Source organism: Centropristis striata, chromosome 15 (assembly GCF_030273125.1).
Source record: "Centropristis striata isolate RG_2023a ecotype Rhode Island chromosome 15, C.striata_1.0, whole genome shotgun sequence".
In the NCBI taxonomy this organism is placed as follows: Eukaryota; Metazoa; Chordata; class Actinopteri; order Perciformes; family Serranidae; genus Centropristis; species Centropristis striata.
Genome location: NC_081531.1, coordinates 11,958,955 through 12,102,827, shown reverse-complemented (window position 1 = coordinate 12,102,827; position 143,873 = coordinate 11,958,955). Strand labels below are relative to the sequence as shown.

The window sequence follows — 143,873 nt, the reverse complement described above, 5'->3', positions numbered from 1 at the left end:
TAGGGGGTTTTGTCTCTGGCATTTTGAGTCCAGTCGCTAAAGCTTTGTCAGCTAACTGTAGGCTAACTAGCTATCATGTTGGTGTGAAGGTGTAACCCCATTTAACACTTCTCGTCGACACCCTGTGTATGCAAATGTAGCCTTCATGTTTGGATGTAGCACATGACCGACAGTGCAGCCAGTGGGTTGCTCGCGTGCTGGTAACACCCAGCTTCACGCGATGAAAATAACGAGATTAATCGCAACCAAATTGACCTAATTAACAACAATGACAGTCTAAAAAAGGGAAATGTTTGAGCAAGGTGACACCACCACCGACACACCTGGAGGAGCTTCTTCAGCCCAGTCAGTCACCGTCACAGTGTTAACAGTATACAGCTGATGTTAAATCTTTAACGTGTTAGCTATTAGTAACCGAGAGTGTTTTCATACCTGCTGATATCTGCCGCTCGGTTCGGCCATTCCGGTTTCAACGGCTGGGGATCAACAACGGAGACAGGAACACGCCACCGAGACACCCAGAGAAAGCCGAATTATATAACAGTACAAACAGTAAACTCAATCCTCGCCACAATGAAAACCGATTTCTCCCTCGTCTGTTCAGTAGCTCACACAGCTGTCAAGGTGCAGTATTGGTTAGCAGAAAACACAACATTTCCGGTTGCAGTTTTTTAAAAATAAAATCCGGATTAAGAAGACAGTAAATATAACGAGTTATTTATAGTTACGTACCAAGAAGAATCTGTCCGTGTGTGTGTGTGTGTGTGTGTGTGTGTGTGTGCGTGTGTGTGTGTGTGTGTGTGCGTGTGTGTGTGTGTGTGTGTGTGTATATACATACATATATAAACATATATATACACATATATTGTACTCATTTCATAATTTTGACTTTTTATATCCCATTTTTTATATAATTTTATAATCTCATAAATTAATTCATTCAATATATCATCACTATATCATATTTTTTACTTTTAATCTCATGATACTAGGAATTAGATCTCAATTTTTTTTAACTTATATCCTAAATTGGATATTTCTGAATCTCATAATTTTGGTTTATTCCTTTATTTTATTTTATTTTTATATCTTAATTTTGATTTAGTACGACATATTTTATTGTCATCATTTTGACTTTTTAACTTTTAGTTTTGACTAAGTATTATATATATATATATATATATATATATATATATATATATATATATATACATCCGTTTACTACAAGAGAGTCTTTAAAAAGGCAATTATCCCAAAACATGTACTCAGTGGTCTGCATTAAGCTCAGGCTAAGAAGAAACAATTACAGAGACCTGAGCAGAAGCTGTCAGTAATAATGTGTTTATTCAGTAAACCTTTGTCATGAAAAACATCATATTTTTTCTTAAAAAGTGGCACTTCTGATGCTTTTATTTTGAAATAAAAACCCTGCATCTTTTATTATTCTTGCTGACTTGACGCAGGTCTACACTCGCCAGTCGATTGACGTCATAGGCCACAACAAACCCTCTACCGCCCCCAGTTGAAATAAAGTGAAACAACCATGAATGTTATTAATAAAATCTGTCTGAAAGAATCAGCTTGGTGAAATCATCCATCATCAGGCGGGGAGGAAGTAGGCTACTTAAATCTTTGCGATACCACAGTGAAGAAGCTTTAAGTTAAGCAGAGTTTTTAGAAAATGTACTTGGCATTAATACTGCATAATACTTCCTATTATAACTCTTAATATTTTTATTTATTTACATATTTCAGCATTATTATTTATTTCACTGTTGTTATTTATTGTAGTATAGACCCCACATGTCCCTAGATGTTTTTATTATCTTTTCTGCACCATAATCTCCTCCTTTAGCTGTTTTCTTTAATGTACTTTATTACCTGTGTCTTTTTATCTACTGCAGATTTTTTTTAACGTGTCTGATTTTTTAAAATGTATTATTTTACATTTTCAGCATTATTATTTATTTCACTGTTGTTATTCATTGTAGTATAGGGCCTATATATTTTTTTGTACACATTTCTGATTTCTGTTTTCCATACATTACTGTTATATATTGCATAATTAACATATTTTGCATACTTTATATTTTTATAATAATTTATCCATGCTGATATATATTTCTATTCAAAAATGAGATCAAAAAAGTATTTCTGATTCTGATTACTCTTATACTCTTTACACTTTCCCCTGGGGATCAAAAAAAGTCTTTTTGATATAATAATTATTTCTTTGTTAATTATACTTTGCATTATTCATTTGAATCTAGAAAGTAACTTGTGACTGAAGTTATAAATGGAGTAAAAAAAATGGGCCTATTCTATTTGCACCTCAAAATGGTAATAGAGAACATGTATTCATGCAAATCATGAACATTAGAAAATAGCACAGAATTTGTATTCTTTAAATATACAGTTTAACACGTTCTCTGAATAGGCATCATTGTGCAATGAAAACAAAAACAAATGGAATTGGGTCTTGTAAGGTTTTATTGTATCTTTATCTAAAATAAAAAGACAACACCTGTGACACTTTATATGCAAGCTCAGGTGTTGGAGAAGTTATATCACAGGTGGATTTCTATTCAAGTTACTGGTTAGGTGTCCGGTACTTAAGGAGCACAGGGTAAGTGGTGCCTATGTGCTTTTGGTTGTAGTGGTGGCAAACAATCTCCACGTCGTAGAAACTGAACTGGACTTTGACGCGCTCGTTGGGTGAGGTGAGGAAACAGAGAGTGTAGAGGGCAAATTCGAACTCTGGACTGACGCCGATGAAGATGCTGCCCTTGGGCTTTATACCGTCCTTCCAACTGAACTGTAGCGCCAGGATGTGTTTGTTCTCGTCAGGCTGCAGTGAGAGAGAGAGAGAGAGAGAAATGGCAGGTGATGAAAGAGAGAAGAAGAGGATGGTGAAGGGAAGGAGAAACATGTTGGATCGTTTGGAAACAGAAGCCCTGGGCCTGTTCTCATCAGTATGAGGAGAAGAGACAGGAAGAAAGATGTGAAACAGACTCGTGCTGTTTAAGGTGTCAGCTTCTTATTGTCAGGCTTAATAACAAGAAAGGAAATCTGCAAACCAGGATGAAGAGGAGGTGAGAATGAGACAGCAAACTCAGACATTTTAGACATCAACATGCTGTCAGTGTTTCACATGTTATACACTACCTCACATGTGGAAGCTTGAAAAAACTATTTAATATAGTGTTTTGCCGATAAGCCAGGATTATAATTATGACTCATTAAGCCAAAATCTTTCTGATGATAATTAATTCAATATATCATCACTATGTCATATTTTTTACTTTTAATGTCATGATTTTGAATTAGATCTCATATTTTTTACTTTTATCATAATTTGGATATTTCTGAATCTCATAATTTTGGTTTATTTCTTTATTTTTTTATTTATATCTTAATTTTGATTAAGTATGACACATTTTATTGTCATCATTTTTTCACTGGTAGTTTTGAGTTAGTAGTGCATTATATATAATATAATATAATGTATTATATCATATTATATTACATTAATATTATATTATATTATATTATATTATATTATATTATATTATATTATATTATATTATATTATATTATATTATATTATATTATATTATGGCAAGCCGTTCAGGATGTTATTGTATATATGGATTCAAAACCTGAGAATATATATATATATATATTGAAACCTGAGAATTCTTTTTTTCTGGTGATCATAATCACATCTAATAGTGTCCCTTGGGTGCAGTGTCCCAAATACTTGGCACTTGGAAACTTCACAGGGGAAAAATGCCAAAAAGAGTATGACAATGATGCACTTTTTTTTAATACAAGAGAGTCTTTAAAAAGGCAATTATCCCAAAACATGTACTCAGTGGTCTGCATTAAGCTCAGGCTAAGAAGAAACAATTACAGAGACCTGAGCAGAATCTGAGAGATTCAACTTTGTGTATTGGAGGAGACGATACCAGACAAATGAGAGATTTGTCTATTGTGATCCACACAATAACATCATACCTGGGGAGAGTTTGCATTGACGCTGTAGCCTTTGTAATCGATGTGGCCCAGCTTCTCTTGTAGGTAGAGCTGGATCCAGTTGTGAAAGCCGATGACAGTCCGCCCTCCTCTCGTCTCTCCAACAAACACATGTTCAAACCCAGAGGAGTCCGGCCTGGTGGGAGACACACACACACACACACACAAACACACACACACACACACACACACACAAGATGTCAAGATGAAGATGTACTACAGGCTTTCAATGCCATATTATCACAGTTTTTAATTTATTTATTTCATAATTTTGACTTTTTATATCATATTTTGGATTTATAATCTCATATATTAATACTCTTTATCTAAAAATATTGACTTAGTGAGTCAAATCTTTTTGACTGATGATCTAACTCATTAATTCTAACTCATTAGACTTAGACTGACCTATCGTCATTCTGTTAAACATACAGTCATGGAACAAATTATTAGACCACTCTTGTTTTCTCAAATTTTTTGTCCATTTTAATGCCTGGTACAACTAAAGGTACACTTGTTTGGACAAATGTTATGATAACAACAAAAATAGCTCATAAGAGTTTAACTTAAGAGCTGATATCTAGCCACTTTCCATGGTTTTCTTGATAATGATTTTGCTTATTATCAAGAAGAGCTATTTTTGTTGTTATCATTATATTTGTCCAAACAAATGTACCAGGTAGTTGTACCAGGCATTAAAATGAATTGAAGAAAACTATGGTCTAATATGCAAATTGAACAAACATTACTACTATATTACTGTCTCAATGTTCATACACAAAACTCAGTAGATTTAAAGGCAGATGGGACCATGTCAGTGTAAATTTAGCAGCTTTGTATCTATTAAAATGACTAAATTGTATAAGCTCATATGCCATGTGGACAAAATGTGTTCAGTAGCTGCTTCCCTCCTGAACCTGCTATTTCCAGTACTAGTTGTACTTGCTGACTGGATGTGCTACAAAGAGGCAGTTCTTCAGCGTAAGACAGTTACCATCAGAGTGCCAGATTCCCTGGCAAAGTTATATTTAGGTGCTGTGCCAGATTCCACCCACCTGCTGGAGCCTCTCCTCGCGTAGAGTTCAAACCAGATCCTGTACAGCTGCTCCTTGAATTTTGTCTCATCTTTAGGAGAGAGGTTCTTCTCTGCCAGGTATTTATGAGCTAGCTGCAAACAAATGAGAATCTACTTTAAAATGTTCTGTAGCGTCTTGGCTCAAGGGATCGCAATGTCACTCAGTCGGTCCAGCATTCTTTGTGCACAGACAATCAATTCTACTGGCTTCATGACCCCTGACTTTATCTAGTGCATGGGTGGGCAACCTGCGGCTCTGGAGCCTCATGTGGCTCTACAGGCCATTTCCAGTGGCTCCCTGTGGCTGTGACAACAAAATAATGCAAAATAAAACAGTTATTTCTTTACATTTTAATGTTCATTTATCATTGGTGTAGGCCCAAAACCATTTGTATTCTTCAGTTTTAAAAATGTGTCACTTATATGTGACATTAAAAAATGTTTTAACATTTTAGTCAACTAAAATGCTTACAAAAGTCTACGGCCCAATACCTTAAACTCTAAATATTGCCAGCTTTAAGACTAGTTTTGAGTTGCTGCATTCTGACAAAATCATATTAAGAAATGCTCATTATGACCTATTAATGATGCTGATATTATTATTATTATTATTATTATTATTATTATTATTATTATTATTATTATTATTATTATCATTATTATTATTATTATTATTATCATTATTAGGAGATTATTGTTCTACAACATAAAATAGTCAGTCAGTACCTCACTTGTGAAGTTTAAAGCTTTTGCATGTCTTTAAAAAAAGTTGGTTGCTAACAAGTGGCTAAATGCGTCTACAGAGGTTGCCAGCGATATTAACCAACATTGGCAATTTAATGGTGGTGATGTTGTAGTAATGCAACCTGGTGGAATGTAACTAAGTACATTCCTCAAGTACTTGAGTACAATACTGAGTTACTTGTACTTGACTTTAACTTTGACTTCCATTTTATACAACTTTATTCTTCTACTTCACCACATTTTACAGCCAAATTTTACTTTTTACTCCACTACATTTAGCCGACAGCTTTAGTTACTAATTCCTTTTCAGGTTGAAACATAAACAATATGAAAAAATTATACTGATTTGATTTTTCTTTATTTTTATTAAACCTCATAACAGTATATTAAGCAGTTAAAATGAGTCCTACCTTGAAAAAAATGAAAATGTGCTATAAATGCAACAATAAAATAATCCAAAATTTGGAATATGTAAAACAATCTAAGTGGGGCCATTCTGCATAACGAATACTTTTGCTTTTGATACTTTAAGTACATTTTGATGTTGATACTTTCGTACTTTTACAAAGGTTAAAGGTTAAATAAAATAAATAAATAAAAAATAAAAACGAGAGTTTTTAAAAAAAAAACAACCATAACTAACTGAAACTGTATTGTGTGGTTACAAAACTTACTAAAACTAACTAAAATTATAGTGAAAATGTGCTTCGTCTTCGTCTTTGTCAATTTTTTTCGTACAAAAGCCTTTTTGGTTCATATGAAATCTATTTCATCTATCTGGTTTTATGACTTAATAAACGTATTGGGGCTGAGATGGATAATAAAAGGAAATAAAGGCCACATTTATTGTGACTTATTTGGATCTGGCACCCATAAAACTAACTGAATTTGAAAACAAAAAAATCACAATGAAATTAAAACTAAAACTACAAAAAAATACCAAACTATTATAACCTTGTTTCACAGTGTGGTATTTTTACTTTTACTTAAGTAAGTGTAGTTTGTTTAAATCCAACATGAGTTTGTACTTATTCCATTAACACTTCAAAAACCATAAACATGGTGTTCACTTGTGAAGATTATCTTCGTAAACATATCATGGAAGTATCATATATCTTTCTTTGTCACAGAGTTTATTTTCTCCATAAATCCAAAATCTCAAGAAAAAATAACACTGGCTGTCTGTCAAGGGAACCCTGGTGATGCTAGCTTCTGTGCTGGCCTATATAATACCATTACAACAGTCCTGCAGCACATACCTGGTTGACATCAGGATATTAGTATTGTCACTAAGAGCATTTTTTCATTAGCATTTAGCTGTGTCTCATACAGAACAACCTCACCAGCAGCATGGCTGTAGACTTTTAGTATCAAAGTCATAATTTTATTATAATTGAATCATTATGACAGTCATCTTAATCATTATGTGAATATTTAAACAATTGTGCAACTCCTAATTAGTTCTCATTACAGCTGCAACCATGAGTTGACTAATTGATTAGTCAGTCGACGGGGAAATAATCCCCATTTTCATAATGGTTTCATTTTTTTAAATGCAAAATGGCAAAAGGAAAAGGATGTCCTCAGGTTCTCAAATATGGAGAAAATGGATGCACATTTTTCTCAATTTTCTGATTTAGACCAAATAGTAAATCGGTGAATCTAGAAAATAATATTCAGGTTAATAGATAATGAGTTACAGCCGTAGTTCTCATTTATTCTAGAGATAATCTCTCCTCTTGCAGTGCCTCATAAATTGAATGAATATTTGCTTAAATATACGCAGACCCTAGATGCATACATGAGTAAATAAATGTAGTTCTTAGCTGTATCCTGTGTTAACTGTATACATCTTTCCACAGAAATCAGCGAGTGCAAACATGACTCACCAGTGCAGGCAAAATTGAGAATATTTCCTACAACTTTGATGGGAAACAGGAGACGCAGCTTTAGCTTTTGTTTTTTTGTTCAAACAATATCTCATTGTACACAAAAAGAACCTAGAATGTGAACATTGTATAATCGTTTAATTGTGCAATAAAAGCTTGTGCATATAAAGAAAAAAAATCATTCTCACTGTATTGCACTTTCAAAATAAAAAAAGTAATACAAATTGTTATTGTTGGTAAGTCTCATTGTTTTAGTCAATGTATTTGTATCTTCCAAATATATTTTAATCAGATTTTTAAATAAGCTAAAATAAAAGTTTTGAATGCTTAAATATCATCTTTGCTGTTTTTTAATGTGCCCCTCTGATTAAACACTGGCCCCTCCCGGGCCCCCACAGTAAAAATTGGTCTAGATCTACCACTGGAGAGATTATTTCCAAGCATCCCAACGGGTACCTTCATAGTAGGAGTCTGAATGATGGAGTCCAGGAATTTGTGGTTCTCTGCCACCTCCTCGGGGGTTACGATTTCTGGCTCTCCGGTGTCACTCACGTAGTTATCCAACAGAGAGATAAAGGCTGTGAAAACAAACACAGGCTTCAGAAAGTGATTTTCTAGTCTGGGACATCTATCTACACTGCAAATTATTTTTTTTCTTACCAAGACAAAAACAACTTAGATTTAGAAGTGTTAGATAATGTATCTAGTTTTAAGAGTTGATTTCTTATTTGAAGTGTTCAACATGCTTAACAATCTTAATACAAGAAATCTACAAGAAATCTTGTCAAGTGAAATTATCTGTCCATGCAGCAAGATAATTTCCGTCAGACTTGCTGTTTTTATCTTGTTTTTAGACACCCCTTTTTTTGAAGTGTATAAAAGCAAGAAGCGTGTGTGTGTGTGTGTGTGTGTGTGTGTGTCTAGGGCATATCTCTCTGACCGTAAGATTTCGTATGTGGCTTGCGCATGGCACGAAGGTGTGCATCCTCGATTTTTGAATTCATTTTTCAAAACATCATCATTATTTACATAGGACGTGTTGCGGCATTGCACTGTTTCCGATCGGACGCCTTTTAGGGGAGCTCCGCCCCATTGTGTGATAGGCCTACACCTGGTCAGTAACACAATTCACTCTGGATTTCCACGCCTGACTCATCTCATCTGAAAGTCTATTTAGCCTACCTTTCGTTCGGAGTTTTAAAGTGTGCTACAAGGTTCGATTTTCCAATAATATTTGAAGTTTCCAGCGAATATCAATGTTCAATGTGTTTGTGCTGGATGGTGTGTGTACCTTATGAAAAGTACTATGTTGTAGTGTGGCATGTAATGTACGAATACATACTTCTTACGGGCACTGCACTAGTGGATATAGTGACAATTTGTTAATACATTTAGCATTAAAAATCACCAGCTCTAGTAACCAGGTGAGGGAAAGTTAACAGGTTGCTGGAGGCTATGAACAAACTAAGAACATGAATAGAAAGAAGGAAGAAACCTTCATTTTTTTCAATGGGACAGCTTCCTCAGAGTGAACTCTAAATACCAGCTGTTACATAACTCAACTCCCTATACAGCTCTGTGCGAGGACCACATGATGCACAACATAAATCTGTGAAAACATCCTGAGACGAGAATTGCCGGAAGGAAGCATGCATCAGCAGTTATGATGTGGAGGAAGATTTGAAGAAGCCAGTGGTTGTAGAGGCGCATCTTTCTGCACCCAGCGCACTGAACTCTGCATGTTCTGCGGTTATGCAACATGCCACTGTTCGTCATAAGGAGATTACGAGTAGATGAAGAAGCTTTACTCCGAAGGGAGGCGACGAGGAGGATAGTATCAAACTGGCAAACTGCGCAGTGGAATGTGTGAAGAGATCATGTCAATTCAAAGCTTTTCTGGCAGAGCAGTTGTGTAAGAAGGAGCCTCACCAATAGAAACTACTGAAAGATACTTTAAGGCATGAAGAAAGATTTACTTATGACACTCTGCTCTACAAAAGCCCTGAGAGGCAAGTGAAAAAAAAAATCTTGTGACCCATTTTCTCACTCTGATCTAAATTGTTGTCCTTCCTTCTTAATTTTTTGACGTTAAGAGGTGGGGGGAAAAGTTTTGCCAGGATTAAAATTTCCAAATGAAATTTTCATACGTTGGAAAAAAACATTTTGCCATGCTGTATTTTTAACCCTTTGTGGTACGCATTATGATACCAGTGTTTGTTTGTCTTAAATAAACGAAATAAATATAATTTGATATTTATATAATTTAATAATATATATAATAATTTAATTATATATATATATATATATATATATATATATATATATATATATATATATACACACATATATATAGTAGGCAACATTGTACCATAAAGGTTCATAATTGAAAGAGAGTTGTTTTTTCCCCTAATTTGAACATTATTTAATAAACAAGATACAAAACGTTTTAAATTTAAAACATAAAAGGACCGGTTAACCGGTTTCTTGTCTGAATGTTGCCTGTAGGCAACATTGTACCATTGAACCAACAACCCATTGAAAAGAATGTCTTGAACAATTTAAGTTCACAGTTGCATTTTAACAAGTTTCCATTATTTAATTAGAAAATATATTGCATGAAACTATCGATAATGAAGGTTTACTCACCTATTAGTAAGAATATATATTTTTCCAGATTGGAAAGGGCCAGGAAATTACATTTTGAGTGTTTTTTTTTTGTGGCACAAAAATGGCAAAGATGTTTCATTTGGAAAAGTCTGCAAAAAAGGGTTTCAATTTGGCCTTCTGAAGGTCATGTGACAAATTAAAGCATTGCTAGTGGTTCCCTGTACTCTTCCCTCTTTTGCATCACTCAAAAAGATACATTGTAGAAATTTGACAGGCCAAAAATGAGTATGTTGCCTGAGGGCAACACCGTTTTTAATCGTGAAACAGGTGGGAAAAACGTTTTGGCAGGTGATTTTAGAGCAGTTTTGTACACAACTTGCTAACATGCAATATACACTGTCACCCTTAATTTTGTTTTCAGACACAATCGTCAACACACAATTGTGGTTTCATTTTCATTGTGATATGCTTGGAAGAGATTGATTAATAAAGTTTTGAAAGATATATACACTTAATCTGTCAAGAATCACATTGTCACAAGCATTTCATGGAAAGAGGTAAAAAATATTTTATTCCAACTTTATGGACGACCGTGTATGTACCTTGTGCTTTGAGTGCATAGAGACATTAAAATCAAATCAAAATTACTTCATATTAAACTATCCTGGTTTATGAATACTTTTAGTCCTGTTTAGAAGATGTAAACTTCAGCCTCTTGTGGTCGAAATGAGTATTACAACAACAAACACTTTTAAAAAATAACTCTTTGTTTTAAACCACCTGCCATAACTTTTCCAACTGCTTTCCCGTAAAAAAAAAAAAGGAAAAACAACAAGTCATCCATATCATATGACCACATAGGTTCATTACCCTCTAATACAACCCACAATAGTGTTTCCTAAATTAGTGCACCTTCTGGTGGCAGGAGATCGACACGTCCTCACAGCTAAAAGTAACGGTCACCATTTTAAACCTGTGGTTAATGTGTGGAACAGTCGCAGGTTGGATAGGCTAAGGCACCAGAACTACTTGATTAAGTTTATGAAACAAAACTATATAGTTAGGTTTAAAATAGTCAGTTGTAAAATAACTTCCCCGGACGTGAGGCAGTTGTTAGTAACGTAGGTCAAACAAATAGGACTTTAACCGGCATTCATAACCAGTGTGAAGACAAACATTTAGGTCGGACTAACAAAATGGGTTGCCTGAATAGTTTTTTTCTCACTTACCTAAAAAAGTCTCCTTTTTGAAAATGTTCTCATCAACAAATGTAAACAGAGGATAACCTGCTCCATCATTGTCGTCGTTGAGCATACTGTCTCCAGCTTTGCCCTGCAGCACAGAGAGAACCATTCAAACTTTAAAACTGGACTCTGTTTTCCCATAACATATCAGATACTCTTCTTGCATGCTTCCATACATTTTGCCCTTCAGTCAGGGCTATCTTTTGCAAGATGGATGCTCTGCACCGGTGTGAAAGCAAACCACAAATGTATTAGTGATACAAAGGAGCTGCTACATCAAACAGAACCAAATATGCTATCACATCTAGTAAAAAAACATTTTCCTACAGTCCTCCATGGAAGCCCTGAAAGGCAGTTGATCAAAAGAAATTGTAACCTGTTTCCTCATTCTGAACTAATTTGTTTTCTCTCCCTAATTTGTTTTCTCTCCTCTCTCCGCACACAAAAAGGTTTTGCAGAATAATCCTCCTTTTAAAAAATCATCAGGGAAACAGATGGGGGGCTGTTATAGAAGCAGGTTAAAAAAAAAAGGATATGGCAGGTGATTTATTTTTCTTTTTTTCTTGTTGTGTTTGTTAAAATTAGTTTTAATCCCTTCATGGACTCTATATATAAGAAAAAATAATAATGTTTTAGTCTCACTTCAGCCTCTTGTGGCCAACATGAGTATTACAACAGAAATACTTTGAAAAAAGATCTTGACAAAAATAAAAAATAATTCACCTTCCAAAACTTGTTTCACAGATTATTATTATTATTATTATTATTATTATAAGGAACTTATGGAGTGCTTAAACCTTTTTTCACCTTTCACCTTGTCTCTCAGGGCTTCCACGATCTGTGTGTGTGTGTGTGTGTGTGTGTGTGTGTGTGTGTGTGTGTGTGTGTGTGTGTGTGGTGCACCTGCAGAGAGATCCTGTAGTCTTTTCCAGGTTTGAGTCTGTTGACGTCATTGTCCCACAGCTCCTGCACTATCGCAGAAAGCTCTCTGTCACTCTCTATCATGATGCGACCGCTCTGTTGTGTTCTTGGTCCCACAGTTGGTCTCACTATATGTCTCTAACAGGAGAGGAACAGTTAATAACGATTAGCATTAACAATGGTGGATAGTAAAAAAAAAAAAAAAAAATTTTTGAGGTGCCAGTACTTTATATTTGAGATGTTTCCTTCACTTTTTCAGGGGTAGATATTGCACGCTGCATTTTTTGTTGTTGTTTTAATTTACAACACTTCTGATGAGGAACTCATAACTTCATTTAGTTCACCTATACATCCATTCCTTATTAGGTCGAAGGAAGTTAGCCATTCATAGGAATGAATGAGGCCCCTCCTCCAACTCTTTGTCCAGCTCTTTTTATTCTTCCATGATTTTCATTCATCTTAAGGTGAGGGGTGAAGAGACCCCTTCAAAAATGGTGGCACCCCATTGCTCAAGTAAAGAAAAAGTACCTCAAAATCGTTCAGTACTTGAGTAAACACATTCAGTTATTTTTCACCACAATAAACATCCTTTTGAAATTAGTTTAGCACATGTTTATTCAATTGATAGGTAAAAGGCTTTCTAACAAGGCTGTAATTATAATTTATATTGGGGGAGACACATCCCCAACAATATACGATACTGCTGAAAAAGCCCCCCCACACCCTCAATATATTGATAAAAATATAATTTAAAAAATGGCAATGGTATGGTAAGAAAAAATGATATTATCAAATGTCATCTTAACAAATTTCCATGGTTATGACTTGTAGTTCTACTATGACAGATTATTGTCGTGTGTGGTTTGTCCAAGTGGTGTCGCCTTACCCCAGCAGAAGGCACAATCAATGTCAAACACTGCACTATAGACAACACTAGATACATTGATATGTAAATATAACATTTTAATAAATAAGCACAAAACTGTGACTTGAAATTATATCATCGATTCAGTTGTAGAAAAATAAAAGCTGCTGCTGGCAGACAGAGTTAACCCATCCGACTCAACACCGTGCATTCCACAAAAACATAACTGACAACTCTAGGATCTTCACCACCACCACCACCAACCCAGCCCCAGCCCGCATCCCATCAGCCACCACATCAAAGCTCCGCTGACCTTTTTCCTCTGAGTCTGCTTCTCTCTGCTTCAGCGAGGAGAAAACGTTGAGTGATTTGAGTGAGGTTCCTCAGTGTTGGTCAGGTGCTGCCCGCTGTGGTTTCCTGTGTTTGAGAGAGCAGGTGTCTTTATGGGCATAGCAACAGTTCAGTCAGTCAGTCAGTCAGTCAGTGTATGGAGAAAGACAGGCAGCTAGGGGCTGGAGGGAGGGGGGGGACAGAGGGCACGAGGCAGGGGATGGGACAGGACAGGAGAGAGGGGCCATTTTAAAAGGGTTATCCCCTGTCAGCAACTCTAGCCAAAGGGATTACACCATGTTGTCGTCTCTTTTCAATCTCAGGCTAAAACGTGGGCTCTTTGTTTCTTTAGTGTTTCATTGTTTCTCTCTCTGTCGCAGTATTACCTCTGGATTACAGGGTAAATGTGGGTCATGTTTCAGGTGACAAGGTGGCGTACAGGCTTACTTAAAGCACTAATAGGCACAAAATACTGATAATAATAATACTTGTTAATAACTCTCATTTTGAGATTCTAATCTCAATCTAAACTCTGGACACTCATCTATAAAGGGTAGTGAGCAGTGGTGGAAAAAACATTCAACTACCTTACTTAAGTAAAAGTACTACTACCACACTTTGAAATTAAAAGTAAAAGTCCTGCATTCAAAACTTACTTAAGTAAAAGTTAAAATGTATCAGCATCAAAATGTACTTAAAGTATCAAAAGTACTTGTTAAGCAGAATGGACTCACTCCGATTATTTTATATATTCTAAATATGCTATTAGATTATTTTTATTTGCATTTATGTAAGCAGCATTTTATTTTTGTAAAGGTAGGGCTCATTTTAACTACTTAATATACACTGTAAGACCGTAGTAGACACTTTCAATTACCGTAAATCAAAGAATAGCACAAAACTTTTACTTTTACTGTTATAAACTGTAGGAAACACACAGTTTTGCTGTAAAAATATAACATTTTCATGTAAAGTTAATGGAGAAATACCATGATGTCACAATGACACAATTACCCTAAAAATAACAGGAATGTTCAGTCTAAATTACAGTTTCTGCTGATATTTACATTTAAATTTACAGTAGAAAACCAACTCACTGTATATTTTACGGTGAAGTTCTGGCAACCAAAGCTGCCGGTATGTTACTGTAAATTAAACTGTTATGTGGTTTAATATATATTTTTTAATGTCTAATCACTTTAAATTGATCGTGTTTTTTATGTTCAATCTTGAGCTGAAAAGTAACTAAAGCTGTCGGCTGATTGCAGTGGAGTAAGAAGTACAATATTTTCCTCAAAATATAGTGAAGTAGAAGTATAAAGTTACAAATGAAATGGAAATACTCAAGTAAAGTGGTAGTAAGAGAGTGATCTGTATATGTGATTTTATGTATATGAATATTAGCAGACCTTGTGTCCTTTAGTGTACTCTTGGTGAAACAGCAATTTTCTAGTATTTTTATTTATTTATTGTAGTTTTCTCCTTTTTTCTCTTTTTCTTTAATCTGGTGGTTTTGTCATTATGTTAATTTGTTTGTTTGTGTGTGTGTGTGTGTGTGTGTGTGTGTGTGTGTGTGTTTGTGCCTTGACCTTGTGTAATAACTCAAAATAAAAAGTGTAGTGACATTTCTGAACAAAACCAAAGCTTTATTATTCCAGGGAAAAATTAAACAGCTTTTCTTTTTTTTTTTTTTACTAATGTTGTGCTGTAATCCATGACATGAAAGCTGCCTGTTGTCTATATACACTGTGTATATGTCGTCCTTTTTTAACAGCTGTTTTGTAATTTTTTTAACTGTTGTGACAACTGTTGCAAACTTTGTTTTATCGCAAGAGAAACAAAACGGAGTTGCACACTGTTTTGACTCCTCTCTTGTGGACTCTATTTGTATGTTGACTAGATTAATAAATGTGTTGTACTTCCCATGATGACTCAGTGATGATCTTTCACTGGTTTCTTTTTGACATGAAGCACAATGTAACTAATTTGATAGCTAGTCTATACTCTATGTGAATCCAGTTTCTTTGTTACTACCATTGGTTTAACATTTGTTTGTGAAATATTTATCCTTTTATGAATTGTAATTAGGGCCCGAGCAGGCAACGACCTGCGAGGTCCCTATTGTATTTCGAATGATTTTTTTTTCTTCTTCCCAAATGATCACATTTTTCCACTGTTTTTCACCTCTACATTTAGCTGACAGCTTGAATTACATTTCAGGTCAAGATTTAAAATGAAAACATGATACATTTAAAATGATTACCCATTTAATAAATTAAACCACTTAAAAGTTTATTAGGTAGTTAAAATGAGTGGAGTCATTTCACAGTGTGGTATTAGTACTTTTACTGAAGTAAAGGATCTGAATACTTCTTCCACCACTGTCATTTTTACTTCTTTACATTTTTAATTTTTTTTTTGTATTATTTTTATTTTTTCATTTTTTATTATTATTTGTGTTTATTTATTTATTATAATTTTTATTTTATAATTTTTTTATTTAATTAAATTTTTATTTTTTTTTTATTTTATTTTTTTTTTATTTTTTTTTTTCCGGCGCAATGCGCTTGCACGGCCCCTTTGCGCTTCTGCGCATGCGCGGGCCAAATACGCTTCTGCGCATGCGCGGCCAAAATATCCCGCGCATGCGCAGAAGCACAGAAAGGCCGCGCATGCGCAGAAGTGTATTTGGGCCGCGCATGCGCAGAAGCGTAGTTGGGTTGCGCATGCGCAGAAGCACAGTGGGCGGCGCATGCGCAGAAGCGCGGAAAGGCCGCGCATGCGCAGAAGCGAGGTTAGGCCACGCAGAAGCGCAAAGGGGCCGCGCATGCGCATTGCGCAGAAAAAAAAAAAAAAATTTATTAAATTTTGAAAAATAATAAAATAATAATAATAATAAAATAATAATAAATAAATACAAATAATAATAAAAAATGAAAAAATAAAAATAATAAAAATAAAAAAAATGTAAAGAAGTAAAAATGACAGTGGTGGAAGAAGTATTCAGATCCTTTACTTCAGTAAAAGTACTAATACCACACTGTGAAATGACTCCACTCATTTTAACTACCTAATAAACTTTTAAGTGGTTTAATTTATTAAATGGGTAATCATTTTAAATGTATCATGTTTTTCATTTTAAATCTTGACCTGAAATGTAATTCAAGCTGTCAGCTAAATGTAGAGGAGTAAAAAGTACAATATTTGCCTCAAAATGTAGTGGATTAGAAGTATAAAGTTACATAAAATGTACATAAAAGTACCTCAAAAATGTACTTTAAGTCCAGTACTTGAGTAAATGTACATAGTTACTTTCCACCATTGCTACCTGCCTCTTCTAACTTATACATATCAGTTAAGAGTCCTCCTTCAGACACTGTATGAGGATTAAAGGGATAGTTTGTGCATTATTATACAAAACTTGGTACAATTATTGTCAGTGCCCTCCTGAGGATAACCCTTTAAGGTTTTATTGATCTGCCCCTAGGTGGCACTGTGGTGGCAGTCTATTTTCAAATTTGGTACTGTGGCCACACTATAACACTTAAGGCAATGAAATTCATAGGGGTGGTATAGACTGGCCCCTGTAACGCACACACCCCGACGGCAGCATGCCCCGACACGCGTGTACTGCGAGGGCCCGTTCAGTACAGCTTGTTACAATATTTGGATTTGTTGTCCAATACTGGTTTCACAGTTTCACAACTGCTTTCAGTGAAAACCTCACAGGCCAATTGCTGACACCAGAGTGCATTCTTCAGTCTAAGATCCAGTGAATAATAGACACAATGTGAATTAGTAACATTTATTTTGAGGAACATTATGTCAAAAGCTGAGACATGAAGTGACAGTGGGTCTGCACTGAAGAGAAATCCTTGTGTGTGCCAAGACTGAACAAGAGATTGTCTTTTTTTAACCAGTCCAAACCAGCATCAATTCTTAAAGCGGTCTTCACTTCTGAAGCAAATCATATTTAATGGAGTTCAATTTTAAAAAAAACTGCCTCCATGAGATAGTCCCCTTTCAGATCATCAAATGCTAAAAAAAAACAAAAATAAATAATTATCCAAAATATTTTTCTATCTCAAGACATTATCAAGATTAAATGGCCTCTCTTTGACACTAAACTTTGGCAACATTACATTAACCATTGTACAAAGGAGGGTGTGAATATGTCTAGTTTAATATCATTCCAAGAGAGGATTTCATTCCTTACACCTCGATCCCCGAATGACTCAACTCACACCGTAATCACAATCCCAGTAACCCCATTAAAGGACCAGCGGTCATGAACATTTAATGCAGTGTCCTCCATTATTACATTCTGTTGGGGAAAATACACACGATTGAAATAATCATGAAAACATTTCCCACAATTAATTCCTCTTTTTAACCAACTAGAGAAAATAAATCATAACCTGACAAAATATTTTTATCTTAATTGTTAACATACAGAGTATACTCTGTACCCTGTCTGAGGGAGATATAAGGGATTTCCATTCTGGTACTCAACCAAAACAGCCTGAAGCTGAAACAAACAACATATGTAATTATGTCTGGGTGACGCATCTCCAGGTTTGCCGTCATCGCTTTAAACCCGTATCAAGGATGTGTGAAGGTCTTACTAAATCATGAAATTCACTTAATTATCCACCTTGAAGTTTTGTTTGAAGGTAGCTGTGTCATAGTTCTGACATGCAACAGAAAGCCAGACAGAGGCTATTTACTGGCTATAAGAAGCAAGATATGAACATGAATGGCAAATGCAGTACTTATTTTCTCTGTAACATCAGATTTATATGTAATTGGGAGCACCTTAAATTTACCAGTCAGAGATTCCAGTATCACCTGCTGAACTGTATAGGCCTCTGAGATGTCAAGACTCATGACAAAAACCAATTAGGGAGCAAGCGACAGAGAGAGAGAAAAGGGGGAAATTTATCCAATATTAACATTGGTCTTTTTTTTTGCAATAAAAGTACAGTCCTATGACATCGTCATATGTAAATGATTCACTATCACTTTACTTGCCACATTTTTGATGTTCATAGCCAAAATGTCCACAGCTGTTTCTCTCTCAATTTATCTCAGAGATGAAAACTAAAACTTTGTTTGCTCTTGCCATTCCTGAACAGACACTTTATATACATGGCATCGGTCACATACAATCCTGATTTCAAAAAAGTTGGGACACTGAAAAGCCTAAATTTAAAAAGAGAATAGAGTGGATACTCTACAAACACAAAAGTTCATCAGTATGAACATTAACCTCTTAAAACCCAGCTACCTTGGTAGGTTTAGGGATAAGGGAAGGGCTAAGATCGGGCACAAAAACTTTTGAGTCAAAGCTTATAACAGATCTTAAAGCCAAAATACATGTGAGTCTTATTTTGAAAGGTTACATCTTGTAGATTTGCTTGTTTGGCATGTCGCTAAAACACAACCTACACTTCATTAGTTAAACCCTAACCCCTACCCTTCCCCTCTAGCAGGCAGGTGGGTTTTAAGAGGTTAAATAAAAATTTGTATAAATGTTAATTTAAGACAACATCCCAACCTTTCTGGAACTGGGGTTCAGTTAATATGGAGAGTTTAAACCCAGACATTGAACGTTTTATACCCAAGAAGACCGATAACATTCAGAACATAAACAATGGTACCATGGTACATGGTTGTAGTGGCACGGTTGTGCTATTGCAGGCATAGTAAGTGTCACAGGTGAAGTGATGGTTATGTGAGATAAAGTGCATTCAAATGGAGCATACAGCGGTGAGGCACTGCACAGGTTTCAGTCCTCCTCCTCATCCTCGTCACTCCAGAAGGCCTCTTCATCGTCAAAAAGATCCACACCTTGGAACAGTCTGCATCAAAAAAATAAAAAAATAAAGTAAGTGTCAGTGACTACTTGGTTGGAGTGGTGAACAAAAAAACAAACAAGAAGAGAGAAACAGGATCACTGACTGGTTGTAGCAGGGTGACTGTGGGTTGTTAAAGTGACTGTACGGGTTGACTTTGCTGAGGTGTCCCAGGCACAGCCAACAGAAGTATTGTTTACACGAGGTACAGGTCATCTTATTACAGCCGTCCACTTTCTAGAGAGACACAGAGACAAGGCATTAGTGGGAGAGGACTCAACAAACATCCATTAATAATGGCAGCTGACTACACCTGTACCAAATAGATAGAAACTTAATTCATAAAGTTGAAATTCAAATTCATAAGTCAATATCTGAATACTGTGCAGCTTGTTCTTTGTTTTTCTGCATGACTATTCATTGTGTTTGAACCTGGTATTTTTGTACATTTGCAGATACAAATTATCTAAACTACACTAAATAATATTGTTAGTATTATACTATTTGTAGAATTTGTTTTAGATTTAAAACCAACAGTGAACACTGACTCAAAGCCTGTTCTAACAGTACTGTGACCAGCAGGGGGAGCCTAACCTGTATATTAGTTCCACAGCGTGGGCAGCATTTGCAGTTCTGATTGAGCCAGTCTCTGCTAAAGGACTCTTCCACTGCTTTCTGGATCATCCTCTTCCCAAAGCGTTGCTCCATGAACTTTTGTCCTGCAGGTGTGGCTGACAGGTACTCGTCTTTGAGGTTACGCAATTCATCTGTGGCACAAGACAGACAACAGGGACAGGAAGATAAAAAAGTCATTGACTGTTTTTCTTTTGAAAATGATCCTTTACCCATCCTTTTGGAGTACTTTACTATAAAGCCTTTATTATGCCCAATATACTTTATATAAAATATAACCAAACATCACAACTGTACAGTTCGTTTTAGTTAATGGAGTTAAAGTGTGATGTATTGTACCTTAACAAGCTTAGGAAGTGATATTTAGTCGTATTAAATGTTGCAAATAAGTACATTTATTATTTTTACCCTCACAAAGGTTATCTCAAAATTGTAAGTGTAGCTATCAGTAACCCTTTTCATAACACGTTTCCACAAAAGTGTCATAATGAGGTCTGCTGTCATTTCGTCATTCATTCGTCAGACATTCATTCTGACTCCGCAACGGCCTAATATTGGCGTCCATTCACAATAAGCTATGGCAGCGATGAGTTCATTCAAAACAATGATGGCAGAACAACTGCACGTCATGGTGTTTCTCACTGTAGAGATTCTACATACTCACGCAACATTGTTCTGTATTTTGCTTAATATGTTTTGATTACAGTCGGACCCAAGTGAGAGGCGTGTTGCTGTTGATACGGTCCACTTCCTTTCAACATTTCTAAGGTTTTCGTTGCACAAATAACATATGTGACATATTTTTGGTCTTGCCGGATTTGACGGTTCACATTGATCACGTCTCGAAAATGTGTTACTACCTCCCAAGGCGGTACAGAGCCGAGATCACTTGGTCCCCCCATGACACCTCTGGGACGTTCAGATTACAGGTGAAACTTAATTATCACAACTTGAAAGGGCAGTCTGAAAGGGGCTCGTGTAACTGTTTAGATGGCGGTTGAATGGACCAAAAAGACAAACTCACATTCGTGACTCACATGCGTCTCACATTCATATGGACATGTAGCAGAATTGTGCATTTTCCTTCATTAAAATAGAAACAAAATTAAGTCACACTTACATGACAACAATTATTTAGGGAAACTTGTTAGAAACAGATCCAGAACTTTTCCGGTGTTTGGCAGTATCTATATGTAATAAGCCAACCTGTTGCTATACAGCTTCATATGCAAGTATTATTAGCATATCTTGTGCATTACCTGCAGTAACTTTACAGTGGGAAAGACCATGATAGCCCAGCTTGCACAGTGTGCAAAAAGCATACTGGCAGGCCGAACAAATGCCCATGGTTGTGTCTGGCTCCACCATAACAGCAGTGCCGCAGGACTGGCGGGGACAGTAGACCACGTCAGCCATGAGGTCCAGGCTGGACTGGAGCAACAAACGGTCATAACGGGCAAACAGTTCCTCATCCACCAGCTGCTTCACCTGAGAGATGAAGACAAAAGGAGGGTAACAGTAATAAGTGATAACTTGGGAAAACTTAAAAAAGTCCAAAATGGAAATTTACCTCAAATCCTCCTCTAAAAAAAAATTGTAGTTGCATACAAACACAACAACTTTACTGCTCCATTACCTGCGATGGTGTAGCTACTGAGGTACATTTGGGCTCAGGGCAATTAAGGCACTGAACATTGCCATCCCGTATTTGGATCTGGAAGTATTCAGTCATGCAGGCCTTGCAGTAGACATGCTGGCATTCATTAAAGCAGAGGCAATTGGAGCCCAGCTTCTCCAAGAAGCAGATGCCACAGCCGAACACCTTGCTGTCAAACACCCTTTGGCGTTGCTCCTCATCAAAGTCCAGGAGCTGAGGTAGGAGGTCAGCGCGCGGGTCCAACAACAAAACGGCACGCAGGTCCAGTTCAGAAGATAATGGCATTGATTGTGGATCACATTTTTCCTTCTTAAACTCTGTTTTCTTCTCCTCAGCGTTTTCAGAATGACTCCCACATTGTGTCAGAGCTGAACAAAGTAATTTACAGTGTGCTTAGAGATACTTCAGAAAAAAAATAACATGAAATTCTCACAGAAGAAACATTCTCATCATGTGGTGATTCTACATAGCATGTACTGAGTGTTTTTGTTAAATGATAAATATTAGGCAATGTGAATAAATAATAATGCAGGTAGTGCACCCAGCTAATAGCAGAGGAGCATATCTGTACTTGTGCTCATTGTTTGTCTTTCGTCTTACCTCTACATAAACAGAAATGACAAAATAACGACACTAACACAACACATACTGTACCTGTGGCTGCTGGCTCAGTTTTCCTGCGCTCACCACCTGCCTTACTTCCTCCCCTGATGACTTCAAGAGGAGACTGCATGCTCAGAAAGTCCAGAGCCTCCTCTTTAAGGAACTGGATCCACGTAAAAAGAATAACACAGCCTTGGTTTTCTTCCCACAACTCATCCAGGCGTCTGCACAGAGAGCTCATCTGAGAAGATTAAATAGAAAAGGAGAAGGGACAGAGATTGAGAGTGATGAGTGGTCAGGAAACTTCCTCAGTTGACTCTCAATTTTAATACTTTACCAAACCTTAAAGACATGTGAGGGTCATCTTTTTATACCTGTACTCTGGTCATCCATTTAGAGCTGAGGGTAAAGACTGGTGAAGATGTTGATGGATAGTCTGCAGGAAGCTCAAAGTTGAGCACCAAAGGAGGTAAGAAGCAGACATTATATTCAGTATTCTTCTCTCCTGTAACACACAGAGGAGATTATGTTACATTCCTCAAGAGAGTAACTGTTTCTATAATAAGCACAGCAGAGGAGGGAATAACTTTATGAAAACCATGTATGTACCCAATACATCTAAGGCAATGTATGATAATCACAGACTGCATTTGACGTCAGACGAGTTGTGCTCAATTTGTGAACATTGCTCTTATTTCTTTACACAGCTCATCGACAGCAGTACCTTTGACAACAACTTTGAAATCAGGAGGGAGCTCCAGACAGAGTTGGATCTCTCCCCCCTTTGCCGACTCCGACTGGTGGAACTCCTCTTCATCGTAGATACTTGCTAAAGCAAGTAGCTCATCATCCTGGGCTTCCTTGTCCTCAGACATTTACATTCCTGCAATAAAAACAATGTGAGATTGATCTAATATTAAGAAAATCGATTTTTTTTTAAAAATAAACACAACAGGTGTACGTATTGAGGGCTTGGAAATTTAAATGAGATATACTGAACAAATTCTTACAATTACAACTTTATTTTATGAGTTATTGTGTAATTACTGGCAGGGAAAGTGAAAGTTTGGAACATGTGTTTCAGTGTGATCTTTTATCGCGTGATATGCAGAGTCAGCTACAGTCCAGGGAAATGGAACTGTCATCCTTGACAGTAAAGACAGTCAAGTCTGGTGTTTGTGTTGAAAACAGGAACCTAGACTTCATTGTCAATATTGTGTTGATGTTGGGTTAGGTTTTTATATCTTACTAAGGTAGTACTGTACTTACGAACTACTTACTAAGACTTAACCCAGTATGAACTATTGGTAGAATTAGTTACAACTTAGTAGTTTTTAAAACACTTAAAATCCCTTTTGTCTTTAGCAAGTTTCAGTGACTTCAATGTTAAGATAAGTTAATTTGAGATAGAACTGTTTTTCGATATACGTTTTATTGATATAGTTTTATTTTAGCCATATTTGATTTGGTTTTGGTTTTCCTCAATCTGAGGCATATTTTTGATGAATAAAACATGAAAATATGTTTGTTTCTACTTGTCTTGTTCTCAGTTTAAAAAAAATAAATGACTAAATGCTGATGTAACAACCAAACATCACACCGTCCAAGAGCTATAGTAGCTTTTATTACCAGCTACATTCAATACTATTACCTCGATTAGGTCAAAATCTTCAATCAATTGTGACCATGTTATGTGCACACACAGTTAATGCAACTTTGTTGCGACATGTCAGCAATAATTAACGAGCTAAAGTAACGTTAATGCTATACTTTGCCCCCAAACTTAGCACGCTAGCTAGCAATAGTAAACTTTATCCACATTGAACATGGTCGCCAATTAACGACAGTTAAACAACCACAAATAAGAACAGCGAGTGCTGTTGAAGACGGGGTGAAGTGACAAACTCCACGCTGGGACATAATTAAGACAGCGAACTAAGAAATGAACTTAGCCGACAGTGGAGGAAAGCATTCAAGCTAGCTAGCAGTGTTAGCTAATGTAACTATGGCTACAGTCTGAGCTGAGCCCTGCTGTTAAATTCATCTGTAGCAGCACTAAACCATGGAGACGCTTCTTTTATACACATGAGTATAATGTTCAAAGCTACAACAAGCTGTTGTATGTTCACAACACAGTAATAACGTTGGGAAATAACGTGTTTCTTCTTACCTTGTCCAAACAAACACTAGTGACTCCTGTCCACTGAGTGGTTCATGGCTGACAGGAGGCAGTGCTGACGCCACAGCGCCGCCTGCTCGGCTTTTAGTGTACTGCAGGTTCACTTCATTCCACCTGTCGCAAAAACGACATCATCTGTTCATGTTTAAAGGACTCATGTGCAAAAGGTCTTTTATCTGTGCGCATGGACGAAATGTTGATTTCAGAGGTGAGGGGGACACTAGTATCTTTACTTACTTACTTACTTACTTATCGCCTACTACCCCTTCTGGGGCTTAGGCCGCCAACAAGAGTTCTCCAAGCATCTCGGTCCTGGGCCAGCATCTCAAGCTGTCCCCAAGTGTAGCCCATTTTCTTGGCATCCGCCTCCCAGTCTCTGCGCCAGGTGTTTCGTGGTCGACCTCTGTTTCTTCTCCCTTGGGGATTCCACTTGAGGGACTGTCTTGTGGTGTTCGTGGCTGGCTTGCGGAGAGTATGGCCTATCCATCTCCAACGCCGTTGGAGGATCTCTTCGTCTGCTGGCTTTTGGTTGGTGCATTTCCACAGTTCTTTGTTGCTGATGGTGTTGGGCCAGTGGATCTGGAGGATTCGTCGCAGACAGGTATTGATGAATGATTGGATTTTGTTTGTAGTTTTGACTGTTGTCCTCCATGTCTCCACACTGTAGAGTAGGACTGACTTCACATTGCTGTCAAAGATCTTGATCTTTGTTGTGGTGGCCAGGTCTTTTGCGCTCCAGATGTTCTTTAGTTGGAGATATGCTACTCTGGCCTTGCCAATCCTGACTCTCACATCTATATCTGTGCCACCCTGCTTGTTGACAATGCTGCCAAGGTAGGTGAACTCCTCGACCTCCTCCAGAGCTTCACCTTCCAGCATGATGGGTGCAGTGCTGGCAGAGTTGACTCTCAGGACTTTGCTCTTCCCTCTGTGGATGTTAAGACCGAGGCGAGCAGAGTTGGCTGCGATGGTGCTGGTCTTTTCCTGCATCTGCTGCTGGGTGTGAGAGAGAAGAGCGAGGTCGTCCGCAAAGTCCAGGTCATCGGGCTGCGTCCACATTGTCCACTGAATGCCATTTTTCTTTTCTGCTATGGATTGCTTCATTACCCAATCCATCACCAGGAGGAACAAGAACGGTGATAGAAGGCATCCCTGCCTCACTCCTGTTTGTACGCAGAAAGCGTCAGTGGGTTGTTCCGCATGAATCACTCTGCAGGTCATTCCCTCATAGGTGTTTCTGATGATGTTGGTTAGTTTCTCTGGCACTCTGGCACTCTGGCACTGGAGTGCCAGAGAAACAAGTATCTTTAATAAAACTCAAACTCTTTCAGTTCACTGTGTTTTCTAGTAGTTCGTCTAGTTTTCTATTGTTACTTTTAAGTTTACTGTTCCCTCTTTTGGTTTGACCTTTTTTACCTCCATCTCCTTCTGCATCTCTACTATCCGTCACCTGACAAAAATATATTGATCCATGACATGAACAGTGTGACAATTTGCAGTGTAACAATCATCAATTTTGATGATACAGTTATAGAGGAAAAAACTTAGTTTCACAATTATCATGAGTATAGATGTATAAAATCACATTTGTAATCCAAGGTTTTATTGTATTAATCTTTCATTGTTTGTGTTTTGTTAAACAGTTTATTTTGGTTTTATCTGTTTATCTGCATAATTACTCAAATGTGAGGAAAACATTTTTTTTACCTCAGGTTATTCAATCAGCAAAGCACAAACAAAAGTGTGACTGTTAGACCAAAAGGCTTCTGAACAGTGACTTCATCCCCCACCCACCCAGTTCCTAGCCCCCAAAAAGGCTTACAAGGAAATCTCACAATGCACCAGGGTTTACCTTGTTGCATCTGCTGATGGGCTGTTTGGACCTCCTGGATATATTCGGCCATTAGCTGAGGGACTCTGGACAGTTCATTAATCAGGCTGCAAACTGGAGTTGGCTTAGCTGACCAATTTAATACTTAAATTATTTTTGTATTTTATTCATATAACAAAATAGATAGGTGCAATACCAACGCTTTCCTGGTAGTGTTATTAGGGCCCGAGCAGGCAACAACCTGCGAGGTCCCTATTGTATTTTGAATGATTTTTTTTTTCTTCTTCCCAAATGATCGCATTTTTCACTGAACACTTCTTCCACCACTTTTTTTTTTACTTCTTTACTTTACTTTTTTTACATTTATTTTTCTTTCTTTCTTTTATTTAATTTTTTTTTTTATTACATTGTTAATTTTTTTTAATTTAAATTTAAATGTAATTTTTTTTTATTATTTAAAAAAAAAATTTTCGCTTCTGCGCATGCGCGGTTTTTTCCGCTTCTGCGCATTCGCGTTTTTTCTCGCTTCTGCGCATTGTCCAGAATAGCCGCGCATGCGCAGAACCGCAAAAAGACGAATAAAAAGTACAATATATGTCTCAAAATGTAGTGGAGTAGAAGTATAAAGTTACATAAAATGTACATAAAAGTACCTCAAAATTGTACTTTAAGCCCAGTACTTGAGTAAATGTACATAGTTACTTTCCACCATTGCTACCTGCCTCTTCTAACTTATACATATCAGTTAAGAGTCCTCCTTCAGACACTGTATGAGGATTAAAGGGATAGTTTGTGCACTAGTATACAAAACTTGGTACAATTATTGTCAATGCCCTCCTGAGGATAACCCTTTAAGGTTTTATTGATCGGCCCCTAGGTGGCAGTCTAATTTCATATTTGGTACCGTGGCTACACTATAACACTTAAGGCAATGAAATTCATAGGGGTGGTATAGACTGGCCCCTGTAAGGCACACACCCCGACGGCAGCATGCCCCGACATGCGTGTACTGCGAGGGCCCGTTCAGTACTGCTTGTTTGTAAATTATAAATTATTTAAAATTTGTTAAATAAAGAAAATATTTATATTGGTTATAACAAATTATAACTGTGTGCACATAACATGGTCACAATTGATAAGATTTGGACCTAATCACTCTTTGAATAAAATAATATTTAATTAAGTAATCGATCAAGTAATCAATCACAGGATAGACTTGTGTAAATGCTGATTTTGTTAGTGTTTTAGCATTGAATGTAGCTGGTAATAAAAGCTATCAGCGAACTATAGCTCTTGGACGGTGTGATGTCTGGTTGTTACATCAGCATTTAGTAATTTCTTTTTTTCATTTGAGAAATTTGTGTTTTGTTTTTCACCCATTTTGCTACAGGAGCAGATCAGATACTAATTTGTTTATCAAATGTGTTTAATCTGTTGCAGATTTTCTTGATGAATTACTTGTGAAAATTGGCCATCACATTTCCACAGAAAAGTGGTATATGATATTTAAATAGCTTGTTTTGTTCATCCAAAATTCAATAAAGTTTATAAAAATAGAAGAAAATCAGCAGAAATTGGGACCAGTGGTCTTTTGGCCTATTTTTTGCTTGGAAAAACTATTTCAGCACAGTTTATTCATTAATAAAGCTATTTCCAAATAATTGTATGCCAAGTAACTGACTATTTTACTTATTGTTAAGCTTCATCACTGTCAAAACTGCAATGAATATCCTTTAGGTCAACTTTACCAACAGGGCTGGTGGGAGGACCTGACACACATAAAGTAGTATTTTATAGCTACCATACCTGTGCTTAACAGAACCTTTTGAAAGTCAGTTAACCAAACGTCCATTGGGGTCTACAGGCAGCTGTAGGACCAATAACGCCAATGAATGCCCATTCCTTGTCAATAACTTATCTCTCACATTGCAGGTATTTGTTTGTCAAGATTTATTTTTGTTTTTTTTGGTGATGTGGCAACAACAGCAGCACCCTGACGGAGATTTGTTGAACCAGCATTCACATCGTTATGTAGAAAAAAAAACAGTACAAGGCTACCAGAGAACAACCAACGGATCATTGCTTTTGAATGAGAAAAGCCAAACAATGAAATACTGCATGACAGTAACTTGTATCTAATTTCAACATATAGTACAAGTAAACGCAACAAAAACTCCTTTCTTCCTTTAAAACTAAATACATCATAATCCAGCAGTTACAATTATTTGTGGTGAAAAAAAATGCACTATTTGTCTTGTACAACTTGGAACAATCCATGTTCGTTTACATGTACCACTGTACCTATGCCGTAAAAGATATACCGCAATATTTTACATTTTCATGAGTCCTGTGTGTATTACTATTTTTTTTTTGCTTAGCCACTTTGCTTACAATTCTTTAATTCGGACATTCTTAGCTTAAATATGCTCAGGAGATGCTGCTGAACAAAACAATCTTTAACATAATGGCCATCAAAGCAACACGGAGAAAGCAGTTTCCACCCCACGCGCACAACTTCTATGTTGAAAAGTAGTCCAGTCAGTATTGATATTATGCAATATTTTTGTATTCATTAAAGAAAAGGAAAAATGACATGCCAAGGAGGCTGACTGATAAATAGCGTTGATCAGGGATGCTGCTGTCTGTGTCTTCTGTGTCACAAACAGATCTCAGAAGGACAGAATCAGGGGCAGGACAAACAGAAGTGAAACAGTCACAACAGTTAGTCAATGTCCATTTCAGGGGGCTTGTTCTCCGCTGTTCCCTGTTCCGTGCCTGTAGATGTGGTTTTGTCTGAGTTGCATGGTTGGCCGTTAGTTCCCTCCTGCCCGTTGACTGGCCCATTCTCTGTCTTCTCCTCCTTAGGAGGCTCCACCTTGGGCTTGGGTTTGGACAGTACCTGGTTGCAGGCTGTATACAGCTCCTGAACAGGGAAGAAGAAATCATTTGTTAGAGCAGTAGTTCTCAACCTTTTTGAGTCGCGACCCCCAATTTAATATGCATGTTGTCCGCGACCCCCGCTCACTGAACAGAATCTCACATGCACAGTTCAGATCACCCAAAAAAGAAACAAAATGACCAGAAAAAGACAGAAAATGACAAAAAAAGACAGAAAATGACTTAAAAAAAGACACAAAATGACCAAAAAGACACAAAATGACCAAAAGGACAAAAAATGACCAAAGAAAGAAACAAATTGACCAAAAAAAGACACAAAATGACCAAAAAAGACACAAAATTACCAAAAAAAAAAAGACATAAAATTACCAAAAAGACTAAAACACAATAACATTTTAACACAGTGGAGACAGAGCTGACTTCCAAAATGTTTTGGCGACCCCCAGAAATCATCTCGCGACCCCAATGGGAAGAATAGCTGTGTTAGAGGAGGGGTAAAAACTAAGTAATTAAGTGGGCATGCTCTGCTCATTTGAGTATTTATTAAGACTTTGCTCCGACTACAAAGCTGCAGGTGGCTGTAACCTGGGTCTCAACCACAGGTGTATCAGACATGTTTTTAACTTATATCTCATGCAAGATATAGTACCCTAGTCTTGGCCTGGATCTCTGTGACTTTGATCACTGGGTCCAGAGTGAGGTCCTGGTTATTCTGCTGGTTCATCTTCCCGTTCAGCCAGACCATGGCCTCCTTCACCTGCTTGTCCACCCGCATCACCTCCAGCTCATCCAGGTGATCGTACAGCTCATCCTGTCGGGAAGAACACGGATATATAATGACGTCTGTTCAATCAATAATCTAACATACGACCACATTAACTGTTAAAAATTCCATATGTTACCAAGAAAATCTAGTTTACCTTTGCCTTGTAAGATTCAATGACTTTCATGTACATCTGAATCTGTCTGCCGAGCTCCTCAAATGCTTTTGGTCGCTCCTCGGCTTCCATGTATCTCTCACAAATCGGCTGGCCCATTTTCTGCAGAAAGGAAAAACATCATGTATTGTCAGCTAGTCATCCAGCAAGTCAGAAACACAATAGACAAAAAGATTATTCGCCACTGAATGACAAAATAAACCAATTGCCTTCTGACAAATAGAAAGATTGTTGAGAATAAAAAAATCTCTTATTTCACCCCAAAAAACTTCCTAATTTACTTATAATTTTTAAATAATTGCCTTAAGCTTTGGTGCTACATGTATTACTGTCACCTGTACAGTGCCAAAACAGTATAATGAACCATCTAGTTAACATCTATGAGTTCATTTTTGAATGGGAAAATTACTATTTTACTTTGAAACATCAGTCCAGTTAGACTGGTTACCTTAAGCTCAGCCAGTTTGTCAATGTAAACTTGTTTCTGTTGGTCCTCTCCGTCTTCATACAGCCAGTTCTCTGTGTCCTCCAGTTTTAATGAGAATGTGTCGCGATCCTGCATGTTACACAAGAACTAAGATTAGATTCAAAATGTACAAACATCATTAATACATTAAATGCAGTATATCTGATTTTAAGTGTCTGTACACATGTGCTGTATTGCGTCAAATGTGTGATCTCTACTCACAGCTTCATTCACAAACTTCTCCAGGAGGCCGTGCAGTTTATCCCTCATGTCGTACACGTACTCCTCCACGTTGTTCTTTGCGTCATTCCTCTCCTTCTCCAGCTTATCCTGCATGATCATCTTACCCTGAAAGAGTCACAATAAAAAACGTTACTGATGAGTCAGCGGAAGTGCACACAAACAAACCGCTTGAGGACGGAGAGAATGGGCAGAAATATGAATTCTGTGATTGATGCTCATATCGGGAGAATCATATTTAGAGCCAGAATGTAACTTTATCAGATTTAACTCTAGATCATTCACTCCCTGAGATTACATGGCATGCCTTTAATAAAAAAAGAATTAAATCCTTGGTGAAATGTAACCATCATGTTGTGGTGTGAAGTGAGAAAGTTAAGAAGCACTATGGAATCTTAAAAAAACTTATAAACAGGGCTCGAGACTAACAGTGTACTGTTGTCCCAGGGATGATAGGAAAAAAATGTTTGGAATGAACATCGATCGTCTCTGCGACACCTTCAGGACTAAAGGGATTTCTCTATCAATGTTTGATTATTGCTTAGCAAAAAACAAACAGACTATAATGGAGCATGTCTCCTCATGCTGCTACTAGAGTTACTATCACTGGGAGGAGAGCTAGTAAGCTGTTGGCAGCTGGTGGGCAGCAGAGTCCTGGTTTCTGTTTGGCTAACGCAGCTAAACACACAGCAGAACTGAAGAGCTTCTGTTCAGAGGAAAATGATGCGTTAATCAAATTGCAGTCTTCTGTAACAGTTTTACAGAAAATACATGTACTGAAATACTTTGAATTTGGAAATTACAGATACTTTTCATCAGTCATTACACTTTACCAGATTAAAGTAACTAGATACATTTTTCCGCTGAGGTACAAGTGTTTTACATAAACTAAAAAGAAACAGCTGCCGACTCAGATCTAATCTTGATTATTTTAATATTAATCCTGTTAATTCTGTATCTTAAGGTGTGAATTTTTTTCTGTACAGCTATTAAAATAAATAAAATGTATTTTCAACATGTAATGGTATTCTTACTGCGTAACTAATAATTCCATTCACTTTAAGACAGTCAAAATTGTTTGGCGGGACGGTCGTGAAAAGTTTTTTTCGCAGTCTTGAACCCTGGGAAAAAGTAGTTTTAGAATATTATGTTGTCATATCATGTATCATCAATGTTATTATTTTATAAACATAAATTGTAAAGTGACCCACAGTTATTCCTATTTGTTTTCAATAACAAGCCAATAAAACCAGGACCAGTTAGTCTCGCTAGCACATGTGTTGGAGCAACACTGTGAGTGCATGCTAGACATTCCTGGTGATTTTTAGACCATTACCTCATTCTCCACAAACAGATTTAGTACGTCATTGGGCAGCTGCCAGTGCAAACTGTTCTCTATGGGCAGATCCACTGTCTTCGTTTTGACTTTGGGCTTCTTCGCCTGAGGGGGCTGGTCGTTCTTCTTCCCCGGCTTGCCGTCGTCTGTTGTCTGCAACAGGAGAGAAGGAATTCAATCAGTCAAGTCTGTGGAAATTAAACATTCAACTAACACAATATTTGTATGTCAATATTTAGCATGAGCTGTAGCCAACATGTGTGAATCCGAGGATGTTTGTAAGATTTCCCATCAATTTGCCCTTATTATTATGATCATATTATTAGTATTATTATTATATATTATATACTATATATATACACTGTACTATAATTATATACTGTCTCGTCACAATAACATTATTACCATCATATCATCAGTACAATTACCATCATCTTTCTATTGTTGTTTTTATTTTATTCTATTGTATTTTATTGTACTTAAATACCGGACAGCTGTGACAACCGAATTTCTCTTCGAGGATGAATAAAGTAATCGATCTATCGATCTAATCTGAATAAAATATGATGCATACTTACTATACTGTCACTGTCAAATTGATTTTATAATTAATTCAGTTCAGACCCCAAATCCCTGTTATTAGGGAGTTATCATTAAGGAATTATATTACATTTGTTTGTCTTAAAGTGGTAATGTAAGTGTGTAATTAAATAAAATACCCAAAGAGTTACCAAAGCCATAATAGAAGTCCTTCTATGATGTGTATGCGTGTGAAAATTCACAACATCCTTCACTGAAAATGCTAAACATCCAGTGAGAAACATGTTACAGGAACAGCTGCTATTCTTGTTGTGTGCACCTGGCTGTCATTCTTCATTTCAGGAAGCTCTTAATCAACTAAATCCTCCTGTGCAATCAGTGGTACCTAATCCACTTACAAAAGGCCCATCCTCCACCTCACTCACTCTCTCCCAACCACTGCAGCCAGTCCCAGCTGCATGGTTAATATCTGCCACCACTTTCTCTTGCCTTGTTTATCTCCAATTTGACTTACTTACAATTATTTTTGTTTGTTTGTTTGTTTGTTTGTTTGTTTGACTCCCATGTTTCCCCTTTCCCCAGTGTTGCGACAGTGCACTTAATGTAACGGGTACCTTAATGCAGGGCGATATGGCCGAAAATGCTGCCTTCAAATGGAACTCGTAAACACGACCCCATTTGAAGGCACCACAACAGTTTTCAAATCATATCACGATAGAATGTTTGATTTAAAAAATTGGTTTCAATTATTTAAACAAATTTGTTTATGTATGTGTAATGTATGTAGTGTTTCTGACGGAAGCAGGAGATTCACTGCCTTCCTTCTTTCCTTAATTCCTTCCATTAGCACTTATGTCCTTCTTAGTTTCCCTATTTCTATACTTTTTTTCCTCTCGTTTATTTGCTTCTTTCCTTCAAAACTTCCTAATAAAAAAATTAAAAAGAAATAAAGTAGTGAAATGGGAAACATGGAATCATAATGGTATATCATTAGAAAATATCCTTGAAATTAGGAAGGAAGGACAGAGGGTAATTGTGCCTTAAACTATATGGTATTGAACTTGTATTGACATGATAGTGATTGCCTTATCGCCCAGCACAAGGTTACCTCCATCTCTTCAGCCTCTGATTTCTTGTCTCCGTTGTCTCCAGTCTGTTGTTTCTGATCCTCCTGGTCCACCTGCATTTTGTTCTGACACACGGTAACACAAGCAAAGACACAGTACATTCATTATAGAGAAGATAACGTACAGCATTTTGCTGCTGGTTTGATCTGAACTCAGGGTTCAGGCAATCTCAAATAAATCTCTAAATAAAGGGGATTGAATCTCACACTGCCAACTACACACAAATTAAACACCCCTGATTCAGTCTCACTTATGATTTTTAAGCTTCTTGATTGTGTTTGTTGCATTTGTCTCCCCCTCTGGCAGTGAGAGCAATTACATAACCACTGACAACACTTGCTCCGTGTTTGTCCTTGCTGTTGATCCCTTCTCTGAGCATTTTTTTTTTTTTTATCTGAAGCTTTCACAACAGAAACTTTTGAGTTTTTTCTTTTAATTAACGTCATATCCAAGCTGCTGCCCTGTCTCTTCCCGATCATCTGATACATACAGATATTGAAATACCTCTAAGTATTTTTTTTTGTATTTCCCATTTTTGACTGTGTCAGCTTTGAGATTATTTTCAGCCTTTTGAAAGACTTTCACTCAGAGGAACACTAATGACGCACTAATGTAGGGAAAAAGGCCAAACAGTTGACTCTGGAGCACGAACGGTGACGAACGACCCAAAATAAAATGGCAAAAAAATTACAAAGGCGGCATTAGCGAGAGATAAATGCAACCCCTTGAAGCTGTGTTGAGCTTGTTAAGGCAAGACATACTAAATTCCACAGTGATGACATTACAGACTGTTAAAAAAATCAAGGTGTGGCCAGACTGATTGTGTGTACTGGATCTGTGAGTGTGTTTCTCTATGTCCTTCTCACACACACACATTCATTATTCTCTTACACCCAGTTCAAACACACAGAGTACACACCTCCTCCTCCTTCCCCGTCTGCTCTGTATCCATTGGCTCGTCCCCCTCAGCTGTTTTCAGAACCTCTATGAGCGAGGCACTCGATACACTGAACATGCCGTGAACATTGACCCGAACTTTCACTTTGACCTTTGCACACTCCCCAGAGGCCTGAGGAACCACATTTTGGATCAGGAACCGACCTGTAGGGTGGAGGAAAGAGAAAAAGGTTAGAATAGGAGAGAATATGTTTTTACATTGAAGAGGACTGTTGAGGAAGCTAAATTATAGGAAAGGACATTTCATATTTGCCGGAAATTAAACTATTTACCTGTAAAACGAACATGTTTTAGCAATAATTAGCATGACATCAAACATCATGTGACTACAGGCTGGATAGAGTTGGATAATTATTGAATACATGGTTAATGGTTGCCATCATTTGAACTGTAAAATAGTTGAAAATGTTTAAAACCAGGAGCTAACATGGAACTGGAGCAAACAGGTGAGCCAAAATAAATGATGTATAGGGTCAAAGGGGCAAAAAATTTCCTAAACACTCAAACACCACTTACTTCTTATGCAGATACACCTTTGGATATTGGCAATGCCGCTTTCTCTTTTTGCGAAAAAGTAGCCTAACTAAACTAGCATTATTTATTAACCCTTTCCTGATAAAATAGCAAGACATAGATAACATGGTTGGTACCAACGGTTGCCTTAGGTCATCTATTTGCGACGCCAGTATCTGGACTAGATTTAAAACTTGGTTTGCCTCGCTTCTTACCAGTGTTATGTTCAGCTTCGCCTGTCAAACAAAGCTTGCTCACTCTGAATCCTGGCTTTTCTTTATTGAGCCCCTGACTTTTGCTGAGGTATTCTGGCTGAGCTAGTCAGACTGCAGGTCGCTTTACTTGTTCACATCAGTGGCACATGGTGCTGTAACGGTGGGGTTGGGGTATAAAATTAGAAGTTGGAAAGTATTCAATGATAACAAGTTACAAGTAAGTGAACTGTTGTTCTTGAACCAATTTAAGGGTCAACCATATACAGTACATGTTCATTAGTTACCCCTGGGCCAGTGTCACCTGCACCCTTTGACACCAAAATGGCAGAGATGACTGGAAGCAAATGTCAAGGATCAAAAATGAACTACCTCTACTTATACCTGCAATTCAAGCTTAAATCCAAGTGTCCAAACTAAATATTATTAAACACAAAAAATTCCCAGAAACTATTTTTCAGTTATAACTACAGCATTTCCAAACTTGTCTTGTACACGTCTCTCTTAATACGGTCAATAATTGTGTTCCACTTAAGTTAAACTTGCAGTACCTATAGCGGTGTTAGGGTAGGGCAGCTCCTTGGGGTTGTTGTAGTAGCCTTCAAGGTTGAAGGGCTCTTTCCTGTAGAAGGTCAAAACTTTGGAGAACGGGGCTGCATGGTTCTTTGGGAACACCTCACAATCACTGGAAACACACAGCAGCAGGAGGTCAATAAGACAACAATAATAAGGACAAGGACATTTACAGAGCTGGATGATAGTCAGGATTTATAAATGATCTAATAACATTTGAATGCAACTGTCAGAGATTACAGATTATAGATGTGTGTGGCACACATGGACTTTGGGTGTGTGCAGGTGTGGCAAAAAAAACCTGCAGGTACAAGTCAATGTGTCTGAAAAGATGGGAAGTAGGCAGGTGTGGCCAAAACAAACATTTCTTTATTACAGGTTAAGGGAAGATTTTTAAAACTAAATTACTGAAGTCCTGATGGATTAAACCCCATAATATGGTAGGGTACATTGATATTCATATCAGCAACAAAATAGGGTATTAGCTGAACAGAAATGTGTAAAGTATGATATCCAGATAAAAGGTGTGATAAAGTTTTCTCCCAGTGAGATTCAAACATCAAGTAATGCTGGGCTTACACCAAAAGATTTACCCAGTCCCAACTATCGACTAAAAACTGAAAGGCTTTAGTAAATCTAGGAGTTTGCTCACTCCTGTCATCTTGATCGTTAAGTTTAAGGTAGTAATCTGCGCGGTTCCATATCAGTCTTTTCCAAGTCTCGGGCAGTAAAACCACTTCGACAGGAAAAAGTAACATCATAATAATGCTAGTAAGGTTAGTCCTAAATAAAAATATAGTGATGTCATATTTACAGCCACAAGCAGTATTTTTGGGGGCGCTGTTTCTTAGTAAAGAGAACAGTATTAAATGTATAAACAAATGTATACATAAATAAGTCATAAATAACCGATGATTAATGTATGATTAACTAAATGAAAGTTGATAGAGCTGATAAATATAACTATTCAATTAAACAAAATCTAATTAAATAGGACATAAATGTATATCTTGAATTTATTTCTAAAATGTCCTTTCCTTTATTCTTCTTTATATCTGTTTTTACTGTAAAATAGTTAACTTTTCATGTCACAAACAAATTTCACAAACCACTGCACACACTAGAGCAGCTGTAGCCAAAAGCTGCTTCTCTTCTGCTTCATGGTAGGAAAAAAATACTAAAAGATTCTAGTTGTAGTCTTGTAAATAGTGACCCTGCAAGATTCACAGTCTGTCTAAAATTGACACTTGTCTTTAGATGTGAGCAGGTGTGAGCCTAGAGTTTTCCGGGAGTCTTTTCCAAATCTTTTCAAAGTCGTCTGATGTATAGGTAGCATTAAACATTTGCTGGTGACACTTAAAAATGATCGTACCTCAATCCCTCCTCTGCGGCTGAATTCCACTTCAGAGAGATGGAATAGGGGACAACATCTGTAATGGAGAACTCTCTGACTTTGAAAGCTGGTGACAAGATAGCACACTGAGGAGAAAAATACAAAAACACAAGTTACCAAAAAAAAACCCAAACTTTTAAATTGTATTCTTTATTGTTTCTAGCAAATCTATAGTGTTTTCTCTATGTGATATACATTTAGATGACTTAAAATAAGAAATAAAAAACACAAATCCTGAATGAACACAAATAAGTTGCATCACTTAAACATGATGTGCATGTGTCATAGTGCTCCCACTCTGCTCTCAGAGCTGTCAGTGAGGGAGTTTGCTGTGTGAGTCACTAACAGGACCAAAGTGTTGGTCACGACAGGTGAGCTGTACCTGCAGAGCACAGCCTCTGGCCACGGCCTCGTCTGCGTTCAGCGTGGTGCTCAGCTCTTTGCCGAAGAATTTGCTGATGCGCTCTTTAATGGCGGGGATTCTGGAGGCGCCGCCCACGATCTCCACCGCGTAGATATCTTCCCTTTTCAGCTCTGGGTGACAAGAATCAGGAGAGAAGGAGGATACAAAACAGGCCTGTTGAAGCTTATAAAGTCACAGCTGCACTTTCATCACTCTAATCAAAAACAGCACACAGATATTAAGGGGAAGCCATGTGCGTTAGTATAAAAATAGCATCCAGGAGAGTTTGTTTTTTAAAGTGACATCTTTCTCAACACTTCACAGTACTACTCTGGTACATTTTTATTATCTATATGCCACCCTCACACACGGTCACTTAGAGACTGAGCCCCTCTGAGTGTCGGACTGTATGCACTTTTCTCATTCAAAACATGCACTAGAAAATGTATGTCAATGTATGGGGGGATATGGGAGGGTAGAGAGGGGGGCTGTCTGTGAATGTCTGTGAATAGCTGGACAAGTATGTTTTATTTTGTCTTGTATTATGTTAGAACTCTATTTGCCTTTATTTATTCATTTTTAATTTATAAGCACCAAGAGGACTTGTGCAATGACAATAAAGAATGATATTCTACTCTATGTGACTGCTATGCTATCTGAAAGAGCAAGAGGAGATAGAGAGGATGCAATGAATGATTAAAGGGAGGCATTGTCCGGAGGGAAGAACTATCTCACACTCTACGCGAGTGTGCACGTGCTGATGGGGAAAGTCCAGCCGCTAATAAAGTCAGATATACTCACTGGCTTGTTCCATGACGCTGCGCAGGGGACCCTCTACTTTGGCCAGCAGCCCCGCACACATCTCCTCAAACTGTCCTCTGGGGACACATGGTCACAGATTATTTATAGACCCACACACACAGTACCTCTAAAAGTCATTTCTAATAATAGCAATAAGATTTTTAATTTGTGGTAATCTTTAGCAGCCCTATTTAACATTCAGACACTGGTCCACAGACAAGAAAAATCAGAATAATGGTACGGCCTAACAGTATTAAAGGACCGCTGCAGCTCACCTGTTGAGCTTACTGGAGACATCGATGTCATTCATGAAGCACTCAATGTTGAGAGGCAGGTCGGAGGAGTTGGCACTCATTAGCTTCTTGAGCTTCTCGCACTCTTGGTGCAGTCGGACCAGGGCCCGGGGCTTGGTCTTGACATCCAGCTTGTACTTTTTCCCAAACTCCTCACAGAAATGGTTGACCAGGATGGCGTCAAAATCCTTTCCGCCGAGCTCAGAATCAAACGCTGTGGCCAGGATCTGAGGGTGGAGGAAGGTGAGAGGTCAATGTTTTTAAATTGTCACTGCATAGCTGTATGTTTAGGATGGATGCATGTTAGGATAACAAATGACAAAAGCAGAATAAACAACTTTCATGAGCTAAATTGCAAAGAGTAAAATCCTGACATTTTTAGGCATTTTCATTTGTAGGCTATTGAAACTTTTATTATCACATATAAATAAATAGAAGTATGAATGCATGTTTAGAGAATAAATGTATACCCCGGGGAATAAATGTTTATTTTACCAGCTGTTGATATTAACTTTGATTGTATGTTTTGATCATGATTATTTCATATAGTTTGTTTGGTGTGGGACTGAATTAACCACATTCTGCTGAAATAAATGTGTGAATTTAAGTGTTTCTATTAAATTCTTTTAAAACTACTTTCTGGTTTGGCGTACTTTGGTTTCAAGGCAGCTGACACATATGGCATTCATCATAAGCAATAACATGCGTGACATGTGGATTAAATGTTCTTTCTGCTGATTAAATCTATTCAAATTATTTTACATTTCAGCTTAATTATTACGCTAAACAAGTAATTTAAAAACTATTGCTAAGTAGCACTGCTTACCTCTGCCAACATGAGAAAAAGAAATTACCAACTTTTTGACAAAACTTGCAAAGAACATAGTGCTTTATCATCATAACCTGCCCTAAAAAACATTCCCCTGTGAGTATTGCTTTTCAGAATGGGCACAAATTATTCATTACTCACCTTGAGCTTTCCCTTGTTAAAGGCACAAACTGACACCTGGTAACCTGAGTGGCCCACGTCCACAAACACCACTATCCTGGGCTTCTCTTCTGGAGCTGGCAGGTCCTGCTTGTAGATACCATATGCCAGAGTCACTGCAACAAACAGAAAAAGTCTGGTGTTAGAACACTGAACTAGATCTGATGTACTGTTTATAGAACTACCAGGCTGCAAACATACCACTAAATGTAAGCTTAGTTTCATGCTTTTGCTTCACTGCTCATGGTGGGAAAGTTACAAACTATAACACAAAACTGAGTTTCTGCATGTTTATGAAAATATGTTGCAGCATTATTGTGGCACATTTACATAATATATAGAGTATACTGATTATTTCACTTCTTTGTCTCATTACATTGAATGTTATTGTGCAACAAACAACCACAATTATATTTTATGCGAGGATTCCACAGAAGGGTGACAGATTAAGCATTATGTTTAAAAACGTGTCACCTAGGTAGGTAGACTATAAAAGCTACATTTCAAGCAGTTTCGAGCACCTTTCAAACCTTGAAAAAAAAGGACCAGCAGGAACCCTGATAAATGTATAGCTATGGCATTTACTTTGCGATGATTTTAGCCACATACTTAGAAGTTGGCAACTCAATACTTTCTCATAGCTTTCTTTTATAGAGGCAAGAAGATAAAAACATTTCACACAAAACAGAATCTTCTGTGGATGTCATCTCACAGAACAATATTTTAATTGTCTGAAAGCCCAGTCACTGGTTAGAACGATTCAGATGCTACTTGTCAGGCATAAAGAACACTGTGTTTCCATGTACCTGCTGTGGTTTCATTCATTAGCCGTAGACAGTTGAGGCCGGCGATCTGAGCTGCATCCAAGACAGACCTTCTATCTGCGTCAGTGAAATAACTCGGGACCTGGGAGGACAAAAACAATGCAGATGAGTGATTTCACTGGAACCACTAATAATAAAACTGTGTCCAAGTGGTATCACTGTAAGGCAAAGATAAGACGTCAAGGATGTCAAAAAAGTTCAAAGCAAATCCTGTATTCCTTCTGTGTGAATGACTGATTGATAATGAATCGGCCGCATCACAAGATGTCTGGATAACGTTGCTGTGTTCGTTACTCCGAGTGCCAAAACAAAACATCTCCTTGTGGAAAAGGGCTAAATTTAGCTACTGGCCACAGTAATAATAACATGTTAGCCACCTCTAGGGCTGATGCAAACTGTAGATTTAGGACCAGGGAAAGTAACAGCCTTTCTGTGTGAGATCTGTAACATTACATAACAGACGCTGCTGGTGAATACATACACTGAGCACAGCAAGAAACACACACATCCCACTCTTCACCAACAAGGTGCAAGAGAGGAAATTAAGCTTTCAGACAAGACATCTGGTGAAGTGTTTTGAGCTCAAAATGTCACATGAACAGGTGGTAATACATTTATACACCTTGGAGAAAGCTTTCAGTGGGCATTTTATAGACCAAACTACTTGAAAATGCAAGAGGATGACACTCAAAATAGAAGGATTGTCGACGCAATGCACTACTCCACTTTAGTCCAGAGAATGCACAAAGTACAGACATCCCATTCAATCAAAGGCCCGTGGGTCACATCCTGCCCAGAAGCAAGCAAGCTTTTCCAGGACCCTACAACAGTCGTAAGTTGCATGTTTTAGATGAGTACTTACATGCTAAAAGGGGTAATTTCACTCAACCATACCAACAGCGATGGTATTACGCTAACAACCAAAAGTACAGTTCGCTAATCTCAATAATAAATTCAGTATTTTTTTAATTGAACATGACACATTATCTATAGTCATATTGCACGAGAAATACAGTAAGAATTTCAAGCATTTTCAAGCACTTTATCCAAAACCCAAGCACTTTTCAATGATGCAGTGATGCAGATAGTACCATGTCCTGTCTGAACAATTGGTTTACATTGCCGCCTAAAGAAAGCGGACAGTGCTACACGACGCTTTGGAGCCCCTTCGCCTCCTGTCTATGCCTGTCACGATAACACATTTTTAGGACGATATATTTTCCCAGAAACTATCACAATAAACAAAAGTATCGTTGAGTACATTCTCTTCCACAGCAATGAATTTTTAAATCTCAGGAATACTAAACATTGGAATAAAAATGTGGTAAATAAATATTAAGTCATCCTAGATAAATAAACTACAATCAAAACAAATAAAATAGACTGTCGGGCTCTGTAAACAGAAATTGTACTGAGATAAATATTATGTTATTATATATTATAAATAATATATAAACAGCTGTTTCGAAGATTTTTTGGGCAATTCCTACTGCCTGTCAAACATTTGCAGTATTATTAAAAAAGCACAAAATGTCAGTGTTATAATGCGTCCACTATAACAGTGGCATGGCTCCTTTAAGAAGTACAGTACAGTTAGCTCTGTAGCAGTACAGTATGTATGTGCTGCAGCAGCACTAAGCGACCTCCGTTTGTTTACAACAAGCACCGGACATTGTGCATAACAATTATCGACGCCACAAAAACTATCGTGTCCATTTTATATATCGAACGATAAGTCGATATCATAATTATCATGGCAGGCCTACTCCTGTCTGCATCTAACCATCCAATAGCTTCGTTTCACTACGGTTTGTGATTGTGCTTTTAAAATAAACATATTCCACATATTTGTCAGTTGTGCATAAGCAGAAAGCATTAAAGTGTTAAAATCTGGTCCGATTGAATTTGTAATTGAATAGCCCTGAAGAACTGTAAGTAAAGTGAGTCACATGTCTCTTTAAGTCTCTTCAGTTCAGTGCCACATCTTTAAATAATCTAGGTGCAGTCATCCAACAAGTAAATTAACACCTCCCAGGACATTTAAAGCCAATTAGACAAGACAGGTTGCCAAAAAAAAAAAACATCCAGTTGGACCTTGAGAAGCCTGATTTTCACAGGAAAACGGATGCACTCTTCTCTATCAGACACCCTGCTGAAGTGGTAAAACCATTGCAGAAATGCTTACCGAGATGACACAGTCTGCAACTGGTTTCTTCAGTGCACTTTCAGCAGTCTCCTTCAGTTTGGTCAGCAGCATGCCAGTGACCTGCTCGATGCTGAACACTCTCTCCTCCTCCATGTACATCACCTGCAGATGAGGAGAATTAGGAAGATGATATTATTATTGAGGTTGTAATAGCAGTAAATATTAAGGGAAACCCCCCATTTAAGTTTCACTGAAGACATTTTTACAGAAACTCATGAAAAAATACCCTACAAGATAATAAAAATATATGTGTATATAAGGTGTAAATATACAATCTGAAAGGGTTGCTAGAAAAAACAGGATGATAAAATCTTCTCTGATTTGTCATTTACTCTGAAGACTCATTAATTATCTCCACAGGGACACACAAAAAAACATGCTGTGCTGTTTGTTTGCAGTGTGTGGAGCCAGGCATTGTCACTTCTGTACTTTGCAAGACCTTTGGATATGCTTTAAATCTTACACCATCTATCTGATGGCATCAAACTTGAGTATTTATTTTATATATATATATCACATTCAGTTGATTGCCAGGTATAGAGACAGGAGTAGAACAGTACTTTCTTATCACAGAATGTTTTAAAAGACAAAATGCAAATAAAAAAGGGAAACCTGAGACGACTTTTTACAGGATAAAAACAATAAGAGGACAGAGCATTATGTGAAGCACTTTTTGGAGCAAAAAAGATAAGAAAAGCATACAGTATCGCTGATAAATAAGAGCACCCACTGGCTAAATGTGCTAACCTAAGCCTTACTTTGACATTTTGTTAGAAAATATTGCTTCTTTTCCTCCCACTACTTATGGTTACCAATGTAATATCTAATACAGCGGAGGCAGAGTGACAATCTAAATCTTACTTTTATACCGGTGGATCCAGAGGGCAACTGTGCCAGGTCATAGACCAAGTTAGAATTGGCTGACTGGACATAGGGGTCTGCAAATGCCCTGCCATGGAACTGCTTAAAGCCCTGCACCGTGTTCTGACAGTTGGTCACCACCTGGACATGATGAAGGATATTAAAGAGGAGACAATTTAATTGAATAAAGTTACAACTTTAAAAAATCTTGCATTAAATCACCTAAGGATGTTAACAGGGATGGTCTTACCTGGCTCTTTGCAGCTGCTCCTATAGATCGATTTCGTGGTCCAAATGATACAAATGACCTGGAAGACAAGCAACAACATACAGACTATTCATTCTAATGTCAACCTATTTGTAAATACACCCCAAAACAGAATAGTATACCTTCCCTGTTAAATTACTACATAGTTTAATGCCTGCACATACATGACATTTCAGCCCTCAACCCACATAAAACTGGACCATTTCCTATGTATGCAGTAGCAACACTATGACACAATTTTGTTATGAGTTTTCTGAAGATATTTGCATAAAATAGTAGTTAGTGTAAAAGGGAAATCTTCAGATAGATCACAACATTTTTTAATTCAGTTTTCTTTAAACCAGGATTGTGGCTGTATGTTGGCTTGTGACCACTCCATGCTGGTTTAAATCCACCTCTCATAGTTCACACAGTACTGTAAACAGTCTGAAGTGGTGTGGTCAGCCCACTTGTATCCATACCGATTGTGGTCTAAACATGCCTGTCATCGTCATCCCCATCAAACACAGATGTCAGAGCTATAGTCGCCATCAACACACAAGTGTAGTATGTGATGTCAAAGCAGGGTTAGCGCAGCATGTCTCAAAGGAAATAGGCTCAACAGGTGCTGGGCCACAAAATCGCAAGACCAGAGCAGTACGGTTTATGATGTGGTGTTTTTTCCCCCCACTCATGTGAAGTGATGTAAAGGGCAGTTATTATTATTTTTACTTCTTTTAGGGTAAAAAAAAGAAGCAATTTCCATCATTATTTGATTAGCAGACTATTGTTTTGACTTAACATTAAATCTCTTAAAAATTCTTAAACATCACTATGACAAAATACCTGTGGTCTAAATTGATGTTTTGAAATTGCATATATTATTTTACTAATAGCCAAAAGCATTCAAATACAATATCAAGAAATAGCAAGAATCAAGACACTTCACCATTTTAATTCTGTAATGATAAGTTTTTGAGCAATCTAATAAATCAACTAGTTTCTTCAGTAGTAACGTGTGTGTTGCAGGCTTGTCGGTTCATAGAGTCAAAGATAGAAATAAAAAAAAGCATAGTTTAAAAAAATGCTCCAATTAAGTTAATGTTTATTAATAGTGCCATATGATTTAAAATGCCTGTAATGGCCTGAATGTTGGTTTCAATTTAAAAATATTTTAGGTATCAAAGTCACTTAACATAGACCAAATGAAATATCCCAGTATGTTTTTTTTTTTTTTTTTCAGTATGTTTATGTTTTTTAAGATGCTGTCCACTGCATTCAGAGAGTGAGCAGGGATTGCTTCCACATGGCTCTTGTTCTCATTCCAGACCCATCACAAAGGGACACTTATGAACGCACCTTGGCGTCACCAGACCAGCTACCACAACAAAGAACAGACAAGCTCCAACTACAACACACACACACACACACACACACACACACACACACACACACACACACACACACACACACACACACAGGGTGTGACTTCATTTTCTGGTCCGAACGCCTCCACTAAATCTTGAAATCTATCTATATTTTGCAAATATGTGCAAACTGCTATTTAAATGTTCTGAATGGTAATATATATATGTACTAAAAATATATTTAATGTTTACTGAACACTCATTAAGATCACATTTCTTGAATTTAAAAAATGGCACAGCTAATGTTTTGTTACTTGTTGTGCAAAGTGGCTAAAATGATTCAAACTATTGTGTTTCCATATTTTCAAATATTCTTTCTCATACAGTTAAATTAATGTCTTTGGTAATACATCAGTTTAAAAATAGTACTGGGCAACAATAAATGTCACAATTTTTATTGTAAGACCTGGACGAAATTCATCTTAAAAACTTGCAACACAAAGAAATCAAATCAAATCAATCAAAACCCCAATATATCTAATGAGCTATTACTTTAAATCAAGGGAAAGTCACAGTCGGGGACATGGGATGTGTCATGAACATTAATGACACTTTGAAGTAACATTGATGCGCATGATACTTGTCATGTCATGTTTCTGACAGGCTTGTGTGACTCTTATGTAGACACCTTCAAAATAAAGTGTCACCATATCTTGCTTAGGTCACAAAGGCATGTTCAAAATATTAATTTATATCTCTTAAGTTACATAAATTACACACAGCGTTATCACTATGCCAATAGCCATCCTTTGTGACATCCTTTTTGAATGAAATGATCAATAAATGTCATATGTTACAGTTTTGGTTAAGTTTTTTGTCTTTCCTGCAAAACTTGGAAAATGAGTTAGGCGATCATTTTAACAGGGTGACGATATGGCGTCAGGCATGGATATAAAACACATTTCTATGGTGACAGGACCACAACCACTGAGGGAACAAAGTGTGCCATGTCAGCCGAATGAGCTGAAGATAAATTAAAACAAGCACCTAACGTAAGATGACAACTTTATTTTATAATGTATATTTTAAATGTATATAAACATCATATATATTAGGTCCAACTCTTTAAGGCACTTAAACTTGCTAGAATATTCCAACAAGCGGTTTGCTGCTGTCGTCATCGTTGAGAACGTAACGCAAGGCGCACAGTTTGCCTCACGGGGCACACCGGTTGGCCGGAGCTTTCGCCTTCGAGACATGGACTGTGATTAGAACGAGGGGGAGCACCGCCCGCCTGTGTTCCACCGGGCGAATGAAGCCCTGTTTCAAACTACACAGTAACGCTGATAACAACTGTGGGTTAAGCTAACAAGCTAGCTCGCTGGAGCCCCATGGTTGATGCCGGGATACAAAAACGGTGTACGTTTAGGATTGATTCTAGATGGTTCCACGTTACGTAGCTATCCACTAAAAAGTCCAACAAATAATAGCTCTATTTTGGGTACTTACGGTGTGCATCTGTCGCTGTACTCATTAGCGACTGTCTCGATCCCTCCGGCTCGGGCTACAGCTACATAGCAGCTTTGGAAGCCCAAGTCAAATCCCACCACTGACATCTTCAGCGATACGACTGTCTTCTAGCTATAACGCTATCTACAGTTCGACTCACAAAAATAAAACAGACGTACAGCTTTAAAAATGATGTAAAAGCCAAGAGAAGTAGTTGTATTGTACTGTGTTAACTATGGCTACTTATAGTCATAATCCACACCGCTGACTATTACCGGTGTCTGATCTGTGCTGGCAGGCTGCAGCAGCAAGGTGGTCTCACTGACTTCTCGCCGTCTCGCCGGGCGTCATCGCGAGATTTGCGTAGTTCTCGCTATCTCTGGACCTTTCCAGAAACAAGTGAATAGCTGGTCCCGAACACTCGAGGTTTACCGGGAAATATCCAGAAATTCCTGGCTTTCGGGGTTTAACGTTGACCCTGAATCAGATTGCATACCGAGAGCCACGAGTTATTGTTATGTCAGTGCCTGGGATTCAACTGTGTGTGTGAAAACCCAAAATAGATTGGGCTGCAGCAGTGTTGAAAGTATGAAGCCATATTGACCAGCCTACCACACAGGGTTTTTTTTTTTTTAAATGAGTGTATTTATTAGTTTTTGTTTGCAAATTACAGCAGATCAAACAGCAAGACATTCTTTTACATGGAACAGAGCAAACTTTTTCTCCCTACCAAATAAGTATAAGAAAAACATGTTGAAATTATAAACACAAGATAAAAATAAAGTAAAAATAGATACAAAAAAAATAATAATAAATGTTATCATATACAGATTTTTTTTTTTTACAGTTTTGTAATATTATCTTACCTACTACTTGAATGTTGTTGCTGTTGTTGTTGTTGTTGTTGTTGTTGCTGCTGCTGGTGCTATTATCCATAGCAGTTTATTTAAGTTTTTTTTTTTTTAAACAATCTACGCTACAAAGCACAAATTCTATCCGACTAAGACAAATGCTAAACAACAAAAATATATGATTAATTTTAAATGATTAATTAATTAATTAATTAATTAATCATATTACTGTTTTAAAGGGAGTTGGACCAGGAATACAACATTTAAGATTACCTCATTAAAACTTAGTGAAATTATGATAGTTTACATCACTGCAATCAGTAATCAACATGTAAAGGATATAGTACCACCTTTTAATGCCTTTTTAAAAAAAATAACAAAATAAGGTATAACTTGTTATGTTGATGGGATTAAAATACTGTTTACTAACCAATGAAATAGAAATAAAAGACAATACATGCAGCTCTGATAAAAAGTAAACATGGGTGGGTGTAATGACAGTTGAATGGTGGGAGGGAGTACTGCGTTGGTGACACAGATAAACAAATGCTCAACCTCAGCAACTGTTTGCACAGTATCTGAAGACATGGTAATAAAAACAAAAAGACAAGTGCAATGCGTATGGTCCTTGTAAATTTAATTATCTGAAAACAGCCTTACCCATTTTTCATATAAATCAATTCAAGCAAACATATAAAGGAGTTTACATCTGTTACATCTATGGGAATGTTATTATTGAAAACATTTTTTATTATTATTATTATGTAGCTTAATTTTATATTATTTGCATTGTAATGATGAATGACAATTCCATCTAACAGGGACAATAAAATGAAGTGTGCCTAATTGAAAATTAGATAGCTATACTGCATTGGGTTGTATTGTAAAAGTGTTTCTGTTCTTTTGATCCTTTAGTCAAGACTTAAGGATCAACTGTGTGTATGTCAGATCTTGTATTTGAAAATATGTTCAGTATTAATGCATTAATGCAGTGAAAGTATTGTCACCTGCAGATACAAAAAAACAAACCAAAAAACCCCAATAATAATTATTATAATCAACAAATAAAGATCGGACTCTATTACGAAGTGGGCAATTCTACACAATAAAAACTTTTACTTTTGGAACTTTAAAGTTTAAGTTTACTTTAATGCTAATACTTATACTTAAGTTCTTTCACTGGAATATCTGAGTACTTATTCGCTGCTATTATCAGTTACATAGATGCAGTAGACCAGGGGTCTCAGACTCACATTACCTGGGGCCACTGGAGGCAGTATCAAAATGTCCAAAAAAAGACACAAAATTACTAAAAAAAAAGACAAGAAATGACAGAAAAAACTAAATTACCTAAAAAAAAAGACACAAAATTACAAAAAAAAAAGACACAAAATAACAAAAAAGACACAAAATTACAAAAAGGACACAAAATTACAAAAAAAAAGACACAAAATTAAATTACATTTCCACTTCAGCTGCTGCCTTTCTTTTTGTTAATGTCGTCATAGAAACAAGTGAAACTAGGACTGCACGCAGTACTGAACGGGCCCTCGCAGTCCACGCGTGTCGGGGCATGCTGCCGTCCGGGTTTGTGCGTTACAGGGGCCAGCCTATACCACCCCTATGAATTTCATTGCCTTAAGTCTATGGTCTGAGCACATTGCCAAATATTAAATTAGACTGCCGCCAGAGCGCCACCTAGGGGCCGATCAATAAAACCTTCAAGGGTTATCCTCAGGAGGGTATTGACAATAAGTATACCAAGTTTGGTGTTAATCCGTCCAACCGATTTGGAGATATAAAATACTTCATTTTAAAGAGCGCCACCTAGTGGTCATCGCGCAAAATTTTGTGGAGATATGTGGAGTGGATGCGGAGATATGCAACACTTTGTGTTTTGTGTTTAAAATAGCGCCACCTGCAGGAAGTTGTTATTTAATAATTTGAGTATTCTTTGGGTTATCCAAATTGTTTTAATAACTTTTTTGTTATGAGGGTCCATAGATGCTGTGTGCAAAGTTTGGAGCAAAACGATGAAATTGCCTAGGAGGAGTTCAAAAAAGTATGTTATGGAAAAAAAACTCTATGCAAAAAAGGGTGTGTATATCACGAGATTCAGCACAACTCAGTGAACGCGTGAATATAAGGTTTTTGAATATGCGATAAAGTATGTGGGAGTTATTAGCCAAAACGCACTTTCCTTTATTATAGTGCCACCTAGTGGTGGAAATTCAGGATGACAATTGATTATAAAAATTTTCGCCAGGTGTGACTTATATTTAAACTTTCATGAGTTTTGGGGTATGTTCAGGCAGTGAAAAATGTGATCATTTGGGAAGAAGAAAAAAAAATCATTCGAAATACAATAGGGACCTTGCAGGTTGTTGCTTGCTCGGGCCCTAAAAAAATAATTCAAAATACAATAGGGACCTTGCAGGTTGTTGCTTGCTCGGGCCCTAAAAAAATAATTCAAAATACAATAGGGACCTTGCAGGTTGTTGCCTGCTCGGGCCCTAACAAAAAGAATAATCATTCGAAATACAATAGGGACCTCGCGGGTCGTTGCCTGCTCGGGCCCTAACAAAGCTCAAGCTTGCGCAATAAAGGGACCTTCCACACACAACACGCTAAAGTGCCATTCATATAAAACTCACATTAAACTTTCATATCAAGGTGAGGGCCACAAAATATCGTCACGAGGGCCGCAATTGGCCCGCGGGCCGCGAGATTGAGACCCATGCAGTAGACCATTGTTGCCAAAGGGGAGCACTGTGCGCATTAAGGATGCCGGAAATAAGAGCTGGTTAAGACACCAATGAAGTAGAAAAAGTAAACTGCAACATGGCGACTCCCATGCATAGAATAATAGCAAGGAGGCAAGCGTAAGTATTATTCACATTACTAGATGAAAATGCACCGTAGTCGTCGTCTTGTAAGTATAGTGGTGCGTTAAAGACAAATAACATTGAGCTGGTCGAGCTTCGTGTTATATATAGGAGGTGAATTACAAACCCTGCAGGGCTTAATGGAGCACCAACGCGCCGCTCTCTTTCTCTACAATATACACAATTATCATGAAATTGTCGGTCCATATTCTCTCTTAAACATTTATTTACTCTTTAATATCGCGACTGATATGTTTTAATAGACAAATAATAAGCGAGAGTTCTGTTTTTTCAAGATTATTGTGTAAGATATTTAAAATAACATCAACTAACCGTCAGCTTTTCCAGTGCAAGTTACTTATTGTCAACGGAAATACTCGTTTTTAATCAATCTTTCGAAAAACTTTACGATTATCATGTTTCCGTATTGACAGATATCCTGTTATTACATCACTTAGGGTATGATAAATCACATGTGTGATGTTAATAGCATTCCCATGTAGATTTTGATGTGCTGGTTGATGATAATTTTATGGGTTTTCCACATTATGTTACTTAACCTTAAGTATTTGCAGATACTAATCCAATACGGTCTTTTCCCCTTAAACAAGGAAGCTGTTAAAAAATTCCGATTTTTAGACTACAAGAGAAAAGGTTTTAAACTCTCTTAACTCAAGGATTTATTAGAACAGCAGGGATTGCTTATCTCTTATTAATATAACATTTATTAAATCAGGTTATCTGATTGATATCAAGATCTCATTTGCAATTGAGGCATGATAGAATAGCAGAATAAATAGGAACACACAGCTCAGCCAGTCACATACATCCATCCATACATACATACATACATACATATCCAAACAAAACACTTTTATTCCATCCTTCCCAGCTGATGGGGAAAAAGATGGGACAGGTCAGTGAAATGTGTGATGATTTTTACCATGATGTTTTCAGAAATGTAACCATTACTGTAATGTTTCACAAACTTTACAGAGTAGTTTTAGTTCCCAAATCTTAACAGACAGTACACATATGGATGGTTTAGGGCTTATTTAGGAGGAATTAGGATATGTGAAAATGCACACTGTAGAATGTTTAATTTAAAACACTAGCAGGCATCTGAAACTTGATAGGATTTAATCTTCCAATAGTTTCACCAGCTACAAAGCTGTTCTCTGCAAAGAAGAAGCTCTTGAAACTGACAATAAGGATATGTAGCTGCTGCTACAGTAATGATTTCTGTACAGTTGTAGTGTCTGTTTTGTCACATTTCTCTGTTTTATTTCATACAGGGAGGCAAACAAACAATCTGTTCGCTGTCAGAAGTGTTTGGAGATGGGACACTGGACCTACGAATGCACAGGGAAGCGGAAATATGTGCACAGACCGTCAAGAACAGTTGAGATGAAAAAGAAACTCAAAGAAAATGAAAACAAACCACTCAGCATCACTGGGTAAGACTTCTCTCTCAGTGCAGCAGTAGTGACCGAAAGGAAGGTCTTTTTCTTTTCTTTTCTAAAACACCTGAGTGATTGTCAAAGTGCTACTTGTTCATTTTTAGGTTTTTTTCGTGTCCACCTTTGGAAGCCTCTGAATACACAGAGAACCTGGTGTTCACACCTTTTGGCTTTACTGTTATCTGAGCTGCTGAAAGGTCTGGAATGGGGTCGGCGACCAGATTGAAATGATTTTCATGGTCATCTTAGTCAGTAAGGGAATGTGACTCATCAGAAGAACAGCGAGGGTGTCAAACTAAGCAGAAACACGGTGTTGTAAGACAATGTGTACTAGGGCTGGGCGATATGGACCAAAAATCATATCCCGATATATTTAGGCTGGATATCGATATATGATATATTTCCCGATATTTTTATAGTGAGAGCAAATGTTCAGTCAAAGCCAAATATGACATGTCACAAGTAGTTTTATTGAAACCATTTATTTAAGTGAACATAAGTACTGTATAACAACAGGAGTACCTTTTTAAAAAAAAAAAAAAAAATCAAAGCACCAAAAAGTGCACATTTAATAAAAAAATATCTTAAATAAAAATAGTCTATGAAATAAAATATATAAATATATTTATATGAGAAAAGAATAACGAACATTACAAATGAACTAAATATGACAAACCCTAGTAAGGGCAGCATTTATATATAAAAGAAAAAAAATTGAACTATATTGATATAGGCGATATGGTCAAAATCCATATCACATTTAAAAATATATTGATAGAGCTTGAGTAGCTCATGGGGTAGAGGTGATGGTGTAAGAGTAAAAATACATATCGATATATCGCCTGGCCCTAGTGTGTACCAGAGAGCAGGAACAACATTGAGCAGTTTCTGACCGGCCTTTAATAATTTCATATAAACAGGGCCGTTGCTGTAGAAAAAGAGGTTAGTGATGGTGAATGAAGCCTTATGAAGCACTGGAGCTTCTTTTCTGTATACTTTCCGGAAAAGGTTTGAAGCTTGACAGCTCCAGACACAGTGATACCTTTTGGATTGAAGAGCACGGATAACAGTCCAATAAAGTCTAGTAACAAAGTAAAAAATTGTGAATGTTGGAAAAAAAAAACCATAGGACTGGATAAGATAAAGTGCGAACAAATTAACAATTTTTTGTGCAAACTAAGCATGATTTTTGCATTGGGGTCAGATGAGACTTTTTAAAAAAATATTAAATCTTTCAGAAAAAGCTGTGCATTTAATTTAGCTGGTGTTCTGCAATATGCAACAGCAAAATAATGAATTGATGTATCGTCCAAGAAATCTACTTAGAAAATATTTTTGCCTACACCAAACAATGATGTACCGTATTGGTGTCGTTGAGTTGATGTTCCTACTTTATTACTTGTGAGTGGCCCAATGCAGGCCAAACTTATGACAGATAATTTGACTAATAAATGACAAAAACTGCTGCTTTTCTTCTCTTTACAGACCAGGAACTGAAGGCTCCGTTGAGAAAAAAGTGAAAAAGAAGTAAGTGAGGTGTATATTAAACCATATTGTGACAGTGTTGGATCTTTTGGCTCTAAACAATATAGATTTTGGTGAAAAAACTGAGCAGATACACTGTCCCTCTCTGCAGAAGTGTAAATATTGTTGATAAACTGTAATACAACAGCTCCCTCTAGTGGAGAATGTTAATGACTGTTATTCGTGCCAATTTGTTAAAACTGCAGTTACCTAATAGGCCAACAGCAAAACAATTCTAATATTGAATCTGTTACAGTGGTGATGCTTTCTAGTCTAGTACTTTGAGTGCCTGCTTCTAAAAGTCAGTGTGTTTGTGCATGTGGCAAAAAAGTCATGTGTGCCGATCCTAATTGATCTTATAATGTTAAAAATTTCACAGCAGACATTTTGACTTGTCAGAATGTGAGAAGCACACGTGTCACTAATAACATTAACATCAGCAGTTAAATGGAATACAGCCATCATAATTTAGTTTTTTACATTTCTGCCTTTTCTACTACATGTCAAAATGTCTGATGGAAAAAAGCGTGTAAGTTCAAGCACGTCACTCTCCACTCCTCTTGATAGCCTTGCAAGCATCTGAGCGCTCTTATTTCTTTATCACCCCCAAATGAATCAATTTTGTGGAGCCTTTTCAGTGCAGACATTTTGACTTGTCGTAGCGGTGAAAGCACAGGTGGAACTAATAACCTTAATGAGGGCTTGGTTCCAGCAGTTATTGCAGGGCCATGCAGCAATTAATACTGTTATTAGCTACACCTGTGTTTGCCCAGTCTAAATTTCTGCTGTGACAAAGGGCCTTTTCAGCTTTAGTTTCACAACACGTTTATTCTACAGCAGAGCCAGACCGATATGGGGTATTTGAGACTGATGCCGATACTGATTTTAGAGAGGTAAATTAATCTATAACCAATTTCATTGCCGATATCTTTTTTTTTTGGAGCTGGAATGAAAAGAGACCTTTTTTTGTGGATTGTGCCCTGATTTTTCACCACTCTGCAAAGGGACCCAGAGCACTACTTTCTCAAACATAAACCTTTATTAAATAACTAGTGCAGAGCCCGTAGGAAGTATGTATTCGTACATTACATGCCACACCACAACATCTGCAACTCCATAAAAGTTTTTCATAAGGTACGCACATCGTCCAGTACATACACATTGAACATTGATATTCACTGGAAACTATTTGAATATTATTTGAAAATCAAACCTTGTAGCGTACTTTAAAACTCCAAAAGATAGGTAGGCTGAATAGACTTGCAGATGAGATGAGTTAGAGTGGAAATCCAGAGTGAATTGTGTTACTGACCAGGTGTAGGCCTATCACACAATGGGGCGGAGCTCCCCAATCGGAGCCTGTCCCATCCAATTGGAAACGGTGCAATGCCGCAACACATCCTACGTAAATAATATTTGAAAAATGGATTCAAAAATCTTCAAAAATCGTGGATGCACACCTTCGTGCCATGCGCAAGCCACATACAAAATCTTAGGTCAGTCTGACTAACGGTCAGCAAGATATGCCCTAGACACACACACACACACACACACACACACACACACACACACACACACACACAACCACAGACGCTTCTTGCTTTATAGATAGATATTTAACATTGGTATACAAACAATGGACTACATTGTCAGCCAACTCTATGAATGATAACTGGTAAAATAAAGAATAAATAGGAATTAGAATAAATGGCTTAATAAACGTAGATTTCTGTTATTAAAAACAAGAATTAAAAAAAGAATGGCTAACACCATTTCTAAATCACTCCAAGCAACATTTTCAGCAATACATTGTGTAAAAAAAGTTTCCATACCGATATGCCTTTGATAGGCCAATGTCAACCAATATATATCTGAATCGAGCCAGATATATCAACCCATGGTGATCAAATCAGTGGTATAGAGTTTATATTTTTGCACATAAACTATTAATTAAAAATCAAGTATTTTTGTGAATCCGTACAGTATCACAAAACATTAATATGGCAATACCCAAGTGTCTTTAGATTTTATTTCACCCATGGACAAGATAAAACTTTGCTGTGTGAAATGACTGTGCTGTGTTGGAATAGAAAGCATAAAGAATGCAAATATAAAAAGTGACTACTGGCTATCAACTGCAAAAATGTCACAATAATGTAACCAATCAGGTATTACCGGGTGTGATTTGGCAGCGTGGACTTCACCACGTCTACAGATATTTTGCCACCAGGCGTGAACTCTGGTGTTGCATCATGTGCACTTGCTTTATTTTGTTTTGAAGTGGCAGGCCAAGCTTGTCAGCTGGTGGTAGAGCTAGAGGAACTCATTTAAGAGTTATCACAGACTTGTGACTGTGGAGAGAAGTGCGAGACGTCACATCAATCTCTTTAGCACTGAAGGTGTTGCTCCCCCCTCATAAAAGACAAAAAGACACTGATGGAGTCCTGATGGGTGGGACTAATCTCGTTGCTTTTTCTTCGGTGTGACCACACTGCTCTATACAACATTCAGTGAGGAAAAAAAAAGATTACATATGCAGGTAATGCTCTTCTCAGTTTAAATAAAACAACCAAACAAATTTTTACTTCTAACATCTTGTGTTTATGCCAGTTTTTCAGAAAAACAGTCAACCATGTAAAAAGTTTTTTTTCTCCTTCTCCTTTGCGACGTGACACCACAACAGCCCGACTGTATGAGGCCTTAATGACAAAACATGCTGTTCATGTTTTTCCATTGTGCTCTGCCACTTGCTCTCAGGGCTAAAGATGGCAGCGACAGCAGCAGTGATTCAGGCGGCTCCTCAAGTGACTCATCATCAGACAGCAGCGACTCCTCCAGCTCCTCTTCGGATGACAGCGACAGCAGCAGTGACAGCGACGATGACAGCTCTTCTTCATCTTCCTCTTCCTCCTCCTCCTCGTCCTCAGACAGCTCAGACTCGGGAAGTAGCAGTGATTCAGATCAAGGACCTCCAAGGAAGAAAAAAAAGAAGAAATAAATATTTAGGAGTCAGTGGGTTTCCGTGTTGTTGTTTGTTTCCCCACGTCAACTTTGGCTCTCCACTATATTTTCTCCTCTAATCCATCATAGTTGCTTGGATCTGAATGAACAGGACACCTTCAGGGCTAGAATACCGCCCAAACAGCTTTAGCAAAAATGCAAATTATAGAGGAAAGATTATTTCGAGTTTGCCATTGTGTAATTTTTCCTTTCAAAACACATTACTTCTATCAATGTGATATTTTCTCAAGTTTGTAGGACTACTAACAATATGAATTTTTCGAAACTGTCCTTTATTCATGTTGAATTTGTGATTTTGTACTAAAGTATATTTTTAGTCAAAGTTAATCTGTACAGCTCACAACCTCAGTAAAGCAACGCCATATCTAGAATCAAAAACACATTGATAATGAGACCTTTAAAGAATAACAAAAGTTTGTTCAATTTTTAATTCGTTTGAATGGATAAGGTCTTGTTATTATGAAATTGTAGTTGCTTATTCCACTGTAAAATAAACTTGTTTTTCTTTTTAAGGCTCTTGCCTATTTTCTCTTGTTAAGAGTTTTATTTTGCTGAAGAGAAGCCTCATGACTTTACATATATGCATTTGACAATAAAATAGTAATGCAATTGTTTACAAAAAGTGTATTTTTTATAGCCGCATCTAACTGTGCCTGGCAGTGTTTGCTTAGTGTTTGCTAGGTCAATATAAAAAGTGTTTTGCAATTATGAGTTTAATATGTGGCCTCTTGAACTACCAGACCTTGAATAATGATGATAATGAATTTGGGTAATTGGGTAACTTGAGCAAAGTGTACTTTTTTTTGTAATGCAGTGTTAAAAAAGCAGAAATATGGGTTTTGAAAAAAAAGCTATTAAAACTAATAGGCTACAACAGACTGATCTACTCAATTCAAAAGTATACGTTTTTGCAACGTTACTGTTAATGGATGAGTTGGAAAATGCATTATCATGTGGGTAATTCATTTACAGCACTTTTATTGGGTAAAAGCAGGTGTGTGATAACTGAAATTAGTTGGCCAGCTGTGTATTTAAAGTTAAACTGGGAACAATGGAGCGCTCTCTATGATTTCCGTCCTGACCGTCAACTCGAGCAACCTGTGCGTCACACAAATGTTGCATTCAAAACATGCGGGAATTAGTCATACCGCAAATGACCGGTGCTGTCGCTGTGAACCCGCACAGCCTACAAATTTAAATAGTTCACTACATTTGAATCAAATTCCTTAGCAGCGATTTGGGAATCTGGAAAGATAGAAAAATAGTCTGCTGGACCACCCCCTCGGCGCCTCCATGCAAGAAAAGAAAACTGGTCTCATGGAAGATAAAACATGATAAAATGCCCTCTAAGTTGCTCTTCCGACGAATAAACCGTGATGAAATGAAACACCCTGCAGTTCCCTCTTGGGTGGCCTGAAATTTGAGAAAAAATGATGCAGTGACATATATGCTGCCCTACATGCTAGAAAAAGTTCTGCGGGCTGCTGCTCCACTGAACACAGCTGGTGCCCTCTTTTTTGCCCCTGCCCCTCTGAAAGGCTGAATTTGCCACTTGTTTTGCTGTATAAAATGTGTTTTTTTTTTCAAGTTTTATATACCACATTAGGTACAGTTTATAAATCATTAGTCATTTTTTGTCTTTTTTTTTGTGCCTAAATCATCTCCTCATGACGCCGGCCACCTATGGTAAAATCGCCCACATCCTCAGTTGATCAGATCATGTGATTTTACCCCTTTAAGATCATCACTTCTTTGACAATTTGCCACATTCATAGGCATCAGATAAGAACCCAGCAAAGAAGAGCTAGAGGGAGATTGTTTAGTTATCACTTTAGTTTATCAGTGTCTTATTGTTGACACTAATATTGGTAACTTTACTCTAAGGTGTCTACATAAGAGTGACATGAGCATGTCATAAACATGACATGGGCTGTGTCATGAACATTAATGACACTTTGAAGTAACATTAATGCTCATGATACTTGTCATGTCATGTTTCTGACAGGCTTGTGTGACTCTTATGTAGACACCTTCAAAATAAAGTGTTACCATGTCTTCAAAAAATTGCCTTAGTCTTTTTTTTTTCTCTTAAGTTACATAATTTACACACAGTGTTATTACTATACCAATAGCCATTCTTTGTTATATCCTTTTTGAGTGAAATGATCAATAAATGTCATATGTTACACTTTGGTGAAGTTTTTTGTGTTTCCTGCAAAACTTGATCAAATGAGATAGGCGATTGTTTTAACAGGGTGACGATACATGCTAGAAAAAGTTCTGCGGGCTGCTGCTCCACTGAACACAGCTGGTGCCCTCTTTTTTGCCCCTATCCCTCTGACAGGCTGAATTTGCCACTGGTTTGCTGTATAAAATGCGTTTGGTTTTTTTTTCAAATTGCATATACCACATTAGCTACAGTTAATAAATCACTAACTGCACAAGACATTTAAAATAAATTACTTAATTTTCTTGTTTACTAAGTTAGTTGGTTGGTTTGAAATATATCCGACAGCACGTAAAGGCATCACCGCTTGCTGCCATCCATGCATCCAGTCCTGTCTGTGGTACCTGCTGGCTACTTAACTTAGCTAGCAGCCTTACCTATCACTCACTTCTCTTCAGGAATAACACAATGAACGACAGGCAAAATGAATTTACTTTGTTTTCCACTCGATGCGCAGTTGCATTTTAAGGAAAAGATGGATCCCATCCATTCGGTTTTAGTATTTTAGCTGTTATAGCGTTTTGCTGAGTCCATTTTGCGTGTAAGTGGAAGTGGAAAAGACAAAGAGAAAAGAGCTTTCCAATAGCTAGAATGGTTTGGGCCTAAAAAGAAGACAAGAGGTAAGAATGGTGAATACCACAAAATACATTATTTGATGATTCACTGTACTTGGTGGTTATGTGACATTTTGAGTGAATGTTAATTTAAATTTCCGCAGAAATTTTCATTCGTTTCATAGCTAGCTAGCTAGCCGCTAGCCTAGCCCCTAAACGCTACTAGTAGGTTTGACTAGCTAACATTTTGCTAAAGCAAAGATGCAGGTAGTCCTGTAGGTAGCATGTTAGCTTCTTGCTAAACGGGCAGACATTGTAGCTACTTTTGAGTTTTGATTACGGCCAACTTTGATTATTAAATTGATGACGCTAAATGCTACTTTTATCCGTGCGGTGGCTTCCGGTTCTCTAAAAGAAAGCAAAGCTCGTAGTGAGGAATAGTGTCAGTCTGTGGTGATAGTGGTCATGTTTTTGTTCATATAATGTTGGCTAGCAGGTCATGACGCCTGATGTTTTTGTTTTCATACATGCATTACACTCTTAAGTTTGCTAACTATTAGTAACATGTGTTATCGACTCTCAGTTTGTATTAGATACTTGACATGTGTTAAGTGCAAATAAACAAGCTGCTCGCAGTTTGTCATGCACATAACTCTTATCTATTTCAGCATCGTAATGCAAATTATAGGTGAACTCTATTAAGATGCACAATTCAGATACGAACAATACTTATTTTATTTTCTTGCCGTTTCTCTACGGCACAATTTAACGAATCCTAGACCCATAACAGTCATCGGTTTTCTCACAGTGACGAGCAAAAACTTTTGGTTTGTTGTCCTGTAGCTTCTGAACATCATATCTTGCATTTATTGTATACTGTGTCTCTCCTAGCTGTCACGGGTCAAAGTCCTAATGACTCAAAACCATTGTTAAATAGAAAGGCAACGGAATAGCTTATATGGCTGTCTTTGGTCTAGCAAAAGGACAGCTGATATGCTTTTCCAGGAAGCCATTTTACGTGCCACAGTTGGGGGAAGGGCCAGAAAATGCATCATAAGTACACAGTTTAGAAACAATTAACAATATCTCATGTTCATTTCTAGCATGTTACTTGGCACTCGATGACAAGGACATAGCAGTCAACTTGTTTATCTTGTTTGGCACACAGGCCTAAGGTCATGAACCCATTTATGACAGGTAGCTGCCAGCATCATTGTAGTCAGGTGGTAGCTTAGATCAAGGTTTTTGTTGTTTGAGTTTTGGTTGCAGTTGGTTATGAAGTATACTGTACATGGAGGTGTTAGTCTAAGGATGTTTTATTTTAATGTGGACATGCAGGAGTGACGCTCATGCTTTTTATGTTCATTAAAAGGCAAAAGAAGACCCCTCCCTTCAGTTTTAGACACTGACATTAACAGCAGTATTTACCACATTAAGGCTCGATCTGTAAAACAAATTGCAAAACAGGCTGAGTCTGTCTAAACATAATTGCTTTAAACCTATTGACTATTCCAACTTTCATTATTAAAGCATGTTTAAATTACTTTTACTATCGTATGCCTCTAAGTTGGAGGGTTTTTTTTAACATTTGGTGACAAACTTTTTGATGATGGATGCAATTTGAACCTACTCCCACATTTAGCAGGATAAAGAGCAGCTTAAAGCATAATGCCTTTGCTTAACTTGCACAAAGGGTGTAATGTGATATCAATATATCAGGTACTTTAACTGAACCTGATGTTGATGTGGTGAGAGCAGGTTTAGTGATTAATCGGGCTATGCTGAAGCGTTGGATGATATCAGTAAAAATCAATATCATCACTAACATTAAGTTATAGGTCAATATCGAATAATGAAAGATTTTTCAGATGCATGTTAATCTAAACTGGGAAAGCAATAGTTCATGATTCACGCTGTTTATTTATTTAAGATGTTGAAGTTGATTGCAGTTTTGGGTTAGAGTTAATACAGAGGCACCTTGGAAATTCTTTAACGGCGGGATGAGACGTTTATTGAACCAAAATTAGGTGACAATGCCACTACTGTTTAATTGTGGGAATATTAATTAACTTTTTTTTTTTGACCAACTACCATAACGACCTAATTGAAATACTGTTTTATTGTTTGTAATAAAAATTTATGTAGAAGTGGTCCGTGCGTTATGGCCGATAAATGTTGTTTCAGTTGTCTTGTGCTCCCCGTGACGCAGCTCACTGTGAAATCTTCCTCACTTCCTGTTTAGGTTTTTCTTTTGCTCTCTGACTTCAGTCAAACTGTTTCCTCTGTAGCCAAGCAAAGGGCACATGCACGTCATGTTCTGTCGAGATGTTATGGTATTGTTTGTCCATTCCAGATTGAGAAGTGGGGGCATGTTTTCTTTGGCTTTGACACATCTATTGTACATTGCAGTAGTAGTACACTGTGGTTTTCCAGCCTGGGTATTCGGACATATGAGCAATACCTAGATCCAGACTGTTGCACAACAACAAGTAATTGTACAAGATTGTCAGGCTGCCATTTCAAAATTGAGTAGTTCTTGTCTGAATAATCCACATGGTTAACAATACTCCTTTATCTTGTTTTTATCACCTTCATCTCCTTTTGATTATGCTACGGCATATAAGTAGTTATGTTCCTTTTTTTCCACCCAAAGTAAGAGCTCATAGTGTCTGCAGCTAAGACCTGTCGGTTTATAATCAAATCTTATTACATTTATAAAGAGAGGCTGGTCCAAACGTAGTTGTTTGAAGGCTCTTCCAGAGTCTGCCAGTTTAATTAGCCCGAATCTAATCAGACATCAGCAGCGCTTTTACTTTTTTCTTTTTCTTTTTTTTTTTATCCCTCAGTACTGTTGCTCACGCAGCAGAAAAATATGCTTCTCACTGTGTCCTGACCTCATGCATCAGTTCTTCAGCTTTTGTTCTCTAGGATGCGAGTTAAGCTCTCTCGTGGCTATATAGTCCTGTGGAGGTGAAGCTCATTAAGGCCATTTCATTTCACAGATCTGGCACACATCCGTGTACGAAAAATTTGGTCTGGAAAGTATAACATAAGTCTTAGAATGGTGCAGCAGCATAACATTTTTCACAGCAGGGTCAGTGCTTTGCAGGCAATAACAAATGGATCAGTAACATAAACAGTAAAATCCCAGTTATTGAGATTGATAGAGAAGTGTAAAATGAGAAGTACAAGTATTTATTCATGTAATAAATATATAAAAATGTAACGTTTATTAAAAATGAACAAATATTGCTATAACTAAAGCCTCTCCTGTGGAGACAGGAAACTGCATGGCAAGAACCCCGATTTATGAACAAAACACCTACATTTTTCATCAACTGGCAACTTAAGTCACGTTCACTCTTAGCCACAGCATGTATCAAAGCACATGCTTTAGTGGGTACGAAGGTTTATTTAGAGGCACATCGTAGTAAGTTATAGGTTAGCATGTTTCTATTTATAGGAAGGCAAATAGTCCAGTGTCAAATTAAGCCCAGACTGCTTTCTAAAGGATTAGATTGTGAATGATGTAAAGATAACTATGACACAGTGCAGAAATCACTAATAACTTCTTAGCTGGTTTGTTGTAGATGTCAGGCTAAGGCGTGGTTAATTAATGTTCGGGCGAATAATGGACTGTTAAGTGGAGTGTTTCATATAGGTAAGCATTAATGCTTCAGGCTAAAAGAATGCCTCATATAACAAAGTGTGTGAGTGTTGTTCTGTGTGGTCAAGCCAAGAGGGGTTTCACGTGCCAACTATTTCTTGGCCTTACATTAATGAGCAATAAATGGTGAATTAGTAAGAGCTTACTTTATTAAAAAAAGTAAGATTGGGCTATTTTTGCAATATAATAAAGTGAATTAGATATCAGTTGCATTCACAAAATTGCTCCTTTAGCTCCCACCACTACTGTTGTGATGTAAACAAAATTCAATGTGATTCTTTAACGGCATTAGTAGAGGAGATGCATAAGAATTCACAAAAAAAGTTTGTGACAATTTTGTGGAATATGAGTGTGTTCTCATTTTATCCCTGACAAAGTTACTGTTTTATTTACAATTCAGTTTTGTTTTTTTTACCTCTATCTATTTGCAATGCGACTTTTTCTATTGAAATCTGGATGATTTCACCATTAACCGTAAGAAATATAGCACAGCATTGGTTAACATTTTCACAATTTTCGAATGATGGCGCTATCAAAGTTTATAAAACCGCACCTAATCTAAGTTTACTGATCATGCTGGAGTACTCTGAGTTTAAACTGTAGTTACACTTTGGTATGCTGAGTCAATATTAACTCAAAGCCAAATTGTTAAAACTCAGTAGTTCAGATGCAGGGCAAGAGGGTCATGTAAAAAAAAAAAAAAAAAAAAAAAGTAAAAGCCTCTTGAAAAGCTTGGTGTGCACATTGAAGTCTGAATGACGCAGGTTGTTTTTAAAAATGTTACTAAGTAAATAGAAAGTTGTGTTCTACTAACTGTGGCAGAAAAAAAAGTACCATTTGCATGGTGAAATTTTTGTCAAAGCTACACATTTTCTTTCTGAGCTCTACTGACTTAATTTTTTTTCTCCAGCTGGTGTATCCTATTTATTTCACCACAGATTATTGCGCTGTTTTGAGTTTTTTTATTTTTTCCAGTTAGATTTTATGATCTTAGAATAAATGTGTCACTGTCCGAGAGGCACAGTGTGCTGTCCTCAAAACACAAATTTATATATTAGCATCAAACTTTGTTGTATTAATTGTAAATAACTCCACGGGTTTGCTGCATGTCAAACAGTGGAAACAAGCTCCTAAATTAATCTATTATTAATTTGTTTTTAAATGCAGATCAGTCACAGCACTGGGCTCTTGTTGGTAAATGCTACCAGCTCTCTCTGATTCAGATAATGCACGCCTGCTGAGTGTAGGCATTCCAGGCTGTGAGTCAGTTCAAATGCTTCAGACCTGCCTGAATGAAAAGGATATAAGCAGTTGTTTAGAGAACATGCCAATCAAGACTTGGAGCCTTGTTTTGATATGTTAATTAAAGCTAATCTGAAGCCGCATAGAAATATTGAAGGGTTTTTTTACTGAAAGAAAGAGGAACCACAGAATTCTGAAAACTCAGACTTAATCCTAATTTTGACGTTGTCGTCCTCAAACATCATCGGATAAATACGTTGTAATAAAAAGAAGACAGACTATTAGGCTTATTCCTTACCCATGTAATTGTATAATTTCTGTCTGTGCACTTGCAGTCTACTATATAATTTGTTTCATATAAGGAAAGTAATATTTTTTAACAAGGTGTTTTAAATTCACTGCATTTGGTATTTTCTGACGGACACCTTTTCGACAACACTCGTCCCCAAACAGCTGCTTATATGAGGCAGGTTTGCAGCATTTGAATGGACACTCCCTCTGGAATGCTTGCTGTCAGCAACTTTGGTTCAAAAGCATCAGGGGAGGTGGCACTGACTGCCCATGTGTACCCATTACTGAGAACTTGTTGTTCAAATGCATTATGAAATACTCTGTAAACAGCAGTTTTGGGGGTTTGTTGTGTATACTGTAAAAAAATGATGAATCTATTTTTTAACATCCAAGTTTCATGTGAAAATGAATCCCTATTGTATCCTTAACATGAAATTTGGTGCATTGGTTATCAGGTTTTGTTAAATATGGGAAAAGCTGCCTAAAATAGGCGATTGACTCTTTTTTTCCCATTGCCAGTAGACTAGGTTGTGTTTGCTTTTTTTTGGGCCTATCACATTTGACATTGTGAACATGACAGAAAACATTGTTGGGAAACATTTTACAGCATCAGGGAGGTCAGGGAAAATTCTATATCTGTTACTTATTTAGTCTCTCTTTCTTTAAATGTGGTGTTGAATAATTTGGATCAATGTATTTCTCACTGCTGGGATGAAATTTGCGGCTGTGATGACATGACTTTAACATACAACATAGAATCGCCTTGCAAATGGGGAGAAAATGAGCATGTCCACCCGGTGTCATGTGTCCATCGCTGCTGATCGCCGATAAATACCCATGACGACTGCAGAGTCATTTGTCCTGAGAATTAGTGCTGATTGTAGCCTTTCTTACTAAAGGTAAAAGCCAGATGTTAGTGGCAGCTGGTGTTTTTTTGTCCATTGGGAAAGGGGCAATAGTGTCAAGATTTTTAGACTTCATACTAATTCAATGGTTTGCTTTGTAGGTGCTGAGTTGCATTTTCTATACTATGAGATTTGAAATTGATTAAATCAAGGGTAGTAGCCTGCTTCTATTTATAAAAATAAATGCCATACATCATCAATGTGCTGAAAATAACTCCCTGCAAGTATGAACTTAGCCAGAGAGAAAGAGATCAGCAAAGAATGTCCTCGATCAGATAGTATTGACCTGAAATTATTTAAAACGTTATAGTATTTACCAAACTTGGGCCCTGATCAAGACATGGAGCACATCCCAGCTCTGTGCAATCGTAAAGTTTCCATTGACAACCCTGTCTACAGCTACGCATTTTAAAATGTCACAATAAAGTGATTGTAAACTGAGTTAAGGGGGGTTTCCCAAACTGGATTTTAGTCATAAAACCTTAATGTTGCACCATAATTTACAGCAAATCATAAAGATTGTGAAATTATAGAAAAGAAAGCATTTATGATTCAAAGCAAGTGAACAACAAGGAGAGGGATGAGGAGAAATGAAATTATATATTTAAAAAATCCAGAGAGATTTAAAAGGTGACACCTGTACTGTGTATTGTCAAAAAAATATCTAAGCGCATAAGAAGCAGCTTAGATACAAGCTTGCACGGAGCCAGTGCAGACAGCTGCATAGATTAAAATATGTGTAGTTTGAAACGTGCATTTAAAAGCACATCTGATGCATGTGCTCTAGACATGGTGTTAAAGCTCTGATTTGTACAAGGAAAAAACTTGTAGTTGAAGATACAGGGGAAGTCTCAGGATAAGCAGCAGAGGAGGGAACCCTTTTTCAAGGAGTGACAGACATGGAGTCTTACATAAGAAGTATAGCAGAACTACACTTGCACTTACACATGATATGGAAAACAGAATCACTATGTCATTAGCTAAGTCTCAATATAGCTATAATATGTCAAAGAGTGCTTTAGGTGACCAATTCTTACCATCAACCACAAACAAAACAGAAAAACCATAGGGAGATGCTGCAAGCGAGAAGGGATGATGTTGCCTGTTTTTGACTGGATAAAAAAAATATTTGCACTATATGATAACATATTTGTCAGCATGTCATCATCATGTATGGCTGATGAAAATTTCTCCCGTTTGTTACAACCTGCATGCCGGAAACGGCACACTGTCTCTTTAACAGGCAGCACGGGTGCTTTGCCCTGTGCTCCGAGCATAGTGGGGGAGGGAGGGAGGTTGTTGACGGAAAGATGGGCCCTGATTGGCTGGGCCCTGTGGAGGGCAGTGACATCACACGGGGGAGAGGCCCTGTGGTGTAAAATAACATCTCCTTTTATGGGACGAGGTGGATCGTTCCATTCTCGGAGAGAGGTGAGATTTTGTTCCCCTCTAGCTTCTCTCTAATGCTTCCTCTGTGTAGATGTTCTCCCAAGTTGGCTTTTGAAGCTGTTATAAGTTATTACAGTGTTGAGGCTGTCTTAGATTAGGTTTATTTAATTCTTTGTGCTGATCTGTTTTATTTAAACTACCTCTCATTTTATCACCTTTTATTATACTGCCCAAATTTAGAGTTTTAAGCTGTAAATACAGTGCATTAAGATTTTTCCCCCCCTTTCTCGCTGTCTCTCTTTCATTTAATACTTCAAGGTGTAATTAGTAAGATTAATTTTTTAGACATGGAGATAAATTACAGTGTTTCAGCACTCTTTACAAATGCTTCATCATCACTATGCTTCGTTGTTGTGTTGAGCATTGTGCCCCTGTAAGTGCCTCCTTTAGATAATTCATGTGCTTAATTTACTGTGATTAAAAGATCCCTTGATTCCTTGCTGGGCAGTTTTCCTCATAGCTGAAGATTAAAGTTGGCCCATAGCGCAGTTAGCATTTAAAACAAGAGGCACCACAAGGACTGGTCTCACACTCTTGTGGACAGAAAACATGCTGAATCTTTTTTTTATCCCATCTTTTTCTCTTAACATTAAAACACTTACCCACCCCCAGCCTCTTTTCACCTCTCTTGTTCTCCACACATGCTTAAACCCCAAAACACTTCACAAACCTAAACAAAAGCTGTGGTTCCCCTTAGACTTCACCTAGCATGTGACTACCCCCGCTGTTTGCCGACGTGGTATCTACCGAGAACGAGCAGTCACCTCCCCTCCCTAAGTCAGATTTGTCACCACTCCAAGGAAATACACTGTACCTTCGAGTTGAGTAAAGAAACTGTAGTTACACTCTTCCAGCTGGACGCCCACAGATATAGTTAGGAATAGGGAGGGCAAGGTTGTCTTCACTAGAGGAGGTTGTTGTAGAAATTTGGGCTGACAAGTCATAACGAGAATACTTCTGAATCCCTGGGAGATCCTTTGAATCCTCCTCCCTCCTCCTTCCAATGTTTCAGTGGTTGGGGCCATGGCCTCTCAGTCAGGGTAAGAAATGCACAGCTAGTTGGCTGCTTTCCTTATTTCTCTTGGTGTCTGGAAAGAATAAAGCAATTTACTTCATTTTCACTACGTGATACAAGTCAAACTGAAATGCTTCTCAATGGTCTAACTATCATGGCTTTCTCCCAGAATCCTAGTCCTGTACTTAAGGGTAGTTGATCACCATTCTTCCCTTTTTTTTGGAATTGTGTTGAAGACGTGGCCTGGCTGTTATGTTGTGTGTTAGAAAGAGACAGATGAGCTGATTAATTTAGGAACAGAGTGAACTGCCTTTTCAACTCTGCAGACTTTGACCTTTTCAGTCTGGCACACTGTTGAATGATTACAATAAATGTAACTGGCCTCTGCTCCTTGAAAATAGTTATAAATGTAATTTAAATGTGTGTCTTGTAAGACGTGTATGACATGTTTTTCCTTTGGCAGACCTCTATCTTGTTTTGAAACTGTCTACATAGCATACCTAAATATGTTGGCAACTGATCAACTCCGTAGTTCTTGGCCTTGGATGCAGGCTTGGTCAAACATTCAAACCAAGGCTCATTTATGATCTTTCCCTCAACGTTTCCTCTTGAAATGAGTGAAATATAAATTGAATTGGCTGTCTTGGGTGTTTCCCAGGACAGGCAATGATTTTTCCCCGGGACAGACCACAGGTTAAATGAGCTGCTGAAAGTTTAGCTTTTGAGTCATGTGTTATTTGTACAGCCCACAATCTAAAGCCATTTTCACATATGAATACTGGACAATGTCCCTAGAATCAGGTCTGGACATTGTCCAGAGATGCCCCTTCACACATTTAGCACACCACAAGAGATTGTCACCTACTGACATGTTCTCTCCCACTGGAAATGCTGTCAGGTTTAGGCAAGGGGTAGAGCGTGCAGGAGGAAGGACATGGCGCAAAAAGTACGCTCTCAGTATAGTAGTCTTTGTTTACATAGGTATTTCATATTTTCATAATTTGATAAACTGAGTCCCTTGCTGATCCTGGAATTTGTCTGACTCTGTCGACTGACCTTGTCGTCTTTCGAGTTAGACATTTTTGTTGCCGTCTTTGTGTAAATTACCCTTCCTCTGCAGCTTTAGATGTGATGGTTTCAGTTGCATGTAGAAATGTCATTAACACGCCCACTTGCCATGATTTCTCCAGACATTTACCTGCTCCATTCACACATGGGCTCAATCGGACATTACACAGACTTTGTACTATGCAACTGACAGAGTAATGTCTGGTCCAACTGAGTTAGACATTTGCGTTCTCACATACAGCTCCTTCATGTAATATCTATTCAAATTCAGGGTTTAAGTGCATGTGTGAAAAGAGCTTTTTTTAAGCCCCCGTAAAAAGAAATGAGCACAATACTCAACCAGGCCCCATTTAACCTGGAAAGGGAATTGTCCATTACTTGACACAAAAAAGTAGATATAAGATTTGATAATGTAAGTTGGGCATTATTTGTTGCATCTAGCATTATCTGATGAATTGATTCTGGGGCATTATGACTGTGAATGGGGATATTCCCTCCAACATGTTGTAGTTGTCTTTCTAGTTTATAGTTATTTTTGCACAATGATTACATTTTCTGTATCCCTGCTGTCTTTTAAGATGCTCAACCATTGTTAACAATACATATGTGTTGACATGTGGGAAAGAGATGGACAGAAGTGCCGTTTGGTTCAAAGTCTTTAAGGAATCGTTAAATAGTAAACTTTCAAATAGCTGAAATGGAAAGCATGTTTTTTGATAAGTTCTTGATTCTTTTACAAAGTTCATAAACGCATCTTATTCATAAAAAGTTCCTTAATGGAAAACATGTTCTTAAGACATGTTTGGATCTGCTTATTGAAAGGCTTGCAGCCCTTTTTACCATTAATTTGCCTATTCATAAAGGCATTGTTAAACTGTGTTTTGGCTCCGCTCATCATGTAGCCTAGTTCAAGTTTTGAAGCTGGTTTAAGGCCAACTTAAAACCGGTTTTGCTCAGAGGCTTGATTCGTTTTCACACAGTCACATCTTGTCAAGTTTTTAACATTAACTTTTCCATTCAGGTGATTGTTAGTCTTTATTATAAATTCAACACCAAAGAACAATGTGACTTTTTTCCCCCCATAAAGATTACTAGAGAGAGACCACATAGGGGATTAAAGATATGTTTTTCCATTTCATTTTTGCCAAGGTAGATTCCTTGATTCCTTGAAAAAAACTTGTCAATCAAGGTAGTTGCAAAGGCAACGAGTAAATCAGAGTACTGGCTGGCTTGGGCCTAAATTTCAACATGTTATGCTCAGTATTGTTGAAAACAACAGCGGAAATCTGAACCTCCTGTCTGCTGAATTTCTTAAGTGCCGTACTACAGTATAACAGGGTGTAACCCCTTGTTTAGCTAATGAAAACCAATAGATTGGGTCAATTAGTTGGGCAGAACGGACGTGAGCAGTATTTACAAAGGATTCTGTGCCTCGGGCGTTTGACCACTTAACACTGTGCTAACATTGGCCCATTCACACATTCAGCCCCACTCTTAAACTGACATCGACAGGTTCATTTACATATACACATAGTACCAGAATACTAGATGCAGCCTTGGTACAATATAATTTTGTTTGTTATGGGGTTTTTTTTAAAACCCCAGACAACATTTATAACGGGAAAGACCTTCAAATGATACTTGGTACTTGAGAGCTGGGTGGTAAAGTCGGCAAAATAATCACATGTAGCTGGAGTAAATCTTCCACTCTGTTACTTGTGGTAGACACTTGTTGGCTGTACAAGGAGATCAGTGGTCCCTTCACTTCTAGCAAGTTCTTAACCGTGCATTCAACAGTGTCTGTTGTTTAGTTTAAGACGCATATAGTATAAACTTGGTCCTTGGCTGCGTTGTAAGTCAAATAAAGGCCAGAGATGATAACAGTTGGGTGTTGATGGATGTTTGGATGATGGATAGCCCAAACAATGTTTTCTTCTGTACACCTTTGCTGATGGAACTGGTGTGAATGGTGTGTTTCAAACAATCCACAGGGGCTTCTGTCGCTTCCTGAGCTTAAGGTTCAGGTAGCCTGCCTATAGTGTGTAAATCACATGGCCTGTTATGAGTGATGACTCATAGTTGGGAGTTGTTGATGATGTAAAACAGGCAGAACGTTGTAAGACTTTGGTTGGGAAATTACTATTTAGACGTACTGATAAGCTTAGAGACAGAAGTTAAAAAAAAAAAAAGGAGAAAAAAAAAATGTTATGCTCAACTGCTGCAAAGACTTTGCCTACAACATTACTGTGTGTGATTGATAGTCCTGCTCAGTTTTCATGTGCTGTGCTAATGCTTCCAGGAATCTCAACCTTCACAACCTTTTTTCCCATCTGAAATCGGTTTCCTATTGGCTGTATTCATCTTTTCATTCATACTTTGTAAAGATTGTAAACACCCCTGTGTGTTGTGTTTATAATCTAGGAGGAGGCCGGGAAGTTGCTGTATAATCGCACTCTGTCAACAGACTCAAAATCATCGTTGTCATTGAAGGAGCCTGAAGCTGTGGACTTTATCTGGGCGATGACACGCCTGGCTGATAACTTGTTTCTAGTTTTAAAATCGCCATGTTTGCTTTCTTTTACAGACAGAAAAAACACACTTCTGTCTAAATACCCATTCTTTAGTACTCAGTCTTGAACAGAGAATGATGTGTCAAGTTTTATTCTTCTTTAAAAACACATTAACAGCCTTGTTTTATTCTCTTGTAGTGCACATAGTTTTATTACATGGCCATGCATTTGGTGTTGTTTGTCACTGGTGTAAATCCATGCGTTCACTTACAAGTTCTTTGTCCTCAAAAAGCTCTCTATTTTTATGTTTGCACAATACACATTATGCTCAGAAGCACAGTAAGGGCAGAGATGTGTGTTTAGCTAACAGTTAACGAGTGGGTGGCTTTAAGCTACAGTTTAAAAGCTGCAGGTTATTATTTAATCCTAATTACTGGCTGATTTAACTTCATGCTTTTCCTTAGAAGACTTTTATATTAGTTTCATGTTGTGTGGGCGATGCTTTTACAGTCTAGGACATAAAACATACATTTTGAACAGTGTACAATATGTTAATACATTTTAACAAATTTCTCAACCTATAAAAATATTGAAAAGGGCCAAACGTAGTTTCAGCTGGGATTCACATTTACATTGACCATCTGTACAAGCAGATTATTTGCAGTAGAAATGGGCTACTGCTTATTGTCTAGACTAGTCTAAGCCTATTAGAGACTACTTTCTCCACAGGTCATCTCTGTCCTCCCCCTCTGTTAGTGATGTGTGGGGTTTCACTAATGATGGCCCAGTTTGTGGTTTACCAAAAAACTATGACTCAAGTAGAGGGTTGCTGATGGCAGCCTGACTATATATTTTGTGGTGAATAGTTGGTAACTTGAACTAGTTGATATTCTTGTCCGAACCAAGGAATCATATTCAGGAAAGAAATCTGACGATTTTTGTGTTATCTCACTGTTGATAAAAACTTCCTTCATGAACGTCTCACTTCCATGATACTGTGTCTTTCATAGCCATCCTTGTAAAGCCACGAGCTAAGAAGTCTGTTTATAGTCTCCTCTCAGCATGTTTTAATGTAAACTTTTTGTTGTTCTCTTTGACGTTTTTAGCAACATGAACCGTGAGGACCGGAATGTGCTCCGAATGAAAGAAAGAGAAAGGAGAAATCAAGAAATCCAGCAGGGAGGAGGAGAGGCCTTTCCAGCAAATTCACCTCTCTTCCCTGAACCCTACAAAGTGGTAAGTCTATTTTCCTCTCATTCAGTTGTGACATTTAAATGATTAGTCAGTTCAGAGGAATTTGTGACAGGAAGTGAGTATTGCACATACTAGCAGGAGCCTACGTGTGAATACAGTGTTTTCGTCACATTTTTCTTTTAGACTATCCCACTAATTATCGTTGCTTTTTTAGCCTGCTTTTTTAGCCTGCTTTTCTGAAATTGATAAGAGAAGGTTGCTTCAGGCTTTATGGGAAAGGTGGAAAGCCTTTTTCTTCTGTTGTTTTTGTACTAGGGATGGGCATGCATGCTTGATTTGAATGTCAGCATTTGTTTATCTGGGTTTGTTTTGCTATGCAACTATCCGTATCTTACTACAATGTGCTACAATGACAAGTTGCCCATGGCAGCCACCAAGCATATTCTTATTGTAACATTATATAATTACACAATACATTATTTAACACGCTCAAAGTTATTTTTAGTGTTATTGTTTGGCTAAGTTAACTAATGCTCCTTATGTTTATTAAAATTAAATAACATGAATAAATGTGACTAAACGTAACATAAATAAAACTTTTATACTGAAAGCTATTTTGTTGAGTTGACTCTAAGCCAAATGCTCTGAGTGAGTTTACGTTGCCTCTTTTATTGTGAAGGGTAAGAATGAAAGGAGTGAAGCTGTGGTTGACAATGTGGGGAACAATAAATATTATGATGTCTTGGTTCAGACTACGGACCTTTTTTCTTATTTTATTACCTTCATACGTTTGGCACAACTCATAATCTTCGGCTACAATAACAAACTTGTCCGTGAACATTATTTATGCCTGGGTCACATCAGAGAGATCTCTATCTGCAGTCGTAGTTGTTTAACAATGAAGAACTCCGAGGATCCCTCACTGCTTCACAATGTCATCAAAAACATGTTTTGAACCTTAGTCTTATGTTAGATTTATTTGCAGTAATTCAATTATAATAGAATGTGAGTACTTGTATATGGAAATCACTCAAAATGTGCATCCCTACTTTGTGCATGTGTGCTTTATGTAATGCATGTTTGACTTTATCCCTTCTGAGCTTCAATCTGAAAACAATCTTTCAGTTGTAAGACTATTACTTTTTCCAAGTTCTCAAGAAAATCTATATTTGATTTAGGCTTGAACACATTGTGCTGCTGCCTTGTTAATGAAAAAGAAGGATTTGTGTGTTTTTGTTTTGCGTTCCTTTTTTTTCAATGACCTTCAAGTTTCTGCAGTCATGGTTTTGTTTACTGTTTGTGTGATGAAAGCTAAAGAGGGCAAAAAATGCTTTAATACGCATGTGGAACATGTCAGAACAAGCTGTACTGACAATGACGGATCTTCCTTTTAATCAAGATAAGTGCACAAATTTTCAAGCTGATGTGTGCAACTCAGTATGTGGTTATGTTAATCATAGCTTAAAAAATTATATTGGGTGCTTTTCCAAACATTTGTTGGCTTAAATGAAATAGTTAGCTGTCAGATAGTCAGTTATTGACTAAATCTGCACAAGATAAAGAGTCTGTTTGCATTGACAGCACCTGCCTTTGGTTGGCTGTTTTGTAGTGCAGCTGAAGAAGGTAAACATACGATCACGCCAGCCTCCTCCCCCTTCCTCTAATGTCTTGCTCCTGTGCACACAGACACACAAACATAGATGTAGGCCAGTCAGCTCCTAGTTCCTGCCTGGGCTGTATAATTGTAAAGAGGATTTGAGTTCTCTGAACTGGTCTTATCTTTGCTGCTAACTAGATTTGAGCAGATGTAAGTGGTTCCTCTCCTTAGCTACAGTTAGCCATCAAAGAGCCAAAGAGGAATGTGTCCTGACAGGTTGGGAATAGAAAGGGGGCCCATGGTGAGTGATGAGTGCTGGACCATGTGTTTTGGACCACAACAAAGTGAAAGGTAAAAAGCTCACTTTGAAAATCCTTGACCTTTGCACAGGAAAATTGCAGTTCCAGCAAATAATCTTATTGTGCATGTTTTTTGTTCTCTAGTTCAGAAACTATAGTACAAAAGAGTGTGAAAAGCTCACTGACTTTTCTACATTTTGTATCTCTTGTCTGCTGCTTGTCTTATGTAAGCTTCAGTTTGACTTTTTTTCTTCCCTCTGTCATGCTCCACTAAGTGGAAGTTTACTGCATTCTGCATTAAAGGCCATGTGTGCTCGCAGCTGCAGCTGTGGCCTCCCAGATGTAGACCAGCAAAGCAGTAACATTTTTATGGTGCTGACTTCACACACTTGTAACTCTGCACAGAATGAAGAGCACAAAATGATCTGTTCAAAGTTAAACTCTGATATTTGATGATACAGTACATGCTGTCTGTATGTGTGTATTGTGATTATTAAATTAGGTGGGCCTTTTTCATTGTGCCAGTCTAGTTAGCCTAGAAACTAAGCAAAGGATCTTGAGAACCACAAAGATTAAGCAAATTAGACGGGTAACTGATTAAAAATGGATGACGGCATCAATTTTTAAACGGTTACCCGTCTACCTGATTTGTCAGGTCTGCAAGAGAACTGACAGTAAAGGAAATTTGGAAAAGATCAGAAGGTTTTGTTCTTTTGTAATTTATTGTTATGGATATTTTCTACTGCTGGGGAATTTTCTCGTGGATTGAAGCAAAACTATAAAACACATGTACATGGGTATTTTTTAAAACTTTTACCACATGTTTTGGTCATTAATCCACACTGTTTTTTTATTTATTTATTAGAACAAAGAGGGGGAAAGATCCTGTTTTTAAAAATCCTTTTGTACAGGTGGACTCGGCCTTACACTACAATATAATGTTGAGTTTGTTGAACATGCTGTGTAACGATTCAGGTGTTAAACCGAAATATCAGCCTTTTGTTGTACTTGTATTAAATACTTGTGTTTACCAAAGGCAGAAGGTATTTAAGCTCCACTGGACATTTATTACAATCATAATAAAACACGTCATTTATGCTCCTACTACAAAGTGAACCAACCCCCCTCGATAAGAAAAAATGGTTCCTGCCTAGCAGGAGGTAGTGGTGTGCATGCTATGACCACGCTTGTTACATTTCTCGCTACAGATAACGGCTTGTGTTTCCTCACCTTCTGTGTGAATGTGTCAAACAAAACAGAGGTCTGAGGCTTCATGTGAAACTGGATATTCTGCACGGACTGTCACGGGCTGATTGCAAGCAGAGCGGCTGGAACCCGTGGCCTCAAAGTGATTGATTAACCTCTGTGTTGGAACTATAGGGCGACTCTTATCTGCGTTCACACAGATGGGTGTGGACTGATCTGGGCCCAGTTTGAACAAGCTCACTGCAAATTGGCTGATCTCAATGTTCAATTGATTATTTTCTCAATATTGAGTTGATTATTTTGAATGTAAAACTGGTGACATGTGATTTAGGATATAATTTGTTTCTTTTATCGGAGGTAAATCTGCATTTCAGTTGTGCTCATCTTGCTTATTTAAGCTATTTTAAGTTTCCTTTGTTGGAGTGATACATTTTCTCTATTTTGTAATGTTTTTGATGGAAAGCAATTAACCCCAGTGTTGAACTTGTGCCCATAATGACTGTTTTCTCTGCCCCCTCTTCTCTCTGCTTTCCTCTCTTCATCTTTCTCTCACTTATTTTCTTCTCAATGGTCCTTCTCATTCTTCTTTCTCTATGATTTCCCTATAATTTTTTTCCTTTATCATCACACTGTTTTCTTTCCCACCTCTCCCTCCCCTTCTCTCTGCTTCTCTCTTCAGTCCAGCAAGGAAGATAAACTGTCAAGCCGTATTCAGAGCATGCTGGGCAATTACGACGAGATGAAAGAGCCGATTGGTGACACACTTCCTAAGCTTGGCGGTAAACCTTCTAACAGCTCGTCTTCCTCCGAGGAAAAATCGGGCCCACCTTTATTTGGCGGGGAGCAGCGCGGCGGCGGTAGCAGCCAGAGCAGCAAGTGGACTCCTGTTGGCCCCGCAGCGGGTGGATCTTCATCCCAGTCCCAGAAACGCTCAGGACTTCAGAGCGGGCACGGTAGCCAGAGGGGCAGCAGCAGTAGCGGCAGCAGCAGCAGTAGCCAAAGACACGGAGGGGAGGTGCGGGAAAAGAAGTCAAGTAAACACAGTGGAGGGTCAGAGCACTCAAAGTCGCACACGTCGAGTCCGGCCAAGGGTTCTCTGAGTTCCTCCGGCAGCAACAGCCACTTGCGGAGCTCCTTGTCTGCCGAGCAGCATCACAGCAAGGAGCGCTACCGCTCCAAGTCCCCACGAGACAGAGAGGCCAACTGGGACTCTCCCTCACGGGTTCACACCTCCTTCCCCACTGGACAGCACTCGAGTCAGGCCTTTCCCCCGTCTCTCATGTCCAAGCCCGGCTCCATGCAGCAGAAGCCCACAGCTTATGTGCGGCCTATGGACGGCCAGGAAACGGCAGAACCCAAGACCTCACAAGCAGAAAGCTATAGCGGACAGTCGCACAGCAGCACCATGGGAGAGATGAAGTCCAACAGCAAGGCCTCACTTTCCAAACTCAAGATCCCCTCACAGCCGGTAGAGGTAAGGCTTGCCTACACATAAAGGGAGTGTACGACTACTGTGGTGTTTGGATGTCAATCTTCTGGCAGTAAAAGAAATAAAATTAGGTGAAAGTTTAGCCTTGTGATTAACAAATAGATAATGTAAGGACTTTTTTTATTATTAGGATTATTTTTTAGATACTAAGTCATTATTATCATTATTAAAAGTTTCTACTTATTTGCGTCATACATCATCCTGTGATATTAAGTCATTGTTTTGAGGTACTAAAGGTGTGTTTCCACTATAGTCGAATACCTGGAATGAGGCAGGTGTCCCTCACCATACTTCACCCCAGAGTCTCGGAAATCCCTCTGCGGCCTTTTTTTTGTAATGGAGACACGCCGAGTGAGCGGTCATTATAGAGGGCGTAGCCTGAAACTTTCCCAGCGGCCATTTTTTACCCTAATGGAAATGCGCCATAAGTCTTTATTTTGAGAGTTTCTCTTATGTTGAGAATGACATGTAGTCATTACATTGAGGTACTAAATAATTTTCCAAAATTTCCACATTATGTCAAGATACAAAGTCATAGTCAAGTCTTGTGATATTGAGTCATTATTTTAAGGTACTATGTCATTCTTTTAAAAGAGTATCTCATAATGACGTACAGCATCTTTTTTATCACATTGGTGGGAACAGGATTCCATAGTGAGTTTATGTGGCACTTGATATACTTGATATACATTTAGAGCAACAGACGTATGTACAATGTATAGACTTAGAATGGCAGAGATTAGAGATAGATTTAAATTACCTTGTTAAATGTTACACTTAGACTGATTGAACTCAAAAGGTCTCATAAAATACCTACAGAATGAGTCATGCCACTCAAAATGGAAGCCACATCTCACATGCTGCACTGACATCATTTGTGAACACATGTTAAACGTGATGTTTCTGTCTTTAGGGATCAGGTGACGCCAACTGTGTCGATGAGATTCTGAAGGTACGTACATAATGGTGTCGTTGCTGAAAACGCCCTCTGTCAGACCTGCAGTCAATCATGGCTATTCAGAGAAAAGCCTGTTGTTGAAGTCAGTGAAAGGGCACTTCATATTACTCACACCTTACAACTCATTTTCACATTTTTTTCTTCTGTGTGTTTTTTCTTTCCTTTTTTCAGGAAATGACTCAGTCGTGGCCCCCTCCACTGACGGCCATCCACACCCCCTGCAAAACAGAGCCCTCCAAGTTTCCATTTCCCACCAAGGTCAGCATTGCACAATCCTTGTGTTTGCTGTTTAATTCAACTTATTGTGCGCCATGATTAGTTAATAAGGCCTAATTATTGCTGTTGTACCGTACAAACAGACCTTACATAACGCAGCTAGTCAAGAGAAACGGTGTGTAGTGGCCGCCTAATCACTATAAAGTGATGGTATAAACTGTTTTTATCCCGAAGCATCATTTTCAGTGATCCCTTTACTTAAACAAACAATGTCAAGGTATTGGAAGAAGAAAGAAAAAATATTTACAATAATTGCAACAATAAATAATGGCAAAAACAACAATAATACTTGTTTTTCGATTTTTGTTTTTGGTACGAAATCTCCTGAAAAATCTGTCAAAAGATCTCGCTGTGATATTGTATTGATCAATATTTAATCTGATAGTGAAAAATATCAACCCTCAGAAAAAGTGCTTGTACCTCTTTGATGCTTGCACATGAATTTTAACCGCCACAAAAAAAAAACATTTAAAACATTTATGACCCATTTTCATTTATTCAAATATTTTTGGGGTAACTGAAAATAATGAATATCATGGTCTGTGTTTTTACCTCAGGACTCTCATCCTTTTCCAAGTGGGCACAGTGAGTATCCCACACGTCCAAGTCCCACCAGGACACACAATATCTATCAAAAATAACTTAGTATATACTTTAAATATGCATATTTATATATACTTACTGCTCACGACTTCCACTTGTGTTTTTAGAGCGAGGCAGTTCTTCCAAGAGCTCCAGCAGCCACCAGCCCAAAGCTTGCGACGACCAGCCCACGTAAGTTCTTCATCTTATCGTGAATCCATGTTTGTAGTTTTCCCAGTATTGATTTAGACAACAAAGATAGCTAGCTAAATGGTTATGTAACCAGATGTGCATCTATGGCCTTAGTAGGTTATGTCAACATAGCCAGCAATTACACTGCTGTAATAAAATACAAAGATGTAATGTAGTGTCCTTCCTGTATCTCAGTATGCTGGAAGATGACCTAAAGCTCAGCAGCAGTGAGGACAGTGATGGAGAACAGGACTCTGGCAAGAACGCCTCAAGGAACACATCAGCAAGGTAAAGCACAAAGCACAGTTAATTAACTTTTGTAAAACTGTCCAGCTGAGTTTTTGTTGTGATTCTGTCAGGGAGATGTTGACTCCAGCTAAAGTTTTGAGGCCACAGTGGATTTTTTTGGCTTGCTTTAGGTGTTTTTTTTTTATTATGGTCCTTATCTTGAAGTTATGGTACACAAGTTATGCAGCTTTCTGTCATTTTGTTCCTCTTTGGATGCTGCAATCCAAGAGTGACATAAACCGCAGCCTAGAAATGGACATTAAAACTTTAAAAAAGTGGCACAGTCTTAACTGCAACTTTTAAAAGTCTTCTGGCTTGCATTATATTGAGTGTAAGTGAATGTAAATCACATAATTTGGATGTTTTTTAAACCTACAAAATGGAGAAATGTTAAAGAAAGAAGACTGAAGCATAGTTTGGGAAAATTGCTCTTCAGTTTGTTTATTCAGAATTGCAGCTTACAGGGTTTCTCTGTAGGTGTGGAAAGTCCTGAAATGTGAAAAACTAAATTTGCATATGTACAATTTTAGAAATCGCACTGGGTCCAGTTCCTGGCAGTGCAGCTTCCTGCTCATCCTGGTCCCTGTCGCTGCAGTAGTTGGCTGGTCAGGGAGTCTGTAGAGTAGTGGAGGATCTCGGGGGGATAGCATCAACCTTTTGCACACATTACATCCACACCTTTCCCAAAGCCAAAAGTGTGTGTAAGCAGAGACTAGGTCTGCAGTGTGAGGCAATTTTCCAATTCTGGAAAAACAGCTGAAAACTGTGCAAATCACAAATGAAGTATACACCTATTTGTGAAAAAACTTATAAGCTATATAAAGTGGTTAAGAATAGCTTTCAGCTTTAAGTGTTTGGTCAGTTGTCATGGAGAAAGGAGATGTGTCACTGAAATTGTAGATGATATTTGCAAAGCTCAGTTTATAAAACATGACTGACAGTGTACTGCACACGGTTTAATGCTGTTTGACTTTTTTTCCCTGTAACAACAGCAATAACAGCGAAGGAGCAGAGCAATCGAGGGACGACTCAAGCAGCCACAGCGGCTCCGAGAGCAGCTCGGGCTCCGACAGCGAGAGCGAAAGCAGCACGACAGACAGTGAAGCCAATGAGCACCCGCGGCCCGCCTCTCCTGAGGTAAAAACCAGAAACTTTGTGCACAGCTCTACTTAGTGATGATATGTTTTTTAATCTGCCACTTTTTTAAAATTGCAATAAATGTTCTTCGCTCTGCCTAACCCTTTAGGGGGTTGAAAGACACACTAGGTGTCATACATGGTAGTTTTTACTCACAAATGCAGTCTTACAGCTGTGTTTTCCTGCTCCTCTGTAGCCTGAACAACCCATGGCCAACAAGTGGCAGCTGGACAACTGGTTCAAGAAGGCCAAACAGTTCTCCCCAGCCTCTCCAGTGGACAATAATGTTCCAACCAAGTGCAAGAAAGAGGGCAGAGATAACGGCTCAGGACGTGGCTATAGCAGCCAGGGAGGTAGTTCAAAAGACTCAGCAGCTCCTACACCAAGCAGGGACCTAAGGGCCGCACAAAAGGGTGCAGAGGGTGGCCGTGGCAAGCAAAAATCCCCCGCCCAGAGTGAGGGCAGCACAAATGCACGAAGGAGCGTGGGTAAAAAACAGCCCAAAAAGTCAGAGAAGCCCCCAGTGGTGGAGGAACCCAAGGGTGGTCTGAGGGTGGAGAGCGAGCCGGCTCCAGAGATACCTCATCGGCCCAAAGCTGCTACGAAGGGGTCACGCAAACCAAGCATCAAAAAAGAGCCGAAATCCTCCCCGAGGCCCACAGCGGCCGCCGTCACCACCACCACCGCGGATAAACGCAAGGCCAAGGCACCCACCAAGACTTCCCAGAAGTCTCGAGAGTTTGTCGACACGGACTCTTCGTCGTCAGACTCCGAGGGGAATGACAGCATCCCGTCCTCGTCACAGACACCCAAATACACGGAGAGCATCAGGACACCTGTGTGTGTGTTTTCTCCAATGGAAGAGAAAGAGCTATTGTCTCCACTCAGTGACCCTGAGGAGCGCTACACTACAAGGCAACCTCAGCAGCAGGTTCTACTAGTGAAGATAGGTTAGTGGAAGAAATCTTGTATATAATAATACAAATTCTATCTGTATTCAACACTTGTCTAGCTAAAGTGCACTCCTAAAGCTGTCTTTTCTTTTATTTGAACCAAATCAAACCGTACCCTTCCCTTTCCTTCCTATTTCCTATAGATCTCAGCTTGCTGTCTAGGATTCCTGGGCGGCCCTACAAGGAGCCTGCAGAGATAAAAGTGGAAAGGGACGACTCCCTAGACAGGGACAGTAAAGACTTCAGCAAACAGAGCTCTGAGAAGAGCTCTAGTAAAGCCAAGAGGAAACACAAGGTATGAGACCTGACAGAGCAAAGTCCTGTCTATATTCTCTGATGGATCCTTAAATTGATGTCTTAGTTTAAGAGGAGGTCAATGTAAGAATGTTTCACTAAAATCATTTATAGATTAATATGAACCAAAACCTTTTTTAGAGGTTTATATTTTTAGCATGATCATGCTCACTGAATGACTATATATTATTATTTTATTTTTGTTAGCACTTTCATCAAGGATGTTATGATTGTTCCATTTTAGTTTCCTTCCAACAGGATGCAGTAACTCTTAAAATAACCGCCGAACAGATTTCCATTAAAGAAAGAAAATGCCTTTTAGCCAAGGAACAATTGATAAAATGTTGGTGGTGATCCAGATCTGGAATTCCTGCCATTAGATGACTGGTGCTTTTTCTAAAAAATAAAATAAAAAAAAAAGAGTCATAGATGTGAAACTACCAGAGAAAGAAACTTACAACCTAAAGTTTGGGTTTGACAGTAAGCTTATTAAGCATTGGATGAAAGTTTTGCTGTACCTTTATAAGATATCAAGTGCTAGGTTGCAACTTTCCTTTCTTCAAATCGCTTCCTACAGAGGAAGGTACACAAACGTCAATAAATCCTTGAATGTGTTTGAATTTTCTGTGATCTTTGTGTCTTTTAGAACGATGAAGAAGGCACCAAGCCAGAGAGCAAGCGGTGCAAGCTAGAGGAGAAGTCCCTATCTCATCATAAAAACAGCAGTAAAGAGTGAGTATACTCCATTTTCTTCCTGATTTCATTCACAGTAAAAACCCTCGCCAAAATTAAGTTTGCCAGATTTTTTTCTCCGTTCTTACAATTTACAAAATAAACTCTATAATCTGTAATGAGCGTTATAAAATCAAAGCAAGACTGCGGAGAAGCTCCACCTGTTAACCTTTTTTACATTGACATCTCTACTAAGCTGTGATATATGTTAATGTTTTGTGATTTGTAACAACAAAGTTGGTCATTTTAAATAATAATAAGTGTTAAAATTGTGATTTGTGTCCCACCAGGTCTAAGAGGTCTTTGGAGAAGAAAGAGGAGCCAGTCCCCTCTCCTTCCATGTCAGGTCTTCAGCGGACGCCCAAGGCAGAGCATCCGAGTCGAAAGAGGACGGTCAGCCAGTCCTCCACATCTTTGTCCAGCGGGACAGGAAGTGGGAAAGAGGGAAGCCACACCAAGGGCAACTCCACCTCCAAACACAGAAAAGGAGAGGACAAGGGACGCAGCACACGCGATGGCAAGGTGAGTGTGAGTAACCTTATCGCCGGGCATTTACTGTCCGCATGGATACCTGGCAGCCATTGTGGATACTGGGAAGTGCAAGTGCAATATTTCATCATGTTTGCCAACTGTGCAGTGTTTCCCCCGGAGGAACTTAAATAACTAAGCAAGCGTGAATGCATGACAAGAAAAAAGTTGTTGCTGGGGGAAGAAGGAGCGTGGTTCAGAACATAGCTTCTATATATTGTATATATACCCAATATCCACAGAGCACATAACATTTCTACCTCCAGACACCCTCACCCTTTTCTCTGTTTTATTCTTCACTTCAAACACCAGGACCCTTTTTTCCTGAAACTTTATTCTCTCTCGCTTGCTGTCTCTGCAGGACAAATCCTCAAAGGGCTGCGATAACCAGCTGGCTGTGCCTCCACTCTCCACGGACGGCTCCAAGTCTCAGAGATCCAAGCTGGTGTTTGAGGACAGGTAAGAGGAGCTCTTTCCACTGTGGATAACCCCTCAGCAGGGTATGCAGAAAGAACTGCTGTGGGGATCTAGGGTTGCCTTTGATGCATAAAGCTGTAGGAGGTTGGGGGGGTCATGAATAGATGTGCCTGCGTGCAGGAGAGATGACGTAAATTTCCATTTTAAAAGCCTCTCTGTTGGGAATCCATGTCCTTTTCATGCAGAGCCAAAGAAACAACATAGTATTGCCTCTTATTTATGCGTCTGTTGTTTTGGGGTTTGATTTAATAGGAAGGATGGGGAAAGTTTCTTGCTTATGTGCTAGGAGAATGTATGTGGACACTGAGCCATTACATAGACTTTTTTTGTGGTTCAGAAAAAAGTAATCAAACTTGTTTGACCTGTTAATAATTTTGTTTCAGGGTCCATTCAGCAGATCACTACTTACAAGAGGCCAAGACACTTAAACACAATGCAGATGCACTGGTAAGAACCGCCAAATGACTATTTGCATACATTCAGATGCTGCAGTTTCAGTTGCTGCATGCAAAGCAGTGAGAGGAGAGGCTTGTTTAACAAGACCTAGACCTTTCAACATAAAACAACATCCTGGTGTGGATTTGCACACAGATTTATGCTAGATACAATGTCACAGTTTAAGTTGACACGCATCCTTTTATTGCTGACATTTACGCTATTTTTTTTAGTTTACTCATACTTTTATCTCATATTTTCTTCAATTCACTTGTATATAAATATATATTTTACGTGTTAATATAAAATCTTAATCTAAGCCTAATCTGAAAATTATTGATTTTACTGTAAAAAATCCTTTAAAATAATTATGTTGATCAAGTTTCTTTCCCCTTTAAAATACAAAATCGATAATTTGTTCATAAAGGTAGACAAACAAACTATGTTAGACAAATGTAAAATGTATGTGTATTATTTTTCATTGACCCATATTACAGTTTATTAGCACTTATGTTATACATTCAGTCTAAAGGAACAAACATAATTACATTGTTAAATGAAGAGTTAATGTATTCTACACTAAATAATTCACAACTCAGTTAGCAGTTATCTAACATGGTCATGTCGAAATCATGTCAAATTAAAAGTCATGTGAAAAGAATTTAGTCCTTCACTGCTGTGACAGTTTCTGGTAGAAATGTAAAATTAGACTCGCTAACTGGAGTCACGGCCAACAGTGATTTTATGCTGTTCCCTGTTTTGCAGTTGGACCGTTTTGAGAAGGCTGTCTACTACCTGGATGCTGTGGTGTCTTTCATTGAATGTGGTAATGCTCTGGAGAAGAGCGCCCAAGAAGCAAAGTCTCCCTTCCCCATGTATGCTGAAACGGTGGAGCTTATCAAGTAAGGACGAACATAAATACCTTATTATCATTATCATGTCAGAGTCTATCAGTCTGTGAATTGCCTTAAGTGATGTTACCTGAGTCAGCGTTGATTTGGGACTGAAAAGCTATACGTTTGCTAATGAAAATAACCCGTTGGTGTAAATGTAAGAAAGTCCTCATCTCTGCTTGAGGCTACACTAGCTGCTAGTGGCATAACACACCCAAATATCTAAATGAACTGTCTGCGATGGATTTGCATTGTGGGTAATGTTGGCACCAGGTTTCGATGAGGAAGATAGTTGGATTAAAAGACAAACTTTGATTCTGCTGCATCAATTTTCATGCATACTGCCATTGTGACCCTATGTTAAGGATTGCTAAATAACTGTAGTACTCATTTAAACAGAAAGCCAGTGTATTAAATTTAACTTTTACTATTGTAAAAAAAAATGTGGTGACTTTAAGCTGTAATTGGCAGCGTTTATGCATAAAATCCATAATTACCTTTGAGCGTATTGGAATTCATAATTAGTATTCTGCACCTTCCCTGGCTCTGTTTTCAGACTTTAGAAAAAAATCTAGCTGTCAACAAAGTCTGGGCATTTGGGTCATATCTTACTAAAAGATGCACAGTTTGATAGTTTTAATGAGCATTTCAGTCAGTCTAGTCTAGCCAAAACCAATAACTTTGTCTTATTAGTCAAACTTGGTTCACGTTAGATTTGATCTAATGAAAAGCACAAGTTGAATGATTAAAATGTCTGGTATTGAGGCCAAAAGACAGAAAGGGCAGAGCTGCAGGATGAGGGCAGGATTATTGGTTTTTCTCTTTTCCACAATTCTGCCTTACCCAGCAATGTTTCTATAATCACTTGCTTGTCCTGGAAAATAAGCCTTTGTTTTGTCTTTGTTCAGATACACTATGAAGTTAAAAAGCTACCTGGCCCCAGATGCTACTTCAGCAGACAAGAGGCTAGCTGTGCTTTGGTAAGTACACTTTGTGACAACCGGTGGTGGATTACACGTTCAAGAGGTCCTGTCCTGCTCTTCAACTGAAAGTACCGGCTATTATTGTGAAGTAGAGTTGTGCATTCAAGCAGTCCACCTTTCTATTGTCATTGCTGTCTCCTTTGCATGTTTTAAAACACTATGAACCCATTTCTCTTTCCAGCCTACGATGCCAGTCTCTCCTCTACCTGCGGCTATTCAAGCTGAGGAAAGACAGCGCACTAAAATACTCCAAAACACTCACAGAACACTTAAAGGTACTCCTTGTTCCCCAAAAGCTAAAATTAAGTTTTTCTTGGCAAATCTTCCAAAACAAAAGGAACAGAGTGTAAAAGTCTTTTATGTGGTAGTGAGTGTGTAAGCTGCTGTGTACATAATGTTCTTCCCATTTATTTTGTTTGACAGAATTCTCTGAGTAACACCCAGGCTCCCTCTCCTGGAATGGGAAAGTAAGTCATGGCTCCCTTTTGTTGTTTTCAGAATAAAAGTAATTGTGAAGTAGATGTCCGTGTTTTCTGTTGAGAGAAAGTACTGCAGATTAGTTTGACATTTTCCCAGTTTATCATTTCACAGAAAGTTAAGAAAACTTCTATGTTTATGAGTCATAGTGGGACACAATTACATGCATCATACTACAAGAATCAGTGATAATTTTCAGTTATTTAACGGTCATGTGGTAACAGGTGTTTGTTAGAGGTCTAAACATAACTTACCGTTTACCAAACAGTTTCTAAACCAGAAGTGGCACTCTCATAACCATCTCTGCTTGTTTCTGTTTCCTAACGCAGCAAGGCAGCGGGCATGCCCTCTCCAGTGTCTCCCAAGCTCTCACCGGGCACGGCCGGCAGCTACTCGTCAGTCAGCAGCAGCAGCAGCACCAGCTCGTCTGTGACCATACCTCAACGTATCCACCAGATGGCTGCCAGCTACGTCCAGGTCACCTCCAACTTCCTGTACGCCACTGAAGTCTGGGACCAGGCAGAACAACTGTCCAAGGAGCAAAAAGGTAAATTACAGTACCTGTTTTTTGGGGGGGGAAATCTATGCTAATTCCCTACAAATGACGGTACAGTTAAGTGTTCTTACTATGGATATTATTTTGCCATTTTTGCCAAGATTTGTTGCAACTGGTACTTAAATTATGCATTGCTCCACCATTCTACAGGATAACAGACTGGACGTTTCCTTAAAAAACGTATAGTTTCTTAATCGAGATTTTTGTTGTTGGTGTCGAAGAAAAAAGAAAATATAAATTACTTGTCCCATCTTGATTCTACTTGTCCCAGCCTCTAGTTTTTAGAGACACCTTCGAATGAAAATCAAGTTTTTAGCATTTTTATCATGTCCATATGGGTTTTTTTTAACACTTAAATTTTTATTTCGAAAAAAAAAAAAAAGTGTTTTCTTGGTAAATGTATACATTTATCATATCTCCATATGGCAACAGATATATCGGTTCACTGATATTATCGGCCAATATTGGCCTATCAGAGGCATATTGATATCGGTGTATATGCTGTCCAATATGTGCCACTATAAAAATTATTTTACACAATATATAATGCAGCAAAATGTTGTTTGGCGTAAATTTTTTTAGTCGGCAATTGACTGAAACTGAACAGTAATGATGATTATTTTTACTATTACTAATTACTATTTTACTATTACTGCTATTACTAATTTACTATATCGGCCGCCAAATTGGTTATTGATGAATTTTCCCCCACTAAAATCTTTATCCCGTCGGTCTCAAACATCCCATATTAGTAAGGCTCTACTACAAGACACATGAGCGTTTTTGCCTTGGAACTGCATTGTTCCGATGATGGCCTCAAAAAATCAAAAGTTTCATTCATACCTAAGGAACTGTAAACTGACGCTGTCCCCTCTCGCTCCTCTTGTCTTGGTCTCCCAGAATTCTTCTTGGAGTTGGACAAGGTGATGGGTCCTCTGATCTTCAACACCAGCAGCATGACAGAACTGGTGCGTTACACACGGCAGGGCCTCCACTGGCTGCGTCTGGACGCAAAGCTTATTCCCTAGCAAGGACTCGTTCCCTGCACGCTGCTTCCACACACACACCTCAGCCTCTTGTGTTCAGCAACATGTGACACACACGCATGCCCTCACAGACGGACACACAAACAATGATGTACTGTATACACACAGACACACACAGTCCACCTCTGGTCCTCCATGTACACACACACACGCACGCATACACGTGATGAACTCCTCAGACATATCTCCAACACTGTGTCCATTTTCTACACCAGCTTGCCAAAAACACTGAGCAACCTAGAGCATCTCACACCGTCGACAGCAACACACAGGGAGAAACTGCAGCACAGGAACAAAAAAAAAAGCTTACCGCCATGCTTCATATATCGGCATTCTTACAAAATGGGAAGGCCGTGTTTTTATCTATTCGGCATGGAAGCGCTGGGTGAATGATTTGTTATGAAAAACGCTTAAAAATGCGGTTTGGTTTTTAGGCTACTTTGGCTTTTTACTTTTAATTTGACTTTGTTTCACCAAAGTACCTCCCATAAACACCAAAGGTGCTTTAAAATGAAGGTTTCTCTTATCATTTTTGTGCCTTGTATGTGAGCGACAGGAAAACAAACAGCCACCCATCATATCTGAATACATTGTTTTTATTCCCCTTCTCTCTTTTTTTCTTTGCTCAAACTCATTTTATGCATTTCTAAACAATTAGCAGTTAAAGGAAGCTGGCAAACTATATGTCTTTTTATTGCAGTCTTTCAGTTTTAAGTCCTGTTAACACATTTGAGAGCAAAGATGGTGTTGGCCACAAATGAAGCTACATTACACCATCCTGATTTATCTTTCCTCCTAAGTCTCTTGGCGCTAAAGCTTAATCTTGGAGCATGCCCACAAGATTTAAGCACCGACTGTAGGAAGGGCTACTGTGCACAGCAGATTAATACTTCTGACACACATATTTATAAATGTTCTCTTCATTGATCAGTGTATTCGTTTTTAACAGTGTCATTTTTATTTTTCCAGAATCATGAATTACATTAAGCCCTGCTAGAAAATTCAGTGCTGATCCCCTTTGTTCAAACCACTGCGGTCTGGTTTGATAAAGGGACCAGCATGGCCTCTAGGGGGTGCTGGTGAGGCCTTTTAGACTCTCGGCCTTAATCAAATTAATCACGTTAATGTCCTCTGTAAGAGATTTGCTGTCTTCAAAGCTCTGTGGTCTGTGTTTCTTTCTATGAAATGTTTCTACACCTGTAGCTACATTGTTCACTGAGAAATGTCCTGGAGGAAGACTCAGTCCCAGACAGTGTTATTTTCTTTTTGATCCCCTTGTTTGCTCAGAGTGTATTTTTCTAAGGAACAGCAGGGAGTGTCTTAAGTATTGAAGATCATTTCCACATATACAAATGCAGTTATTTACATTGCAGTTTATGAAAACTGGGCCTGAGTGACCACTGATTTGGCACAACAAACAGCAAATTCATCTGAAAGGAAAGTTTTAGAGAGGCAGACTCATCAGTGTTGCATTTATAGAACAAAGAGTTTTAAATCTATCATTATATATTTCAAAAAAAGAAGTATAACGGCCAATATAGATTTTATTTATATACCAAGCAGTTTTTTTTCTTCTTCCTCTGGCCGAGCAGAAGTATAACTTTTCAAATGCATTCTTTTAAACAGGGTTGAACCAAGGGTTATAAGATGCAAAGTATTTGTATATGTCATTTTTTTCCTATTTAAATTTTAATCATGCTTGTATTCGTAGATAAGAAACGTGTCAGCTAGTTGTTAGGCGGGGTAAAGACGGAAGAGTAACAGTGTATGTCAACTGTATGGATATGAACACTTCTGTTGTTTACAATTACTGGTTGTCATCAAGGGAATTGTGGATGGCAGTGGGGTTTTTAATGAAGACATTAAAGGAACAGTTCACCCCAAAATCAAAAAATATATATTTTTCCTCTTACCTGTGTTGCTATTTATCAATCTACGGGTGCATCTCAATAAATTAGAATATCATAGAAACGTTTATTTATGTCAGTAATTCAATTCAGAAAGTGAAAATAACACATTATATAGATCCATTTCACACAGAATTAAACATTTCATGTCTTAATTTATTTAATTTCTTCTAATTATAATTATGGCTTACATTTAATGAAGACCTAACATCCATCTATATGCACTCAATACTTGGTTGGGGATATTTGACTGTAATTACTGGAAATTTACTTTTTTCAACATATTCTAATGTAGATTGTCTTGATGCAGTGAGATGAAGATATCTGCAGTAGAGATGTCTGTCATATAGTCCCATTATATTTGAGAAAGGCACTCAGTTTGTGGGGCTCAAAGTGACAGGAAATATATTTTTTATTTTTTTAAAAACTTGACAGCAAAGTCTTCCCAGTAATCATGACCTGGTTAAAGATCATCCACATACACTTTGAGCAGTTTCATGTAGGAACTAATGTAACTGTAACTAACAATTATTTCATCATCAATTCATTTGCATCTTCAATTAATTTACTAATTTACCTGTTTGGTATAATAAATGTCAAACAGTGGAGAGAATGTATATTTCCCCATTTACTTATTGTTAGGTGATGTCTCTAAATGCCTTGTTTAGTCAGGTTAATTTGATATACAGGAAAAAAGCAGGAAATCTCCATATTTCTTTGGTAAAAACATAGCATTTTTTCTTTTAAATTTCTTGAGAAAAACACTAGTCACAAGTTGGCATTTATATTTCTGTTGATCAACAAAGTGATTAGTTGACTTATCATTGCAGTTCGAGGAACTATTTTCTTTCAAGTATGCATTCTACTATATATACTATATTTTATACTATAAAACTGCTCACAACAAAGTTTGTGGATTATCTTTAGAAACCGGGTCATGATTTCTAAAAGAGACAATTCTGTTGTTTTTTCTGGGGTTTTTGGCATTTTGAGCACCACAAGCCAAGTGCCCTCTAGTTCTATTGTATTTAAGAGAAGGCAGACAACTCTATGGGTAATGTCTCCAACACTCTGCAACTCCCAACATAACAATCCACAGTCATGGAAAAAATAATAGACCACCCTTGTTTTCTTCAATTTCTTGTTCATTTTAATGCCTGGTACAACTAAAGGTACATTGTTTGGACAAATATAATGATAACAACAAAAATGGCTCATAAGAGTTTAATTTAAGAGTTGATATCCAGCCACTTTCCATTTTTTTTTTTTTATAATAACCAAAATCATCATGGAAAATGGCTAGATATAATGTCTTAAATGAAGAAAACAATGGTCTAATTTTTTTCCATGACTGTACATTAATAAACAAGATGACGGGTAAGAGGAAAAATTAGCATTTTCTTATTTTTGTGTGAACTATCCCTTTGAATTCCAGTTGCTATTCTGGTGTTTGGTGATAGTCAATGACATGAAGGACTGTCTTTTTTTTTTTTTTTTTTTTTGGCCACTTCCGACTAAAACATGCTGGAAATATTAAAGCCTGGGTCAAACAGTATTCATGGGAATTATTATGTTTGGTTTTTAGTTAATAGAAAAGAGGAAACTGCCAGAAAGTTTCAGACCTGTAGTAGTCTAACTTTTTCACACTTTTCCATTTCCAACCATAAATTTGGTATATTGACACTTCATTTTGCACCTTTTTCATCTCAAGATGAAACAAATCTGAAGAACTTCACTATTTGGCCCAGGTTGACCTTTTTTTTTTTCTTCTTTTTTTTTTTCTTTCCTTCACTGGCTCCCTGGCCTTTATTGTAGGAGGGGATACTGTTATTTCCTCTGGCACTTGAAAAAGCCGGAGGAGGTATTATTTTAATCTATGCAGGATTTTTACAAAAAAAAAAAGGATCTGTTTCTGTGGAAAAACTTTAATTTTTTGGCTTGGGATTTTTTCCCCCGCTTCTTTTTTCCGCCTCAGTGAGAAACCTGTTGAACTCAAGTGTCCAATGCCTTTAGCTTTTGCAATTTTGTGTACTGGTTTAGTATATATGTGTATATAGATCTGTTTTTATAACCAAACACCGATGGCTTGAGCCATTTTGTACTTAAAGCTGGAGGCCACTTTTCTTGTAGGAATTCCTCTGTGGGTTTTGCCAGCCCAGTCAATGTCTTCATACACTGGTACACTTTGTAAGTACAGGTCTGCGCCTTGTGTTCCCTACACTATCTTGTAGTCAAATGTACAAAAATTTAGCATTAGAGTAATTTTTAACAGTTTGCTACTCACACTTATTTATTTTTCTGCCCCTTTGCTTAATATTTTTTTCTATTTTTGCCATTTTGAGGAGTACCATTTTATGAAAAAGGAAGATGTAAATGTATTGGGGTTGTTCATGATGAGATTTCATTGTAAGTAGTAATTAATATTAATTCTAACTTGAAAGAATCCAGGGTAAGATGACTTTTTTTGACATTCAGTAGGAAGATGTTAACACTTGCATGTTTCTATTTAAATACAAATGTATAAATTGTAAATATAACATTTCTTTAAGGGTGAATTTCTACTACAGGTTGACATTTTTATTGAAATTTAAAAATGCTGTAAATACATTTGTGAGATACTTTATGCACATTTTTTCCCCCCCGTCTGGGTTTTTTGTGTTGTCTTCTTCTTCCAAGCTGTTACAGAGAACATCCCAGTCTCTTAACACTGTATATCAAATTGATTTCTCAGTCCTTTTCTTACCGTGCTCGTATACTTTGTCTCCTGCTTCACTGTCTCCCAGTATCATGGTCGCCACATAATCATTAATGTCTTTAGATCCAAGTGCAAATATTTTGTCTTCTCTGTATTTGATATGGAGGCGTGTACCTTTCATGAAATGTATATTGTTGATCTCATGGAATGGATGGATGGTATGTGTACAGTCCGTTGTGTAAAACCACGTCTGTTTCCTCCTCACGAGAGAGATGTATTTACTATGTGTCCCTTTTGAACAATTGGTCCAACATGTCTTTTGAAACAGAGGTATTTCTCTACAGGTCAAAACAGTTGTAGCAGTTTATACAGTATGTTGTATAACAGCGTTTTTCTAAAAGTCGTCTCTGAAGTGAGACCAGCAGCATACACTATGTACAATAGTCTAAATTGGATTAGTTTTAAGAGAACTGATGATAGAGATACTATATATGATGGATGCAATATGATTAAAGGTACTCATTGAGTTTGATCTTCAAACTTAGGTTTATGTAATTTAAAGCATTCTTGTGAAGTGAGTATTAATTGTGACTAATGAGAGTCTGTCCTGAATATTCTTTGTATTTTGCTGTATTGAGAATAAAATATATATGGATATGTTTATTGGAGTGTCACTCATTTATTTATTTTAGCAGCTCAAGATTGTTTAGTTTTAGAGAAAGCAAAATGGAGCTCGAGGCATCTCGTGTCTAAACCTGTTAACGTTCAGACTTTTATTTCCTTTGGACGAGGTGATGTAACAGGTGATATTTTGGAAAATAAAGTAAAACGTCACTGGCCTCCTAATTATGACAACAAATTAGAATTTTATGATTTTAAATAGTGATGAACATAAAGATGCCTTGTGGATTTTTGTTGAAAATATTACATTCATTCATTTTTACATTGAGTGTTACACAACAAAACTCACAATGTTTACATTCTAAAGAGCTTCCTAGTGCTGCCAGAGGCCAAACGTGTATTATTTTTAATACAACATACTTGTGTGTTATTTGAGAAAAATTAAAATTGAGGACAATATTCAAATGTAGATTCAAATCAAAAAATTAGGCAATAAAACAATGTAACCTAATTCATCTATGCAAGCAACATTTAAGTACAAATTTAAGATGAAAATGCAATTTTCTAAAGGTTTTAAAATTGACATCTCATTTTCAAAGACTAAACCTTGATTAATGAGAAAATGTTGAATAAAATTTTAAAATTGAAATTATAAACAATATAGTCTTATTTTCCATTTGTGCAAGCTTCCTTTTAAGTCATTTTACCAACCACTTGAAAATAAACATGAAAACATCTGATATTTAATTGTGAAATACTTCTTATACATTAAGTACAAATAGTTAAACATTTTGTGGGCAAAGACTTTAATTGGAAACAAGTTGAATTGCATTTTCTGTTGACAAAGCGTGGCCACAAGCTGAAATACTGATATGAGAATATATTTCTTATATTCTAATTATATTATCAACATTATATGTTAATACTGAAGATATCAAAACTATGAATGAACACATGGAATTATGTAGTAAAAAAAGTGTTAAAAAAGAATATGTTCTATATTTTGGATTCATAGCCACGTTTTGCAACAGTTTTTAATATTAATCTACAATATAGAAAATATATTAAAGAAAAAATTGAATGAGAAGCTGTGTCCAAACTTTTGACTGGTACTGTACTTTTGTACATAAATGTACTTCTCTACATAAGTAATGGAGTATTTGAGTTCACTGACTCACCTTAGAACCGTGTTTGCAGAAATCTATTTTAACTCATTGTTTACATTATTTTGTCAGATCTATGTAGTGACTTGCAACAAAAAACAGCTGCTGACAACAGGCTCCACCTGTGCTTCAGTTCTCTGTCAATAAATTGCCACCAAGTGGTCAAGAGTTGTTACCGCCACTGCTGTTGTCCCATTAATTCCAGCCTCATTATCTCGTAATTGTCCTCACAATCACTGTGATTATTGTTGATGGATACGAGTGCGATAATTTCACACATTGCAATAATGACAATTTGAACAGGAAGCAAGCGATTCTGAAAAGGTGTTCCACAGTTTATTGTGATACTTAGTAAGCTTAAAACCATCTATCCTGTATGTCTTAGAAGAGTTTTAAACGCTGCATATATACAGCCCTGGGCTAAGAGTTAGACCTGTGGGAACTATGCACCTTTTCACACATACATTGTTAACTTAAGCCCAGGGCTATGTGATTCACATTGCACTTCTTCTAGTTCTGTGTTAAATGAATACAATTGTGACACATATCCCCCTTTCACATTGTCAACTTTGAGACCCATGTTTGGTATTTAGTTGATTTTCAGGGAATAATCCTGCAAACTAGAAGCTAAGATGCTCCAGAGCAGGGCCGGCCCTAGGCTTACAGTTCGCAGGTTTAGCCCAAAGCTAAGTGCAGAATAAAAAGCTCTGTTATGTGTAAAACACACAAGCAACAAACAAGCAAGTTCGATTGATGGTTTAAAGATAAAGAAAATATTTGAGCACTCTATACAGGCGAAAATAGTCAATGTACTCTATCTGAAGAAACATTACATTACATGTCATTTAGCTGACGATTTTGTCCAAAGCGACTTACAATAAGTGCATTCAACCTGAAGGTACTAGCCTTAGACCACAGGAATCAAGTAAGTACGTAACTTTAAGAGCCAGCTGTAATCGCTACAGGAGTGCTATACGTTGAAGAAGAGAAGAAGAGCATTTTTTGAAGAAAAATAAAGAAAGAAGAAACTGTATCCAAGTCATATTTGTATTTTTAGTTTTTGCCACTTGCCATTTTATGCTTTTCTCCTACTTAATTGTGTCAATTCTTGCCTATGTGATATGTATGTAATTGGAATATATTGTCACCCTGCCCTAAATATAATAAATATGAATACAGTATGTACCTAAGAGCTCCTGTTCCAATCTGTCTGACACTGAATACTAATACAAAAGTATTGCCTGCTGAGTAAAAAAATATAGATATTGGTGTTGACCTAGAGATGTTCTTTTACTGTATCCACAGCCATTTAAACAATGTATCTTCAGTTGTTTGTCACTTTCAATCAGAAATAAGAAATAGATGTGGCTTAGTTAATGTTTCTGTGCATGAAACAAAGGTATTCAAAGTAGTTTATATAGCTTTGCATTGCAGAGCCTCTTAGAAATGATTAGCTCCTTCCAATCCACATTGCGATGCCCTGAGAACATTAACTCTTATGTAGACTGATGGGTTTTTTTCTTCCACATATTATTCTCTTGTGAGATTTTGCTGCTCATATTTGAAAGATTGAACATTTTCCTTGGCAGCATGAATATTTAATCTGGTAAACTTTTCACTTGGACTACATATCTTTTTTTTATTGAGTTCAGTGTAACACTACAAATATCACTGTTCATTTTGGCATCTGCTGCTTTTCATAACAATACAGAACTCCAAAAACTATGTATCTGTGTGTGTGTGTGTGTGTGTGTGTGTGAGTGTGTATAGATGTATGCCTTTATTTATTTATTATTTTTCGTTTATTTATCTTTCTACCACCACAATTTTGTTTTGTGGTTATAACCCCCCCCCCCCCCCCCCCTTTTCCCCCCTTCCAGTTATTTATTTATTCATTTTATTTTCCTCATCATTATGGCTGTCATTATTGTCGTTGTTTTCTTGTATGTGCCTTCTTGTTCTATGTTGTTCACCGTTTGTGAATTAACAAAATCTGCAATAAACATATTGTCACACTGTTAAAATAATCACCTACGTCATTTTTTGTCAAAATTGTTTTTTTGCCTAAATCATCTCATGACGCCGGCCACCTATGGTAAAATCGCCTACATCCTCAGTTGATCAGATTATGTGATTTTACCCCTTTAAGATCATCACTTCTTTGACAATTTGCCACATTCATAGACATCAGATAAGAACCCAGCAAAGAAGAGCTAGAGGAAGATTGTTTAGTTATCAGTTTAGTTTATCAGTGTCTTATTGTTGACACTAATATTGGTAACTTTACTCTAAGGTGTCTATATAAGAGTGACATGAGCGTGTCATAAACATGACATGGGCTGTGTCATGAACATTAATGACACTTTGAAGTAACATTAATGCTCATGATACTTGTCATGTCATGTTTCTGACAGGCTTGTGTGACTCTTATGTAGACATCTTCAAAATAAAGTGTTACCATATCTTGCTTCAGTCACAAAGGCATGTTAAAAAAATTGCCTAAGTCATTTATTTCTCTTAAGTTACATAATTTACACACAGTGTTATTACTGTGCCAATAGCCACCCTTTATTACATCCTTTTTGAGCGACATTATCAATAAATGTCATATGTTACACTTTTGGTGAAGTTTTTTGTGTTTCCTCCAAAACTTGAAAAAATTAGTAAGGCGATTATTTCAACAGTGTGACGGTATGTATGTGCCTTCTTGTTCTATGTTGTTCACCGTTTGTAAATTAACAAAACGTGCAATAAACATGTTTAGAAAAAAAAAAACAATACAGAAAAAAATCCTGTTTTCACTGTTCCGCCATTAAAACGGACTGACCAATAGGATGTCGTGTATTCCCAAAGTGCCCGCCTCCCGCCGCATCTGATTGGCCAACATGGTCCTCTATTACCTTTCATCCGCTTCTCCCTCTCTCCAGGGAATAAGGTGAGCTAACTGCGAGCGAAGGAAAAAGGAAAGCTCATTACCAGAGAGAAGCGAGGCACGTCAGCTAACCATAAAAAGTGAAATTAAAGCGTTACTTTATATTCTTTTAAGTGTTATTCACTCGAGAAGAAGACACACATCCGAGAGAAACAAGGACTACAAGTTGAAAACAGCGACCGGGAATAAGCAGGTAGGTGAAGGGGACTTTGGTAGCAGCAGGTGCACACAGTATCACTGTGACTGTCCAGTTTCGGTTGTCAACTGTCAACCTGTTGCACATTATTTCTAGTGATATAGCTCTATGAATATTATATATGTTGAACATTTCTCTACACGTATAGTTTTCAAAAGTTGAAATGCGTCTCAGGAGTAAATTAAACGTCCTTAAATTAGCCAGAACTGGTGATAGCTCGGTTAAAAAGCAAACGTTAGCAAATAGCCACGTTAGTGCTCATAGTGGTTGATTGTGTTTTAACATACTAACAGCTATTGTTATTTAATTGTCTGTAATTCAGTTCTGACTTAGTAGTACAGTCTAAGTTTTTTTTTTTAATCTTTGAAAATGTCTTTATTATCTTGTTGGAAACATTTAAGGGCTGTAGTTTGGCTTCTTCATCTATAATAGTTTTAAAAAAACCTTTTGCTATAAAGTTATTAATTATAGATTACATTGTAGTAAACCTAAAATTCTCTCTTTCCATTTTAATTGTTTTGGTTTTGGACTTACAACCAACTTAATGACACCTTGGACTCTGGGAAAACAGTTGAATTGATGATGAAAATGATAATTAGTTGCAGCCCTGTAATGGACAGTTTGGACTGGAGATAAACAGCAACCCAAGTTACTGTTATCATCTCATTTAATAGCTATTTTCATACTTTCTGTGCTGCATATTACCTATGCAATGTTTGTTGTTTGACAGTATTGTGAGAAAAACACAGCATTGTCCTTTCTTAACCTTATCTCCTTGCCCCAAATTGATACCTGGCCCTGAATTATGCACAGGAGGGCCTTTCTACCTAATGACTGGACCATGTTTTATTTAAAGCGGGAACAAAAGGCGCCACGGCCGTGGCAGTGTTGCTCTTGGGGAAACCAGACACTGGTGTTTTGTACTGAGGCTGAAACTGAAGCACTCATGCAGTGCATTGGTCAGATGATGGGAGCAGTTGGAGCACACTGGCTTCTCTGTGCGCTGCTGCTGGACGCCCTGCTCAGGCCACTGACCCGGGGCCACAGAGTCTGACCTGGAGGCTGCAAAGAGACCCAGGCGGAGACGTTGGTGCAGAGTAGATATGCATGTAGGTGTATTGCATGCGTACTTACACACACATTTGTGCACTGAGGAAACATGCACCTTCTTCGCACAGGTGCCCGCATAAACACCTGTTGATCCGAAACTCATCAAAGTGCTCTGTTTGGATAGTCATGGACCAGAAGGTGGTTGTATTTGTCAGGGAGGTTTTGACTCAGTGACACACTTGATGATAACTTGATGCAAAGCCAAAGCATGTGGAAATACACATATTTGGTCATTATTGGTGGTTGTATTTGTGATGGCATGAGTAGGTGGTGTGTGTGTTTGCAGGAAGATTAAAGAAGAAAGGAAGCCGGAAACAAAAGGTGGAAGCAAATAGAAGAGCTAGAAGATCTATAAAATAGATTAGGGTCACAAAGCCATAGGCCATATATGTAAACTTACCCTGGGTGCTGAAACATGATCTCTTTCACTCTCTTTTACTATGTCTTTCTGTCTTTCTTACTCGCAAAACATGTGTGCACAGTATCAATGGTGTTTAGCAGAAATAGCAGCACAACAAAATAGACTACATTTATAAAGGGTCATTTTTGGACATTACAGACTCAAAATAGCACTAGTTTGGGGTATTGAACTACATGTGCGATGTAAACTTTGTAGGGCTTGTTGTTCAGTGGAAAATTTCTCTTTGTGTATGTGGCTTTTACTTGGATGTTTACATTCTTTCAGCGACCTTTCACACAGCCCACCTCTACAAGGATGGACTAACTGGTTTGGCTAAGGTTAGGCTATGAAGTTCAGATGGGTTCATATGGATTTCTGAAGCAATAGTGAAACTTACAGAGGCAATAGACAAAAAATAATTAAAAACTTGAAAATGTAGCTGAAAATAGGGCTTTCGTAAATATGGCAAAATTCATAATCACAATAATTTAATAATTTATTTAAAATAAAAATAAAAAGATTTTTTGAAAACAGATTTACTTTCTTTACCTGCTCAACTGGAAACAAACAACAACAACAATTAAGCTACTTATTAATAAATAAGATAAACAGTGTTGTAATGTTATTAAACTTTTACAGCCTACCGAAAACTACTAATAGTATATTCATGATATAAAGATACAATACTATACATACATACAATAAATACAATAATACAAATAAATTAGATCAAATATGTTGAAGTGTACTGCCACATCCTATCGAAAACAACTAAACTTATGTTGAACATTTTGATAAACTGGTAAAACATATACCACTTAGTAAGCAAAACCAGGTGAAAGTGCACCACTGTAAAAGAAGGGTCACACTGGATTTATCACACAAGACAGAACAAGAGCATTGTTGTGGGATGGAATGTGGCACAATAATAGTTTTATCTCTATTATCTTGATTCTATAATCATTTGAAGCCAAAATCATGATTAAAAATTACATTTGTATAATCGCCCAGCCCTAGCTGAACGTGATCCCAGTGAAATGGTAGGATTACACACAACTGATCTTTTAATTCAGATTTTAAAAAAACTAATGAAATTCCAGAAGTAAAGCAGATAAACGGTGGTGAAAACCCTTTATGTAATGACATAATGCTGCTGTAACTAAATCATTATCACTCTGCAAGGTGTCACTTTGAAATCAAACGAAGGTGTCAGAGGGAGATAATAGTCAAGGATGTAACAAGAAGGCGTCGGTTATAAATCAGTTAACAGCTTTTCGGTTTCTCTTCTTCTTACCTGTGTTGTTTACGTTTTCCAGTAATGAAGCATGATCTTATTGTAATCCCACCCCTTCCTTTGTACCTGCATGACCTTTCACTGGCATTGTTGATGTCAGGAAAATTAATGTGTTAAGGAAATGGCTGTGCATGACTCATTCTAAGGGATGGGGAATTCAATGGTGCTTATTTTGATGGTGAAATTATTGACTCTTGCTTGCTGTAATCAGATACAAGGAAGGATTTGTAATGATATTAATTATAAACCACTAACTTTGTGATTTTAGGTCTGAATCAACTGATGTGCTCAAGCAACAGAACGTTTTGTTTATGTATTTTAATCAGGAATGCATAAAAAAGGAACCATTTTAGCCTGAAAATGTTGAGATTGTGCCTGTAAAGTAGAACTACAAAGTGGGAATTACTCAGCTGAACAAAGTTCACTAGACCCGTTATTATCAAGGGTTTAATGGGTAATAAAGTCGGACTATTCAGGATGACATATTAGAAATAATCTCAGGACATTATGTCATGCAGAAGTACCTTTATGTTTGGTAACATAATTATTAAACTGTAGTTAGCACAGAGGTTAGTTAATTCAAGGTGCGGCATTCAGGTTCAACAAAGTCATCATGACGACATGCTCTGCTTTGAAACTACTGACCTTGGAAAGTTTGATAAGATGATAGATGCATGTTTTAGTGTGTGATTGTATCATGCAGGTATTCAGGTAGGCTGTATGACATCATTTCAGGAAGGTCTCTTTAAGCACTGATAAGGAGATCAGGGTGGAAGATTTGATTCTCCAGAATCAGAGCACAAGAGGAAGAGAGAGGCCTGCTGTAGATGTCATATTCAAGTTAAAATGTCCCCACTGGATTAATAAGTAATAGGAAATAATAGGAGGAGAGTCTGAGGTTGGTAACTAGCACGTATGCTGCAAGTGGAAACATTAATAGGGAAATATCTTGATGTTGAAGAGCTTTTGAAAAGGAATGAAAGCATAAGTAATTAAATATTACTTTAACATTTCATCATTGTGGTAGAATTTGAGCTAATCGATAAATATGTTTGTGTAGATTTTCACAATTGCTACCACAGAAATAAAACCAGGCTGTGACTGTGTTTTTTGTCATAGTCATGAAGGTGAAGCAACTCAGTGTAAGACCCACTGGCATGACCAACATATCCATAATCACAGCAAAGATTGAAGTTATTACTGATAATGATAAGAAAGATTACTCGTTACAACATAAGTAGGCCTGGCAGTCATTTAACCTACACTGGCTTTCTGTTATGTTGGTCAAAGGTGCTGAATCTAATAATGACAGAACTTAAAAGTTTCTCACAAGAATGTGAGATTTTGGATGGGCTACTGTAATGGCTATAAGAAATATTTTTATTTTAATAATGGCAAATTACTATGTAATGTATAGTGAACTGGGGTTGCTTAAACCCCTCAGAGAGTAAAGAGACAGATATTTTCCTTCAGGGGTGTCATAATTTCACTGCTTACTTGAAAATCAACCAAAATTAGATTTCAACTTGAATTATCAAAATCAAAAGCATTATCAGGAAAATAACCTTAGGATATATCACACATAACATGGTGCATCCTAAAGGATTTGAAAATGATGACAAATCAAGACCCAACAGTCTTACCATGGCAAAAAAAAGTTTAAATTGAAAAAAAATCCCCTGATAAACCGCATTTCCAGCTCGGTTTCCCCACCTTTTGTCTCTGTTCTTTTCTTCTGTTGTTACTTCAGAGCTCTTTTCTGCAGGCAGGGCCGGGGGGCTTCTTCTCTTATTTTACCTGGGTTTGACCACTGACTGGTCTGCGATTGTGAGTTATTGTCAGACCCTCCTTCTTTTGTCAGGGGAACACTGAGGTCTCTTCAGGTCCTATAGAGCACACAGACGAGAAGGAGACAAATGGCTGTCAGAGGTTATCGCTGGCTAATACGAGACCCCCTGAGGGCAGGCTGGAAAGTGTGTATGGTTATGTGTGTCTGTCTGCCTGCCTATTCTGGTTATCTGACAGGACCACACCTACACTATTGTATGGCCCTATAGGGCTCTCATTGGGATATGGTAGTGTCATATGTAGTATGTGTCAGTGTTAGAGTAACCTATTTGTTTAGGCACAGCTTTTAAACATTTGTCCTACTCCCTTTCTCTACTCTTTGGGGGAATGTAAAGGAACAGGAAATACAGTTATGTAGCATTCACACACTTTAGAGACAATAAACAAAACTCTTAAAAAGTAAAGGTGCCCTGTGAAGTTTCTTTTTACACAAACAAAAGTTATTTTTACATTTAGTGTTACCTTACTGTATCTCGTATCCTGAGGCCTAACTGAGTTCCTCCCTTACAAAACACTTGCTAAGCCTTTTTGAGAAAATATTTTTGAAACTTGGTAATGAGTTAGCTCTATTCTTCTAAATCATCAATCAAATCAATCATTACAGTGCGTAACAAAAAATAAGGACCCCTCATTATAAATCATAATAATGTAACAGTTTCACTCTAGATTCATTGGTTAGGATTTTTCTGTGCTGATTAACAGAAAAAAATGGATTCATTTTTTTTTACCAGCAGCAACAACAGTTTGTTTTGTTAGTATGAGAAGCAACAGCCGTAATGCAGAAAGTCCTCCAGGAAAATCCAAATTCAATCTAAATCCAAGCCACACTGCTCAACTCAAATGCAAAGCTACACTGATCACAGATTATGACTTAAAGTTTTAAAACGTTGACGTTGAGATAAGCAGGGTTAGTGATGCTTCCAAAGAAAAGTTTTACACAGAGAGTCAGACATGAGGAGAAAGACTTTTATTAATGCTGTTGCTGTTTTACTGTATTTGTAGACTACAGAGCAACCCTTCATCCTTTGTGTCTGTTTGAGAGTTTGTGTGTGTACTGTAGCTCCATAATACACCATGTTAACTGGTCTGCAGGAGGGCCTGCTCAGGTTTCACAGCCCCTGATGAAAAGGTGTGGGTGAGGGGTTGTCACTGAGACTTGAGCCGGCCACGGAAGCAGTAATAAGGCTGTGATATTGACTAATGAAAGAGGTATTTACATCTGTCTGACATGGCTGGAAGTAGAGGCTTGATATCTTTTCTTCTGTGTGTCCAGTTAGAGGTGGAATGGCCTTGCTGCTGGGTTTTTACATTTTCAATCTAAGTTGCTGAAATAAAAAAACTTAATACATTAATATTTGGCAAAAGCAGAAAGGCAGTTGATGAAATTATATAAAACAATTTAAAGTCACTTAGGGCTAAAATGATAAGTCATTCTGCAATCGATTTAGAGAATTTGATGCTTTTAAAATAAGACATTTGAGGAGAGAACCTTGGTCTATGAGATGTTGGTCATGATTTCATAATCTTAAAAAGAGATTTTGAAAATAATTGTTGGTTGCAGCTATGAATAAATTTCAAACAAGTTTCTTTTAAATATTTGTCGTCCAGTAAAGGTTCTTTTTAACATACAGTCTGATTTACTGCTGCTTGATTGGAGCTTTGAGACCAATTATTTACTAAGTGAAGAGACTGAGCCAAAAACAAATGGAAAATGTGCATTCAGCCAATACATACAGTTATATATATTATCTCAGAGTAGAAAAAACAGAATAATAGTGGAAGTATAAATACTGAATTGAATGCAAGGGTATAGCTTTTACTTCAAATGGCTTTGCATCGTAGAGAGGAGTAATGTCCCCCCTGTAGTCACACAAATGCTTCCACCGCCAGCGCCACATCTGACTACCACACCATTTGTTCCTCCAAGGTTACAAAGTCCAGAGTGTGTTGCACTGTTTACCGGTGAAGTTTAATCTCGGTGTGATTATTTTACAGCCTTAAACCCCCCTTTTCTACTCTGATCCCCTCTCTCCTCCCCTGCTCTGAGGTAGGAAACCTGCGCTGCCAGCAGTAAAAGGAGCCCATTGTGATCCGCTCCCCCAAAATTAACCACGGTGGCAGACTCAGTGCTGGGAAACACAATGGAGATTAGAAATCACTTGACTCCTGAGCGTGATGATCAGTACTATTAGGTTACTGTATATGTTTCAAAAGCAGGACAATTAAAAGTTAACACCGAGTGTTTCCGTGTCTGAAGAGGCGTCTGTATAATGGGAGATCTACAGCCTGCAGGCTATAGCCTGAGGTGTAGGTGGGACTCTGCAATTATCAGCACATTAGACACAAATTTGTTCTTACAATAGAGCTCCGACATATGTTCTGTGTCAAATATGCTCAGATGAGGGTGAGATGACTGATAAATCACAATACACGTGGTAATGGCGGTGCAAGCTAACAAAGAGCTACTGTATTCGGGATAAAATAATAATTTTCTTTGTCATTGTTACATTATTTCCGTCATATAGCTTTCTGCAGCATAAAGCAAACTTCTCAGAGGAAAAGCGCTTACCCAGGATTACTCAGTTTGAGAGACTTATCAGCCTGTTCAGGAAAAAAATTGTTGCCTGTGTTACCTTGATCATCTGCTTCATAATGGCCTGAAGAGTGAAGAAAGAGCACCGGCTAAATGTTAACTCACTGTCCACCTGGAACAGATTACTTAAATGTCAGAAGCCGTTGGCGCTATAATGGTAGAAAGATTTTTTGTTGGCGCTATTTACTGGTGTTACTTTAAAAGAAAATGTAGTGCCAGTAGTTTGTACAGAATAAGGGCATGGAAAAGCCATTGTGGAACATGTTGAAAGCTGAGATCTTTGCACTCTTAAAATTTAAAGCTGCAGTTTTGCTTTCCTAGCACTAAGCTGTCCACTAAATCAAATTTATTCCAGGTTCATGTGGAGATTGAGAACGTGAGAAGCAGGAGAGAGGAGATAAATTCCTTGCTTGTCAGATGTTTGGCTCAAACAGAGCCAACTTACTCAAACTTTCCCTTTGCTTTTATGGGGCCCAAATTAAAACATTTTATAGTTATGATGGGTTATACAAAGGCTCTGTTGCAATAAATGTTAATTTAGTAACAGTAACTGGTCAATGATCATCTGAAATTATGTTGTTAGTACTGAACTCTTTATTTCCTTGATGGCTTTGGATAGCATTTGTTGGTGTTTTAAGCCAAAGACACAGTCCACTGCTCTTTATAAGATGACAGTTTTAAGTGACAAAATTGCAGTATATCGAGTTGCTTACAGTATCACATTATATTGCATTGTCACCTCTGTATCGTGTTTTGCCGGATTCTTGCCAACAGACAGCTCTACAGTCCGCCTAAAACTTGGACTCACGTTTTGTTTTTAAATGAAATAAGCAATAAATTGAGCTCGAAAGTCCACTTCAGTGAGGATATTCCAGCAGCTTTGCACATAAATTAAACACCTGAAGCCAACAGAAACTGCAGGTTTGGCGTAATCATATACCTTGAGGGAGGTGATCTGCTATTTTGTGTGCTTTGGGCTTTTTCCATATCATATTGTGCCTCACAAGGTCGGAGGCAAAACGTTTACTGTGGGCAAAAGTTTTTAGGTCAGCATCTGTCTGCAGACTTCCCATTTCACTAATGTCTCAATACCCAAAGTCTATATGAACAAAAACACTTGGTTTAGACAAACAGAGACCCAAAGTGATCTCTGTCGTAACTGTGATAGTGTGAAGTTGATTTACCCTAGTTTTTTTGTGTGTTTTACAGTGATGATTCATAAGAAACTTAAGTGGGTCGATAAACAATTTTTATCCAGGCTGTAAATAGGTAAAATAAATAATGTGGAACAGTTTTGAATAATCATCTTTCTCTGTAAGAAATGACTGGAGACAAGAGTGTAAATAGAGCAGAAGAGGCCTAATTACTGGATTTTTTTCAAAAACATAAATACGAGACAGAATGATTCTGCATCTAAGAACACCTATTACCCACAAGACATCATTATCTCTTGCTGCTTAATTACGGATCATCACTTCTACTGGGAATTAATGTGCTCAGTCTGTCAGGGTGAGTGCTCCTAATAATTTGCTCATTGTATTATAACAAAAATGTTGTTTATTTCACCTGATGGTTGGCAACTAGACTTAAAAATGTCCCCAGAACATATCTTGGCTCAGAATTGTTGTTGACTCCAGCAGCGACCATGTTGGGGTCAGTGGGGGAAGTGAATATTAACCGTAGCGCCCTCACACAGTCTCTCTGTCTGCCTGGCGAGTTCTTTTGCAATTCAAATCTCTGGTGCAAGACTGAGCAAATGTTTCCTTGTTGTCCTGCCGCTGCTGCTCTACAAGGCAGCGTATCGTGTATCTAGACTGTCCTTTTCATGCTGCTTAAAGCATCCTGGCAGGTATAAAAGGGGAGATTAGTGGCATGTCTTTTCACTTTCATCACGCCATATTAGATAGTGGACAGTGACCCAGTTCCTCACACCTTTATCCTGTTTGTCCTCATATTTCTTTTTGTTTTCAGCTTTTTCTCTTGCCTCACCAGACCTGATGTCACAGACTTGCCCATGTAATAGCAGGAGCTCTTTGCATGAAAGACTCCTGCTGTCAATAAGCCTTTTCCTCTTACGTCAGTGCATGTAGGATCCATTAAAATGACCTCAAGGATGTATGCATGGCTGAATTTTACTCTTCTACTATAGTTAAAACAAATCTGCCTGTGTGACTGTAGAAAGGATCAGCAGAAAGGTTTTTTTTCTTGGTTTTCTGAAATGTGTTGATTATATTTTATTCAACCAATGCAGGTGTTTTCAATCAGAATTTGTTTGATCAAAGCAGCTAAATGGAAATCAGCCATCATTCATTTTATTAGTCACACCTGTAACCTGTGTTTTTTGGTAGCGAGTGTGTTTAGTGTTGGAAACTGGAATGTTTGCTGTCCCCGTATATCTTCTATTACATTCTGCGGTCTAAAATTGTCCACTCATTGGCTGTAATTGCCTCATATTAGATCTCGGGGAGCAATAAGGCCAGACGAGGAATGCTGTTGTCTTGGAGCTCAGGAGATCATTTAGTACTGTAACTTGACTTTGGCCACTGCAGGAGGTCCAAAGATTACAGGAGGGGAAAACACCCCCTTCTAATGATGTAGCCTGACTGTCTCAGTGTGAATAGGACAGTGTGTTGATATAAAGATTTAGGATTTGTGTGACTGCAGAAAGATAGGGATTATGTTTCTGTGTGTTTTCCCATCGAAGGTATATTATTAAAATCTAAAAATCTAAACAACCCAAGGCTACAGACATAGCATTTCAATCTGTTGCAGCTAAATGGATGAAATGTCTGAGACTTAGTGAGGTCAGGTGAATTGAATTTCTAAGTCTAAGGCGTACTCTGTCCCTCAGTACTATTGCTAAGCAAATATTGGCAATTCATGCGTTCATGATTGGTGCTGAGGCGTCTCTGCAAAAATGGCCCTCTGGCACATTTCCCCTTGCATATTCTCCTCACTACAATTTAAATATCCAACTTCATTATGCAATGGGTATTGTAACCAAAACGTTGTCCTTGTTATATAATAAAAGCCGCATGATAGGCAACTGAGTGTGACGTCCAAGCATGTTTTCTAAATAATCAAGGGTTTAAGTTTTACAGTATTTGTGATTTCATCTGCGAATTTTGATGCACATTTTGAAGATGTGCATGGGAACACTTGATTGAAACTCCAAGTCAAAAAACTAAAAAAAATGCACACAAAAGTTTTTTACGCTGACTTAAGGTGGTTTTTTGTTGTTTTTATTAATAGTTCACTTCAAAATTCGCTTTGACTTCGATGGAAAAAATTCAGTTTTTCTTTGTCCTCTGAAATAGTAAACTAGATATCTTTGGGATATTGGAGTGTTGGTTGGACAAAACAAGATATCTGTATTCAATGTGAACTATTTTTGACCAATGAATCAGTTAATCAAGATAATTATTTAGGATAATTGACAGATTAATCAATAATGACAATAATTGCCGGTTGCAGCTATACTTAAAAATCACACCTTTCCTTTTAAGCTAATATTAGTAACTCTATTAATAAGCCATGCCTCACTAAATGTATACACAACTTTATATCCCTGTGATCTTGCTGTATGCACAGCTGTTTGTTTGACCAGGAAGTGTCCTGCAGACTGTCCTCTTATTGTCTTATCTTCACCTGCTGTCTGCACAGGGCTGACTGCTGAGATCATCACAGATTATTACATGTTATGTAAGTGACATTTGAATAGAGCATTGAACACAGTAACTTTTTGAGCACAAATGACAATATGTTCCAGGGATAGTGTAGATTTGAACAGATAGGCTTAGTGTTGTGTGTGAACAAACCTTGCTATTGGTCCACTGGGAGCTGGAGGACTAGTTATGTCATTGCATAATACATACTTACCTAACTAATGAATGAATACTCTCTGTGCCCACAGTATTAAATAAGTAGCTGGATCTTTGAATATGATTTCATATTTTGATTTAAGCTGTCAAACTGAGAGCCGAATATAACAAAGTGTTTGCTTTACCTGCTGTACCTGCCCGAGATGCTTATCAAGCACATTCCTTTCCATGTGCCTCTGACCCTCTGTGCCTTATCAGTTTTGGTTGTTCGGCAGAGCGCCATGCCAGCATAAAGTGTCAGGTGTTTGGCCTGCTGATCGATAATATCGCCATGCATACACATTACAGATAGCAGTTTGTTTTATGGTTTGGTTTTTATATTGCTAGTTGTTGGAAATGGTCTGGCAGACAAGTTGAGTCACACTGTCGGTCACTTTCTCTTCTTTCTTGAGAACCAGATTTTGTGCCATTCACAACATTTGAACAAGTGTCAACGGTCATCCGTACTTGATTTGTTTTGCTAAATGTTGACATTCTAACAAGTTGTTAATTTGGCATTATAACATACTAATATTTGCTAATTATCACTAAACACAAAGTAGAACTGAGGCTGATGGGAATGTCATTAACGATAGGAAGGGGCTTTATTGACCTCATGGTAGCAATAGATAAAAAGTATGAGTTTACATGTATCCTCCATGAATATCTGTACTTAATTTTGTTCCATTAATGTCATGCTTTCTAGTGTTGTTTTTAAGGTTATTAATGCATTAATGCTTTTTATGTTTCTTTCAATAAATACTTGGTACTATACTTTTAAAACCGATTATTTGCATGGCAGACAATGCCACCCTCACAGGGAGCAGAACAGCAGCCACTTTGCAAGTTTGCCACATGCAAATTGCGAAAAATACAAGAAAGAACTAGGTCATGTTGTATGGCATTTATTCTACACCACTCTGTATAAGGTGTGATAAGTCCATTAACAGCTTTTGCTTGGAGTTTAACAGCATTAATACATTCCATGAGTAACAATGAATAATTGGAAGGGACAAATGTATATTTAGCAGCTTGCAAAAGGACTTAATTGTTCTCTATCTCATGTGTTTTTAGTTGGACTTCTTTGCTTAGCTGTATTTCATATCAAGATTTTATGAAACACAAATTGCTGCCTCTGATGTGCTCTCATTTAATTTAATGTTGCTAGGTGAGAGGCCTGCATCTAGTGTGACGAGTTTAAATCTGAAAGGCCGCTGTCAACTCATAGCCCTCCATTTGTTCTCTAATAATGCGACATTGTGAACAACAAATCAATGCTGAAATCTGCAGAAGGAGAGCTAGTTAGCTGTTAGGAGTGTGTTACAGAGCTGCAGCGCTAACAGCTGATTCTAGCAGACACAGCTGCACCACATTCTGGCAGTGACCCGGTTTTGTCCAGTCCTCCATAAAACAGGAGACTTTTTAGAAGAGTTTTTTACATGCTGATTTTATTGATTTGAGTCATTTTTTTCTTGATATTTGTGCTAATAGAGCTAACAGCTAACACAGTTTAACACACAGCAGACAGAGAGTTTGCGTACAGAGGAACATGAAGCGCAGAACAGTGAACAGTAGTTTATTTTTACAACACAACAAGTTTACAGTAAATATAAGAACCAAAATACTTTAGCTGTGTACAGTTTGGGGATTAAACTAGTTTTACGAAATTTCCTTCAAAGATGAGAGTACCCAGATACATTTCTCAGTTATTGTGCACTGTTATTGATTACAAAATGATTTCCATCAACTTAACATAACAGCAGTTAACTTAGATATTATCAGATTGTTTGAAAATCAATCCTGCATCTTTAACTTTTTTTTCCTGTATGACTAGCAATATGTGATAATGATTCTTATAAAATATTTTCAAGCTTATTTAAAATAATATAATAATAAATAATATATGTAAAACAGTTTACATATAACTTAGTCTATGTTAAAAAAAAGTTAGTCTGATTTAACACCCTATCAACATCGCTGCAATAGTGGTACTAAATAATTTTTAATAGCATATGTCCTCACGTCGCTTTCATCTAACCAGTATATGACCTGATATGTGTTTTGATATTTGTTTTTGCTTGCTCTTCATTAATTCAAACAAGAAAAAAAAATGCAGTTTGGGTGAGTTAATACAGACCCATAATCCTGATGTATAAGTCACTGTGAGTAATTAATGGTCAGTTATATTCCAAGAGCAATACATGTACAGTGAAGTCAGTGTCTCTTGGGGAAGTCTTGACCTCTGGGCTAGACCTCATGTGCTCCTGGCGGTGTCATGCAGTGTCACGGCTGCCGCTGTACCAGCTCAGGGGCCACCATGGGTGAATTCCTGCGTCTGTTGTGTGTCTGTGGTCAGCTGGTCGGACCACGGCTCATTATGTAACGGGACAGAGAGGGTTACTGCAGCAGGCAGGGCAGAGGCAGCTATAGGCAAGAGATGACATAGGATGAGCTAACTGGCAGGGACTTTTTGTGGTGATGAAGTGCCTCAGTGCCCTCTTGTACCAAGTGATGAATTCATGTTGACATTTTTACTCATTTGTTAGACTTTACTGTGGGTGTTTACACGTTCACCCTTGCAGTTTTCTACTATTTCCTGACATTTTATGGACCTAAAAACAACATGTGCAACTATGCAAAAGTAGCGAGGGGAAGTTGACAGACGGTGCCCAAAGAAAAAACAGGGCTACCTTTCAGATTAGGACCAAACTGATCTTTATATTATCTGTCCTGCTTGGACTACAGAAAGTGTGTCTTTAGGGTCTGTTGAGAGCGATAGTAGACACACCAGGGACACAAGAACAATCAATGTTTTTTTTTTAGGGATAACAGTTTTCCATAAGGATGGAGTCATTGAGACTTTTCCCACCTTCAAACAGGAAGTGGGTCATTTGTTATTGTGTGTTTTTTTCCTGTGGTGTTTGTCCTCAGCTTCCTGCCGGCCGTCTCTTCTTTCTCACTTTCAGTGTTTTTCCTCCTTTCATACATTCCTCTCCCTGGCCCTCTTTTGTCACTGTGGCTCCCTTTTTGTTTGTGGTCTCTAGGGCTGAATGATATAGGAAAGTAATCTAATTGCAATTTTTTTTAGATCAGTATTGTGATTAATTATGTATCTGTATTATGCACTATACACAAGCATGTATTCATTATAGAGTATGACCAACACATCATTGGATTGAGTGACATATAAACTGCTCTTTCATGACAGTCAGTCAGGCCTCTGTGTTATGATAAAATGAAGATTTGATGAACGAATTGATATGAATAACATATCTTTATTATTAGCTATTGAATTGAAAAACAACAACAAAGCACTAGATGCAGCATTTAATTATGGACAAACTGGCCAACATACACTGTACATCAGCTTACACTTGACAACTTTACTGCTAATTTGTTCTCTGCTCCGAACGCTAACACCTGTCTGCTTTCTCATCCACTGTTTTTTTCTCACTCAACAACACATTCATTGAGCTGTTCCCGAAAGGACCTGCGCTATTTTCATAACAATTTATTATGCAAACATTTGGATTGCATCAAAGCTTGAACACGTCAAGCTATTTGACAAGCTGTTTTTTCTGCTCTCATTCAAAAATGTCACATGGAAGTCCAACCCTATGATTGTTTAGCATTTTAAAAAAAAGTTTTTTTTTTCTCGAAAAAGTATAGTTCTATTACATTGCAATGTTGATGAATTGGGTAGGTTTTATTTGTAGAGATGCTGTTGAATGCTGTCAGCTAAACATGTGATCCTCGAGCCTTAAAGTTGGGTGTGTGTTGGGCATAGGTCACCTCTCTGCTGACATGACTGGCCTGTTCATGGCATTTCTTCCACAAGGTGCAAGACATTAAAAAGGTGTGTGACATGGCACTTGTTCAGTTTAGTATCCAGTTCCCTGTTGTCCAATTGCTTCCATAAATGTTCTTTTTATAATCATTCCACATCCGACTTTGACCCAGATCAGTATGTTCCCAGATAATAATACACATGCCAAAAACTGGAAACAATATGCTGCAGTAATGATGAATTTGCACGGCCCATTTTTAGATCCAACACACCTCAACTCCAACAAAACTCTCATCGCCTGCAGGTTCGCACTATTCCAGTGCGGAGGAATTTGTACAGTATCCGGTTAAACTCACCATGACTAGATCATATTGCAGCCCCCCGGGGGGTCCTTAATACAAAAGTAATTGTCTTCTCAGAAGCCACTTGGAAATTATAAAAAGTGTTTCAGTTGCAGAGGCCTGTGTTCAGTTTCAGTGCTCCTTGATGTGAGGCAAGATGCAGTTCCTGGTTAATGGTTGACCAGGAAGGATACAGAATGCTTAACTATTTTTTTTATAGCAGATAATATTATTAATACTCTTATTGACCTTGTTGCATTTTGTGTGCATGGGTGTGTGTCATTATGAAAACATTATATTGTTTAACTTTTCATTAAATACAGATGTCAGGGCTGCCAACAAAGAAGCAGTATTCAATTTCCCATTACAGATGCATGCATTTAGTTTTCAGTAGACTCGTCAGTTTATTTGAATTTATACAACTTTTAGTGAAATCATCAACGTGAAATCAAGTAGTCTACGTGTTAATATTGTCAAGTAAGTATTTAGGCCAGATCAAGGCAGGAATGCAGAGCTTATTAGAGTGTGACAGCTTGTCTTGGTCAGCTTGAGATTTTAGACACCGGTGTGAGCACTGCCCAGCAACACACAGCCACAGTTTCTCTCGCTGCACACACATAGACGTGCTGAATCTCTCTGTATTTTTCTGTGTTTGACTCACACACACATACAGGAGGTACTGTATGGCAGGCGTTGGTGATAACAGTGCATGGCAATGCAGCTTTCCCTTTCCCGCTAATGGATGCTTTGCTCTGTCAGTGCTCAACACCAGACCACTTCCACCTTTTCAAAAACGGCTTCCTCTCGGTTTCTGTTTGATCGCAGACAATAGAAATTATGTCTTTCAGGTCCTGTGGGAGACTTCGGCCCAGAAGTGAAGTATGCCTCCTTCGTGCATTTTATTTTAAAAGTTTTCTGATTTGAAGACACAGGATAGGCTTCTAGTGCCTTGTGTTATTCTTCATTTTACCTGGGAGTTAAGGGCACCTCACAGAGCACAACATAAACAGTGTACTGTGAAGAAGTAAATAATATAATGGTTCACATTTTGACAAAGGCCTTCACAGACCAAAGGGTCAGTGGAACAGTTTTAATCCTACACAGCAAGTAGATTAAATCATTAAAGCCGTAAGCAAGAGTGGTGCCTGTTGACTAAGATCTGTGTGCTCAGTATAGTTTTTGCTTCCCTTTGAGTCAGTGCTCTGCCCTCGGAGTTGTCTGCTTTATGCTTTTGCAAAGTTTTTGACTGTTGTGTCCTATGAGAATGGTCCACTATGTGTTACATTTTAAATTCTTCCTAGCACAGTAAGAGTTGAGGCAATAGTGTCTTTAAACAGCCACATTTGGCACTGCTTTGCTCCCAAGTAGAATATTGTGCTGTTTTCGACAGTGCTACCCTCAAGTGCGTTTTTTATTAAAAGTGACAATGAGAAAAACTTTAACAACTAGCAAAAAGAAGTCTGACTGTAGAAAGGGAGTGAGAAAATAACTGCTTTACTAGATTTAATAATAATAACAAAATGTAGCAATGTAATAGTCCCTGACAATCTTAAATAGGACTTATTTACCGTGAATTAAAACATTGCTGACCAAGCAACTGTGTCAAATCCCTGAGCTCTGTTTACTTCATCAGAAAGTGTTTGGAACCACGGTATCAAGGTCCCCCCCACAAACCCAACCAACTCAGTTGTGAGTCAATCACAGCTGTCAGTCATGATCCACCCGCTTTTTGTAGCATCAAATAACTAATTAAAACCAAACCTGACACTTGAATATACACACCAGAGTGATAGAAAAATACCTAAAATGACAAAAAACATTTTGGTTGTTGACTTATACTGCAGCCAGCCACCAGTGGGTGACTGAGATGTTTTAGGGAACTGTCATTTTGTCCATCTTTATATTATCTTTCTACGTCCTTTTGATCTACCAAGCAAGTTTCTCATTGGTGACTGCTTCTGATTGACAGTGCTGCTGCTAACAGTAGTATTTTGAGGAACAATCCACTTAGCTCCTCAGTCAGAGGTCTGCCAACCCATCATCATCTTTACTAGCAGACTTAGCAGGGCCAGTGGGGCTAACAAGCTTATTGGTTTTGGCTTGCTAGTTGGTTGGCTGGCTACCATGGCATCTGCCGCTTTCTGCATTCTCTCCCTCTCTATCTATCTTTCCCTTTAGCTTCTCAGATGCCTGGTGGTCCAGTCTCGTGGCTGCATGGTGTAGGTCACGCTGGAACGCATAATCACCAATAAAAAAAATCTGAAAGAATTTAACACCCCCCCTCCCATCCTTCATTCCTCCCTCTCTCCATCAGCCTCACCACATATTCTCTCTCTAATTCACCATTTTTATAAATCCAATGTTATTTTATGAAAATGTGTCCTCACCTTACCTGACCCTGTTGGACTTCTTTAAACACATGGAAAGTCTTATGCTTCTTAAGGCATACACCCTCCTACCCGCCACCGTGATATAGTACTTAGCTCAGTTGTCAGGCAGAAAGTGGTCATGAGCTTATCCTTGTTTGTTTACACGTCTCTATTTAAGGTCGACCCCATGTTTTTCAAGCTCTCTTTTAACAATGTGTAGAAAGTGACTTGATCAGTACTGTACATTATTGTTAAAGCTAAAATCTAATCAACTGTTAGTGTAATTAGGTATCAGCCTTCAAAATAAAATATTTAGATCATTTAAGTGTAAACCAGGCTTACAGATAATTTAAGGTGTGGCTGTAATACATGCCTGTATATCAACAGTTTCAAGTCAAGTTTTCTTTAATATGTCAGACCTATAGTTTTGAAAATTACATAATCTGGTTTAAATGCATCTCTCCCTCTCTCAGTCTTATTCACATTTGTCCTTCACAGGTAGGGTCAGCCACAGCAGCAGTCAAGCCAACAACATCACATTGATGCTGCTCTCTGCACCACTTTGTCTGACACTGTGCTAACAGTAACAAAAACTACATAGCTGAGCACTGCCAGCCACCATAGAAAACAATAGAGAGGGCAACTAGGGTCTTTGTCTGGCATTAGACAATTACACACAAGTTTTGAAAGCTGATGGTTTCATTGAGAGTGTGATTGATGCAAAAACAAGATCGACCAAATAGTGTAATGGTTTAAATACATAAATCTTAACTATTTGTTCAGATGGCATACTTTTTACTTAATCTTTAGCCCACCACCTGTTGTGTCATTGTCATTTTAACTGTTCATTTATCATATTGTATACACAGATTGTTTATTATATTTTAAATTGGAAAGAGGCCAATGATCCTGGTACGGTGATGACTACATAAATCAAACATAAAGATTTGAAATAAATAAAAGAAATGATTATGTTCATATCAGTCTTACTGTAGAAGTGATTACTAGAGATTTCTGCTGTTGGGTAATGATTAGCTTGTAGTTTATGTCATTAACAGGGCTTTAAAGAATAGAACAAAACAGGGAAGACTAATAGGTGTTAGGAATAAGAGAGAAAATGAGGGTGATGGTGGGGGATAGTTAGTCTTTGTGACAGGTTTTTTTTTTTTTGGGTGGAGGCTGGGAGGTCACCCATCCACCCACCAACCCGACCACCACTACCCCCTCCCCTCCTCTGTCCTCCCTCCTGCCTTGGCTAGTCTCCATGTGCTGGGCTCAGGGCCTTGGGAATGAATGGCGCCCCGGCCTCTGCTCCGTCTTTGAAGCCAGCCAGGAATGCGAGGCCTCTTTTTTTTTTTTCTCTCTCTCCCCTCTCTCTCTGTTGTTCAGGCGGCCGGCAGCACCAGCAGCTATCTGCGGCAGTGAAATATTCCCTCCGCTGCGCTCATTGTGCACCGGAGAGCCGGACGTCATCGGCTGGCCAATCAGTGGCTCCCGCTAGGCAGCCTCGGGTCTCAGTGGGGGGAGAAGGGACTCGCTAGAAGTCTTCTCTCTAATATCTAGCTCTCCTGGTTACTTGGTCTGGTCCCTCATTTAGAGGAAGAAAGATGTTCTGAAAGAGACGAGGACGGAAATCATTCAGCAAATACTATTTGAATTGAAACTTAGGAAACTTTTTTTCTTTTTCAGATGGAAATCTGGATGGTCAGCAACTTAGACTCAAAGTTTGGGTGAGTTTTTGTGTTTCTTTCTGCAGATGGTGTACTCTTTCTAAACTTTCATTCACACCAGTCCACTAGTAGTTGAGTCCGCAAGTCTCTGAGTAGCTCCCAGTCTGCCTTGCTGCTGTGACTGTTGATCCAGCCTTCCAACTTGCGTTCGGCTTTCCTGCTGTCATTGTTCACTTCTCTTGTCTCTTGTTGTTGTGGTTTGCGTGTGAGGGTATTTGTCTGGGCCGGTCACCCTCTGCCTCACCCTCCCTCCCTCCGTCTCTCCTCTCTGTACATTTTGTCACTGCCTGTCCCCTCCATCACTTCCACTTGAGCGCTCCCCTGTTTGGGAGCCTCTCTCTCTGTTCGCAGAGGGAAGAGGAGGGCTGGAAACCACATACACACACACACACACACACACACACACACACACACACAGACACACCGCAGATCAGAAGGCCCTTCATAAACACATGGAATCCCCCTTAATACTGTAGTTTGAAAGGCTCTTGGGAGGTGGGTTTTGTGTGTATGCAAAGCGACCACCAAGGATCATCTTTGATTCTGGTTTTTCAGCTCGGCCAGCAAACATGGCCATACTGGGAAAATGTTGCTCATTTGAATTGATTATAAAGGAGGTTGTCAGTCTAAGTTACAAGTTGTAATTTACCTCAGGATTTTATATTTGTTGGTTAAGATAACACAATATTTCTTGCATGTTCATCAAAGCTGAGTCCCAGCCTTCATACTGCAGTGTCAGAGTTTATTAGCTGGTTGGCTTGTCTTTGTTTTATTGGCAACATTGACCTTTGTGTATGCATGACAGGTATGTTGCTTCATGCTGATGACAAAGTTAATCAAAAGACATGCAGGTCATGGGAGAGAGAAGCCAACGTTTACTCTGTCATTAGAGTCCACCGTAAAACTTAAACCTGTCATCATCATTAGGTTGCAGGCCAGAGGCTAGTTTGTGTACTGAAGATGACTTTATAATAATGCCGGCAGCAGGTTTTTATGTGTTACAGAGTTGTAGGAATTTTGACCCTTGACATATTTTTTAGATTAGTTTTAGTTTATTTGCACTAATGCACATATATAAAGGACATTAGGAATTACCAAAAAAGTTTAAATATTGTGCAGAAGAGGTTAGAAGACAGAAATGGCCTATGAAGATACCTACCCTAATAAAAAACAATATATATACTACTACAAGATATTGCTATACTATTATATGATTTTTTTTTTAAGATATAAAACAAAGTTAGCACCAGTAGAAAACTCGAAATGTAAAACTTGAATAGAAGCTTTTGTTTAGCTACAAGATGAGATGCATTACAATGTCATCCATAAATTAATGAAAGGTATTAAACTTGAAATATGAAAAATGTACAAGAGGGGTTTGAGGAAAACCAACCTTAAACTAAAGTCAAGGTTGGTTTGTAGTCATGAAAAGTTTCATCCCAGCTTAAACAAATGGTCTGCAGAATGAATGGTACAGCAGAAAGGCTAAAGGATTATGATCAAGCAGTATTTGCAAATGTTTTATGGGTTCATATAGCTGACTTGTGTCTCAGTTGGAAATATGAATTGTCTTTAAAGTTATCTGCAAAACACTTCAGCTTCTTGCACGGAAAAATAGTCTGAAAAGGTTTCATTATCGCCTCAGTCCCAGTGCATGTATAATCGAGTAAAAGTTTAATCTTTCCCAAATCGTAATATTTTAGGAGATTATTTGGCAAGAAATGGATGAAGCAAATGCCTCTGTCCCAAGAACAATAAGGGCAAAAGGTAGAGAAGTCTTTACGGGACGTCGTGCTGTATAACAAGGCATTAGACATCCATCACATGACTAATCCTCCAGGATTTCTGAAGCTCCGTATGGAATTCCGAGCATTTTTTCATGTGTGTGCTGCAACGTGCACTGCCAACCTCAAGGCACTTAATTAAAAGCCTCGTTGATGCAAAACGGCAGATAGACTTCAACAGGTGGTTAACTGTACTGACCTACAAAACCAAAGTTGCAGTAAACTGTGTGAGCTGTGAAACATGAAAATGACTCAACATTATGTCTTGTATCCAAAATAATAGGAACATGACCTTGTTGCTATTAAGGAGATTGAAGAACAATAATAATAGAATAATAATAGACTTTATAGAACATGAATTGATATACATAATTTAGAAAGTTAAAGAATTTCTCTCTTGGTGCTGAAATGTATCAGCACTACTAGGTAGGCATAAACAATCCTCTACTGGGGGAAAAAAATCAGTCAAGAGGTTTATGATTTGTCTTTACAACTTATAACAGGTGGAGCATAATTTCTCACAAGAGGAATTTGACCTAGAAATGCCAGGCAAAGATTTGCTGTTTTTTGGCATCTTAATAGTGAGCAAAAAGCACCCTGCTAAAAGTTGGTTTATCTGCAGGGTAGCTGATGGAGAATTTTCTTCCATGCATACAGCGTAAATAAAGTATGAAGGTGTTTTTCTTTCATGTGAGGGTGCAGCTGTGTGTGCCATTAAACCAGTCGACACGCCAAGTTGACAATCAGACACAAACAAGCGTGTTTGTGTGAAATTGTCATGCCGTTGCAAAGCAGTCACAACAGCGAAACAATGGGCCGTTCTGTGGAGACTACACTAAGTCACATGATTTACTGAGTATCAGCCACTATGTTTTTGCATTCATTAGCGGTCTGACAACACATGTTTCTGAACCATTTTATTCTTGAGCATGACTGGAGTCTAGATTTCAGGGTGATAACAAGTTTGTGTTGTGTTTGTGTTTTTTTCTCCAGGAGCTTCTCAGCAAACCATCTCAAGAGGATTTGAATAAGCAAAAAGGAGGCAGGAAAATGACCTAATTAATGACAAGCGTGACAGACAACCTGGCGCAAATGTGTTGGTGGTAATTTCCCCAGTTTCACCCACAAGGAAGCCACATGCATCAGCGCACATACACGGACGACACATTTGCAAACCCCGCCCTTCCCTTCCTGCCATCCGCCCCAGTCCTCCATGGATTCCTACAACTTCCACTTTGAGAGAATGAGCAACGTGGACCTGCATCCTCTGAGCCTGCCTGTCAGCCGGCTCTCCCCAGCCAAGTCCAACAGCAGCATCGCCGACCAACTCGCCCACCACCAACACGGCAAAGGAGACTCTGCCTACAGCTCCTTCTCCGGCGGGTCCACTGCCCCAGACTACCCCTCTCCCTTTCTCCCAGACGACCTACATTCCAGCTCCTTCAGCCACTATGCTGATCTTAAGTACGTGAAGTCCATTTACCATCCAACCCAGGTTCTGCAGTCCGACTCCAAGACCATGGACCAGCTCTATCGCTCTGTGGAAGCCATCTCACAGCAGTATCGTAACAATAACAGCACTGATGTTAATCACCTCAATGGCAACAACAGTTTCCATAATAACAATAAAGTGCTCTCGAAAAAAGAGGCGCCTGCGGTGACTCCATCCCAAAGTGCTTACCCTCCTGTCCGTCCTCCTCCAGTCCCAGCACGCCTGGATAGTTTCATAGCCACAAAAAACTTGGAAAACAGCCGGGTACACCATCAAGGCACCGAGTTTCAACCCCAACAGCCACAGGTTCAACAACAGCCCAGGCCCCACAATCGGCTGCATCCACAGCCCCATGGTGGGAATTCTCCAAAACCTGAGACAGCTAAACCGGATACAGGCAAATCAAGCTTCAATTCTGACCCAGTTTACTCCGTTTGGAGAGGACCTCAACAGCCACAGCCACAGGTCCAGCAGCCGCCAAGCTATCGTCTCCACCTACAGCCCCAAGATCAGCCCAGGGCACCGTTAAACCCAGAATACCTTTTCATCACGGACAACAAAGCCGCCACTGAGCAGCAGAAGTCAACAAACATCCTAAGCCGATCCCCTCCCAGAGGACCGAGCCAGCCCGAAAACCTGAAACCTAAATCGCCCTCAAGCAGCGGTGGATGTAATGGAGACCATCACAGCAAGCCCGGTGGTAGCGGTACCCATTTCGAGAGTCAGCGCAAAAGGTCGCACTCGGCCCATGATTGGCTTGGTTCAGAGCCAACCCGAGCTGCCAGCCCCTGGAATGCTGGTCAGAGTTTTATCAACAGCAGCATCCAGCATAAGGGTCAGTTCTACTTTGTCACAGGAGTGTGTAAGCTGTCGGAATCTGGCATGAGGACACACTCTCCATCTGTGTGTGGGTCTGAGGCTGGGAGTGAGAGCTCCACTGTGGTGGAGACGCACCGGCTAAGAGAAAAAGAAAGATGCCACAGCACAATGGATAATTTCTTTAGACCTCTCCAAGAGAGCTCTCGTTCTTCCAGTGGAGTGATTCCAGATGAGAGAGAGGCTTTCTCCTCCCAGAGCATGGACCTGTCCCCCAGAAACCAGGATCAGGAGAATCACAGAGTATCCCTTATCTCGACACAGTCCTCTCGAAGCTTTGACGCCTTAGAAGAAATCGACATGATGCAGAGTAGAGATATTGGCCGCCACACCGCCAGTAACCCTATATTCTACTGTGGACCTGACAGAAACGGCCCACCACATTCAACCAAACAAACAAAAGAGGCCACCTCACTGATAAACAATGAAAAGATCAACCACCACAAGAGAGAGGAGCAGGCAAAGAGAGGCAAACGGCAGCCCTTAGGGGATGTAGCCAGCGAGAGGATAAACAAAGAAACAACTCCGCTTCTGTACCACCTCACTGGAGCCAACAGGGCAGCATTACAGCCTAAAAAGGATGCTGATTTTATTATTAAAGGAAAAGAAGCATTCCCAAACAAAACAGGTCATGGAGAAATGGCTGTTAATGATAAGGAGAGACCTCCAAAAAGTGACACAAGCAAGAGCGACAGAGGGGAAGTTCTATCTGTTGCCTGTAACACCCTGGATGACTCGTTTAAAAAGTACTACAAAGAGAAGCTGAAGGACGCCCAGTCAAAAGTCCTAAGGGAGACGTCATTTAAAAGGAGAGACCTGCAGCTCTCATGGCCACATCGTATCAGGCAAAAACCTGAGCTGAGGCCGACAGTGATTCACACCTTCTCCTCATCACAGGACTCCGAGACTTCAACAGATACATTAACTCCCTCTGTGAACTCTGAGGAGACAGAGAAGGAGAGCATAAAGGAAGAAGTCAGGGAGAAGCAGGAGGAGATGGATAAAGACACTGAAAAGGAAAACGGGAGACCAGCGAATGTGGCCCAGCCCCAGGTAGCACGCATCGGAGGCAGAAAGCGTTTGACTCAAGAACAGAAGAAGATGTGCTACTCCGAACCAGAGAAACTCAACCAGCTTGGCAGCGCTCCTATTCACTCTTTATGCCGCTCCTTTGGCAACGAAAGTGAAAGCCTTGAATGTGAAGGAGAGGAACATGTGCAGCAAGGAGAGCTGGGGCTGGTGGCAGCACGGAGGAAGATGTTTGAGACAAGAGGCAGAGCCCTTTCAGCCTCTAGCGCTTCAAAGACAAACTTAAAACATCTGCAGCACAAGGCCCTTGTGGAGTACATGGAGCGTAAGACGGGTCAGAAAGTGGCCGAGCCACAGCAACCAGCGCCTCAGCTACCATCTCCATCCAGACAGAGGCATTCTCTGGGGGAGAAACCTTTCGACTGGGGTCCCAGGCCTTTATCAGCAAATAATGAAGGCAAAAATACCAAGAAGAAACTCCACAGACCCCACTCTGCAGGCCGCATCCTGGACTCCTCCACCAGCTCCATCAGGTATGAAAGAGAAGCAGAGCCAGAATGCAAGTTCTGTGGTACAGAACAAATCATTTAAGTACTTTTATTCTCACAAAACAGGTATGCCCAGTTCTTCTCAGCTCAGTCTTGTTCAGGCCAATACGCTGGCCAGTCGAATCAACCCAGATTTCGGGAGAGCCAAGGTCCATCTCAGGGGAAGTCTGCCTCTGTGGAGAGTCTCTTGGACCAGTCAGAACCACCGAGTTTCTTCAGGAACAGATCCACATCCACACCACATGCGTTTCAGGTAGACAATAAAAAAATATAACCCATATTACATTAAAGGCAGCGTCTGAATATGAAAGTTTCCTTTTTTAAGAAAAGCAAGAAGAAAGAAAACAAGATATTAATTATGTATTTCAATACATACATCATTTTGGATGCTTTGAATTTATATCAGAGTAATTTAAGTGTGTGCATTTTTTTGTGTAATTGATGTGTGGCCTTTTGCCTCTTCTTCTGGGTCTGCAGGCACTCGACTATGAGGAGGATCCATTACCAGTTAATACCATGGAAACCAGCAGGTATGTACCAGCACTGCAGAAAAATTAGGACATTTTTATTGTTTTTAGGTCAGGAGAGTATTAGGTCATTGAGTTTGTGCTGTGGCACAGACCATAAATCTCCCCGTGATTCTTTGTGGCACCAGAAAGTCAACACCCACCTGTTTCAGCAAACTAGCATTCCTTTTAAAAGATTTACGCATGAGCTGTAAAAGAAGAATCATTGACTCAACCATTTTAAGGAGCTGGTCTATTTCTCGAAAACTATAGGGATTTGTTGGAATATCACGTCATCATTGGCAGTATTTAAGATTTAAAAAAATTCCAAAGCCATTGTATGATTCATATGTTTTTGCTTTTAAAGGGACAGTTTGTTTTTTTTGAAGTAGGGTTGTATGAGTTACTTATCTATAGATAGGTGTATTATCTACAGCAGATGGCAGTTGGCATGTTTAGAAGCATGCAGGAATACTGATACTGAAGCTTAGCATTGTGGAAGGAGACAGTTGCAAAATGTATTTTAGTCAACAATCTTTACACATTTAAACACTGATTGTCAATGTCAGTCCCCAGACGACTGCCACTGAGGACTCCTTAATAATGGCAGCCTCTGAGGGCCGGCAGCGTGTCCGTGTGGTCGCACAGAGGGGGAAGTCCATGGAAGAGCTTGGGGCATCAAAGTTAACAAGACCATCAGCCTTGAGTAAAAGTTCTGAGCAACTAGATCAACTGTGGAGGGATTCTACCGGACCAGAAGGAACGGACCGAGACAAGAGGAGTGTTTCATTCTTCGCTGAAGTCAGAGAAGCTCAGGGGCAGGACCGGGGGAAGAAGAAACAAAATGTAACAGAGGAAATGGGAAAAGAACCAGAGGTTGCTGGTCAGAAGAACACTCAGGAGCAGACACAAAACCAAACCCAGAAAAAGTCTCTGTTGAAGCAGAACTCAGAACCAGGAGAGGATGGAACAAGGGGCTCAAGTAGATCCACCTCCCCGGCCTCCCGCTCCTGTTCCCGGGCCAGGGTTCACTCTGGACCCCCTGGTTCTCACAGCCCGGTCACAGATGACTTCAGATCCAGTAGACCGCCCAGCGAGACTTCATCTGAACCACCTTCCCCCAGATGCCTAGAAACAAGTGAGAAGGAGATCAAATCCACCTCATCCACCCCCACGCAGACAAAGCCTCCTTTTGAAAACAGGCCTAGCTCCAGGTAAGATTAGACCCTGTGTCAATGCAGCATCTGTGTCCTTTGTGAAATGATTTGACTAATTGAACATGCAGCTTTCTTTCACAACTTGTCTTCATTATCATCATTTAAATATATCTCCAGTCAGCTGACTACTCTAAAAAAACTCAAATAAGTTATGTTTTGATTCTGCAAATAAAATTTTGGCTAGATGTGTGTCTTAAACATAATATGGTTTATTTTCAGCAGAGCCAGGACTTCTCCATCTCTGACTGGATCAGAGAGAGAGCAGTCTGTGGATGAACCAAGCAACGATGCCCCGCAGCCTGAAGCCTGCCTGAACCATGAAGTGTCTCTGAGCTGCGGCGTCACCACAGATCCATCACTGTGGATTCTCCCTCCAGAGGAAGAGATCAAAGAGGAAGGCCAGGCTTCACCGCTGACAGACAACGTTTTTGACGAGTCCACCAGCTCGGCCCCTCCAGCGCAGACAAGTGAAACCTCTGTGTCTCCCTGCACCTCCGTCTCTGACACAGACATCAGTCAGCAGGTGGAGGAGGAGGAAACTCCAGAAGCGGAAGATGAGAAGTCGGGCGAAAACCAGGAGATGGAGGAGAGAGGGACACCGGAGGGAGAGACGGAGAGCCTGAAAAGGCCTGCTGAGAGACCTCAGTGGGAGGAGCTGGTAGAAGTGGTGGTCAGGGCCGACCAATCACTGGCCAGAGTGTTCTACCCACTGGCCAATCGTAAGACGGCACTGATGCTGATGGAGCAGCTGCTGTCAGAGGACACGCTGCTTATGGAGGAGCACTATAAGAAGAAACAGGAGCAGAAAGGAGCTGCAGAAAGGTAAATGTCACAGTCCTTGAACACAACACTGAAATATTAAACCAATGCTGGTGATCAGAAATAATCTCCCACCAGAGCATGAGACACACCTGAGACTGTCTATCCTCTCAGGACAATGATGTATATATACAGCTGTGGAGATGGAAAATAATATTCCATCACATATTAAAAACTGTTCCAAGTTAATTAGGATTCCTGGTTTAATGTTTCACTATGAAACGTGATACTGGTTTTAAAGGCTCCACCAGTGCTGTGTTACCTTTTGTTGCATCACATGCACAGACACACCTGGCTATCTGCCTACTGCTGTACATGCACTCACATTCCTGCTTGTGTAAGCACAGTTCAGATCTGTGGAGAAAGTGCAGTTGCATTTCAGAGTTTTGTAAAAGGAAAATAAGAGCATACTGCATGTAAAGACCCAATATGTGCACATAGGCAGGGTGCAAGAAAACTAGCTTGACTTAAACATGTTTCTTTTTCTAGTGCTGAAACGGTCGAGGGGGCCGAACCAACTCTGTGTCCTGCTCCTGACAGCCTTAGATCTCAGTGTCCAGACCTGCCGAGCAAAGCTGACATCACTGAGAAAAAGGTAATAATTCATTTATGCAAAATAACATGCATATTTAAACCATTTTAAACAATTCTCATGACAGAGATGTGCAAGTGATCTTTCACAGTCAAGGCAGAAATAAACCATTAAATATATGCCTCGACAGAACAAAATGAGATGTATGTGTAGCCAAAAATGTATAACTTCAATAACAACAAGACAAAATGTCTTTGTTGCATGTACTTCGAAAAAGTACAAGAAGAAAGACAAGACAGCAGAACAAACATGACTTACTCCACACTTGAAACTGTTGTGTCTTTCTGTTTTTCTTTTTAATGCACAAAGTCTGTGATGATTTCTTATTGATACCATCTGGATGTTATTTGGCCTTAAGTGGACTTTTTCCAGACTGAGATAGTTGTGTGTCTTCTATCACATGATGTACTGTCTGCCTCTTATCATTATCTCCCACTTGCCTAATGTTTGGCTTAGCAGATAGCCTCCCCCTCCTGCTGACTGCCTCGTAATACAGTTTGTCTTTATTCTATGACAGTGAATAAGAAATCATTTTTTTCTCAGTATTAAAGCATATTAAAGTATTTTCCTCCACATTTGCCATTTGGCTCTGTTTCACCATCTCCTCTGCTCTGTAGCATCACGGCCTAAAATCTCACCTCCTCTGCTTGAATTAACAGCGTCTGTTAGCATCTTATATCGAGGAGCGCCTGCGTTCGCTGGAAGAGACGCGTGACGTCCTGCAGATAGAGATTCAGGAGAACGTGGCCCACGGGGAGGCCCTGGAGGTGCTGGTCCAGGAGCGCTGTCAGCCCGTGGAGCTGGAGAGGTACAACCTGTTCATAGGAGACCTTGAGAGGGTGGTCAACCTGCTGCTGTGCCTCTCTGCACGACTGGCCAGGGTGCAGAACGCCCTGAGCACCGTGGACCAACACACAGATGCTGAGGAGAAGGTGAGGAACCAAAATATTTGGGGTTTTCCCCATTTCTTTAGGGAACAGTGGGTTCATATCAATTAAGGTTTTGAGGGTTTGCCATGAGAGATTTTCTCTCATATCTTCCAGGCAATCTTTTTGTTAATTACTGTGCCGTGATTAACAGCTTGCAAAAATTTGCCGTGCATGAGTCATTCATTAATTTATTGCTTTATTTATTTACCTGTCAAAGTGGCACAATTGTCTGATGCTAACACACTTGCAAGCAGGGAGTGTTTTAAAAACTCTTGTTGGTGTATTCAATGACCCTCACAAATTCAAGTTTCCTGCAAGTAAAGAAATAAATAAAAAAATAATGCAACAAAATTCACATAGGCCTTTTTACAACATCCATTTTTGGCTTTTAGGTGGGCTGTGTTTTAAGCACATTCATTTTGAATATATTATATATATATATTTCCATTGATTAGGTGTGAATGCAATCTAAAAGTCACACTATAAATCTCTTTGCAAAATTGTATGATTTAAATGTGTCCATGCTGCTTGTTTCTGTGTGTTCCTCTGAGGAGAGAGTGCTAATATTGTGAGGCTGATTTCTGGGGTTAAAGGTTAACTAAGTCAGTGAAATAAGATTAGATACAAATCTACTAATGTACTGTAAATGTACCAAGCTGTGCTCCATGTATTTACACTCACATCTGTCCACCCGAGGTTGTTTGCACAAACACATTAATATATGCAAGTTAAAGCATACGGTGAGTGTTTATGTTATGTAATCGTGCAGATGCCATGATTTACTGCAGCTCATTTAGAGATCCTGTAGAAAAAGACGGCCGTAAGTGTTAGAAGTGTGTGGCTGCTCCCATGCCCTCAGCTATACTCCCGTTCTGTTTACTTTAGAACAGCAAACACATGCCACTTGGGGAAATGTTTAAGGGCGACTTTAATGGAGTCAAGCTTTCTCACTGTGAGGAATTCCAAAAATGTCGTTCTGTGTTTAATTGCCTTCCTTTAGCTTATCTGTGTTTGAGCAGGATTTGATGTACTGCAATTTGACAGGTCTGCCCCTTTTGGTGCGGTATATTAAGAAATAATGATTTAAATTCCATCATGCTGCATGTGAATAGGCTACAATTCATGAAAAAATATGTTTATTATCACATTGGTCTTTAATTCATGAGTTGTGTCACAGGACCTGACTTGAGCTCTGTGCCTTGCTTTGTTTTCCCTCTGAATATCCTGTTTCATTATGCATCCCGGTATTTACTGCATCAATTTATGTTTGCATGGATGCATTAGATTTCTTGATTTATCCCTGAAAGGGCTCTTTGTCAGGTTGTCCATCTGTAAAAGCCCAGCTGAACGTGCTGCATACTGAGGGCTTGTTAGAGGCTCATTTGTTTTCTTGCTGTTATCAGCAACACTGGTATTTACACTGACTCACCGAAACTCCAGCCCGGTTTCGATGACATTTGTATCTACCCTGCCCTCTGTTGACATAAGGCAACACTGCACCTCCTGCCCTGTGGTTGTTTGAAGCATAATCATACAACGTGCACAGCTCTCTACTACATCTAACAACATATTAGCTTTCAATTCAAACAAAATTATAAGCCAAATTATCACACTTGTGGTAAAAAATCTTTTGAACATGATTAATTTTCCAACAGGGGTCCTCTTAAATTCTGTATGAGTTTGTCCACAGCAGGATATTTACTTTTGCATTTTATATTATGAGCATACATTTAAAACCAGAATAAGATTAAACTAAACTTTTAATATAATTTTTAAAAAAATGCAATTTTTTAAATAATATATAAATATATTCATTTAAATAACATAATTTAAAAAAAATCATAATAATTTAGATCAACTATGTTCTTACAGTGGTGCACTTCCACAACCTACTGAAAATAAATGTAATGTCATCCTTGAAAGTTTTGGAAAAGTCATGAAATTTAGCTGTGTGTAAGGAAAGTGTTAAAGTAATCTCACATTCATAAACTTCCACATAATATTAAGTATTAGTACATTTATTTTCTGTAGCTGTACATATAACTTTGTGCCTCTAATATGCGTCAATCTGTGATATTTTACAATTTATATCATGTATGTTTCTTCATTTTTCCCAAATTTGTAATTGAAAAATAAAATGTTCACAGCTCTAACATCGAGTATGATTCATGCTTTTAACCCTCTCTGTCTCTGCACTCAGCAATCTCTGGACAGTCGCCACCGTCTGCTGTGCAAACAGAGGGAGGACGCCAAAGATCTGAAGGATAACCTGGACCGGAGAGAGAACCTGGTCTCCACCTTCCTGTCGCGTCAGCTGTCCGCCGAGCAGCTGCAGGACTACCGGCGCTTCGTGCAGACCAAGGCCTCGCTGCTCATCCGGCAGAAGGACCTGGAGGAGAAGCAGAGGCTGGGAGAGGAGCAGCTGGAGGCGCTTTCAAGCAGCCTCAATCTGTGAAGGGAGGAGCAAGGAACGCACAGATTCCTCCTTTCTTTTTCTTGACTTGCCTTGAAGGAGGATGGAAGTTTTGGCTGTACTTTTCACATGAATTATAAGTGGTCCAGCTGATATCCCCCACCCTTTTCACCCTCTCATGACTTCCTTTAGTCATTTAAAAGTTTGACAGGGAGCCCATCATGCCTCCTGCTGCTCTTCTCTTATTTTAAATAGGCTGCACATGAGATAAGTAACAAGGACTGTTGAGACTGAAGCCTTTGTACAGAGGGTGCCCAGTACCCAATCTCCGCCCATTGTCAGCCTGCACAGTGTGCAGCGTGCACCTGAAGGCTTTTCCCAACATGTCGCACATGTTTCCGTTGACTTTGAACAGAGGACTGAGCTGTTATTTTTTTTTCTGTGTGCCTTGATGTTGCTGTGTAACATTTCTCCATTAGAGCTGCTGTGTGGAAACTTTGCGTCCCCCCGTTAGCCATTCAGCAACTGTCCTTCACTTATTTTCAAGATTGTAGTGCTACAGCCCTGTATCTGCACCTGTGGAAACCTATTATAAGCTTTAAGATTGTATTCTGACCTTTGAGGCTTCAGTGAAAAAGTGTAGCCCGAGAGGGGGCGGCGCTAAACTGTATCATGTCAGTTAAATGTGTCATAGATGTCGTAGATTTAATCTTTTTTGTAAATGTTCTTATTTTTAAATGTGTTTCAAATTAAGGCACTAAAAACCAAAAAGGGTGAATGAAAAAAAAAGCACTTTGTAATGATACATAAATGCACATTTCTTCAAATCAGATTCAAGTAATTTCAAGTGAAAGCCTTACTCCATCCATTCAAACAACATTCTTTTATTTGTTTTGTCATGATTTCTTTTTTTTAAAGGTACACAAGCACAGCCAGCAATATTAAGGATTGTGTACAAATACTTTTCCAGCTAATTTCATACTTAATGTTATTAGGTCTTGATGATTTCATGCTGGAACAGCTCCTCATAAGGAGGTGCTTAATCTCTTTAAAGCAGATTATAAGTAAGCAACAATTAGTATTTTCTCCCTTTGTCCCTATGTCGCAAAAGTGACACGTGATACTTGAAATACCTTTTTTTTTAAAGAAGAAAGTCCACAATCTTCACTTCAGGTGTCTTAAACTAATTTTCTATTCTCTACCTCCACTGTGTAGCCCCTTTTAGACATATGTAACCTATATTTAAATGTACACAGTAGTTTGAAAGCTCTTCTTGTTAGTACTGAAATAGAACACACTGTTGAATCAAATCCCCCTCATTTTTAAGGAATTTCCCATTTTAACATTAATATTTGTGATTTGTTTTTATAGTTGTATTAATTTCTTCTTACTGAAACCAGACACATCTGAGTTAAAGAATGACGTGAACGTTTGTGCTACGTCAGAATATGTGCAGTGTGTGTGTGTGTGTGTGTGCGCGTGTGTGTGTGTGTTTGCTTGAAATCATGAATGTCTTAAATTCATGTGTGTAGAGATTAGCTGTTGAACAGAAAGACAGAACTCCTATTGGTGTTCGGTGTTCCTATGTAAGTGGTAAAATGATCAAAATGTTATCGTCCCTCAGGAAATAATACCTGTTGGCTGTACTGAAAAAAACTGATCCAGTGTATGGATTATGTATATGATATTTATGTAATTATGACCACAAAAGAGGAAGAGCATCATTTTCAGCCTCTACCCATGAAAAAACATTTACTCGCTAACTCACAATGTCAAAAAATGAACAGGAAACTCTTAACGTTGAAAGATATTTTCAGTTTCTTTTGCTAAGCAGCTTCTCCAACCCCCCCGCCACCTCCCCTAAAACATTTCTCTGGAGATTTACAACCCTGTCCATTTCAGTTTGCTAAACAAATGTATGTTTGTTTTGGCCTTTGTGCTGACGCAGGGCTGAAGGGTTAGAAAGACTCTCATGTTGTTCCTCGCAGCCTGCTGGAATTCCTCAAGTATGCAACATTTTGGAGAAAGAAAGACTGCGGGGGAGAAAGTGAAGAAAGCGCTCCCACAGAGGAGGAGGAGGAGCCGCACATGGATAAAAACACATCATTTTAATTCTTGTTACACATGCATACTCACAAACTTCCTGAGTCATTTCTTCTTTCTGTCATTCAATCAAAGCAGTGTTTTTTGAAGTAGGATTTTATTTGTTTAGTTTGTTTCGAACATTGGAAGTTTTTCACAGAATCTGTTTTAAAGCCAAGAAGAAAAAGACATATTTCAGTGAGTCCTGGTTGGTGGGATGGCAGCACGGACATTTCTAAATAACTTTTTTTCTGCTCTATTTCACACCGGTTTTCTGTTAAGAGTTTGAGTTGTTTTTTTGTGCCTGCTTGGAGTTGTAAATTCCACCATGTTTGTAATATTGTGAATAAATTAAGCTCTCCCTCTCCTTCTAGTGCATCACATCTCTGCTTCTTTCCGTAAGAGGGAACTTCTCCTAAATCAAAAGCATTTTGCCAAAACTAGGAGCCGTTAGCTGATGCAAATGCAAATTATGCAACTGGACAAGAACCAACAATTGATTCTGGTGCTTAGATCTACAAATATTGGCAACATGAATTTTTTATTAAAATAGTTCTGTGCCTCGACTTGAGTATTCAAGCTGTGAATATTTTGTCACATTTCTTCTCATAAACTTGTTAAATAAGCCTGTTAGTAAGTAGTGAGGTAGTAGTTAAGACTTTCCTTGATTGGTTGCTCCTCTCAGAGCTCGTCTCTGCCCTCTGCAGCCACATCAATGCACTGCTGCGTTCACAGTCCAAAAGGTTACTGCCACTGAACTAGCAGGAAGAACACTGGTGCAAACAGCTTCCTTATTGGTCCATAAAGGTTTTGTGTAGCGGATGATCCGGGTATTTCAGGATGGCCTCAAACATTTTGACAGGTCATCTCTCCACCACCTCCTTCAGTGTGTCCAACTTGGCTCCAACCACAGAACCAGCTCTTTAGACCAGTCTGTCCAACCTCCTTCATCTCAGTGTCTGATTGCCTCCCCAGCAGACTGCAGCATAAAACAACACACTACCACCACAGACTGATAAAACATCTGCAGCATCTTACTACAGATGTCTGAGATCTGAGCTTCCTTAAGAAAAAGAGGCGGCTCTGCTACTTTTTGTAGAGAGCGTCTGTGTTTAGGGAACCAGTCCAACTTTTTATCCAGGTATACACCTAGATACTATCTATAGTATATGTATAGTATGGAAGCTTCGTCATCTTTGGTGGGGGAGACCAAACATTTACAAGCAGGGATTAAATCTCTCCTTTACTGTATTATACAGACAGACTGGAGACGTTAGAAATGCTGGGTTTCTGTAAAGTGTAACTACATGGAGCGCAAGCATCTTAAAACAAGTTGAAATAATGTAAGAAAATGATTCCCACCAGCTGGGTTGTATTTTCCACTGGTTTTAAAGGAGTAGTTGGACATTAGCTTAGCTCATCATAAAAACCAGAAACGGATAGCTGGCAGCTAGCTGGCTCTATGCAAATAAAATAAAACCCGCCTATCAGCACCTCACTAAAATTGTAGTTTGTGGTTAGTTATTTCTGGTTTGATGATTAAACAAAAAAATATATAAAATGTTTAATTAGTAAGCTTTAGAGGTGCTGTAGGCAGATTTTGTAACCTTTGAACAGAACCAGGCTAGCCGTGCCGGTCTTTATGCTAACTAAGCTAACCAGCTGCTGCATGGAGTATCAGGAAAATGAAAGTTAAAAGGAATACTTTTGGCAATATATATATATATATATATATATATATATATATATATATATATATATATATATATATATATATATATATATATATATATATATATATATAATTATTAGACCACCATTGGTTTTTTTCAATTTCTTGTTCATTTTAATGCCTGGTACAACTAAAGGTACATTTGTTTGGACAAATATAATGATAACAACAAAAAATAGCTCATAAGAGTTTAATTTAAGAGCTGACATCTAACCATAATTTTGGTTTAAAAAAAAACCAGTAGTCTAGACATTTTTTTCCATGACTGTGTGTATATATATGTGTGTGTGTGTGTGTGTGTGTGTGTGTGTTTGTGTGTGTGTGTTGAGGCGGATATATTTACAGCAGTCTATCTTCTCTCATCTCCTTTATGCCTCTTTGCTCTAATCTGTTCAGCCTCACAGTGGAATGCCGTCAAGTTTGTTTCTCAGCGATAATGATTATTAAAAGAATGGACTGAGGACAAAAAAAAGGAATTCAAGTTGGCAAGTGGCAGATGAATCAGTGAGAGACACCAGACAGCACTTAGTGTACTTCACCAAGTTAAAAAAAACACTTTGAATGAGATTCCCACTGAGGGCAGCAGGGAAATAAAACACAACTCAGGGAATCATTAACAAGTAAGATCTTTGTCAGACACTAATTGCATGGTAATTAGGTTTTTTTGTTTGTTTTTTTACAAAGACAGGATAAGTGATGGAGCTTTTTGTGGTGTTTGTGGTGCTGCAGATGACAAACAGGAGGGAACAGGATGGTCTGAATTCTGCAGTAGTGCTGTTACAGTGCGGGATAATGAGGAGCTTTGCTGCTGATAATCACCGACTGTGTCTCAACAGTGACGCAGGGAAACAGAAATTGGTCGATGAAACATTGCACTCCAGCTGGGAAGCAACATCTGCGCCATGAAGGGGCTCAAAGTGGGTTTTTAATGCTCATGTGACAAAAAAACTGTTAAATTGACTTGATTTATGAGGTTTGTCGACCACACTGATGACTCAGTGATCACCACCAGGTGCTCAGGTTAGTGGCTCTGAACTCTGAACTCTCCACCCTCAGGAATGTGAGCACACCTTCAGACTGCTCCTCTAACCTCTGGCCGTCATTACACAGCTCAGTTGTTCTGTGCTGGTTTTATATCACCATGATTCATTGCTTCCTCGTAAGCTAACGTAACATAACATAAGGCCCGTTCATAACCTGACACCCACACGGCATAATAGTTTACTATGAAAACGCATTACACACAATTCATTATATTTCTAGCTACAGTTCATGACAAGTAATAATTAAAAGTAATTTATGTAGAGCTTTCTTGAAGAAAACATGGTTAACAGGCCTAATTTATGTGTGTTGTTAATTTTACTTTACAAATACAGAGATGACAGATTTACACTGGAGTTTGTCCAGTACTTAAGTAGCACAACAAGACAAGTTAAATAACATCCTGATCAACGTCAGCAGATGTTAATTAAAAAAATAGATGACTTGATGGCCTTTTAAAGGCATAGTTCAACATTTTGTGAAATAACCTTATAGTGAGTGGTGCTGATCTTCTGATCGAACCAAAAAAGCAAATTTAAAAGTAAAAATTAAAACTATTCCTTTTTGATCTCCATTTATCTGATACTTTTATTGTGGCAGTGGCATATTTGTTTTTTCACAGAATATGCTCTAAGTAAATGGAAATGGACTGCACTTGAGTATCGCTTTTCTAGTTTTAGCGACCACTCAAAGCACTTTAACACTATAGACAGCGTTCATTCACCTATTCACACACACATTCATACTGGTGGCTGAGATTACCCTACATGGTGCCACCTCGACCATCAAGAATTCATTCATACACCAATAAATGCAGCATCAGGAGCACTTTGGGGTTCACTATCTTGCCCAAGGATACTTCAACATGTTGGCTGCCGTGGTCAGGGATCAAACCACGACCTTTCCGATCAGTGAATGACTGCTCTATCAACTGAGTCCCATCCGCCCTCTAAGTAACTACTCCTTAGTAGTTTAAAGGAATATTTCACCCTCAGTATTTTATTCTGTTGTATCTTTTTTTATGACTTAGGGGTGCATTAATGACGAGCTAACCTGGCCTACAGCCCCAGGGCCTCCACCACGGGGATCCTCTAAAAATTGAGAATAATTATGTAGGCTAATGAACACTCGATCATAACGCCCATGACGCTGCAATACAGTGACATCTGGTGGTAAAAGTGATGGGGATGTTGTGACGCTGAGAGGCCTCCTCCCCTCCTCCCATATCTTACATGTTGATACAAGGTAACAAAATCACACCAAATATATCCAACACGCAGCTTAGTAGACGGCACACTAATAGTTAGCGACAATGAATCGTTCACACCCAAGTGGCGCTCAGAAAAGGAAGAGAATCAAACAAAATAAATTATTTTCCGAGTCCTTGCCTAAGGTCAAAGACTTTTTCAGCTGTATTATAGACGATGGTTATTCATGCATACCGTCAAGGTGAACGGAGAATCCAAAAACTGAAAAAACTCTTGATAAATATACTCACATAGACTTGCAGTGTGTCTGTGTAAACAAGAGACAGTGGTGATAAAAGTTTAAATAATACTTGATACTTTGCCACCATTTACCTCAATTAATCAAGAATTTTCTCTGTTTTCAGATTCTTCTTTCACATTGGAGGCATGCTAGAAAAAAAACCCAGTTTTCTTCAAGAATGCAAGGTAACAGAGGGTGAGTAATTGATATAGACACAGGCTTTTTAAGTTTTCCTTGAAAACATTTTACCAAAGTGGACTGTGAGAATTTGTCTGAAAACAAAATTATTCCAACTTTATGGCTGAATGAAGGTAATTAAATTGCATCTCCTGTATCACATTAGTGCATCAACACTCATAATTGGACTAATTTCACCACTCACACTTCCATATTCTCATTTTAACATCCGCTTTACTGCACAAACAGTTCCCCTTTATAATGTCATTTAACACTGTAGTATTTCTGCTTCTCTTATTTAAAGATCTGCGTGCTCTCTCCACCACTGGGTCTTGATCCTGACCTTGTCATGGCCTTTCTCTTCACAACAGCAGCAGCAGCAGGAAAGAACATTTGCTTAATAAAACCCAGAGGCTCTGAGATGAAACATCATCTTGACGTAAAGACAATGTGAGCTGCTGGGGAAGTGACATCACCAGACACGAAAGAAACACAAGGAGACGACTCGGGGCGGGGACAAGACGAGCAGTCTGAGAATGTGGTTGACTACAGGACACGTACCATTTCTCAACACTGCTTCTTCTTTAACCCATAAGAACCCATGGTGACACCCGTGTAACAAACACTTTAAATCTTCTAGAATCTCACATATTCAGCTTTATGCTTCACATTAACTCATTAAATCCCTAAGAAACACATACTCAACACCCTGGTGTGGTGGTCATGTGACTTCACCAAAATGTGGCTGTGACTGGGAACAAAAATGTGAAAAAGTAGCTCATTTCAAAGAGCTCATTTTTTGTTATGAGGCTGAGTTTAAACCCATTTAACAACTCTAATCCGTTAATAGTTAGGGCCCGAGCAGGCAACGACCTCATACACACACACACAAGAGGCACATATCATACATCATTCAACTTAAGACAGTGGGAGTTAAGAAATGGCAAGATAAATAAAAAAATTAAGAATAATAAAATTAAGTTAAAAATTCTTAAAAGTTCTTACAGGTCCAGACTATACTTAGATATTGATGTGAACTAAAATATGAATAGCAAAAAAAAAAGAAGACAGAAAAATAAACAAAATAAAACAGCAAAATAAAATAAAACTTGTTTAGGCTGCAAAAACGTAGATAAAGGTTAAAATGTACATATAGAAATAGGAAATCAATACATAAAAGCAACAATAAATAAACACCTGTGCAAAACATAGCAGGAACAAAACTGTTTTTGTGTCTTTTTGTTCTACACCTAGTGATTGTAAACCTACACCCAGAGGGGAGGAGCTGAAACTCTGTGTGCAATGGATGGGAACTGTCATTTAAAATTGAACCAGTAATGCGCTGTAATTGTTTTGTGTACAAGGTCTCCACGTTGAGCTGTGGCTCACCAATCAGTCTGCTAGACCACTTTACTATTTCGTTGGAGTTTTTATTTTTCAATGAGAGGTTGTGGTGTGTGCTTTACAGGGGCCAGTCTATACCACTCCTATGAATTTCACTTTCATTTCAAGTGTTATAGTGTGGCCACGGTACCAAATATGAAATTAGACTGCCACCACAGTGCCACCTAGGGGCCGATCAATAAAACCTTAAAGGGGTACCCTCAGGAGGGCATTGACAATAATTGTACCAAGTTTTGTATACTAGTGCACAAACTATCCCTTTAATCCTCATACAGTGTCTGAAGGAGGACTCTTAACTGATATGTATAAGTTAGAAGAGGCAGGTAGCAATGGTGGAAAGTAACTATGTACATTTACTCAAGTACTGGACTTAAAGTACAATTTGGAGGTACTTTTATGTACATTTTATGTAGCTTTATACTTCTACTCCACTACATTTTGAGGCATATATTGTACTTTTTACTCCTCTACATTTAGTTGACAGCTTAAGTTACTTTACAGGTCAAGATTTAATTTTTTTAAATTTTTTAAATTTATTTATTTTTATTATTTATTTATTTTTTATTTTTATTTTTTAATACATTTTTTAAAATTAATTAATTCATTTATTATTTTTATTTTTTTAATTATTTTTTTTAATTATTTTTCCCCTGTGCTTCTGCGCATGCGCGGGTTTTCGACGCTTCTGCGCATGTGCGGCTCCGTGGCGCTTCTGCGCATGTGCGGCCCCGTGGCGCTTCTGCGCATGTGCGGCCCCGTGGCTCTTCTGCGCATGTGCGGCCCCGTGGCGCTACTGCGCATGTGCGGCCCCGTGGCGCTTCTGCGCATGTGCGGCCCGGTGGCTCTTCTGCGCATGTGCGGCCCTGTGGCGCTTCTGCGCATGTGCGGCCCCGTGGCGCTTCTGCGCATGTGCGGCCCAGTGGCTCTTCTGCGCATGTGCGGCCCCGTGGCTCTTCTGCGCATGTGCGGCCCCGTGGCGCTTCTGCGCATGTGCGGCCCCGTGGCGCTTCTGCGCATGTGCGGCCCCGTGGCGCTTCTGCGCATGTGCGGCCTCGTGGCTCTTCTGCGCATGTGCGGTCCCGTGGCGCTTCTGCGCATGCGCTAAAAGTCCGCACATGCGTAGAAGCGCTCAAAGGCTGCGCATGCGCAGAAGAGCCACGAGGCCGCACATGCGCAGAAGCGCCACGGGGCCGCACATGCGCAGAAGCGCCACGGGAAAATAAAGGGAAAAAATAATTAAAAAATAATTTAAAAAATAATTTAAAAAATAATTTAAAAAATAATAAAAAAATAAAATAAATTAAAAAAAATAATAAATAAATAATAAAATAAAAAAACGAAAAAAATAAAAATAAAAAAATTCAAAAAGATTAAAAAAAAAAAAAAAATAAACAAAAAAACCCAAACATTTTAAATCTTGACCTGAAAAGTAACTTAAGCTGTCAACTAAATGTAGAGGAGTAAAAAGTACAATATATGCCTCAAAATGTAGTGGAGTAGAAATATAAAGTACCTACATAAAAGTACCTCAAAATTGTACTTTAAGTCCAGTACTTGAGTAAATGTACATAGTTACTTTCCACCATTGCTACCTGCCTCTTCTAACTTATACATATCAGTTAAGAGTCCTCCTTCAGACACTGTATGAGGATTAAAGGGAGAGTTTGTGCATTATTATACAAAACTTGGTACAATTATTGTCAATGCCCTCCTGAGGATAACCCTTTAAGGTTTTATTGATCGGCCCCTAGGTGGCACTGTGATGGCAGTTTAATTTCATATTTGGTACCGTGGCCACACTATAACACTTAAGGCAATGAAATTCATAGGGGTGGTATAGACTGGCCCCTGTAACGCACACACCCCGACGGCAGCATGCCCCGACACGCGTGTACTGCGAGGGCCCGTTCAGTACTGCTTGCAGTCCTAGTTTGTCCTGTATTGCATTTAAATTGTTCTGACCATATTTCATAAACAAATTAAAGTCACAATTTTGATATATGTTATGGAGATGCAAACAAAAAAGTGAATGGTTATTTGTTTTAATAAATTATTAATTTATTATTTTGTTTCTTCAAAACCGGAAAAATCTGAAAAATAATTTATTGTTAAACAGCACTATTAATGTCACATTTCTGATAAATGTTGAGGAGATGCAGAGAAAAAGGCAAATCTGTGTCTCTTTAAGCAGAAAATGTGTCTAGTTTTTTTTTAATTTTAAAATAAGAAATATTATAAACATAAATACCATAAACGCCCAATGTAAATGTAATGTCACATCACAGATCTTTGACATTTAGGGGTAGTATTTTTTTTTTTTTTAAACATCAGAAATGTGTTCTATGTGATCCACTTATAGAATACACCCTTTAAGGATAACTGGGTCTGGGTTCTTATGGGTTAAGGTTCTTCTATCCGCCAAACAAGCTGCAACTAAACACACAATCTTAACCCCATATTTATTCCTCTCTTGTCAACCACGACCAGGCCCCCGTGACAGACAGGAAACAAGGTGGCATTAACACACACTTTGAGCCACCCACATGCACACACACACACTCATTCCCAGTCAGCTGAATCACAGCTGTCTCAACAAGCAGCACGATGGATCCGAGCCACATTTCAGGGAAGTTGTGGCACGTACGGGGACCGTAATGATTTATGGAGCACCTGCTCTTAATTAAACATTTTTTAGTTAAAAAATATTTTGTAATCCAGTGTTTGCCTTCTTCCAGGGAATTCAGTGGGATGTTTGCTTCTCCAAAATGATTCATAGTGTTTAATAATTAATCTGCGATAAAGTGAAGCGGTGAAGAGGAAGTCCTCTAAATCCTCCTCAGAGGCACAGATTTTTAGTTTTATTTATTAATTTATTTAGTTGCTTCTGGTTGTTTGATTCACCCATAAATCAGCACAAACTCATTTTTAGTTTGGGCATGTTTGCCTCTGGAAATTGAGATGATGACCACTCTATTACTCAGGTTCATCTCAGTTATGAAACACACAAGTCCAGTCTTGATCTGTCTGCTACTTCAGTAACAGGATTTATTTGTCATAGATTGATTTCCTGTTTCATTCTTTTTGATCAAAAAGACACATTTTTTCTTCTCTTTCCAGTCAGATTAACCTTTTTTTACTTGCATCACAGCAGCCCCATTTAAGACATCACAAAATTTCACAAAACATCAACACATATGTTTGTGCTATTAAGCTCCATATTATTTAAATTTAGGACTTAGTGGCCCACAAGAGAGTGCAGTCTAACCTGATCAACATGGGGAACCATGTACCTTTCATTTGATGGTAACAATTTGTCAATCAATTTAAGTTACGGAGGCAAACAAACAGTTATTTTGTTCTTTATACTATGGAGAGCAGTTCAATGCCAATAAATGACATTATATGGAACTTTTCAGCTGATGGAAGTGCTTGGTGCAGTTTTGTAACTGATATGCTACAGCAGATGAAAATGACTTAAAAAAACAGGAATTCATAACAATCAGTATTTAAACATAAAATAAACATTATTTCTGGTATTTAGCTAAACTCAGTCTAAATGTCTGACTTTGAGCCTCTCCAGAAAGCCAGACTGAAGATACAGATGACGCCTTTGGGTGCCCACAGACGGTGAGTAATAAGACAACTCACTAGACCCGCTGGCATGTTTTCTGAATCATGTTGTATTTACACCTGTAAACTCTACCTTGAAATTCAACAAATGCAGCTAACATCATTAGGATGGATTACTGGATAAGTCTAATGGGAACAGGCCCAGGGGCCCAAAGTCCACCTGTACTTTACTGACCAGGAAGAGACTCAAAATGACTACAGAGAGGCAAACAAATAAAAGAGACCACAAAAAGTCTAAACAACTTAAAGGGGCAAAACCACCACAAAGAGACACAACATGAGTATGATGAGACACAAAGCATCTACAAAGAGAGACAAAACAATAACACAAAGACAAAAAACTACAAAGAGAGACAAAACAATAACACAAAGACAAAAAACTACAAAGACAGACAAAACAATAACACAAAAACAAAAAAAACTACAAAGAGAGACAAAACAATAACACAAAGACAAAAAACTACAAAGAGAGACAAAATAATAACACAAAGACAAAGAAAACATTACAAAACAAGGTAACACAAAATTTCTAAAAGGAGACAAAAAAACAACAAAAACAGACACAACAGGACTACAAAGATACACAAAATGACCCCAAAGAGACACAAAACAAGAATAAATAGACAAAAAAACAGAGGCTAAACAACGATTGAGTCAGTGTGTCTTTCTTGTTTGCAGGAGAGGTATGTGGGGCTTTTGCATGTCTGTGCCCAGGGGCCCCTTGTCTCATGATCCACCCATGAACATCTAAAAATAAAACTTTGTCTCGAAGTCAGAATAAATCAACCAGCTCCTGAATGTGTCCCCCAAATGACATCATCAATTCTTGAATCTCAAAGTCTTGATGCTGATAAGAACGTAATCTCTTACATATAAACATAATAGGAGTCATTGATTTATTTGTTCCTTGTCAGTCAGACTGCCTGATTGTTGGCACACTGTTCCTCATGAATACAAGACAACAAAGAGTTCACATAAAAGCATCTGACACCACTCTCTGTCTAAAGCTGCTGTCTTCTCGCTCCTCGCTGGGGTCATCACTCAGGGAGAAAAATGTTGGCCTCTGCTTGTACTTCTTCTTGTGGCCCGTCACGTGGGGCTGGAAGAGACGGCTAATTGAATGCAGGCCCTTGGAGAGATCTGGAAACAGCTCCGGCTCTTCTTTCTCAGGCAGGACTCTGTCCTGAGTCTCCCGGGCTTTAGGCTCACCCAGCAGCTCTCTCAACGTGGCAGAAATGCCTTTGTGCAGGTAGTGGTACGCCTTCTTGCCACAGTTATCCCTGATGCTTGGGTCGGCCCCGTGCTCCCCCACCAACATGGCCATGATGTAATCCTGGTCGTGCAAGGCGGCAATGTGCAAAGGAGTGTACCCGCCGTGTGTTTTTGCATTAATGTCAATGTCAACCCCTCCTTGCCTGGATAGGTCAATAATCTTCAGCAGCATGTCACTGTTGCCACATTTGGCTGCCCAGTGCAGAGCTGTGAACCCCGACATGAAGTCCCTCTTCTCTGCCAGCTGGTTGTCTCTCAGCAGCAGTCCGTAAACTTGGCCCCAGTGCCCGGCGGCACACTTGACCAGCCATTCATGCTCCGACTGCTCCAGTGGAACCGAGGAGGGGGCTCTGGTCTCAGTGGGCTCCTCTGACGCCTTGTTGCTTTTCACTGACCTCCTCAGCTGAGGTGAGCTGATGCTGCTGCCCGCCTCCACTGACGGGGGCCTTCTCTTGTTCCTGAAAGAGTCCAGTTTTGGGCTTTCAGGAGCATCATCTGGGTCCGCTTTCAGTTTGCGGATCTCCACCTTGGTGGTGCTGGGTGGCATCCTCAGAGGTAAGGCGTAAGGTTTGCTCTGGATGCAGCTGGGCTCACTTGCTGCACCCCTTTTTGAACAGTTATTTCCATTTGTGTCCTGACTTTGAACCTCAAAACTCAGCATTCTTTTCACTTTTACATCCTTATATTTGCTTCTTCGCAGCGCCATCTGTATAGGAGAAAGTAATTCTGTAGGATTTTCATTACTTTCAACAGTTTCCTGTTCCTGATCAGGCTCAGAAACAGCTGATCTGTCCCCTCCTGCATGCTCACAGCTTCCAGTCTCCTCAGTCCGCGCAGGTGGGCGCTGCTGCTCACCTGCCACCGGGATCTCTTTATTTTCACTCTCCGCAGCCTTGGCAGCGTCCAGCAAATGCTGATATACTTTTCTGAGGACAACGTAGCGGACACCGTCGATCTCTTTGACGAAGGCGACATTATTGACAAAAGTCTTGAACAGCTCTCTGTTCCGCTCTTTCTCTGCGGGATCGTCGCATTCTAAAGAACCTTTGAACTTACCCACCAAGTCGGATTTCTTCACTTTGCCCCCCTCCGCTATCAGCAGAAACAGGACGGATTCTTGCGTTAAAACCATTATTCAAACTTTCGGCTTCACGCGGATTAAAGCTGAGTAATGTATCTCCAGGAGACGCGTTGTGTTGCTGTTACCTTTGTCCTGGTGACAGCAGTCTACAGCAGCCTCACCTGGCCGCTCGCTGCTCTCCTCCCTACCTGGACGACTCTTTCCGGGAAAACGCAGACGTGGACACAATTTGAATAATGTATGCATGTTTTTTTCCCTACAGGCAAAGTTGATACGAATTCAAAAAGACTGAAGACTAACTTTAAGACTTGGGTTTGGCCTCTTAAGTCTGACTGCGTTTTTTGTTTCTTTTTATAAAAAAAGAAGAAAGAAGAACTAAACAATTTGTATTTTAATATTCTCAACCAATTTAGAGGCTACTATTAGCCTACTACTTCTACCACAATTAATGACAAAATAATAATAATAATAATAATAATAATAATAATAATAAT

The 143,873-nt window shown here is 38.5% G+C and overlaps 8 protein-coding genes across 14 annotated transcripts in view; 3 read left to right on the top strand and 5 right to left on the bottom strand.

Moving 5' to 3' along the window:
* The window catches only part of LOC131987283 (NEDD4 family-interacting protein 1-like), a 9,905-nt gene extending 9,278 nt beyond the window's left edge, over nt 1-627 (bottom strand). The window contains exon 1 of one of the 2 annotated variants that reach the window (XM_059352481.1): nt 433-627. In XM_059352481.1, coding sequence (XP_059208464.1) covers nt 433-462 — 30 coding nt within the window. In that variant the 5' untranslated portion in view covers nt 463-627. The remainder of the gene's footprint in view (nt 1-432) is intronic. The other variant, XM_059352482.1, reaches the window with a different exon arrangement.
* Nucleotides 628-2,511: 1,884 nt separating this feature from the next.
* endou2 (endonuclease, polyU-specific 2) lies at nt 2,512-13,799 on the bottom strand. 2 transcript variants are annotated; one of them, XM_059352480.1, is made up of 7 exons: nt 13,694-13,799; nt 12,498-12,653; nt 11,580-11,682; nt 8,200-8,321; nt 5,091-5,203; nt 4,018-4,171; nt 2,512-2,848 (listed from the first exon to the last, which is right to left on the bottom strand). In XM_059352480.1, the coding sequence occupies exons 2-7, from the start codon at nt 12,597-12,599 to the stop codon at nt 2,591-2,593; spliced, it is 852 nt and encodes a 283-aa protein (XP_059208463.1). In that variant the 5' UTR covers nt 12,600-12,653; nt 13,694-13,799; the 3' UTR covers nt 2,512-2,590. The 2 variants fall into 2 exon arrangements, with proteins under 2 accessions (XP_059208463.1, XP_059208462.1); XM_059352479.1 differs by lacking the exons at nt 12,498-12,653; nt 13,694-13,799 and having other exon boundaries at nt 5,091-5,221; nt 11,580-11,678.
* Nucleotides 13,800-17,499: 3,700 nt separating this feature from the next.
* Nucleotides 17,500-24,751, bottom strand: rnf14 (ring finger protein 14). The gene is made up of 9 exons (XM_059352474.1): nt 24,629-24,751; nt 23,183-23,341; nt 22,833-22,963; nt 22,510-22,699; nt 21,835-22,223; nt 21,458-21,686; nt 20,160-20,332; nt 19,672-19,802; nt 17,500-19,571 (listed from the first exon to the last, which is right to left on the bottom strand). Exons 2-9 carry the CDS (start codon nt 23,331-23,333, stop codon nt 19,499-19,501), a joined length of 1,467 nt encoding a protein of 488 aa, XP_059208457.1. The 5' UTR covers nt 23,334-23,341; nt 24,629-24,751; the 3' UTR covers nt 17,500-19,498.
* Nucleotides 24,752-28,604: 3,853 nt separating this feature from the next.
* Nucleotides 28,605-47,484, bottom strand: hspa4a (heat shock protein 4a). Its single transcript, XM_059352468.1, has 19 exons — nt 47,161-47,484; nt 44,288-44,345; nt 44,038-44,178; nt 43,156-43,278; nt 40,953-41,052; nt 40,129-40,262; nt 39,141-39,385; nt 38,866-38,942; nt 38,044-38,195; nt 37,641-37,747; nt 36,247-36,380; nt 34,933-35,114; nt 33,995-34,078; nt 32,347-32,499; nt 30,993-31,118; nt 30,753-30,860; nt 30,287-30,406; nt 30,016-30,177; nt 28,605-29,391 (listed from the first exon to the last, which is right to left on the bottom strand). The coding sequence occupies exons 1-19, from the start codon at nt 47,265-47,267 to the stop codon at nt 29,191-29,193; spliced, it is 2,514 nt and encodes an 837-aa protein (XP_059208451.1). The 5' UTR covers nt 47,268-47,484; the 3' UTR covers nt 28,605-29,190.
* Nucleotides 47,485-50,789: 3,305 nt separating this feature from the next.
* zcchc10 (zinc finger, CCHC domain containing 10) lies at nt 50,790-57,413 on the top strand. The gene is made up of 4 exons (XM_059352489.1): nt 50,790-50,893; nt 52,192-52,353; nt 53,842-53,883; nt 56,638-57,413. Exons 1-4 carry the CDS (start codon nt 50,853-50,855, stop codon nt 56,876-56,878), a joined length of 486 nt encoding a protein of 161 aa, XP_059208472.1. The 5' UTR covers nt 50,790-50,852; the 3' UTR covers nt 56,879-57,413.
* A 1,956-nt stretch (nt 57,414-59,369) lies between these two features.
* On the top strand, nt 59,370-93,686 carry aff4 (AF4/FMR2 family, member 4). 3 transcript variants are annotated; one of them, XM_059352466.1, is made up of 21 exons: nt 59,370-59,748; nt 72,936-73,065; nt 76,805-77,599; nt 78,528-78,566; nt 78,744-78,830; nt 79,406-79,433; nt 79,559-79,622; nt 79,818-79,910; nt 80,903-81,047; nt 81,244-81,997; nt 82,144-82,295; nt 82,941-83,026; nt 83,317-83,548; nt 83,916-84,013; nt 84,415-84,478; nt 85,232-85,368; nt 86,268-86,339; nt 86,524-86,617; nt 86,766-86,809; nt 87,149-87,366; nt 88,276-93,686. In XM_059352466.1, the coding sequence occupies exons 2-21, from the start codon at nt 72,940-72,942 to the stop codon at nt 88,401-88,403; spliced, it is 3,456 nt and encodes a 1,151-aa protein (XP_059208449.1). In that variant the 5' UTR covers nt 59,370-59,748; nt 72,936-72,939; the 3' UTR covers nt 88,404-93,686. The 3 variants fall into 3 exon arrangements, with proteins under 3 accessions (XP_059208449.1, XP_059208448.1, XP_059208450.1); XM_059352465.1 differs by lacking the exon at nt 59,370-59,748 and adding an exon at nt 68,039-68,276; XM_059352467.1 differs by lacking the exon at nt 59,370-59,748 and having other exon boundaries at nt 72,947-73,065; nt 76,810-77,599.
* A 4,095-nt stretch (nt 93,687-97,781) lies between these two features.
* shroom1 (shroom family member 1) lies at nt 97,782-131,915 on the top strand. 3 transcript variants are annotated; one of them, XM_059352464.1, is made up of 10 exons: nt 97,782-97,932; nt 117,227-117,267; nt 120,045-122,981; nt 123,063-123,249; nt 123,474-123,526; nt 124,072-124,716; nt 124,942-125,541; nt 126,028-126,133; nt 126,790-127,062; nt 129,260-131,915. In XM_059352464.1, the coding sequence occupies exons 3-10, from the start codon at nt 120,265-120,267 to the stop codon at nt 129,512-129,514; spliced, it is 4,836 nt and encodes a 1,611-aa protein (XP_059208447.1). In that variant the 5' UTR covers nt 97,782-97,932; nt 117,227-117,267; nt 120,045-120,264; the 3' UTR covers nt 129,515-131,915. The 3 variants fall into 3 exon arrangements, with proteins under 3 accessions (XP_059208447.1, XP_059208445.1, XP_059208446.1); XM_059352462.1 differs by having other exon boundaries at nt 124,939-125,541; XM_059352463.1 differs by lacking the exon at nt 117,227-117,267 and having other exon boundaries at nt 124,939-125,541.
* An 8,415-nt stretch (nt 131,916-140,330) lies between these two features.
* LOC131987278 (ankyrin repeat domain-containing protein SOWAHA-like) lies at nt 140,331-143,430 on the bottom strand. Its single transcript, XM_059352475.1, has one exon. It carries the CDS (start codon nt 143,428-143,430, stop codon nt 141,997-141,999), a length of 1,434 nt encoding a protein of 477 aa, XP_059208458.1. The 3' UTR covers nt 140,331-141,996.
* Nucleotides 143,431-143,873: the final 443 nt, after the last annotated feature.

Excerpts from the sequence above, each read along its gene's own strand:
- endou2 (XM_059352480.1), bottom strand. The coding sequence starts at position 12,599 with ATGATAGAGAGTGACAGAGAGCTTTCTGCGATAGTGCAGGAGCTGTGG. Across the intron at positions 11,683-12,497 it reads ACTACAGGATCTCTCTGCAG|GGCAAAGCTGGAGACAGTAT; the intron begins GTGCACCACACA and ends TCTGTGCTGCAG. Across the intron at positions 8,322-11,579 it reads CAAAAAGGAGACTTTTTTAG|CCTTTATCTCTCTGTTGGAT; the intron begins GTAAGTGAGAAA and ends TTGTTTTCACAG.
- rnf14 (XM_059352474.1), bottom strand. The coding sequence starts at position 23,333 with ATGTCTGAGGACAAGGAAGCCCAGGATGATGAGCTACTTGCTTTAGCA. Across the intron at positions 22,964-23,182 it reads TTTCAAAGTTGTTGTCAAAG|GAGAGAAGAATACTGAATAT; the intron begins GTACTGCTGTCG and ends TGTGTGTTACAG. Across the intron at positions 21,687-21,834 it reads CAGTAGCTACACCATCGCAG|GTGAAGCAGCTGGTGGATGA; the intron begins GTAATGGAGCAG and ends TTCATCTCTCAG.
- hspa4a (XM_059352468.1), bottom strand. The coding sequence starts at position 47,267 with ATGTCAGTGGTGGGATTTGACTTGGGCTTCCAAAGCTGCTATGTAGCT. Across the intron at positions 38,196-38,865 it reads CAGCGTCATGGAACAAGCCA|AGCTGAAAAGGGAAGATATC; the intron begins GTGAGTATATCT and ends CTTGTCACCCAG. Across the intron at positions 35,115-36,246 it reads CTACCCTAACACCGCTATAG|GTCGGTTCCTGATCCAAAAT; the intron begins GTACTGCAAGTT and ends TCCACCCTACAG.
- zcchc10 (XM_059352489.1), top strand. The coding sequence starts at position 50,853 with ATGGCGACTCCCATGCATAGAATAATAGCAAGGAGGCAAGC. Across the intron at positions 50,894-52,191 it reads ATAATAGCAAGGAGGCAAGC|GGAGGCAAACAAACAATCTG; the intron begins GTAAGTATTATT and ends TATTTCATACAG. Across the intron at positions 52,354-53,841 it reads AAACCACTCAGCATCACTGG|ACCAGGAACTGAAGGCTCCG; the intron begins GTAAGACTTCTC and ends TTCTCTTTACAG.
- aff4 (XM_059352465.1), top strand. Across the intron at positions 83,027-83,316 it reads CATAAAAACAGCAGTAAAGA|GTCTAAGAGGTCTTTGGAGA; the intron begins GTGAGTATACTC and ends GTGTCCCACCAG. Across the intron at positions 86,618-86,765 it reads CACTCACAGAACACTTAAAG|AATTCTCTGAGTAACACCCA; the intron begins GTACTCCTTGTT and ends TTTGTTTGACAG.
- shroom1 (XM_059352463.1), top strand. The coding sequence starts at position 120,265 with ATGGATTCCTACAACTTCCACTTTGAGAGAATGAGCAACGTGGACCTG. Across the intron at positions 122,982-123,062 it reads TCCTCCACCAGCTCCATCAG|GTATGCCCAGTTCTTCTCAG; the intron begins GTATGAAAGAGA and ends CTCACAAAACAG. Across the intron at positions 123,250-123,473 it reads CCACACCACATGCGTTTCAG|GCACTCGACTATGAGGAGGA; the intron begins GTAGACAATAAA and ends CTGGGTCTGCAG.
- LOC131987278 (XM_059352475.1), bottom strand. The coding sequence starts at position 143,430 with ATGGTTTTAACGCAAGAATCCGTCCTGTTTCTGCTGATAGCGGAGGGG.